This window comes from Mytilus edulis, chromosome 6, assembly GCF_963676685.1.
Source record: "Mytilus edulis chromosome 6, xbMytEdul2.2, whole genome shotgun sequence".
Classification (NCBI taxonomy): Eukaryota; Metazoa; Mollusca; class Bivalvia; order Mytilida; family Mytilidae; genus Mytilus; species Mytilus edulis.
Window position 1 is genome coordinate 25,160,291 of NC_092349.1, and position 144,179 is coordinate 25,304,469.

General features: G+C 33.3%; 3 protein-coding genes and 2 long non-coding RNA genes across 7 annotated transcripts; 4 read left to right on the top strand and 1 right to left on the bottom strand.

The window, feature by feature from the left end:
* Nucleotides 1-1,937: 1,937 nt before the first annotated feature.
* Nucleotides 1,938-7,698, top strand: LOC139527398 (uncharacterized transmembrane protein DDB_G0289901-like). Its single transcript, XM_071322812.1, has 6 exons — nucleotides 1,938-1,975; nucleotides 3,135-3,208; nucleotides 3,842-4,051; nucleotides 4,539-5,972; nucleotides 6,411-6,629; nucleotides 7,474-7,698. Exons 2-6 carry the CDS (start codon nucleotides 3,148-3,150, stop codon nucleotides 7,482-7,484), a joined length of 1,935 nt encoding a protein of 644 aa, XP_071178913.1. The 5' UTR covers nucleotides 1,938-1,975; nucleotides 3,135-3,147; the 3' UTR covers nucleotides 7,485-7,698.
* Nucleotides 7,699-12,396: 4,698 nt separating this feature from the next.
* Nucleotides 12,397-14,689, top strand: LOC139526041 (uncharacterized). The gene is made up of 4 exons (XM_071321207.1): nucleotides 12,397-12,577; nucleotides 12,921-13,064; nucleotides 13,284-13,589; nucleotides 14,134-14,689. Exons 1-4 carry the CDS (start codon nucleotides 12,514-12,516, stop codon nucleotides 14,376-14,378), a joined length of 759 nt encoding a protein of 252 aa, XP_071177308.1. The 5' UTR covers nucleotides 12,397-12,513; the 3' UTR covers nucleotides 14,379-14,689.
* A 5,966-nt stretch (nucleotides 14,690-20,655) lies between these two features.
* Nucleotides 20,656-25,572, top strand: LOC139526042 (uncharacterized). The gene is made up of 4 exons (XM_071321209.1): nucleotides 20,656-20,769; nucleotides 23,717-23,798; nucleotides 24,271-24,915; nucleotides 25,443-25,572. Exons 2-4 carry the CDS (start codon nucleotides 23,726-23,728, stop codon nucleotides 25,454-25,456), a joined length of 732 nt encoding a protein of 243 aa, XP_071177310.1. The 5' UTR covers nucleotides 20,656-20,769; nucleotides 23,717-23,725; the 3' UTR covers nucleotides 25,457-25,572.
* Nucleotides 25,573-58,818: 33,246 nt separating this feature from the next.
* On the bottom strand, nucleotides 58,819-80,711 carry LOC139527399 (uncharacterized). Of its 2 annotated transcripts, none has more exons than XR_011665352.1 (3): nucleotides 70,077-70,232; nucleotides 63,984-64,107; nucleotides 58,819-60,157 (listed from the first exon to the last, which is right to left on the bottom strand). It is a non-coding gene; the product is annotated as an uncharacterized lncRNA (long non-coding RNA). The 2 variants fall into 2 exon arrangements; XR_011665351.1 differs by lacking the exon at nucleotides 70,077-70,232 and adding an exon at nucleotides 80,622-80,711 and having other exon boundaries at nucleotides 58,820-60,157.
* A 21,627-nt stretch (nucleotides 80,712-102,338) lies between these two features.
* On the top strand, nucleotides 102,339-115,000 carry LOC139527401 (uncharacterized). 2 transcript variants are annotated; one of them, XR_011665354.1, is made up of 4 exons: nucleotides 102,339-102,366; nucleotides 112,921-112,996; nucleotides 114,021-114,083; nucleotides 114,971-115,000. It is a non-coding gene; the product is annotated as an uncharacterized lncRNA (long non-coding RNA). The 2 variants fall into 2 exon arrangements; XR_011665353.1 differs by lacking the exon at nucleotides 102,339-102,366 and having other exon boundaries at nucleotides 112,568-112,996.
* Nucleotides 115,001-144,179: the final 29,179 nt, after the last annotated feature.

Genomic DNA, 144,179 nt, shown 5'->3' on the forward strand with positions numbered 1-144,179 from the left:
CTAGAGGAGCAAGAAGTGTATAGTCTCCATAAAATAATTCGAGTTCTACACTCTCCAAGTCCTCGTCTCCTTTATTGTCTACCTCTAGATCTGTCTCACAAGCATTAACCTCAATTGTATCTGACAGAAACTCATTTTCATTTGCATTTGCAACAAACACTTTCACTGGCGATGTTTTATTTTCATCAGCCACTTCAGTATATGTGCGTCTGCTGAGAGCATCTGCCACCTCATTGTTTTTACCTGGTTTGTGAACGATATCAAAGTCGAAGTCTTGTAATTTAAGAGCCCAACGACCTAACTTACCAACTGCAACCTTTTGATCCATCAAATATTTAAGAGCCTTGTGATCTGTGAAAATTCTGAATCGACGAGTCAAATAAGCACGAAAATGTTTGACACCCTCTAGAACAGCTAAACATTCTTGTTCTGTGGTGCACCAGATTCGTTCTGCCCTAGACAAACTTCTACCTCCATAAGCTATGACATGCTCTCGACCTTGACTATCTAATTGACCTAGAACAAACCCAATTGCCGTACTACTAGCATCACACGTTAGCATAAAAGGTTTGTTCATATCAGGATATGCCAAGATCGGTGCTGATAATAAAGCCTTTTGGAGCTTGTCAAAAGCTTCTTGACATATCGAAGTCCAATGAAATTTCTTTTCAAAATCCTTTCTCAATAAAGCATTCAAAGGAGAAGCAATGTTAGCAAAAGAATCAACGAACTTCCGATAGTAACTACACATACCCAGAAAAGATTTAACCTGTTTTTGATTTTTAGGAACCGGAAATGAACTAACCGCATCCGTTTTAGATGGATCCACCTGAACTCCGTGTTTTGATAGGATGTGACCTAAGTATTTGACTTCTTTGACTGCAAACTCACATTTGGTTGGTTTTAATGTAAGATTTGCGTCTCGGAGTCTGTTAAATACTTGTTCTAGATGCCTAAGATGCTCCTCAAAAGTTTTACTAAAGATAAGAATGTCATCGACATAGACCAAAACAAATTTCCAATTTAACCCTCTGAGCACTTGAGTCGCAAAATAAGAAATATAACACATACACATTCAATGAATCCATTTCCGAATCGATTTTAAGTATCCTTGGTTACGTTCTCTATTATAGTGTTCAATCACTGGTCAGGTTATACCTCAGACAGGAATTGCCGCCTTTTCGCTAATAAAGGAAATGAAAAAGTAAAAAAAAAAAATACAAGTAAACATTGAATAAAGGTCTCACAGCATAAGTTTCCTATTTTGACAAGCTAAAAAAACAAAAGACTCCAAATGAAAAAAAATAATGAATTCGATTCCGAAACATGATATTTTTGATATTTTAATGTTCTTTCTCAATTACTAGTAAAACACTCTACAAACCAATCTCCGTTTCTTAAAATACTGTTTTAAGCTCTTTGATCGAATAGTTTTTTCTTTGACACACTCCGTTTCCATTCTTAATCTTATGTTTTCAAGACGTTCGTGTAATTGACGATCGCGTGCCTGGCGGTCATTAAAATGTACACTAATGCACATTTGCATGGCTTTTAACCTTTGGCCGTTCAGTCAAAAGCTTTTTAACATATTATTACAAAGTTGTTAAATTATGCATCTTCCTAATTGTTTTGCTACATGTAATCAGTCGTTTTTATTGCAGTGTATTGAAGTCTTGTAGCGCATGCCATAGATACCATAGAAAGCATACAATCATGTTTACATGAAAAGAACCATATAAAATCATTTGTAAACAAAGACTTACAACACCTCTAGTCATCTTTACATCTAAAACTTGTAGCAAACTATTTACAAGCTATGTTACCTTGTCAGGATCTGCATTATTAATTATTTATGTCCAGGGTAGAACCCTTGTAATTAGTCTTAAGTAGTATGCTTTTTAGGGGTTATATATAGAAAACAAATGTTATCATAAAGTACATTTTCGTTTCCGAACATTACCGTTCGGTTGGATAGGTAAGGCTCATTTTTTTCTATACATATTATTTATTAAGAAGTATTTATTTACATATTTAATCATATCAATAATTAATTTCTCTACTTTTTTCTCTTTTTTTTTCAAATAAATTATAGTCATATTAACTCTTTACTATAAGTTTGTGACAAATTAATATATCAATGCAAATATTATTATAAGAAATCGCTTGAATTTGTGTATTTTGTATGGTTAAACATGAAATTGGTTCTTTAAGGTCAGTTATCGAAAGTTTAATTTTAATTTGAATGTACTGAAATATAAACCAAACAAAAGTAATGAGACCAAATAATTATAAAATTGTCCTTTCAACGCAATTAATTAACCTGGATTTGTTGATAAATAGAAAAAAAGTAAGTTTACTGATATTTAATTCATGACAACGGATCTTTCAGGAACATAAATAAAATATCATCGATAACAATTAAAGCGAAATTTCAAATAAAAAGATGACATTCGTTTTTCTCTTAGCATATGATAACTGTTGATACATCGTGTTTGGTTTACAAAATATAAAAACCAAAATATTTTCATCGATATTTTTCACTTCCATATTTATTAATGTAAAATATTAAGATGAAATAGAGTGATAATATTTAAAAAAAAAATTAAAAAATTTATATATTAAGGAAGCAACTATTCTACTTAAAAGGGAAGGTTGGTTATGGTTTGTTTTTTTCGGAGTCATTAGTTTTTCGACGCTTTTAATCGAGTTGTTTTTTTTCCTTCAAATTCATTAATATAAGGTATGCGGAAAATCTAGATTCAGAATATTTTAGTTTTGCATCAAATTGAGGATCAGAATATTTTTTTAAAGAAAAAACCTACCACTTTTGAAGTTAAATGGTCGTTCCCTTTAAGAAAAATATAAACTACAACATACATCAATACCTTAATCTCAGAACTTTTCGTTGAATGTACTACAATAAATGCATGTTTTTATGTCAACTATTTCTTTTTTTAAAATGTTTTATAAGATAATATCAAATTTTAAATAACGAAAACTAAAAATAAAATAGATTTAACTCTTACCATTAGGACGAATCACGAAGTGTGCAGTTTTTTGTTGATCTTCTTTTAGTGTCAATGGTATATGTAATTGTATTTTTTACTTCGTTTACATATTTATTTTTCTTATAGACAGAAATCCAGTATGTATCTCTCCCTGCCATTGATACTCAGTGTTCTAGGATTGTCTCTAGCAGACGACGTTTGTAAGTATGAACTATAAACAAGCATTTTGCTCCTTGTTGAAGGCCTCACTGTGACTTTAAGATAAAGAGCAGCAATAAAAGCGCTGTTATTTTCTTTTTTGTGTGTAAAAAAAGAAGATGTGGTATAATTGCTAATGTGACAACTCTCCAAAGGAGACAAAAATGACACAGCAATTAACAACTAAAGATCACCGTACGGCCTTCAACAATGAGCAAATGTTTGTGTATTTTTTATGTTGTGCATTAACTGATTTTGTGTCATTGATTGATAATCCACACCCTTTGTTTTTCAATGTTTAAGCCAAATACATTTTTTATGTGCATGTCTAAAGAAAGGTGCGTCTAGTTCCGAGTGGCTGTTTCTCGGAGAGATATAAGATCGAAATAGTGACATTTTTTATCATTGCAAAATAGAACCAAAGGACGGATAATACCAAGAAATGACCAAATAAATTATCATAAAAAACAACAGAAAAAGCATGTTTATTAAAATAAAAGTATTATTATTTCCCACTCATTCAATGTGTATAACAAAACATTGTTCTATTTGAGATCAATATAGTAGCTACCATTGCAAAATATGCTTTAAAAATACATCTCCGAAAAGTAATTTGTTTTATTATATTTTTATAGGGAATTTTGGTGACTGGGATGATGATTACTCATACACCGGGTACCAGCCGACTGGTTTACTGCAGGGAGGTAGCCAAAGTATCATGAGATATCCAACTTACCGTAGATACAGGGGAAGTCTAGGGGGATCATCGGGAGTTCGAGGAAGTCTAGGGAGCTCATCGGGAGTTCGAGGAAGTCTTGGAGGATCGTCAGGCTTTCGAGGAAATCGTAAGTGTCTGAAGATTAACCATTCACAATCTGATTTAAATACAGACACTGAGTCCATTCTTTGTTTACAAGAAACTGCAAACACACCCCGTTATACGTTCTGTTTTACGCCCTTTCGAGATCCTCTGGTTTTATCATTATGATTCATGCCGAAAGATTTTTGAAGGCTGAAACGTCATTGGCTGATTGAATAGTTACCTTAACCGAAAGTAGTCAGATTATTGTGAAGCGTGGTCACATCCATATTTTAATCAGATTGTAGTTGTCTTTGTTGCCAATGTTGACCTATACCACATTGCAACTCTTTCTGCACTAACTTTTGAAACACTATTTATAAAAAAAAGGTGTAATTTCTAACTCTTATTTATAGTAACACATTATGTTTAGGCGTAATTTCTGCTGATGTTTTTACAACAGCACACTCAATATGTTAGTGATTTATATTTCATTGACGTATACTATTTTATTCATAAATATTTTTTTTCAGTTGGATCCACCGGAATCTCATACAATACTGGGTATAGTAGAAATAAAGGGTACGGTTCCTATGGTACCAGCTATAGCGGAAGTCGAGGTTATGGCTCCAAAGGCAACAACTATGGCAGTGGAATGATAACGACTGGATCCTTAGGTACATCGATAAGACCATTAGGGAGGTCGAGGTATCATTCGAAAAGTTCCTCCATTATTCAACCAAGAGGCAATATTGGAAACAATTTTGGAATTAGGTCACTCAATGACGACGACGATTTTGATGATATCAACATTGGAATTCTTGGTCCTTCTGTTGCTAGGGGAAGAACCGGAAGTCGATCTGTCCGACCGACAATTGTTCGACCAACAGTTGTTAGACCAACGATTAAGAATTATCCAAGAAAATCTGCTATCAGACCTATAATAAACAATATAGCGTCACCTATCAATATTAGAAGGTCATTTGATAACGATGAAGATGACATAAACAGAGGAGTTCTTGGGCCTGCTGTCGTAAGAAACGGAGGTAGTAGAGCTTCCGTACGGCCAATCGCCAAACAAACTTATCACCGGAAACTAGCCTCTGTCCGAAACACTGGTAGTGTGGGAGTGGCTACATCCCCATTAAGAACATCTTTTAACGACGATAACGATGACTTCGATGACGTAAATGGTATTCTAGGCTTCAGTTCTGCAGGTCGACCTTCTGGTATAGCAAGAAAAATATCTCCAAGACGGGGACCCATTGGTGGATCAGCTATTGGAATACAACCAAGGTTTGGTAATGATGGAGATGACTTTGATAGAGATATACAAGACGATTTCAATGGGGATTTCAATGATGACTTCAATGGGGATTTCAATGATGACTTTAATAGGGGAATACTTGGGGCGTCTGTAAATCGAAATAGTGGAATACTTGGGGCGTCTGGAAATAGAAATGGCGGAATACTTGGGGCGTCTGGAAATAGAAATGGCGGGATACTTGGGGCATCTGTAAAGAGAGCGAGACCGACTTCAACTGGATCAATTAGAGGTAGTCTGGGACCTGCTATAAACAAGGGTGGACATTCATCGCATTCTAAATCTTCTAACTACCATAGAAATCCACGTCAGAATATACATGTAACACATGTACATAGGTATCAACCCGACTACGATGAGGATAACTTTGGCAGTGCACCAGTATTTAACAGTAGACCAGTGATCGGTGGTGGATATGCTGGATATGCTACACAGTACCCCCAATATGGGTCATATGGTTATAGTACCGGTAACAGCTATTCCAATGGAGGTGGATTTGGAACTGGAAACTTTGGTGGTGGATCAGGTTTTAGAGGTCGCTTCCGAGGATCTGGCGGAGGAAGTGGCGGACGTGGCGGTTCTGGCGGTTCAGGTTCCGGTGGTGGAGACAGTGATGATTTTGATTTCGATGATGACGAAAATGGTAGGTATAGTATACGTTGAATAAGAAACGAGTTGTTTTGTCTTCGCAACACTATTGAAAATACAACTAATTTTATTTGGAAAGATAAATTGAGGAAAAACAAAGATTAAGGTGTTATTATGTCTTATATCTCAGGAATTTAAGTCGTTATATGCCTTTTCACAGTTGTTACATCTATTTTGAATAGGGTACATATTTTCATAATGTAAGTGATCATCATTTTCAAAACACGAGAAAACATCATTGAAATAAAACAATTTCTTGGAAACATATAGGTTTTCCTGTATATTTTCTTACTTGTTCTCCCACAATCAAAAAGTAAAAACTGTCCCTATTAAATATGACTGTAATTTCCATAAAGTGGCCTATAGCTTCTTAAATAAAAATAATCTGATTCGATAAGAATATAAGATTAATTAATCATCATTATTTCACCAGGATCTAGCGGTGGTTCTGGTAGCGGAGGTGGATTTGGCAGTGGATTTAATAGTATCGGTGGCATAGGTGGTGTAGCAGGACGATTTGTCGGTGGCGGCTTTGGATCAGTTGGTGGCATTGGTAGTATGGGTGGCTCCCAAGGCCGCTACTACAGCTATGGAGTATATCCTAACAGTAGAAATATTAACCACAATACTAACTATAAGAATAGTTATGGAAGTAAGTACTGCAGTAAATGGCCCATTCTATTCAATATCTGAAAAGGGGGTGGACCTTGTCAAAGTCCCTGAAATTATTTCAGGCAAATTTTAATACTCTAGATTCTTGTGTTTAAACCCCTCATATGCCAAATCGTGGTATCGTTCTTCACATTTTCACATGCACGTATTTAGACAAAAAAGACTCAGCAGATACAAAAGTTAACTGGGTACCCTTGAAATATATTATGAGACAATTGTTACCCCGAAGAAACGGCGTGGGATACATACTGAGGGAAAAATACACATACAAAACTAGACATATTGTTAATTCTTTTTGGCTTTATTATGTTACTGTTCTGTGTTGTTTTTATTACCGTCTATGTTTTGTTTTTTTTAACCATCAAACAATTTGAATTATTCCCCATATCTCTGTGGTACCAGTATTTGTAATTATTTATTAATTCTGAAACAATATAACAGTATTCCACTCTGTAAAACACATGTTTAACGTCACACTACATTACTTAGAACGAAAACTAAGAAAATGCCACTAAAATAATTAAATAAATTCATCAATTTAATATTGAAATATTACAGATCAATACAATGTTTGATAAAAAAAAAAGTCCGTTGTATTAGAATATTTTCAAGGGGCAAAGGTCAGCCTGACACCGTTTGATAGATACAATTCGATAATGGTAATATTTGTGAGTTAGCCTGTAACAATAACAGTATAACATGCATTATAACCTTGTTAACAAAATCATTTTGTATGTTACCTGCATTACAGTAACATGTCCAAACAATTCGTTTAATGTATTGGTATATATAATTAGTCTAACAACCTACTTACTTTATTTCAGAGTCATACTAATGGATTAAATGACCCGTGGACATATTGACTGGACATAGAGGTCATATTGGTCATTATGAAGTTTGACATGTCATATTTACGATGGTCAAAGTGTGACTACATGCAATAAACTGATTGATTTGTTAGAATCATAGGGAGGTTACTGTCTTCAATCCGGTTTACAACTTGTTAGATCTCATCACTAATTAGTCTTTAATAAATTTATTTAACTGGTTTTACTTATTCATTTGACTATTTTATGACAAACGATTCAATTTTGGTTATTTTATATTTTTATGTGCCGTACCATTGATAACAGTAAGCAACGAAAGTGAATAACAATTTGTTTTCAAATCTTCCAGTAAACCGATATAAATTAACACCCCCAAACAATTGAAGTATTCATATACATGACAAGAAAATGACGATTTATACAAAGAAAAGTAAACAAGAATTTGATATGGTATAATACTATAATATTGAGATTGTAAATGGGGAATATGTCATAGAGCAGACAACAACAGAAAGCCACAAATGGGTCTTTAACGCAGCGAGAAAAATCCCGCACCCGGAGGTGGTCCTCAGCTAGACCTTTAGAATAAAGTTTGTACTAGTTTAGTGAAAAACGTCGTCATACTCAACTCCAAAACATATAGATGAGTTAAAATTAACAAAAAAATCCCCAAACATACAAGACAAACAAAGGCCAGAGGCCTTAAATTATAGTATTGTAATATTTAATGTCGCTGTCTCATAAATCAACTATATTCTCATTCGTCACAACTCGGCCGATTCCGTACATCGCCGATTGACATCCGAGGGACAGAAGGGGAGTAGCGGAGTCGCCCGAGGATTGCCGATTGCTATATTCTTCTATAAACATTGGATATTTAAGTGGAACAATTTTATGAACTGAACAGATTTACCCATTCCATAAAGGAATAGAATGCCTTTAGTAATAAGTATTATTTTGAAGGTTAGATAGATAGTTTATTCTCATAAAACCATGCAAGTACAAAAGTTACAGAGAAGTTAAAATATAATATACATAAAAATAAAAAATGCATTAAAAATGCATAAAATTCAAAGGAATATGAGGTTATTTTGGTCAATATATCCGATGATAAGTTAATATATCAAATACACCCTCGCAAATCAATCTCGTGTCAAAGATTTTAAGTCGAGATAAAATTGAGATTGGATATGGGGAATGTGTCAAAGAGACAAAACCTGACCAAAGAGCAGAACACAGGCGAAGGTTACCAATGGAATGTTTCCCTATAAAATGTTGAAATCGATTTAAACTAGCGATGGCATAAGTTTTTACATCTCACACATTTACTATTTACAGTTTAAATTACCTTGGAGAAAAGTAACACAATAGGATAAGATGAGCAGCACATGGCTTCACACCATTTTTATTGTTCGTATATCGTAGATTTCCATTCTTGTCTTCATTTTCCTTGACAAAAGGTATGAAAATCTAATATAAAAATTCTCCAAACTTCACCAGTTTATGTTTCATTTAAATAATATGTACGCACTATATTTTGGTAAATTGTGCAATATTCTATACCTGCGACTGAGCAATATCAATGTTCCTGCATGGAAACCAACTGATACAAAATGATATATTATATTCTCTAATACCCGCGACTGAGCAATCGCAATGTTCCCTGTTACCTTCTGATACAAAACGATCTATTCTATTCTCTAATACCCGCGGCTTGGCAATCTCAATGTTCCTACTTACCGATTGATATAACATTATATCGTTTATTCTCTAATACCCGCGACTGAGTAATCGCAATGTTCCTAGTTACTTGCTGTTAAAGTCTTACAGTCTATTCTCTAAAACCCACAACTGATCAAACTCAATAATTGAGTTATCTCCTGATATAAAATCATACAGTCAATTTTCCAAAACCCACGACTGAGCAATCGCAATGTTCTAGTAAGCCGCCGATACACAAGCATACAGTCTATTCTCTAATACCCGCGACTGAGCAATTACAATGTTATAGTTAGCTGCTGATACACAAGCATACAGTCTATTCTCTAATACCCACGACTGAACAATCTCAATGTTCTAGTTAGCTGCTGATAAACAATCATACAGTCTATTCTCTAATACCCGCGACTGAGCAATCTCAATGTTCTAGTTAGCTGCTGATACACAAGCATACAGTCTATTTTCTAATACCAACGATTGAGCAATCTCAATGTTTTAGTTAGCTGCTGATAGACGAGCATACAGTCTATTATCTAATACCCACGACTGATCAATCTCAATGTTCTAGTTAGCTGCTGATACACAAGCAAGCAGTCTATTCTCTAATACCCACGACTGAGCAATCTCAATGTTCTAGTTAGCTGCTGATACACAAGCAAGCAGTCTATTCTCTAATACCCACGACTGAGCAATCTCAGTGTTCTAGTTAGCTGCTGATACACAAGAAAACTGTCTTTTCTCAAATACCCTCGATTGAGCAATATCAATGTTCTAGTTAGCTGCTGATACACAAGCATACTGTCTATTCTCAAATACCCGCGACTGAGCAATCTCAATGTTCTAGTTAGCTGCTGATACACAAGCATACTGTCTATTCTCAAATACCCGCGACTGAGCAATCTCAATGTTCTAGTTAGCTGCTGATACACAAGCATACTGTTTATTCTCAAATACCCGCGACTGAGCAATCTCAATGTTCTAGTTAGCTGCTGATACACAATCATACTGTTTATTCTCAAATACCCGCGACTGAGCAATCTAAATGTTCTTAGGAACCTGCTGATACAAAATCATAATACCTTTTCTCTAATACCCGCGACTGAGGAATTTTAATTTTCTTAGTAACCTGTTGATACAAAATCATATCGTCTATACTCTAATACCTGCGACTGAGCACTCCACCTGTCCCTAGTAACCTGTTGATACAAAGTCATATCGTCTATACTCTAATACCCGCGACTGAGTAATTTCAATGTTTCTAGTAACCTGTTGATACAAAGTCATATCGTTTATACTCTAATACCCGCGCGTGTGCAATCTCAATGTTTTAAGTAACCTGTTGATACAAAATCCTATCGTTTATACTCTTTAATTAGTGACCGTGCAATTTTAAAGTTCCAAATAACCTGCTGATACAAAATCACGAAGTCTATACTCTTATACCATTGACTGAGCAAGCGAATTATTCCAAGTATTATGTTTCTACAAATTTATATCGTCCATACTCTTATACCCATGACTAAGCAAGCGCAATGTTCCAAGTAACCAGCTGATAAATCATATCGGCTATTCTGTAATACCTGCGACTGAGCAATTTTAATGTTCCAAGTAATCTGCTTATACAAAATCATATCGTCTATACTCTAATACCTGCGACTGAACAAGTGCAATGTTCTAAGTAATCTGCTGATACAAAATCATATCGTCTATATTCTAATACCTGCGACTGAACAAGTGCAATGTTCTAAGTAATCTGCTGATACAAAATCATATCGTCTATACTCTAATACCTTCGACTGAACAAGTGCAACGTTCTAAGTAATCTGCTGATACAAAACCAAATTGTCTATACTCTAATATCCGCGACTGAACAAGTGCAACGTTCTAAGTAAGCTGTTGATACAAAACTAAATTGTCTATACTCTAATATCCGCGACTGTACTACAACATTAGATTCAAAGTAATAAACCATTCAAACAATTTAAATGCAGATTTTAAGTTTTATCTTGATATAAACTATATAATTGAAACATCACTGAAATATACGACTCAGTGATAGAATAAAAATAGACAAAATTCTAAATCAGTCTATTTAGCCAAACATAAATTATACATCTAAATGTCAAACGATGCTATCATTTTCAAAACTATGAAATCCATGTACAAAGTTGTTTATGAAAAACTACTTGTTATTTAATTGCAATAGCAATATATATCTTAGAATTTCGAAAAAAATCAACATATTATGTGTATAAACAGTGCATATTAGATTTGGAAATAGCCAAGGAGTTTAGTATGACGTCCATTATCACTGAACTAGTATAAATATTTCTTTAGGAGCCAGCTGAAGGACGCCTCTGAGCCGGGAGTTTCTCGCTACATTGAAGGCCCATTGGTGGCCTTCGGCTGTAGTCTGCTCCAGGGTCGGGTTGTTGTCGCTTTGACACATTCCCCATTTCCTTCCCCAATTTTATTTGCATGCTTAAAATAAATGCAAGGAACTTTTAATAGCCCTATCACATAATTGCAAAGTGTCCTATTTTAATACTGGTAAAACGTAATAACTTCAAAATCCCAAGTTGTATTGTTTATCAAGTATGCTAAACAAACTACGGAAGCGTATTAGGGACATAGTAAAAATAAAATTGACAGTGAACTTTTTTTAAGTCGAAATTTCGAGATTTTAGAAAGACAAAATTTCAAGTTTAAGTCAAAATTTCGAGATTTGAAAAGTCAAAATTTCAGGTTAAAGTCAAAATTTCAAGATTTGAAATGTCAAAATATCGACTTTGAAAAAAAAGTTCACTGCCAATTTTATTTTTACTATGTCCCTAATACGCTTCCGTACTAAACATATTTGACAACCCTGGATCAAAAACTTGACTTTGTACTATTTATTTGAACACCCTACAAAAAAGTCTCTGATAAAAATGTATATGTGTTTGTGCCTTTATTTTTTACATCCATAATAGTGACCACTACAAGGTCTTTCTAGTAAAACTAAAGCTTCTATACATTGACCATGTAGAGTAAGTACAAAAATGGTCAAAATAATTAATAGTATTAATCACTCTAATGGGGAAGTTGTGTCTTTTTTGCATTTCAAGTATAAAACTGAAGCGAGACAATAAAGGCGATCATTTTTTATATAGCCTCTAAGAACAAAGGTCTTGGACATAAATATATATAAATGGTTGTAGATCTACTGTCATTTTTTTTGCAACTAGTGAGACCTTTTTTCATAATACGCATCTTTCGGTAGTTAATATCAGATTTCTTTAAAGAAATATAGTTAATACTTTTTTTTAGTATTGGAGGATGGAAAAATTAATTGTTTTCTCGACGCTTTTATTTATTGGAGTTACTGCAACGAATAACTACTGTGAGTATGAAAACTTATAAATACAAATATTCCGTTCAATTCATAAATACTGAGATGTAAAGATGTAGAGGTAGTTTGACATGTATATTAAAAAAAAAAAGTTAAATGAAATAAATACATTTTAAGCATCCACTTACACCAAAATAATTATTAACTCCTCGCTGTTCTTCATCAAAAATACCTTTCAGCTTGTTATTTGTATTTGTTTTTGCATACATTTAATCTTTTTAATAAGGTTTTGATCAAAATGATATATGTTTATACAGTTAAGTTCTTTTTTAATAGACTTACATTTAAGGAAAGTCAGTTTTAAGTCTACTATTTTAATATTTCATATTTACAGGGATGTATGAGCAGAATGAACCCCTTACTAGTACCGGAAGTTTAGGTAACACAGGTGGATGTCAATGCTCGTGTGAACCTGCCATTGAGCCACGTAGAGGGAGCGGTGTTTTACCAACAAGCAGGAGACGTAGACGTAAAAATAGTAAGTTGATATAATTGAGAATTTATTACAGACCTATTTGTAAAAGTCTAAAGACTTCATAGTCGAGAGTTATATATTTTTATTACATGCAAATTTACCGCACTATAGTTTAATGACGCGATGAAATTCTTTCTGATCATTTTTTTTTTCAAATGAAGAAAATAATGAACGCACTTTAAATATCAACAAGTATATTCCTTTTTATTTTTAATAACCTAGGCAGACGACATCGTCAACAATCAATAAATGAAGTTATTCCAGAAAGTCCTTTCATTGAAAGAGGATCTCGTGGTATAAAAGTGACTGACCCTATACCAGAAACAAGGGGACTAGGGGTTGGAGTCAGAGCTCCGATATTAAAGAACAAACGTAGAATAGGTGTCGGAAATGCAGTTATACGTGGTGTTGCTGGTATTGAAGGAGGTGCACCGTCTAGAGGAGTTTTACAGCCAGACTATAGATTTGATAATGGACACGACAACGGTTTTGTAGATAATGGTTTTGATAATGGCATTAATAGCAACGGTAAGTACATGTACGCTTTTAGATTGAACATTATTAAAATTTTATTTAGAAACTTTTCAAAATTTAATTAAAAAATCATTCGAAAAATTATTTAGCGGTTAACCAATTTATACTTCTAAAGATATCTCTAAAGGAAGAGACCGATTTCAATTGAGCCGCATCTCCTCTGAAACCATACAAACTTCGAAATATTTGTGATATGATGTATAAATGTAGTGTTTTGTACGTCTTACGATTGTCTACGAAACAACCTTTTCTCTGTTTTGAATATCGATTCACATCAATAATTCCAGAAAAGCATCAACAAAAAATTCCCAAATCAAACAATGAATAAAAAAGGCGGATCCAGAACTTTTCGTAAGGGGGGCCCGCTGACTGACCCAAGGGGTCCCGCTCAAGTCACGCTTCAGTGATTCCCTATATAATCATCCATTTTTTTCCCGAGGAAAAGGGGGGGGGGCTTGTTTACCGTCTAACAAAATCAGTATTCAATTTCTTGCAGTTAATTTGATAGTTAATTAATTTTTCTTAACAATTTTTACAGGAATTGGTATCGACTCCAATGTGAATGGAGGCTCGGCAGGCTTTCCAACAAATGTGAACGGTGGTTTTGGTACAGATTCTAATGTCGGATTCATTGGTGATCCTAATGTTGGACTGGTTACTGAAACAAACGGTGGGATACAGGGCAGATTTAGCGGAGATGGATTTTCGAATACCGGAGATATCAGACAAGAGTCTTGGGGTTCGAGAAGTCGGAATCGACGTAGGAAAAAATACAAATATTAATCTAAAAAATAATATGTGAAATTGTATAGAGTATGTGACGATTTTGATTTATTCAAAAGCAGGGAAAATGAATGAAAATATGTTTAATTGATAACAGAAGCAATTAAAAATTGTGTGCAGTTTCGATACCAAGCACGCCTTTTAGATTAGTTTTGAGACGATCATGAACTTGTCTATTCTGAGGACTCCTCGCCTTGCAATAACTTGCTCAGTTATTTTGTATTATCTCGTAGCATAGTGTATACTCGTATATTGTCGTGAATTATCTTGTATCATCGTATACTATCGTATAAATATATATTTAATGACAATGCTTTTTTTCTCGAGTGCATGTTATAAATTGTTTTTTGCGAGTTTTGTCTCAAGGAAATGAGGATTTTAAACGTCTGTTATCGATACCGACTTTGAACTTTGTGTCCCTTAATTTTTAATTTTTAGTATTTATGTTGTTGTTTGTATATTGGGAGTATTAGCTTTATGCATGTTTTAAGCTGTAAGTAACCCTTAGTGATATGGGATTGTCTTGCTGCGTTAAATAACTGGTGATGTTTAATGAACTTGACTGGCTGGTAAGTCCTCGCATGGTCGGTTGTTGTGGTCTTGTACTGTTTTCTGTAATTAGGTCGGATTGTTGTCTTTTTGACACATTCATGTTTGCATTCACAAAAGCGTTGAGTTTTTAGAATACCTTGTTAAGTCCTGTTACATGTTTTGTATAACTTTTGACCACTGGTATACCACTGTTGTCTTTATTTGTACATAACCTATTGTCCTAGTTCAGGACTCGTACAACATTTTACTTACATTATCTGTTTCCTGTAGATCACGAACCGTTTAACATGTTCCGTGCATTACATGTCGTCCTTCGGGAATCGTACAAGTGGAGATAATCCATAAATTTAAGTATCGTATAACGTGCTGTAAAGATCCAAATATTTGATGCTGAATTCCAACGATACAAGGAGAATAAAAAACGCATTTACATTTGAAAAGAAATACTATGGGGTATCCATCCATGACAAACTCAAAATATGAATAGCCAACAAAAAATAATAAGCAAAGGAACAACATCAATATAAAAAAAAGATGGGTATGAATGCCAATGAGACAACCCTCCACAAGAGACCAAATGATGCAGAAATTAGCAACCATAGGTTACTGTACGGCCTTCAACAATGAGTTAAGTATCGACCCAATAGTTTAATTGTCTATAACATGACGTACAATATGACAAGTGGGCGTTACGGACAATCGTTCATCTAATCCGACTAAGTCAATTGATAACCTTAGCGCGCCAAGATATGGTCTTGTCCACGCTGTTATGAAAATGATTCTGTTTAAACTTCTCTGTGACCTTTGTTCTTGCATGTTTGGGAAGAATACACTATCTACATGTACCTATCTAAAGCAATTGATACGGTTTTCTAAAGCTTGTATTTCATATCATGATTTCATTGGAAGAAGGTTGATCTTATAGGAAGTTTTTAATACTAGAGTTCTAAGTGTTGAAGTTGAAATCATCCCTTCGACATTTTATGGACGCTATCACGAGTTGGTTAAATGTTAGTACCATCCTTATTTCACCGAATGAGACCTACCGATAAAAATTTCCCCGGAATTTTTACTACATGAGCAACATGAACAGTAGACTGACGAAGAGCAGGGTTGCGTGCAATGTCGTAGCGGCTACATAGGGCTACGAAGATTTGTTGACTACTGAACGGTAGCTAGCCTAGCTGCTAAATAGATCTAGATAGCAGCTAGGCTAGCTACACGTTCAGGAGTCAAAAATCTACGTAGCCCTATGTCTATCCATGTACAAAAAATGTAGCTGCTACGATATTGAACACAACCCCTCTAGTCAATAGTTGTCCGACTCCTATTGACAATCATAGTTCCATATCTCAAATTTATATGTATACATATATATATATAGGTTTATCGCGCTATTGTCATGAATTTAGAATGAGTTAAGTGACTTTTTTATTATTTATTTTGTTAAGTACAAATATATGTGGTTAATTATGTCATTGGGGCACGATAAATGTAGGTCTGTAACGAGTTTATTGTAAATACATTGGATTGTTAATATCCTTAATATATATCGGACAAGCTAACACATCTGACATGTGTATACAAATAAATTACCGATTTAATGGTTGGTCAGTCGAAATCAAGGAACACAGTAAGGGCTAAAATAAATGGACATAATATATTTATGTTTTATTTTATTTGATTGGCAATTGTACAATAGTCTATTTTGTGTGTGGGGGGGGGGGGGGGGGGGAAGGGGGACGTTAAATTTATTTTAAGCTTGCACTAAGTAAGTGCATTTATTGATTATTTTTTTCCACTTTGCTACGTCTGATGTTTTTCTTAATGGGGATATGTATCAAAAAGTACATTAAAAATACATATAATTATATTTATATAAACAAAAAACCAAAACCACCCCAAAAAAACCATACAAACAAACAAATGAATAAATATATAAAGTTAATCGAGAAAAGATTTATTTTGGTTTTGATATTAAACTTAAAAGTAAGACATTTTATGGAAGTTTTTCGTGTAACGTTGCGCACGATGTTCCTACAACACGACGTTACACCACCACGACGTCAAAGAGAGTTTTCTGAAACTTTTGACGTACATTTATTCATTTTTTTAAGTTTCATTTGCCTTTTTTATATGTAGTTGGCTGAATCTAAATCTGTCTAAATTTTGTGATGTCCATTTACAATGAATTAATTTACCTCAAGTTGTGGAAATCGATTAAATCACCTTAAAATGTAGTATTGTCGTAAGAAATGAACTTGAAGGAAGGAAAAATAAGACAGAAGTACACGGTTTTTTAATAAATGAATTATAACAAAACTTTAATCGGCGGCTGCTAAAATTGCATGGTGCTTATCTTCTGTTATTGTAAATTTTTCATATCTTGATTCAACCCTAATACAAATATATCCGACACTCTGCAAGTAAATAAAAACATCTTAACTAATTTGAATTGAATTGTATTAAAAATTAGCTTGACACATACATGTAACTTGTCGAAATACAACCATTAAATAAAATTAAAAACCAATTGTTCAGAGAACCATTGATGGTCTTTCCACCAGTTAAGACCTTTTTTTATATAAAAATATTAAAATTTGGTTTTAAATGTCAATTTTAGCGTCAAATGAGAGCTTATTGAACGCTTATTCCAAAAATATATGGTTTCTATACAAAAAGATATAAATAAGGGAGATAATTGTCTACTTCCGGTTCAAAATATGTTACTTCCGGAACTGTCTTATAGTTTACTTGACGCTGATTCCAAAAATATATGGTTTTACATACTTTGACAATAATTTATTACAAAAATTAGCTACTTCCGGTTTACAAAATGTCACTTCCGGTTAACTTTTTCAACGTCATAGTGCTTGCAACCTAATGCAAAAAGTCTAATAGCTTTAACATGAATACATATGAGGTAAAAGCAAAGGTCAAAATCTAGAACGTTAAATTAACATATGACCTTGAGCTCAATTTCAAGGTCATAAACCAAGGACCTTAAATCAAAAGACTTTAGGTCTTTACTTTATATTGTTAATGAGTTATATTACCATACGACTGATATTAGATATAAAAGGGGGGAAAACTCGCATCAAATGTTTACGTACCCTTTCGACTCAAATTTATGTGTAACTACATGTCGCGACTAACAATTGTGTGAAAGTATTTTGTCGATATCTTATATGATTTCTGAAAAGAAGCAATAACAAGCCAAAATCAAAAATTTGAACATGACCTTGACCTTTGACCGTGACCTTATTTTCATACTTTTTGACCAAATGCCTCAAATCAAAAGATCCTAGGCCTCTATCACTTATGGTTTTCCAGTTACAAATTTATTTCACTTATTTCAATACAAAAAGGGAAATTACTCTCATATGGGGTCTTCGTAAAGCTTCGGTCAAAATAAAAGGTAACATCCTGAGGATATAACGAGCAATTTGGAAAAATAAATTTGTCGCTTTCTTTTACGGTTGCGGAGGAGATCTGATAACAAGAAAAACAGTGTTTGGGGAGATAACTCTTACAAAGAAAAGTGTTCTGTTAAACAGGGTCAGTTTCAAAAGCGTATAGACTGTATGATATCATATACAAAAAAACTAAGCGACATCTTTTGAAACTTTTTTACACTGCAAGAAAAAAATTAGGCGGAAGAAAAAAAAAATAATCAGAACAAATTCAATAGGTCTTTCCACACGGAAAGGTGGAAAGACCTAATTACTATAACCCGATCTTGAAAATTATTTTCCCAGTCATTTGAAGTTGCTTGTTTTTAAAATGTACTAATCTTCTCCTGATTCGTCCGTATAATACGGGGTTGCATTAATTCAATGAAACTGTTTTTGTCGCTGTTTCCGATAAGTCTTTCAGTTACCTCCGTTTCGCTCGTATTTTTATAAGTATGCACCTAGGTTTTTTTTCGACAACCAGCAATTTTTTTTTAAATTTCACCACGCGATTCGTTTTAAGTATCAGGAATATACAATAGAACAAATTTTGCACATGTAACGTCGAAAAAAAGCGTTTGTTTGGATATTTCGACGTTTTTCGACGTTTGGACAAAATGGCTACCGTTTTGTAATGTTTCGTAGCATTTTATTCCTGTAAGACCCAAACATGCAGTTAATAAAAAAAGAATCTAGACTTTATGTTCTTTCGTGTGTCTAACTTTTGTTTTGGTAAATTATAAATTACTTATTGAAATATCAGGTAAACAAAACCCGCATTTATTGCTTGGACAAATGAAATATCAACTTGGACAAAATGGCTACCGCTTGAAAAACGACTGTGTAGAGATGGTTTTATAGAATCTACTATTTTTGAACTCACGAACAATGAGGCAAATGTTTGTTCTTTCGGTAGATGTTATAATTATCTCACATTTTTAGACATTTTTAGCTATGTCTACTTATAAAACTACCTTTCAGCCGTTAAGTCAACAAAAAACGTCATTGGACATTTTTCTTATTCCAGCTTAATATGCAGCCACCGAGTCAAACGAAATTCGACAAAAGAACGGCTTTAATTTAACCGAGAACTGACACATTGCGTTGCTTCTGTCAAGTTTCGGGACGATCAGAGAATAAGAAATAGGATCACTATACATAAGAGATAAAACAGTTGTTAAAAAATGTAACGTTGGACATCCGGTTTTTTTTTTACATACTAGCTTTGTTGTTTTAATCCTCAAATATACTAGATATTACTCAGCATATCACCAAGAGGCATACGAACATAAAGAAAAACATATACTGAACTAGTTTTTATAGTGGTTAGTGTTTGTTAACATTTTATTTTGTTTTGCGGAGGAAATTTCGATGATTCCGTTTTTAAAAAATCATGAGGGTTGTAGGAACAGCGTGCGTGACGTTTGTGTTCATCAATACGCTTTCTTTCCTTCTTACGTCCTTGACCTGTCTGTCGACATATATATATATATCAACGGTAAGCTCGAATACAGCTAAATCGTTAAGTATATATAACTACCTCAGAATTTCACACCACTGAGAGAATGAATATCATTGTAATTTGTGCTTTTTTGTACTTCAAAGGGAGAAACCATTTAACTTCAAGGAGGATATGGTTTGTTTTCTGAGTCAGAAATTTGAAAAGTTTGTTAAATTTTTCAATCAAATTATTTTTTCTTCTTCAAAATATAACACTATAAGGTATGGGGATAATCTGGATATAGAATTGTTTTTTTGTCATCTGCTTGACCATCAATTTGTTTTCATAAAATTAGGGATCAGAATATATTTAAGGAAAATACCATAACCCCCTTGAAGTAACCCTCCACCTATACCTTAAGCTTATGTAGAATAAACAAACAAACAGCAATACGCACAGTAAGACTCAGTTTAAAAGAAGTCCGAATCCGATGTTAGAATTAACAAAAGAAACTAAGCAAATTGACAACCATGCCTATAATGTTGTACGCTAGACGTGCGTGAAAGTCTAAATCTAAAAAAAATGTAAGCGTGACACGTGAAAGTCTTTTAATTTTTATCTTTTAAATTTTTTCTTTTAAATATTTTTTTTTTAAATTAAGAATGTCACAACAAAATCCAATATCCTTTGTTTAGTATGATAGGTTTTAAGTGATTTTTATTGAATGTATAAAGTGTCTTGTTTATCATTATTGTTTTAAGTACTACATACCAGTAGTCAATTATGTCAATAAGTCACGAGAAAAATATATCACTGATGATGAGTTTATCGTAAATCAGTTGGTTTAATTGTGATCTTTTAATGTATTTCGGACATACCAGTACATCTGCAGTGTCCAATATATACTATAGGTATACAGCTGGTTAACCGACAAAAAGAACCTAAGGTAGGATGCAATTAATATCTGCACTTTTTCTTTAAATTTACTCTTGATACATAATGTATAATTATTTTTTTTTTGTTTTTGTTCGATAAATATACAAAAAGTGCTTTTTTGATGCTGAAACAAAATAATTAAAGATACTGTGCTTTTTTGCCTTATAATTGGCCAACATTTGTCTTTTTTGGAATAATATTATAAAAGTATCAAAAAAATGTTAATTGATTTACCATCAGAAGGAGATGGAAATGGAACCTTAGATTTTTGAAGAATTGAATGCTTCTTTTTGAAAAGAAAATTGGGGTAGAAAAAACACGCCTTTTCAACCCTATACAGGGATTCTGATCCCGGGTCCCGCTAACTGTTTTGTCAGATTCCCGTATACCGCTTATAATATGTACGTACGCAATTCTCATATTTTTGTAATTTCCCGTGTCCCGCTAGACTTCATTTCTAGTTTTCACGACACAAAAATTTGACTTTAACGTGTCCCGCTTACAAAAAAATCGGCAATCCCGCGTCCCGCTTATACCCTAATGAGACATACTGTGCAATTACTAAAAGAAGCATTCAGTACTAATCATTAGTACATTTTATGCTAGGATCATGAAAACACGATTTGTATCATTTTTTATTATATACCTGCATGTGCACCACTTATTGCGGACCTGTTTTTGTATTGCTAAGAGTTACAATTTATGACAAAAATAAGCAAAGACCCATCGAAACAACATCTGATAAACAAATTTAATAATACTTTTAGATGTTTGGATGATATTTTGGCTCTCAATAATGACTTCAGTATGTATATTAAAGAAATGTTTCCTGTTGAACTTACTTTAAATAAAGCTAATAATAACAATGACCACTGCCCTTTCCTCGATCTTGATATCTATATCACTAACGGAAAGCTGAATACTAAAATTTATGATAAAAGAGATGATTTTTCATTTCCTATCGTTAATTATCCATTTTTAGATGGTGACGTTCCCTTGTCAACATCTTACGGTGTTTTTATATCTCAACTTGTACGATTCGCTCGTGTATGTAACAATGTTTTAGATTTTAACGAGAGAAATTTATGTATTACTGAAAAATTATTACACCAGGGTTTTCGATATCACAAACTAGTCAAAACATTTACTAAATTTTATCATCGGTATAAGAACATCATTCGTAAATATAGCTCCACATGCAGACTTCTTATACGTTCAGGTATTTCACATCCAATTTTTTTATGGAAATATTCTTTATAAAGCACAAAGGTGTCAGTATTCACCTCAAAAACTAACAAAACCTTTGAATAGACTTATTAAGAAGGGATATAGTTACGATACTGTTGTCAGGTCATTAAAGATTGCATATTTTGGCGTTAATATTGATTCACTTAAAGGGTCTTTGCATCGGAACTAAACACATTTATTCAAAAACCAGTTGTTGGCATGACACGGTTTATGTTCTTCTCATATATGTTATGATGGTATGATACTAAACCCCTAACGGGAAGGATTGTGCCTGATGTTCATATGATGAAATCATAATCTTTCAGTCAGTTTAATTGAAGTCTGGAGCTGGCATGTCAGTTAACTGCTAGTAGTCTGTTGTTATTTATGTATTATTGTCATTTTGTTTATTTTCTTTGGTTACATCTTCTGACATCAGACTCGGACTTCTCATGAACTGAATTTCAAATGTGCGTATTGTTATGCGTTTACTTTTCTACATTGGCTAGAGGTATAGGGGGAGGGTTGAGATCTCACAAACATGTTTAACCCCGCCGCATTTTTGCGCCTGTCCCAAGTCAGGAGCCTCTGGTCTTTGTTAGTCTTGTATTATTTTAATTTTAGTTTCTTATGTACAATTTGGAAATTAGTATGGCGTTCATTATCACTGAACTAGTATATATTTGTTTAGGGGCCAGCTGAAGGACGCCTCCGGGTGCGGGAATTTTTCGCTACATTGAAGACCTGTTGGTGACCTTCTGCTGGTTTTTTTTCTATGGTCGGGTTGTTGTCTCTTTGGCACATTCCCCATTTCCATTCTCAATTTTATGTACTCTTTATATTGTGGAAGCTCGTGTCGTCATGATTTTGAAACTAAGGTTAATTTCAGAATGACGCAATATTGGCGTTTGGCGACCAAAACAACGTATTTAATAATGAAACATACATGTACTGTAATTATTTAAGAATATAATGCTTGGTTTTGTAATTTCATAGGGTTGAAAAAGTGTTGATTGAAGCACATTTTGTATGAAATGCTGCGTATAAAAATTGTGCGCATGATCAACACTTTAACAACCCTATGAAATTATAAAAAGAAGCATTTAGGTCTTAAAATAACAGTTGTATGCTACAACCATGACATTAAGACAACCATGAAATTAAGGTATACATCAAGTTTTCAATGCTTTATTCTAAATATTCGAAGAAGAACGTGCAGTCATAACTGTTCTTAGGAGAGCTGTCGTATAGCGGTTAGCGCATCGGACTACTAACACAAAGGTTCCTGGTTCGATCCCCATTGAGGAGAGAAAATTTCAGGGACTGAATTGTCGGCTCTCCCTTGACACCATTTGCGGGAATGGTCTTGAAAAACGATTATTGTCCGTCGGAAGGAGACGATAAATGGCTGACCCGTGTTAAGAGAGACCCATATCTCTTGCATATAAAAGAGACTCTTGTAGATTTCTTTACTTTTATTTTGTTCAATGTCATTCGTGTCCCTTCTGTTCTTATATCTTACTCTTACATATATATAAGAAGATGTTGTATGAGTTCCAATGAGATAACTTGACATCCAAGTCACAATTTATAAATGAAAACCATTAAAGGTCAAAGTACTGTCTTCAATCCGAAATGTTTGTTTTATTGGTGCAGAAAGTTTATTTTTGTCAATAAAGGTTTATTTCATCTATATATTATAAGGGGTTATAATATTGTTTTCATTTTAGGAAATCACCATGGCGTTATCTTTTCGACTGGTGTTGCCCACAGTGGTTTTGTATTGCCTGACTTACAACGAAGCATTTAAAGGTAAATAATGTATATTAGTATATTATTTAAAAACTGTTTGTCTGTATCTATTTTAAAAATACTTATTGACTGGGTAATAATTAAAATAATATTTTTTTTTACAATAGATTATAAATTTATGATTAGCTGAACATAAGTTGATAAGAAAATTCATCTAATCAAAAACGAGTCGAACAAAAATGAATTGTTTTCTGCTCTTTGGTCGGGATGTTGTCTTTGACACATTCCCCATTTCCTTTCTCAATTTCACCTTTTTTTATAGTACATCTTTCTGGTCCTTTTTATGTTCTATTATAAATAAAAAAATTAGCACCATAGTTTGGTCGTTTATTAAGTTTATTAAAAGGTAAGTCACACTTTTGTAACAAAATAATAAATGTTATAATTAAATATTTCTTGCATTTTGGACCTTAGGTTCCAAGTATTAGTACTTCGGGTTAAGCAAGCTGACTTTAATCTTTTATCATTTTAGCTTCTTATCAACGGAGGGCAGTATTGAAGTCATATGCACCATCCAAGATAAGAGTCCAAGCTTACTATCCAAAAGGAAGTATTGGGTACCAATCATCTCCTAAACGTGCACCCGGTTACATTCAGAAAACAAAGAGTTATGGGAAAATACTGGATACTTCCTATGCACCAAGGGTTGTGATGAAGTATGGCAGTCGAACGCGTAAGGGATACGGACTTCAAAGGAATACATACTTGTCAAAGAAAGTTCCAAGTTATGCTGAGTTTAATACCGGTTTTCAGGGAAAGACATATGCTTATATTCCTAAAGGTAACTTTGCATATGCTGGGCTAAAGAGACAATATCTACCTTTGAAAGGATCGAAGAAGTTTGGTTATGGAAAGAAGTCTAAGTCATTTGAAGGACCTTTACAGGGCAAAATAGGCGGGGTAGGAGTCCATAAGATTGGCATTGGTGCTGGCTCATATGGAATTGGTCGCAGAGGAGGTCGTCCATTAGCAGGAGCTTCAAATTCACTGCATGGACCAGTCAGAAATATTGGACGTTTTGTACCAGAAGAATCAGCTGTGGCCTTTGGAGGAGGTTTTGGAAATAGATTTAGTGGAGGCGGAGGCGGAAATTTCTTCATAACAGATAACATGGAAGGTAGGTTGTTGAGGCTAGCGTTTCATTTACATGTATTTCTACCGTAAAAAATTGAAAAAAACCCACGTTTAATGATTTCATGCGTTCGAATATCTGGATTTACCTTGATCAGGAACGCTCAAAGCCAAACATTTGAAATCCGAGGATGTATAAGTACTGAAACCGTTGAAGAGGTACATATACATGTATATGTCAAAAATACATAATAGCAACAGTAGTATACCGCTGTTTGAAACTCATACGATTGAGAAATCAAAATTCGGGTTACAAACTAAAACTGAGGGAAACACATCAAATATTAGAGCAACGACACAACAGAAACAAACCATCAACATGTAACACAGAAACGAACTATTATATAACAATGTCCATTTTCCTGATTACAACACATGAAAAGGAAAATACGATGGTTTCAGTGTTTAATTATCAAACAAACTATTGTAAACCTTATGCGAATTTTCATTCAGATTTAATTCTAAATCTGTATTTGTATATATATTTACCTATTTATATTTTATACTTTTCAGAAGTAACCAAGTGATCTATACGTACCATTATTAATCTGGGGTATACATATTTCATAAACATGTCATACATATATATATACCAAATACTGTTATGCTATTAATCCTTATGTATAAAAGAAAACAATTTGAACTTCTTGTTTATTATATGAAAAATTCACTCAAAAAATATGACAGAAACAACACGTAAAACAAAAAAGTCTTTTCAATATACATGTGTGTTATATCTAAATGTAATCGCAAAGCGTGTTTCTGGTGAGTTTATACAGTACACGATAGCGGTAACAAATTCGTTGCATCAGGGAGTGTCAATTTCATAGTTATTAAAATTCGACGAGTAGATCAATTGAGTGCTATTAAATACCCATTGGTGGCTCTCGGCTGTTGTCTGCTCTATGGTCGGGCTGTTGTCGCTTTGACACATTCCCCATGTCTATTCTCAATTTTATAAACTGTAATACCACCAAATCATGGTACGTCACATCCGGTTGTATACGCAAATAGGTCGGGAAAAAAAATTCCCTTGAAATTGACAGTTGTAGGTAATTAATCCTACATTTTATTGCAATAAAACATTTCTGTGTCATAAACATATGCCTTGGGTACTTCAAAGCACCATTATTTTTTTATTTGGGTTTCTATAGAATAGTTTGTAAACTTGAGGTTACATGGTTATTAAATCTTGTACACATGTTAAATAAGGAGAGAAATTTGATTGGTTAGCTTCCAGTGATGGTTGTTTTCTTATATGCAATGCAATGTTATGTGACATTTTTTCTGTAGTACTAGACAGGATAAAATTTACTAATGCCAAGTATTTCTTTTAAAACTTTGCCACTAGCTGATTGTGCAACAAGTCATCAACCCATAAAACATAGGACAATTTATATATAAAGTCTTAATTTTAAAGTACTTGATTAACTAGTTGGAGTTCCTGTGTATGTTTCTTACGCAAATATGGGAGTGTCAACGTATATTTTCCGTTTCCCTTTCACGAAATTGTAAACACCACACAGAACCATTTGAACACCTTCACACTGAAGCGAGTCCAAGTGCTGCCATTGGTTAAGAATGATGTAGTCCAAATGGGCATGACATGTATTTACCGGTAGGTGGCACAGCATTGTTTATACACATATGTCCTAATTTGCGAAGGATGCAGAGAATTGGACCGGATTGTAATCCTTGGCAAGCAACTATGCTCATTGAGTGTTTTACCAATGACAACAAGTATGTCCCAACTGACGAAGCCACCATTCCGTCCACTTTTCCTCGAATGAACTTACGTGAGCAACACACGTACGACACGTGCCACATATGAACCAGGGTGTGCTTACTCTTTTGTTAAAACCTGAGATCACTTCGGTATTTTGTTTGGTTCATCTTGTTCAATCTTTAGGTTTCCATGTTGCGTTTTGCAGAAAATGTTGTTGTATGATTGCCAACAATACTTTAAACCAACTTATTTTCGCGAGCGATTTATTTTCGCGACTTTCGCGAGTAGAAAAATAACGCGAATATAAATCGTCGCGAATATGTAAAACTTAGATCTTTCCCGATTAAACTATATCCAGAAATTAGAAAATCGCGAAATTAAATATACGGGAAATAGACTTGAAAGGGTAAAACGCGAAATAAAGTATCCGCGAAAATAAGTTGGTTTGCAGTAACCAAAAAAAAAAAAAAAAAAAAAAAACGAAATGGGAAACAACTGTAGGAAACTGTTCGTCTCTGAAAAATTTCAATTACAAATTAAATGAGATGCTGTACGACCATACATTTTTTTTTTAACAATTATTGATAGTTTCAAACTTTTTACATCTGCCATTAAAGCGCTAGGTTTGGCATGCCACAAAACCAGGTTCAACCGACCATTTTTTCATAAAATGCCCTGTATCAAGTCAGGAAAATGGCCATTGTTACATTATAGTTCGTTTCTGTGTGTGTTACATTTCGCTGTTGTGTCTCTGTTGTGTCGTAGTTCTCTTATATTTGATACGTTTCCCTCAGTTTTAGTTTGTTACCCGGATTTGTTTTTTCTCTATCGATTTATGAATTTTGAACAGCGGTATACTACTGTTGCCTTAATTTAACATGAGAGATAAGCTTATATAATACGCGTTTGCACTTTAGCTACCTTCAAAGACATGAACTAAAGTAGCTACATGTTAATTGACAGCCGAGATGAATTTAACCTCGTTTTCATGTTCTATTTGATTATTTGCAGTGCTAAATAAATCATATTAAATGAAGCATTTGTCAAAATTTTATTAACATGGATTATTTTTGAACGCACAATGTGCAAGACTTCCTTTGATTTTTTTTAGTTTCTTTGATTATTTAATTGATATCATAATTTTCTTTCAACTTAAGAGTTTATCAAAAGAATAATTAAGCACTGGAAACTATATATTGATTACTGTTAAATATTATGTAATATTTGTGCTGTTTTTCTTCTTATTCTACATTTTAAGGTGCATTCCATATTTTGAAAGACAATTGCTATAATTATGAATAAAAGCAAATGTGGTATATACGACAACAATAGAACTAACCCCACCCCCATAAAAAGATATTAAAAGGTTAACTAATTCGATCAACATTCTCATATTTAATTTAAAACGTATCAAAAAACTTTTTCAAAGTGACAAAAAGTAAGAATTAACAAAGTATGGACTTCTTATAATATATCACGAATGTGACCTTCCGTATTAGACTATTTACCGGGTTTGTAATAACATGCGCAACACGAAGGGTGCCACATGTGGAGCAGGATCTGCTTACCCTTCCGGAGCATCTGAAATCACTCCCAGCTTTTGGTGGGGTTCGTGTTTCTTAGTCTTTAGTTTTCTATGATGGGTCTTGTGTACTATTATTTGTCTATATGTCTTTTTCTTTTATTAGCCATGACATTGTCAGCTCTATTTTCGATATGTTAGTTGAATATTCCATTTCAATTTTTCTCCCCATGAATTAGTTTTCTTTAAAAAATAGTTTTTTTTAGGAATAATCATTGAGCAATTTATAACGACTTGTAACTTTTAAAAATTGTACGGTGATTAACACTTTCATTATATAATTGAAAAAGGATGGTGAAATATACAATGTAGCAAAGTATAAGAAAAAGTCCCTTAAGGTGGTACCTAACACTACAGGGAGATAACTCTGTAAAATCAGCCAAACGTTTTAATTACGTTGCGTTGTTAAGAGAATATTAAGCTTCTCAATGGTCAAAATTAGTGTTTGTCAAACTGCTATATAACCAGTGTAATTTTTCTGATAAAACGGTTGGTTCAAATTTTTTGAATTTTTAATATATTTGTCAAAGGGTCAAAGTAAATACTTTGTAAAAATTTTATGAAAATTAAACGAGCCAAATTGATTTTAGTGAAAGTGTTAGGTACCACCTTAATTAACCAAGAGATGATTTATCTAATTTCCTCCGACAGATGAGCGACAGGTACGTGTATTTCTTTTAACAGTTTTATCGTTGTATTTTCGAATATATCCACTATTTCAACATTATCTTCGAGCTTTACCAAACATTAATGGATTTTAGTGTAAAAATATGTGTAAAGCAACTCATCTAACGTTTATCTGAACTCATAAAAATGAAACAAATATTTAAAATAGTGACGAATTAATTACATAACTAACACTTAAGCATCTTTTACAATTAAGATCTCGAAGAGAAGAAGATTACATAACTTTGAATTATTGCATAATTAAAAGACAAACAAAATTCCAACTTCGTTAAACATATTACAACAATTCGTAGTTTTAGGATGAACGCGTTATGCTGTTAACTCGATTTACCACATATATCATAGAGTACACCCAATTTACCACGTATAACCCAAATTGATACACCAATAAATACACTTGTCAAAACAAAAGTACAAAAGCGAAAGATTATGTTATATAAAGAGTCACTCGGTCAACATTGTTATGTTTAAATTGTGAAGTATTATTTTTTTTATAGAAAACTTCGCTCAAGTTAAATCCACCATTTTCTAGATCCACTAAAGATAAACTGTTATCACAGAGATATGTCTCGCTTTTTTGTAATTTTGATAATGCAAATGTTGAAATTAAAATAGCAACACTTAAACATGCAAAGTTTTTCAAATATTCAAAGTCAATGAATCATGACTGAAGATACATGGCTAAAAAATCTCTGTGTAAATGAGATGTGCCAATGCTTATACAACTGCATACTATAAATACCATTGGCCTATCATAAGTAGTTTTCTTTTAACTAGCCTAACCATAAACTAATACATGAAAAATAATCAAAATTTAAAATCAATAGACCATAACTGAGAGGGCGGGGCCAAATAATCTCCGTGGAAATGATATGTGCCAATGCTAATACAACTGCATACCAAATATCATTGACCTACCACTGGTGGTTGTCAATAAATTGACCTAATCACAAACTTATAATGAAAACAAAGCAAAAAATTCAAGTCAATAGACCATGACAAATATTCTCCATGGAAATGAGATGTGTCAATGCTTATGCAACTGCATACCAATTATCATTGACCTACAACTAGTGGTTCCTTATAAAATGACCTAATCACAAACTAGTACATGAACAATAATTAAAATATCAAAGTCAATAGACCATAACTGAGGGGGCGGGGCCAAATAATCCTAATCTCCATGGTTATGAGATGTGCCAATACTAATACAACTGCATACCAAATATCTTTGTACAAATCCACTAGTGGTACACCATAAACTAGACCTAATCACAAACTAATACATTGCTGACGTCGCCGCAGCCGACGCCGGAAATTATGTCTCGCTAAAGCGAGACAAAAATACATGTCCCAAGTCAGGAGTCTCCGTTTTTGATTTTTATTTTTTCGGAGTTCAGTATTTTACTAATTTTACTCTGATGTTTACTATTTCACCTTTTCCCTTTCCTTGTATGTTTGTCGAATAATATGGCCTAGTAATGCATATTCATTACAAGGTGTGAATGAGTTTATATGATTTGAGATATTATGAAAGAAATGTATGAAAATTAGATGAAGTTGTGAATGAAGTATTGTGATAATGATCCTCAAATTAAAAATAAAATGAATCGGGGATAAGCTGAATAAATGATAAATATAACAAAGGTTTCGTTCAGCTAGCATTTCATAGTTGCTGATATAACCAAATGTAATATTTGAAAAAAGCAAATGTACATTAACTCGAAACATAGCTGTACAACAAGTAGAATATGGATCAAATATAAAACTCTTCAGACAGGGCAACATATTTGGTTCCTGCAAACAATGCTAGACTAGTGATACTCCGAAAAGTTAAGCATAACCTTGTTCCGAAGCAAATTCATATTCAATATTTTATCATAGTCTCACCAAATACAGTTACATATATTTACCTAATAAAATATTCTTCCAGGTACATAAAAAATACATGCATAACAACAAACTTACAGTTAACATTGTACATGTATGTGCCAAACTTAAAAGATTTATGAGAGACTGTACAAGCAATATTACAACAACAAAAAAACAATTCGACATTGTACATATTATATATAATATATATTTTCTTAAGAATATCATTAAAGTACAGCATAAGCAATTACTAGTATATAATAAGACATTTTTGCTGAATAAAATGTTATAGCAGGTTTTGGCGACACTTTTAAAAATTCTATCATTATTCAATAAAAAAAACAACACCTTTTCATTATCTGATTAAACGTTAAAATCCACATGCAGCTTTATGAAACAATATATGTTTCAGATCTTAATATGGTGGACATTTTAAAAATACATGTAACTCATCTTCAATACTGTACAATAATTTCTTTTCTATCATATCAGTTTCTATACGGATGCAGATCAATCATATTGTTCAATTTTCAAATCGATATGGTGTTTGAGTCAGTCAACAATAATTAAAATGAAACATGTCGATCAGAATAATAAAAAAGTGAAGGATAAACAAAACCAAGACACAAATAAAGACGACCGACGTCCATGCACAAAACAGAAAATGGACAACCACAGCGCTAACTAAACCAACATGACATCACACAGTAACACTAAAGTGTCACAAAAGGATAAACTGTAATCATTTAATTTTACATTTTTGTAACTTGTATTACACAAAACGACGTCTTAAATAGTATACGTATAGGCTATGTAAAAAAATAATAATTCATATACTTAATTTCAAGATCCCACTGCAAACCAGCAATCGTTTTGCATTCTATTTCACTTAAAATTTGCGCAAAATTAGTTGAATATTTGTACAATTAACAATCCCAACATATTTACATCTCGTGACTATTTATGTCTGGAATAATTAAGATTATTGCTCAATAAAATGAGAAACATCACAACTATGTAATAGCAACAATTTCAATAGAAAGCATGGGACCAACCAAAAAGTTACATGTGAATCATCATAATCACGAAATGCCTCGGTAACGGATGATGCCAAATGTGCTAAATTAAATACTTTCAAAATACTTGTCAAATTTAAATTTAAACCTGCACGTACATTAACAGTAAATATTTTCAGAATGAAAACGAAAGGGTGATTAAAAAGACATTTGCTATAGTTAAAACTTTTTAACGCGGAGAATAATCAAGTTAGTTGTTGTAATAAGATAATGCAGATGAAGCAGAATTGTTCTTTGTTTGAGAATACATTTAAATTGACATAGAATTATTATTTCTATTTGAAAAAAAATTATACAGCGATACAGTTTGTAAAAGTAAATCAAATTGGGAACATACTCAACACAACTGAACAAATATACAATTCATTGTCTGAGTGAAACACACAATTATGGATATCAACCTTAATGTTCATCAGAAGGAGTTGACAAATATGGATATCTACCTTGATGTTCATCAGAAGGAGTTGAGAAATATGGATTGAGATCTCAGAAACATGTTTAGCCCCGTCGCATGTTTGCGCCTGTCCCAAGTCAGGAGCCGCTGGCCTTTGTTAGTCTTTTGTTATTTTAATTTTAGTTTCTTGTGTACAATTTGGAAATTAGTATGGCGTTCATTATCACTGAACTAGTATATATTTGTTTAGGGGCCAGCTGAAGGACGCCTCCGGGTTCGGGAATTTCACGCTAAATTGAAGACCTGTGGGTGACCTTCTGCTGTTGTTTTTTTCTATGGTCGGGTTGTTGTCTCTTTGGCACATTCCCTATTTCCATTCTCAATTTTATATCCACTTGATGTTCATCAGAAGAAGTCGAGAAATATGGCCGTGTTTACTCCACACAATTTACTCTGAGTACCTCCAGTGCACCTTGTAAAGTTTAAAGACATGGCAGGAACTAGGCAAATACAATTTGAATGCATGTGATGTTTCATATAATTAAATACTTACCTGGAATTAGAGATTCCCTTTCTTAAGCCTGCAGAATGTAATAAGATAAACAAACGGCTATATTAGTCAAAAGGTTATGACGAACCTTGATTAAAAACCTATAAACATTTTCTATTCCAACATACATTGATCTCTTCACTCATAAAATCAGTAATATGTGATTGCCTTCAATATTTGAAATTATTGCAATCATGAGTCCCGATTCATTACTTTGGACAATTTGCACACGTCGGTTAGTGTAAATATGAATAGTAACAGTAACAGAATGTGCTAGAGACCAAATACGATATAGATGAAATTTGTTGACACCATATATATCGTATTAGAACCCTAGCAAACTGTGTAACGAATTTATCTCATCGACTATCTTTATATGTGACAATAAGACTACTAGTATATTGGCCTTTCGATCAAAGTGATCAAGTCTTCAATATAAAGAACCTACCTCCATTGGTCTATAGATTGGTTCAAAAGATACCATGTCTACTATATGCTGATGATCTTGTATTATTATCTGACTCAAATAAGGGCTTCAGAAGAGACTTGCCACTCTGTGCACATTCTGCAAAGATTTGTGTATGGAAATAAATGTGAGGAAAACAAAGATTATTATATTCAATAGGAGTGGTAGACTACTTAATGAAGATTTCAATGTAGGAAATAATTCTATCGAATGTGTTAAACAATACAAATATCTTGGCAAAGTCATCCAAATACTGGAAACTTTAATGAAGCCAGGAAACAATTATTCCAAAAAGTTCAAAGGGTCAGTTTTAAACTTTATAAAGATTTGAAATCATCAAATCCTCCTATTAAACTCTTTTGCAGTTTATTTTATCATTGTATACAGCCAATTGTAACGCATGGTTGTAAAAATTGGGGTGTTATTAACATTACTCTTAAAAGGAAAAAAATATCCATGTATGACATAATAAAAAATTGGGAGTTTGAGAAGCTAAATTAAAAATTTTGTAAGTATATTATTGGTGTAACAAAGATGTGCAGAAATGTAGCAGTCCTGTCTGAACTTGGTGGATATCCTCTTTATAAAAATTTGCTAACACACATGTTCATGTATTGGCATAGACTAGAGAGTTTCCCATCTGATTTATTTAAAAGAGGGACGAAAGATATCAAAGGGACAGTCAAACTCATAAATCTAAAACAAACTGACAACGCCATGGCTAAAAATGAAAAAGACAAACAGAAAAACAATAGTACACATGACACAACATAGAAAACTAAAGAATAAACAACACGAACCCCACCAAAAACTAGGGGTGATCTCAGGTGCTCCGGAAGGGTAAGCAGATCCTGCTCCACATGTGGCACCCGTCGTGTTGCTTATGTGATTACAAATCCGGTAAATAGTCTAATTCGGTAGGTCACATTCATGAAAGGGAAGTGGATTGTAGTTACGACGTAAGGAACGTATCCGATATCATTTGTGAAATGGTTATTCCATAACGGTCAACCAACTCGTGATGGCGTCCGTAAAATTTACGAAGGGATGATTTCAACTTCACCATTTGGAACTCTTGGTTTAATAGCTTCCTTGTGAGCAGTAACCCTCTATCAAGAAAATCATGATAGGAAATGCAAGCACGGGAATATCGTATCAATTGGGAGATATATAAGTGCTTATGCTGAGTTAAAAATGATTGCGAGTAAAGCTCAAACTAGCTCCAATAATTCATGGCTCTCTAATATAATGTTCTAGAGCGAAAAATTTGGTATTGATCTAAATGTTTGTAAAAATTTAGGCAAAAATAGATTTAAAGATTTGCTGAAAAAACAGCTCAAATTAAATTTCAAAATGATTGGAAGAAATGCGAGATTTTTATTTACAGAATCAAGGCAAATTGGACACTTATTTTTCATTCAAAAGGCCATTTGACTATGAAAATTAATTAGATTTAAAGCACCCCAAAAAACATTTGTTAACAAAATACAGAATCGGCAATCACTGTTTAAGAATAGAAACTGGCAGACATGAACGATTTACCAATATATGTGGTAAACATGAAATATTACCTCGACATGAGAGGATATGTTTATATTGTAATTCAAATTCTATTGAAAATGAAATGCACTTTCTTCTGGAATGCCCTCTTTACAATAACATCAGAAGTATATAAAAAATACCCCAGCTTAGTTAATTTAAACAGAAATGATCTTTTTATATGGATCATGACTAATGAAGATAGCAGTTTTTCATCTATTTTATGTGCATAACTTGATAAAAGCCTAGAATTTAGAAAATCAGAAAATTAGTTAAATACTCTAATAGATAGCAGAATTATCTCCCCTTGACCACTGACCCTTTCCGAATGCATTTGAACTATTATTTTATGTTTCTTTAATCACTCTGTAATGTTTAGTCATGTTGTTATTAATGTTATGCTCTTAATGGGCCCTTTAATTTGGAAAAATAAAATATTGTATTGTATTGTATTGTATACAAAAACAAATGCCAACAATAACAACTGGTTAGCTTTCAATGTGTTTTCTGCATTTATTTCAATTGTTCATCACCAATTTCTTCGTCTGTTGAAACCTTTCAGATTTTTCCTCAACACCGTGTTGTTTTTACAAAGTGACGTAACACAACTACTAATCGCGCATTGAAATAAACCAAGCCTACATACCCAAGTGAACTAAACACGGTCTCCAGGAGTAGATTACCTTAGCCATATTTAGCACAACCTTCAGGAATTTTTTATCCTCAATGCTCTTCAACTTTGTATTTATTTGGCTTTTTAACTATTTTGATCTGAGCGTCACTGATGAGTCTTATGTAGACGAAACGCGCGTCTGGCGTATAAAAGTATAATCCTGGTACTTTTGATAACTATTTACACCACTGGGTCTATGCCACTGCTGGTGGACGTTTCGTCCCCGAGGGTATCACCAACCCAGTAGTCAGCACTTCGGTGTTGACATGAATATCAATTATATGGTCATTTTTTATAAATTTTCTGTTTACAAAACTTTGAATTTTTCGAAAAACTAAGGATTTTCTTACCCCAGGAGTAGATTACCTTAGCCATATTTGGCACAACTTTTAGTATTGTTTTCCTAAATGCTCTTCAACTTTGTATTTATTTGGTTTTTTTAACAATTTTGATCTGAGCATCACTGATGAGTCTTATGTAGACGAAACGCGCGTCTGGCGTATAAAATTATAATCCTGGTACTTTTGATAACTATTTACACCACTGCGTCGATGCCACTGCTGGTGGACGTTTCGTCCCCGAGGGTATCACCAGCCCAGTAGTCAGCACTTCGGTGTTGACATGAATATCAATTATATGGTCATTTTTATAAATTTTCTGTTTACAAAACTTTGAATTTTTCGAAAAACTAAGGATTTTCTTACCCCAGGAGTAGATTACCTTAGCCATATTTGGCACAACGTTTAGAAATTTTTTATCCTCAATGCTCTTCAACTTTGTATTTATTTGGTTTTTTAACTATTTTGATCTGAGCGTCACTGATGAGTCTTATGTAGACGAAACGCGCGTCTGGCGTATAAAATTATAATCCTGGTACTTTTGATAACTATCTCCACGCGTCTACTTATTGACTGACGTTATTTTGTTATTAGCCCATAAACATAATTTATTCATGTGACCGTAACGTCATCAACATTTTTTCATGGTTTTCAACGGTTTAAAATGGAATTTATAATTAAATTATAAGAAATGACCGTAATATTTTATCTGTCTATTCAAAATAACATAAAAATGTGGTGCTCACTGTTAAATAACCTGCTACGCGCGTTATTCAGTGTGCACCACATTTTTTATGTTATTTCTTCATAGAAAGAAAAACATATTACAGTCATTCCTTAAATATTAACGAAAAGAAATACCGATTACGCAATTACAGCAATTAAAAATTCAGAGGAAACAGTATTGTTATGCTCCAACTCAACCCTAAAGCTGATTATAACCATCATGACTATAATTGTCTCATACATTAGAAATTCTTCAATTAGCAAAATTCACTGTACTTTGGTAGACTTTGAAAGCAAAAAATTCACATGAATATAAATTCACATGAATAAAGTTTCCAGAAATAAAACGAAGCATGGTTATCTACATTGTTGGAATTTGTGAGAAAAGAGTATAATTCTAAAAGTACGAAATAAGTATGAATGTGAAGTTATTATTCGATATTCAATATCAAACCGGCTGCTAACAGTAGGTTCGATATTCAAATTTCGCAATTGAAAACTATAAAAATTAAGATATTCAATAACATTAAAAACATGATAGTTAGAGATAAAACATGTAAAAGGAGTAAAAAGATATTGAGAAAATCGTTTAATGACCACTTCAAGCAGTCGTAAATTTCTCTTTGTCCTCAAATCTAAACCCTAATGTAAATAGCACACTTGTCTTTATGAAGTACATATTTTTATCAATAAAATGCACTTTTATACATGATATTTCTAGAAAAAAAACCCAAACAATCACTCTAGTAACATTTAAAAATATAAATAGAAATAATCATGGAAAGCCATAAAAAACTGACACTTTAGCCTTCTGTAAAACATAGAAGACAAGAAGTTTACCCTAATTCCTTTTGGTGTCATTTGTATTTTTATATCCACTAATTATCTGCATAATATTATGAAGATTGAGAGAACATGCTGTTTTTTATTTGCATCGATGTTTAGTTTTATTCTATAGTTCCATTCTTGTTTTAGTGTTTATGAATTTGTGAAATTAAATAACAGTTGAAACTTTCTAAAACATCTTTTTACAATAAAATGTTTGATAATAAAGAATTTAAAGCTTTGAAGTATTGCATATTATTTAAGGGGCATTGGCTGTCAAATTCCTGTTCACTGATTTGACTCAAATACTCATTTTTGATTTATAACATACAAAAACGTATATCCAAACTGTATATAATAAGTCTAAAATAATACTATAATAATATACAACGCATGGGCTCGATAAAATGTATCATCATTTCGTGTGTATTTTAGTTTAGATGACATTTAATTAACTGGTTGACCTCCGAAGAATGTCGACGGTCATATAAGCGATATAAACATAAATAAAGATATAAATAGGAAGCGAAGTCGTGCAATTTGATTTTTCTATGTCCGTTTAATTTCATAGTATAGGTTAAAAATATATGTTATCCAGTATTAGAATGAGTTTTTCTGGATCGAATCGGTCAATCAAATAATTTACCTTTGTTTCGCTTTCAATGTTGACATTCTTTTCCTTTTAATAACTGAACACGCAAAATTCATGCGTAATCAATCTCTAGCTAAGGAGTTAAATTGACGGTCACATGAATACAGATTCAATGAGGACAAATTATTCACTCGCAGGTGAATAATTCATCATCGAGGTTTCTAAGCTTATTCTGACAAAAATGAACCATACTGGCTGCAAAAAGCGAATTTTATTTTACTTTTTCACTTTCATTAATGATTGAACAAAAACAATCATATTTTAAAATTTTTATATATCTCTAAGCTAGTGCCCCTTTAACGAAAAGAAATACTGATTACGAAGTTACAACAATTAAAAAAACTCCTTATTATAAATGAATATATTTTGCTTGGAATGATACAGTATAACACATTAATACTTCTGTAGCTTATTATGCAATGAACAAATAAAATTAAACTTAAAATAATTTTCAGGTAGTACTTCATCATATATATATGTAACTTCATTTTGAAAATTGACCTGAATTTCAGGTGAAAAAAAAACTACATGAGATTCACATGAATATAAATTCCCATCAATAAAGTTTCCAAGTGTATACCCAAAAAATGCTTAAGCTAAATTTGCAAAGATTGCAGAGTAATTCTAAATCAATCATCGCCATTACCACGCTTAATCCTTTAATGAAGCAATAACTTAATGTTAGTATACGGTTCCTTTGTAAGGCATGCACAATGACAAATTCAATTGTTCAGTTCACGAACACAGTCAGTTAGAAATTTTGAAGGGCAAATATGTCATTTTTTTTTAAACATTTTTTTTACACATTTCTGAAATCAAAAAGCACTAACGCTTAACTTCTTTTTGAGAAACAATTTCATTTATTTCCTTCATTAGACGCTATGGAGTTTTGTATAACATAAGCATTGTCAGTTAAAAAAATCGTACACAGTCATGCTTAAAAGCACCAATATGTAGTTTATCAAGATTTTATATGTATTGATATTATTTATTATACTGCTTCATTATCTTTATCTTTAAAGTGTGTCTAACCTTTACACTATCGAAAGTTACAAAATATAACAATTGATCATAATTAAATTTTAATTAAACGGAAAACTAAATCGAATTATTTTAGCATACTTGTTTTTTAATTACATTTTAATTGTATTGTATTGCAGCTGGTGTTTGAAGGTTTTGATCTATTACAACATTTGTGAAAATGAAACATTATTTGTGTATAACATCTCCCATCTCTAATTGTTTTTCTTCTAGATTGGCACGTGCCATCATTAGACAATATGCTGGCATAACTTTAGACTAATTAGATATATATCTAAGTATAATTCTATAGCCTACTGACATTAACTTCCGGTTTGCCTATCATGGTCATATTTTTTTCCTTCTTATGTTTTATAGATCTTATGTTAGTTAAAAAGAAACACGTACCATGATAATTTATCTGAGAACATTAGATTATAAAATGCATTAACTAATTCCTAAACAACTATCGAAGAACTTATCATTTTCTTTTGTAATAAGATATATCAAAACAGTGGCATTAGCTATTTTTGGAGTGTACAAAATTCTTTGGATGTTAGACGGTCATTTTGATTTTGTTGACAGTTTTGACTTTTCAACTCTTTACAGTTTACAGTACACTGCCACACAATCTTATCAAACAAAAGTTTTCCTATTTAATTAAATGGTAGTTTGGAAAATTTAAATGCAAGTATATGTTCTGCAACTCATTTATAGTCTTCTTTTCTAATGAGGAAGGTAAATATGCTAGATATATTTACTAAAGGTGGGATGAGATAATTGAAGCTGTTAATTTTCTTCTTGGTAATATTAATGTACGTTATGGCAACAAAGTTTATCAACCGGTAGTAGGTATTGCTATGGGCACCAATTATGCCTCTTTAATAGCAGACTTGTTCTTGTACCGTTATGAATCACAGTTTATGAACAAACTCAGTAAAGACCCATATAAATTGATTGCATTTAATTGATAAAGTAAACAACACTTACCGTTATCTTGACTGTCCTTTCCTAGATTTAGATATTTCAGTTTTACTATGGAAACTCTACACTTAAAATCGATGAGTGTGTCAACGAATTAAATAAACTTTTGATTACAATTTGTGAACAGTATACTAAAGTTGAATTAAAAAAGTAAGCAAATGCGGCTTTTGTGTTGACAATAATATAACTAGTACAAAAAAGCCAGTATTTAAAATTGACAAACCATGCTGATCTCAAAAACCTTACCATCACTATCATAGACCACAACGAGGGTTGGTCAAGGGCCGACAGATTTGCTTTTGGATAAGAAAGTTAAGAACAGTTTCCCCAGAGGACATTAATGAAAAAAACATGGAATGAATCCCTACCATCACTTGTTTCCTGTAACTCAGTCTTCAGTACAGGACTCTCACAGTTTTAAGGGATGTATTCCTCCTCCCAAATATCAATATTGATGAAATTTACAAGCGTATAGATTCGTGATTATTTGTATAACGATCAAGATTATTATTTCAGTTTGACTACCACATGTTAAGATAAGAATCATTTGACATCTTACTGATGAAAGATATTAGTTATCCGAAATATTTAATCTTTGTTCATGATTTTACTTTTTTTTTTAGCTCAACTGGCCCAAATGGCCACATTAACTCATCATAGATACCATACAAAAGACTCATCAAGTGAGCCACGGCTAAAAATAGAACATAGGGGTTGACTATAGAAGTCTATGGGAAAATTGTAAAAAAGCAATTTCAAATGGTCACATCTTGAAAACTAATTTAAATAATAATAAGGGGTTTTCAGTAACTATTGTAAGATTACAATGGGATGACTTGCTTTTAATTTAACTACTGGATCAAACTTGGTCATAATCATAATTGGGGGGTTTTAACCTTATTTTACATGATTTCCAAAACCACAGTAGATACAGGTGAGCCTCTACTTTGTTTTGTGATGTTGTACATTTTTAGACTTGCTCTTAGTATAATAAATATATGTATACAAGAAGCTTTCATTTGAAAGTTTTATCGGTGAACGGAAATTGTTGTTCTGTGTCCGCATGTCGCCTTCCACATTCATCTATCTCATTCCATATTCTTCTCCGTAAACTCGTTGATGTTTAGTTCAATCAAAATAAAACCATGTTAGATTTTGCTTGTGACATTATAGAAATACAAGTGCTGTAACATTGATGTCGATCGTCGAGTCGTCTTTTTATCAGGTAGGAGTAGGAGAGTGACATTAGCGTATATCATTGGATTCTGATACTGTTGCTATCAAAGATATTTATCCGTTTTGTGTACCGCATGCGGCGTGGAAAATAGCACTACCATTGATGCGCCGGCAAGCTAGTTTTGTAACGTCCGAGTGCTGTCTTGTGCGAGAAAACTTGAAAACTTACAAAACAACAGAATATTATGCGATAAATGTGTTGGTGATCTTTGTACTCATGCAATACTATCATGTAACAATACAACTAATATTCAACTTTGGTGCAGTGTTATAGACATAAAACCGATTGCATTTAAAGTGTTCACCTAGGAAGTATGACTGAAAACAAGTTTCTTAGTCGTTTTCTTGCCTGTCAACGCTTATCAATGGGCCGTTTCAGAATCTAAAGCATCATGGGTAATTTCATTGTTCGTACCCCAAAGTGAAAATAACGTTACGTCATTGGTTGAATTTCCATTGTTTATAACGTTTTAAACCAATCAAAACGCTTTGGGGTACACTTTTGAAAATATTACCCATGATGCATTAGATTATGAAACGGCCAATTGCATGTCTTTATCGTGATCTCATTGACAATTTCACTCTCTTTAGTAACTTTCTTTGTGTAAATCATAACTCAGCGTTGTTTGTGTTTATAAATTAAAAAGTATGTCTCATTGATTCCATGCAAGTTCTACTAATGAATGGACTCAAATTATATATAAAAAACACTAAAACATTTTTTTTATCTTCTTTTATTTTAAAACAAATAATAATAACAATGCATTTTTATTTTTATATTAAATTATTTCAGAGCAGTTTCTGTTGAGTCAACAAATATGCTTTTATATAGATCACACTTCATGTCAGTATGAACATGCTTTGAATAAGAGTGATTTAAAAAATGCTAGTCTGAAAGAGATTTTTTAAAGTTCAAATTTAGGACAAGACTTTTTCATTTACTTTTACAGGATTCCTTCATCACAAATATTATAAACAATGGATGAGTTTTGTTTCGTAATTTTTTAAAAGCAGTTAATGTTGTGCAAAGATAGTTTTTATGATTCCCTTACCTTGTTTTAGTTAAGTCAAAAATTTCACTGACTTAAAGAGAATAATTAATCCAGTCAAATATTCACAGCTGAACTCGTCATTTTTTTAAACAAACACACTAAATGTGTGTACATTGTGTTCAGGATGCAAGTTAACATCGATGTGTAAGACCAAAGACTACAATGTAAAAAATGTCTTTCTTTAAATTAAATTTGGAATTTAGTTCGAACGAGGTTTCCTACGGGGTGATTGAACGGGGTGATTGAACGTAGACTGATATTTATTTGTTACTTTGAGATACGTACTATTAGTTTTTTATATAGTATATATAATCTTTGTTTATCTGTGAATAAAAAAAGAAAAAATAATAGACAAGTTCCCATAATTTATAAACGACGAACGGCGTTTAATAATGTAATTTTTGAAAGACGGCAAATTTAACATATTTAAGTATTATTTACTTTTCAGTAAGCAGAGGCGGATTTAGGGGGGGGGGGGGGGGTGGGGGGGATCGGGGCAGGGGGCCTGCCCCCCCTTTTTGGGAAAAAATTGGTTGCTTATATAGGGAATCACTGGAGCATGACCGGAACGAGTCCCCTCTTAAGCAGTCAGTGGGACCCTCTTATAGAAACTGGATCCGCCACTGGTAAGAACCACAGTGATTAAAAATCAAAAGAAATCGATCTTTGACCCTAATGGCAAGTAAGAAACAGAAAAAAATTGGCGCCAAATCATTTTTTCCGCGAAATTAACGCATTTTCAGAATGACGGGTTTTAATATCAGTCCCATTGTTGTCTTAATTAAGAAAGTAGCAACAACGGTCGTTTCTAAGGGATTGCTTTCCGACTGTGTAAATCAATCAAAACGAGAAAAATAACGGCCTGATTTATGTACAAAATAAAGAACGAAAACAATTTATGATATACACCAACAAACGACAACCACTGAATTGCAGGCTCCTGACTTGGGAAAGGCACATACATATATATATATAATGTGGCGGGGTTAAACTAGTTTGTTGGCGCCAAACCCAAACTCCGGACAGTGATCGTTTCCGTTCCGGAACTATTTTCCTTTACTCAATGCTTTCCTATTGTTTGATTTCAGGGAAAACGGTAGTATTTAATTTTCCCAGCATTAGGTTGGCCTTTTGTGTACCCAAGGCAGGTGAAGGAAGTCAAATTAGGAGCGCTGTGATTGGATGTAAGGGTACAATATATTTTTTATTTATCTATGAATAACTGCAGTGTGTATATTTACAACATAAATTTTGAAACCTATTGAAATATTTTCTAGAGAATTATTTGAAAAGACTTGCAAAATTTCATAAATTTGGTGCAAAATGACGGTGGGCATGGATAACATAAACAAGCTCCGTTGGAAGTTGGTCATGATACTATTTGGCTTTAATTTTTAAAACACAAGAATAAAGTACTAACGCAGCATATAACTGTTTTATCCAGGTTTTTATCTTAAAAAGTTGTAAATTTAGAAAATGTTAATATTTTCGCCTATGGCAGAATAAATAGTACCGTTTTCCCTATAGTTCTTTGTATTTCAAAATTTGTGTAGGTATTTTCTTGACATATGCACAAATCATGCATTTTGCAAGTTTATCAATACAATACAATACAATATTTTTATTGTTAATCAAGGACGCCCTAAGAGGGCAGTATAATTACAAACAATTTATTACAATGATTATTATTAATTCTTAATGATATATAAATAAATGACAAAATATAGAATATAGAAATAAACAGAAAAGCAAAATTAAAACCACTGATCTATTTATCTATGTTTCAATTATTTTTCTATCAATATTAACTTTCTTGTCGTTGAAATTGTTTTCTTTTGCATATTCTTTGAATATTTATTTGGAATAAGTAATTCTAATAAAAAGGAAATGTTTTCTTGTCACTAAATAGTTTCTTGTCGCTTCTTGTCACTTCTTGTCGCTTATATACTAGTCAACAAAAGAAACGATACACAACTTTTTTTTCGAATTTAAGTTTTCCGATTATACGACCAATAATGATGATGGTAATATTAATGACCACTGAAATGTAAATCCGTTTCCAAAAAAATAAATTTTGCTTTCATAACGCCATTTTGGCGAAATTTGAATTTTTTGACAAAATTTTCATAAAACGACATTTTGAAAACAGAAGTTCCAACTAATGATGCCAACCTCTCATTAAACGGTAAAGAAAATGTTTGCCATCAATTCGTTTTTAAAAATCATACAGTTTCTTCGTTGATTTGTAAAGCAAAGTTCGGCACCAAAAGAAATCGTTAAAATGTATACATTATCAATTGATTTACCATGGACCAAAAAATTTAAAAACACAATATTTCAACCCATAATTAACATGAACACAACTTGATTAGCATATTGAATATTTTTAAATAAATTTGAAAATTCATTTAGTACTTTGAAAATTGTGGGTCGTTTTTTTATCCAACTTTCCGCAAAAAAATAATTTGCACCCTATGAACGTTTGCACAGAATTTAGTTACTTTCTGACAGGTATCATATGTGCATACATCGCAAATGAAAGCTTTTTGAAACAGTGTATCTCATTTTTACGGAAGCCGATAAGGGCCATTCAAAAAAAAATAATTATGTCGTAATTACGACATAGCATGTCGTAATTTCGACATAACATGTCGTTATTACGACATCGCTATGTCGTAATTTCGACATAACATGTCGTTATAACGACATCGCTATGTCGTTTTAACGACATCACTATGTCGTTTTAACGACATAGCTATGTCGTAATAACGACATCACTATATATATTAAAGAATATGTATTATGATTGCCAAGAGACTAAATGACACAGAAATTAACAACTATATGTTATCATAATGTCCCCAATAATTAGAAAAGCCCCCGCATAGTCAGCTATAAAAGAGGGACGAAAGATACCAGAGGGAGAGGCCCCGAAATGCTGTGTGGTAGACAGTGTTAACATTAATTAATTATTAGCTCCCTTGGTAAAACTCCAAATTTCATATTTAAAGTATTTCATTGTTGATTAATTTACATGATGCTTAATAAGTATATATTTGTTAATTGCATAGCTTTTGCTATTTGAATTCATTGGTTAAAGATATTTATTCATATTGTAAAGTTTAATATTTGTATCGTTGCAAAATCTTTGGTCACCTTCTTTGGTTACCTTCTGTGAGAAACTTATATAATTTATAGATCCTAGTTAAGTAGATACCGACCGTGGAAGGGATGCAGAGTCAGTCAAGGTCTTATAAACCTTCTACTTGTTCGAACAAATATGTGTGGAATTATATGAGGACTGACATACAGTCCTACCTATAAACAAGCGCTAACTACATGCCTTCGTGTAATAAGGGTGAATTGAAATATTCATTGCTCTCTTTCTACATTCAAACGTTGGACACGATGTTCCTACAACCTGTAGGATTTAAAACAGAATCTTCGAAATTTCATCCGCAAAACAAAATAAAAATGTTAGAAAACACGAACCAATATTAAAACAAATTCAATATATGTTTCAAATTATGGTTTTACAGCTCTTGGTCATATACTAAGTAATATCTAGTATATTTGATGATTAGATTAGCAAAGCTATGTGAAAAAAACCGGATGTCCAACGTTACATTTATGAAAAACTGTTTTAACATGTTTACATCTTATGTATAGTGATCCTATTTCTTATTCTCTGATCTTCTTGATACTTGGCAGGAACAACGACAGGTGTCGGTTCTTTGTGGCGTTAAAGCCGTTATTTTTGCCAAATTTTATTTGACTCGGTGGCTTTATATTAAGCGGGAATAAGAAAAATGTCCAACGACGTTTTTCGTTATCTCAACGACTGAAAGTGAATTTTGTAAGTAGCAGAAAATGAATAAAAAGAGTAAGACAATAATAATATCTAACAAAAGTACAAATATTTGCCTCATTATTCGTGAGTTCAAATATTGCTGATTCAATAAAATCTTCTCTACACAGTCGTTTTTCAAACGGTAGCCACTTTGTTAAAGTTGATATTTCATTTTTCAAAGCAGTTAACGCGTATTTTTTATAATTAATCAAAACAAAAGTTAGATACACGAAGAGTAAAAAATGCCAAGATTCTTTTCTTATTAACTACATGTTTGGGTCTTAAAGGGATAAAATGCTTCCACACATTACAAAACAGTAGCCAATTTGTCCAAACGTCGAAAGTTCGAAAGACGCTAATTTCCGTCGTTACATGTGCTAAAGTTTCAATTAAATGTTGATGATAATTAAAACAAATCGTGTTATGAAATTTGGAAAAACAGGTTGATGATTGCTGCCGAAAAAAAAGAATAGCGCATGTTGCTATAGACTCCACCCGGGGACATAAGTTCGACACAGGTTTAATTTTGCAATTTTTATTAATCGTTTATAGCTTTTAACGATTTATTTAAAAGAATGATGAAATGGGGAAAAACATCTCATTACATGAACTTCGTCCAACTTTTGCAAAGACAAATTTAGACACCAAGACAGTCCTCTAAATGTAAAATTCGAATTGAAATTTATATTGTGGAAGTACTCCATAGATCATTTAAAGTCGTCACTTCAGTAAGGTGCAATCACCAATATTAAAAGACTTATACCAGTTCACGGAGTGTTTTACTTCGCGATTTGTCCTGCTATTCATGTTATAACTGTCGTGATGAAATTAATTCCTGTACTAGCGAAGCCGGAACTTTTCGTCAATATAAACTTGTGCATGAAATGGAGGTACTAGTAATTGAAAGACAAATCCCAAACAGCGACGAAAACCGTTTCATCGAATTTTAAAAACCCGGCCCGGGATTATTTAAGCCGTTTTCGCGTACGATCCAGGAGTAGATCACTATATTTTAAAATGTATATATCAGAAATTAAACACTATAGATGACTTGCGGAAATAATTCTCAAGCCAAGGTTCAAGTAATTGAAGGGGTGTATTTCGACAACTTATGTACCAGGGAAAATACAATTCTATTCAAATTTAACTAAGGGTAAAAATGTTCGATTTACTTGCAGAGTGTCAGATATATTTGTATTGGGGTTGAGTTAAGATATAGAAATTTTACAATGACAGATGATATGCAGCTTGAAAGTTAAACATCATATGATAAAAGTTTCGTACAACTAAAAAAAAATATCTTTTTTATGGAAAACTGTACCACATCTTTCTATATCTACTTCCGTCCCATCTTTCTTTCCCACATTACTTGCGACAGTAATGCATTTTTAGTTTGAAATAACTTAAAGGGTAAACATTATTAAATAGATTTCCACAACTTGAGGTAATTTATGATAAAATGACATCACAAAACGAACAGAACCAGAATCAGAAATTTAAAAAATTTTGTAATATAATAAATAAATCAACCAACATATAAAAAAAAACGAATACAACTTGCATAAATTAATCAAAAACCCTCTTCGACGCCGCTTTTTATGTGTAACGTCGTGTTTAAGGAACATCGTGCGCATCGTTTGACAGTAAATACAGAGCAATCGATACGTCCATTCACCCTCATTACAACAAACCATGGAGTTGCGCGCTTTTTTTATAGAGAGGTGGAAAGCTTTACTTGCCTTGATAGGACTTCCTGAAGTCCCCGGTCGGTTTCTTATTACATTCAATCAGGATCTATAAAATATACAAGTTTCTCACAGAAGGTAACCAAAGAAGGTGACCAAAGATTTTGCGACAATGCAAATATTAAACTTTACAATATAAATAAATATCTTTAATCAATGAATTCAAATAGCAAAAGCTATGAAATTAACAGATATATACTTATTCAGCTTCATGTAAATTATTTAACAATGAAATACATTAAATATGAAATTTGGAGTTTTACCAAGGGAGCTAATAATTAATTAATAACACTGTCTGCCACACAGCATTTCGGGGGCTCTCCCTCTGGTATCTTTCGTCCCTCTTTTATAGCTGATTATGCGGGGGCTTTTCTAGTTTCTAGTTGGGGGCATTATGATATGACCTATAGTTGTTAATTTCTGTGTCATTTAGTGTCTTGGCAATCATAATACATATTCTTTAATATATATAGTGATGTCGTTATTACGACATAGCTATGTCGTTATTACGACATGTTATGTCGAAATTACGACATAGCGATGTCGTTATAACGACATGTTATGTCGAAATTACGACATAGCGATGTCGTTATAACGACATGTTATGTCGAAATTACAACATAGCGATGTCGTTATAACGACATGCTATGTCGTAATTACGACATAAATTTTTTTTTTGAATGGCCCTTATCGGCTTCCGTACATTTTGTTTTATATTTAATACTTTTTGATAAATTTGATTTCAAATTTAGTCGAGTATCGTTTCTTTTGTTGACTAGTATATTATTCTTATTATCGCTTCTTGATGCTTCTTGTCGGTAAAATTCTTCTTGTCGCTAATTAGTGAGGCCGGCGTTATATTGAGTGTTCTTTCAACTTCACAGACGAGAAGATCATATTTTATGTTTCTTCATTGACGAAGATTTTTTTATATGGCAATATCACAGGAATCGTAAGTTATATCAATAAAATTCTGTAAAGAATAAAGTCGAATATCAATAGAGCTTCTCGTGATAGTCGACTTTATTTTTTACAAAATTTTATTGATAGAACTTCCGATTCCTGTGGCAATATGCAACAAAGTCGATTGAGTTTTCATGCCAGAATTGAATTCTTCGACCTAACGATACAGAAATTTACAAATATTTCATTTTGTAAAATTATTTGGATTGAGTGCATTTTACCTAGTACGGTTAGTGTTTTTATTCATATATACTGGTAAAGTTGATAACAAATATCCTCATTCATCAATGTTCAGCCATATTTGCTTCAGCAGCAACAAAAGGTCAATCTGGGTGAAACCGCTTGAAGAGCGCGTAACGAAAAAAGCCGAAGGCAGTGATTAGTGTAGAGTAGTATGCGGACCCGTATGCGGATCGGAGCTGGAACTGCCGGGGAGTTTGCGCCAAACCCTCACCCTAACAAGTGACAGTGATGAAACCGCACAACATAAGAACAAACTATGCAAAACAATAAACGAAAAACAAATATGAGAACCAGCAAAAAACAACAACCATCCGTGTAATGTAATTGATCATTTGAATAAACTTATTCTTTAATGTCACCAATTCAACAAAGTAGGAAAATATTTAAGTATTATTCTCATTGTTATTAACATTGACTTTGTTTTTGAAACATTTAACATAACTTAATATATATCGCTATACATGTACAGTTATGAGAAATTGTGATCCTACATCCTGAACTCTATATTCGATACTGTTTACATATATTTTGGCATTGCACAAGGTCATTGCACAAGGTCATGCTTTTCTTCAGTTGACCTTTAAGGAATGATAAACAAATCTGCGTACCAGTGTTAACACGTCTTATCAAATTTAGAATTTTATTTCGATTTAAATATTAATATGATTGATACGGCGCTTTTTGTCCACAATTCGCTTTTTGTCCGCTTTTGCTTTTTGTCCGATAATTTTGCTTTTTGTCCGAAACTTTTGCTTTTTGTCCGTTGCTTTTTGTCCGTTTTGCCTTTTGTCCGATTATTTTGCTTTTTGTCCGAAACTTTTGCTTTTTGTCCGTTGCTTTTTGTCCGTTTTGCTTTTTGTCCGATAATTTTGCTTTATGTCCGATATAAAATGTGTATATTTTTGGCAGGTTTCATTTTGAACTTCAAAATACCATGTCCTTTTAGGAGTTAAATACAGACCATACTCACATTATAAATGATTTGTACATGAAATTTCATGTCTTTTACAATATATCGCATTACCTCTAAAATGGCTCGAAGCACTAATATCCTAGACCCGTAGGTGTTGGTCAACAGAGGGCAAGGGGAATACTCTTGTATATCCCTAAGTCTAAAAAACAACTATTGAAAGCTGGCTAAACTAAGACATACTCCAGGTAGGCCATTATACCAGAAGAAAGGGTAGTCAAACCCTTATAAATGGCTTATAGCACTTATGTCCTGGATCTACACGAGTTTATCAGCAACGAATTAAAAGGGGCATGAGTTTCGCCGGTATATCACGAAGTAAAAATAAACCTCATTATTGCCAGCTCTTCAAACTAAGAGATTATCCACGTTGGCCATTATACCAGAGGTATAGGTAGGCAGTGCCTCTTAAATGGTCAATGGGCCATGGCACTTATGTCCTCGACCCGTACAAGTTGGTCAGAAGAGGGTAAGGGGAATACTCTAGTATATCACACAGTCCACCAAAAATAGTGACGGCTGCCCAAACTAAGACATTTTTAGGTGCGCCCTTATACTAGATGTTGGAGTAGTCATTCTCTTAAAAATGGCTCATAGCACTTATGCTATAGACCCGAACGAGTTTGTCAACAATGAGTTAAAAGGGGGATGAATTAGCCCGGTATATAACGAAGTTGAAATAAACTGTTGCCCGCTGGCTAAACTAAGAAATTATCCACGCGGGCCATAATATGAGAGGTAGAGGAAGGGATTGCCTCTATAAAATGACCATGAGCACGTATGACCTAGACCCGTACGAGTTAGGCAGCAAAGTGTAAGGTTGGTACCCTAGTATATAATAAAGTCGAACTAAACTATTGCTGGATGGCTAAGAGATTCTCCGCGTGGGCCATGATACCAGAGGTAGAGGTTGTCATTGCCTCTAAAATGGCCTAAATCACTTATTCCCTAGAGAAGTACGCGGTATCATCAAAGGGTTTAAAAGGGAGTTGGGACCTCTGTTTACAAAGAAGTCGAAATAAATTATTGCCGGCTTGCTTAAGTACGAGATTCTCCAAGTTGGCCATTAATCCTAGGTTAAATGTGTGCATTGCATTTTAAATGGCTGATAAAACTAACGCCCTATACCTGTACGAGTTTGTCAGCAAAAGGTTAAAGGGGGGATGCGATGCCTCTTTTTACAACGAAAATATAAATTAAGCCGACTGGCCTAACTAAGAGATTCTATACGCGGGGTATTATATCAGAGGATGAGGTAGGTATTACCTCTAACATAGCCATAACACGTATGTCCCAGACCCGTGTAAGTTAATCAGCAAAGGGTAAGGGGGGTACCTAAGTATATAACAAAGTCGAAATAAACTATTGCTGGCTGGCTAAACGAAGAGATTCTCCACATGGGCCATGATACCAGAGGTAGAAGTGGCCATAGCCTCAAAAATGGCCACTTATGCCGTAGACCCGTACCAGTGCTTCAGCAAAGTGTTAAAAGGGGGAGGTGGTATCTATGTTTACAACGAAGTCGAAATGAATTATTGCCGGCTGGCCAAACAAAGAAATTCTCAACATAGGCCATTATAACAAAGGTAGGGGTGGACATTGCATCTAAAATGGCCCATACTTCTTATTCCATTGATCTGTACGAGTTTGTCAGCAAAGGGTAAGGAGGGTACCCTGGTATATAACAAAGTCGAAATAAACTATTGCCGGATGGCCAAAAATAAAAGATGATCCACGTTTATCATGATACCAGAGGTAGAGGTGGGCCTTGCCTTTAAAATGGTTTATAGCACTTATGCCAGCAAAAGGAAAGGAGGGTATTCTAGTATATCGCAAAGTCGTTATGAAATATTGCCGGCTGTTCAAACTACGAGATTCACCACATGGGCCATGCTACCAGAGGTATAGGTGGTCATTGCCTTTAAAATAGTCTATAGCACTTATATGGCATATACCCGTACGAGTTTGTCAGTAAAGAGCTAAAATGAGGAGGTGGTACCTCTGTTCACATTAAAGTCAAAATAACTGTAGCCGGTAGGCCAAACTCCGGGTTTCTCTACGTGGATCATTATACCAGAGGTAGAGGTTTATTTCGACTTCGTTGTAAACAAAGGTAACACCTTTTATTGTTAACCCCTTGCAGGCAAAATCGTACAGTTCTTTGGAATTAGTGTTATATGCCATTTTATCTATCTCTGGTAAAATGGCCTACGTGGAGAACCTCTTAGTTTGGCCAGCCGGCAATACTTTATTTCGACTTTGTTGTAAACAGAGGTACTATCTCCCCCTTTTGATTCATTATTGTCAAACTCGTACGAGTCTAGGGCATAAGTGATATAAGAAATTTGTATGGCAATGCCCTCCTCTATCTCTGGTAAAATGGCCTACGTGGAGAATCTTTTAGTTTGGCCAGCCGGCAATTATTAAAGTGTATTTCGACTTCGTTGCAAACAGAGGTACCACCTTACCCTTTTAATTCATTGTTGTCAAACTCGTACGGGTCTTGGGCCTAAGTGATCTGTGCCTTTTTGAAGGCAATGCCTACTTCTACCTCTGGCATCATACCCCACGTGGCGAATCTCTTGGCCAGCCGGCAATTGTTTATTTCGACTTTTTTATATACCAAGTTACTTCCCTAACCCTTTGCTGACTTACTCGCTGGCTTATCCCTTATTGTAAGTAAGTAAGTTCAATAAATATAAGACTATATGCCAGGTCTTTCTGACAACCAATTACAAACAAATTGGGGTTTATCTAATGAGGCTTTTCCCAGGATGCAATTGCTCGTAGACTGTATACAGTTGACCAAATAATCCACAAATTCCGCAAAAGGATCTTTTAATTATAGGCCATGTCCATTTAGACATTAAGCAACAAAAGCCCAGCATGACCGATGCATTTGTTTTGTTAAAACATCTCCGATATTGATTCCGTGTGGCCTTCCAATTGACATGAGTGTCCATTGGTGTTCATTGTTAAACCTTTGGAGCTATATCAGTTTGTGTTGAAATTAAGAGCACGATGACCTTCCCTTGGTGATAACAACATGACCAACAACCATATTGTGTGTTACCAAAAGCCGTCAGCGATAGTCACACCGACAATTTGCTACCTTCGTGGACAAAAGCCTGGCTTTTCGCTGGATCCTAATTAACATCTAGTGTTGTCACTACCATTTGCTGTAGAGATTTAGTTGCACAACATAACAGAAACATTCTTTGTAAATACTCTATGTTGATATTTTGACATTTGGATGGTTCATATACCAATTGTAGCCGAAAAATGATAATGAAACATTTCTGTTTAATATCGATCTATTGTTGGAATTGTAAATTTTCATATTCAATTTTTGTTTGTTTAAAGATGACCATTTTAAATAAAGATTTTAATTTTTTAAAAAGCAAGTGTTAGACTTGTGCTTTTATTGCCACTCAGTTCATATAACCTGTCATTTTAGTCGAGCCTTTACTTTTTGATGCAGAAAGCTCGACATATGAATAGTGATCCGGCGGCGGCGGCGGCGTAAGTTAACTTCTGAAAAGCTTAATATTTTAGAAGGTGGAAGAATTGGATGCTTCATACTCTGTATATAGATGCCTCATGTTACGAAGTTTCTGTCAGTCACATGTCCAATGTCCTTGACCTCATTTTCATGGTTCAGTGATCACTTGAAAAAAAAGTTCAGAATTTTTGTAATGTTGAATTCTCTCTTATTATAAGTAATAGGATAACTATATTTGGTATGTGCGTACCTTGCAAGGTACTCATGCCCGTCAGACAGTTTTCACTTGACCTCGACTTCATTTCGTGGATCAGTGAACAAAGGTTAGAATAAGTTTTGGTGGTCAAGTCCACATCTCAGATACTATAAGCAACAGGGCTAGTATATTCGGTGTATGGAAGGACTGTAAGGTGTACATGTCCAACTGGCAGGTGTCATCTGACCTTGACCTCATTTTCACGGTTCAGTGGTTATAGTTAAATTTTTCTGTCTTGGTCTGTTTTTCTCATACTTTATGCAATGAGTCTACAATATTTGTTGTATGGAATGATTGTAAGGTGTACATGTATAGCGGGAAGGTATCATCTGACCTTGACCTCATTTTCATGGTTCAGTGGTCAAAGTTCAGTTTTTGAGTTTTGGTCTTTTTATCTAATATTATATGCCAAAGGTCACTATATTTGGTGCATGAAAATATCTTATGATCTATATATAAGTCTCCCAGGTTTTATTTGACCATGACCTCAATTTCACGGTTCATTGCACAGTGTTAAGTTTTTGTGTTTTGGTCTGTTTTTCTTAAACTATAAGTAATAGGTCAAGTATATTTGTTGTATCGAAGAATTGTTAGCTGTTCATGTCTGCCTGGTATGGTTCGTCTGACCTTTACCTCATTTTCATAATTCATTTGGTCTTTGTTTAGCTATCTTGGTTAATGTTAAGTTTATGTGGCAGTTGTAATAAATCTTTATACTTAGGGCTATCAACATAATATTAATGATGAGTAAAGTAGGTGAGACATTTCAGTGTGTGCACTCTTGTTTAAATGTGCTTATTTATCCGAGTCCTGGACTGCATTCCAGTGGCTTTCATTCGTTTACTTTTGTGTAAATTTTATACAGATCAGTATTTTTTCAAATTTTTTAGCTGCATGTAACATCTTGAACACTCAGAACAGCAAAACAAAATTTAGATTTCAGAAATAAATAGCCTTTAGTCATCGACGAATAGCCGATGACTTCAAGAGTTGTTTCCGTTAAAGGATGATTCCTTTTTTTTTGTGCAATACTTGCTCTTTCGGAGGCTCGAGGGTAATTTCAGCAAAAATTTTATCATTTTTGTTTTCATTACAAATTTTATTTATTACACTATTAGTTATAACTTTATGAATTGGCTCAAAAATCAACCCAAAAAATCGAATGATTTTGGCCTCAGATTTATTTTTCAAATGTTTATATCACTGTAAAAGCTCCAAATTGTCTCCCTTTAGTGCAATAATGACTTTTTGTTTTGGCATTAGAATTAAAACGTCTTTTTCAACTCATCGGTGACCTATAGATAATTTTCAAATATGCTTTACGTAAACTAAACAGTTGTAAAATTAAATCGATTTCTGTAATTTAGTTCTTTTTTTATTTCGATATATATCTCTCTATTTCTCCTATTAGTTCAACTTAAAAAAAAGTACCTTAACAAAAATGGTTGCTTCTTTCGAGGGCAGATTGTGAGCTTAAGTGAACGATAACCCCATGTTTTTATTTGATTTTTCTATTTAGTATATGATAAAAGTTCATCTATAGAAAAACAAGCAAAATCCTACATGTATATTTAAAAAATAATGGATTAATACCCTCCAGTCCCCTTAACGACAAAAAAATAAATAGAACATTACGTTTAAGTATCACCTACAGTATTCTACAACCTCCATTGGTGATACATTACATGTATTTCTGCTGTTGTTTTATATAAGTTATTGTCCTGAATAAACATCTTTATGCGTTTTTGCGTTTTTGCGTTTCAGTTTTTATTGTGAAATTTCTTCAATCAGCCAAGACAAACTTTAAATTTCGCCTTAACGATGTTTTCGCGAGAAATCCATGTATTATTATCGAATTACTACATTTAATCATTGCCTAGTGCCCTAAAATGAGATTTTCCGAGACGCTGGATTTGAAATGGGATACCCTATTTAATTTAAACAATATTTGCAATCTTTTCAAAAAGATGCAGATGGGAATTTTCGTTCCTTATGAAAGTGTTCGCAAGGAGTTAAATTATAAACTCCTTATAGGATTATCAAAAGCAACTATTAAGGACCCCCTTGGAATAAAGATCTTCCAAGACAACGTGTTCGAGAGTTTGAGTCTAATACATGACTTTTTAAAACTTAATGGACGGAGCAGGATTATCTTACTCTTCCAGTTAACCATACATCATCACAGTTGCATTGGTTCTTGTTGCTCAGATTTTAAATTTCAATGATTTCGTCCGAGACCACAATTGTCGTACCTTGATTTTCGATATTAGTCCCTAGTGATAACAGTGGGTTACTTGCCAATAATTTTTATACCCCTTCCAAATTTATTTCTCCTTGTTTAATGCCTCACATTAGTAAGGGGGGGGGGGGGGGGGGGGTGAAATTACACTGTAAACAAATTTGGGTCCAGAATTTTACAGGAAAGTAGTGATTTGGTCCAGCTGAAAAAGGTTAAAAATAAGCACTTCGGAAGCTGTCAAAAGATTTCAAGACACCCTAAACACAAAATTGTCCATATTTTGATTTAGACGCGATGAAGTTTTCTATAATTTTGATATAATTTGTCCCAAAATTAGTACAACACACTGTAAAAGTTTCATTGAGAAAGCGCAGGTGAGATTTTTTAAATTTTCATTTATGTTCTAAAAGAAATGCACTACGAATTAATTGTGTTCTCGGACCATTTGTTTTGTGGACTGTTGTGTATCTTGCTTTGTTGGTTTGTTTCAACCCTTTTGAGTGTGATTATCCTTTGGTACACTTTGCCTCTCTCTTATATATGATATCGCAATAATTATATATATGTAAGCGTTCATATACATTTATATGGATACAATATTGAATTAAAATAGATATAATAATTAGATGAGTGAAAAAAAGAAAATGAAGTAATAATTGTACGTGTGAGGAGTTTGCATTCTTATAAAAAAGAAGATGTGGTACTATTGCAAATGAGACAACTATCCACAAAAGATCAAAATGACACAGACATTAACAGCATTAGGTCACCGTACGGCCTTCAACAATGAGGAAAACCCATACAGCATAGTCAGCTATAAAAGGCCCCGAAAAGACAATGTAAAACAATTCAAACGAGAAAACTAACGGCCTTATTTATGTCAAAAAAATAAATGAAAAAACAAATATGTAACACATAAACAAACGACAACCACTGAATATACAGGCTCCTGACTTGGTACAGGCACATACATAAATAATGTGGCGAGGTTAAAGTCTTTTACACTAGAAATATTTTAGATCTTGTTATATAGACTAATTCTTATTCATTCTGGTCGTAAGTTAGTCTGTCATCCTTAAACGTGTGAGCAATGGCGTACGTACACCAATTTGTAGAATACATGGGATATTCAAAGACTTAAACGAACGTTAAGTCTCAGAGGCATGACTTTTTATTAGTTGTTAGTCTCTTTGAAATAGCTGTCAGATAACTGCGAGTACTCTCAGATCTGTTCATTGTGACTGTTTGTGTCGGGATGTATAAGTACCCGGCCACGTCCACTTGTATTTGTGTCTATCTGATGAGTTAAGCCTTTTTCAACTGATTTTTATAGTTCGTTCTTATGTTGTACTGTTATACCACTGTCCCAGGTTAGGGGGAGGGTTAGGATCCCGCTAATATGTTTAACTCCGGCACATTATTTAAATCTGTGCCTGTCCCAAGTCAGGAGCCTGTAATTCAGTGGTTGTCGTTTGTTTATGTGTTACATATTTGTTTTTCGTTCATTTTTTTACTTAAATAAGGCCGTTAGTTTTCTCGTTTGAATTGTTTTACATTGTCTTATCGGGGCCTTTATAGCTGACTATGCGGTATGGGCTTTGCTCATTGTTGAAGGTCGTACGGTGACCTATAGTTGTTAATGTTTGTGTCATTTTGGTCTTTTGTGGATAGTTGTCTCATTGGCAATCATACCACATCTTCTTTTTTATATGCTCGAAACTTTAGAATAGTTTAGAAATTTATCAAATCAAATAATCCTTGAGTGATGGTTTCGTTATTGAAATTCTAAATTGATGTTTAACCGCGCTAAATATTATATATGATAATCATACGAATAAGTCAGGAACGGAGTTTCAATCTGTAATTCAATAGTTGTTGTTTGTTTCTGTATTTGTTTGTCGTATAGTGTTTTGTAAATCAATGGTTTTCTCGTTTGAATAGTTTTATCATTATGTTAAATGGTGTCGGCGTTTGCTACATGTGGAAGTGCACACATTTACGACATGTTATTGCTTAAACGCACAGTTTCTTTTTCCCGCTAATAATATATAGTCACCATTTGCACTTATATGCGAATGGCCGATTGACAGTTGCTCCAAAATATTTTGCAACATTTCAGTTAAAAAAAAACTTTTTTAAGTCTGGTAATATTTTTAGTCATATTTCCAACAACTTTATTTTTCTTAAACATTACAAATATTACAAATATAACAAACAAACAAACTTCATTTTTGGAACACTATCACAAAGTTTACGTAATACATGTGTAGCTATTTATTTAGATAAACTGTATTAATCCATACATTTCGGAATTATTTAGCAACTATATCCAAATGACGAGGAAGTTCGAGTTTATTCAAGTAATAAGATTAAGGAAACTTTGGTTAACACAACAGCATTTTCAACAAAGTAGTTTATTTTTGTTTGACAAACTCGAAAAGAGGGGGAAAAGTAATAAAATGGTTACTTAAGCATTTACTTAATTTCTATCACGAAATAAATGCGTTTAATATTTTAGATACAGATACAATATAGTGCATTCGTAAATGTAAAACACTTTTTAATAGAAAATGTAAAAGAGATACAAACAGACTCTATTTTAAAAGAGTAAAATCCATTTTATTCCTTTTTATAATCATTTTCAATGTTTACTATAAATGAAAGCAGATTTCATAAAGAAATACACAACTTTTACAATTTTCCATGTTTTTATTCTTATAATTGATAAAACTTACATTAAATGTTCGGGAAATTTCCCAAAATATATAAAAGTTTTAAAATATTTGTGGTAAAAATGTATATATGACAACTATTTATTCGGGAAATGTCCCGAAATCATTTTCAACATTAAATTTTATGACATATATATTGGCAAATTGTTTGAACAAACAGATCTGAAACACATTTCGGGAAATATCCCGACAAAAATAAACTAATTACAAAATGTATAATACAGATGTCTTTAAATATTTTCGGGATTTATCCCGAAAAATCAAATGTATATGCTAGGTCTCATGACTAATAATTTCTTTCAACATTTCGGGAAAAATCCCGAAATCATTTTCAACATTAAGTTTTATGACATATATATTGGCAAAGCGTTTGAACAAACAGATCTGAAACACATTTCGGGAAATATCCTGACAAAAATAAACTAATTACAAAATGCATAACACAGATGTTTTCAAATATTTTCGGGATTTATCCCGAAAAATCAAATGTATATGGCTAGGTCTCATGACTAATAATTTCTTTTCACATTTCGGGAAAAATCCCGAAATATAAATCTAATGTCAGGCACACACTTGGTGCATAGATTTTTTTTACCCATTTCGGGAAAAATCCCGAAATAAAATCTACAAGCAAAAATTACGCATTTTGATTTATTAAACATATTAAGAAAAATCCCGAATTTTTTTTTTTTGAGATTTTACAACACAGAATTTTGATACATAAGAAATTTTTTATGTAAACTTGTTTCTAACATTTATTGAAATATTCATAAAACATATGTCTCACTTAAAAAAATTTTTTTTGGATATTATGTATAACCATACTTTTCATTACAGTTCAGAAAAAGCATTTTCTAAGAAATATAAAGGTTGCTCTATATTGCATCACATTTGCAACATGCTAAATTTGACAAAGTGCATATAACAGGTTAAACATAAAAAATAAAATTCCATTAGTCTGATTAGAATAACTTGTTTTAAAAATTATTTCTGAATTAAAAAGACTAAGATTGCATATATATGCAATTACTATGCTCTAGTTAACTAATAAGCTCACATATAGAACAACAATCATGACAATGTTTACTAAATAGTGGTTGCATTTAAGGAGCTAAAAGGCACCAACAAGATTTACAGGATGTATACCTATACAAATAAAATTATATTGCAATATTACATTTATACCATGTATACCAAAAGAACAGTTTGAAAGATATCAGGAAGTCTGCAGTCCTTTAAACTATGTTTGTCATTCTTTTTCTTTCATTTATCTTCAAATCTGTGTCTTTTAAGACTCGCACCAATTTGTCCTCCAAGATTTCTTTGTATCCTACAAAGAAAAGTCAATTCAAGTTCAAAGTCCTTCAGGCATAATAATATTCATGATTTCCCCCCCCCCCCCGACATATTTTGTTCTGTCTTATAATCATGATAATAGATGAATTTGTTATCACAGGTCCTTTCATAGCTTACTGTATGTCATTTGTTTTCCTCAATAATTGAAGCCTTAATACTCTGATGATGTTTAAATTTTGTTCTTATAATTATTATGGCAGTTGTTTCCTTAGCAATCATACTGCATCTTTTTTTTCTAACCTGGTGTTTCCATTTTTTGATATATATATGTGTGTATGTTACTTTACCAATTCTTACCTACAAACAAATGGGGCATTAATCAGCTCTGACAACCAAAAAATTAAAAAATTGATGTTTAACAAAAAATGAAATGGGGAATGTATCAATGGATCACAGATGATACCCACGCTTGCATATCATATAAAGTTATAAAAGGACATAACTGAAGAACAGTAAAAGTGACTCTACCGAAAACACTTGATCTGACTTAATGGTAATAGGTATTGTGTATAAGTTTCATAAAATTTAGTTTATGCAAACTTAATTTAGAGAAAGGAAACACAAATCCAGCAATTTTTCCATTTTCAAAGGGACATAACTCTAAAAAATTTAATGACAACCTTGATCTGTATTTTGTGGTAATAAATATTGTGTACAATTATTCATACATGTCATAGCATTTGGTTGAGGCAAGCTAATTAAAGTAAGTGAATGGAAATGAAAATTTCAGCAATCATTCAATTTGTGAAGGGGCATAATTCTAGAACGATTAAAGTGACCCCCTTAAAATGCAAACTTGATCTGTATTTTGTGGTAACAAGCATTGTGTATAAGTTTAATTGCATTTAGTTGAGGCAAATCAAAGTTAGAGAACGGAAACTATAAATATAAGCATATTTTTCATTTGTAAAGGGGCATAACTACAGAACAGTTAAGTGACACCCCCCCCCCCCCCCTTAATACATACTTGATCTGTATTTTGTGGTAATAAGCATTGCTGTGTGTTGATTTCATAGCATTTGGTTCAGAGGCAAACTTATAAAAGTTGGAAAATGGAAACAAAATTCAGCACTTTTGTTTGTTTGTAAAGGGGCATTACTCTAGAACAGTTAAAGTACATGGTGCCAAAAAATCATCCCATTATTGCACAAATGTAGTTATTTGTGAACATGGATGCTAATAAACAATTGGCCAGCTAATGAGTGATTGCAATATGTATATATATATATATATCAGTCTAAAGATTTGCACAACGGTACTGATATAAGGTGTTATTAAACGAAAATGTTGTTATAAAATCGTGTTGACAAATATTTCGGCTCAACAAATGGCCTTCTTCTTGTGTCACAAGTTTTAACAATACTGATACATAATGTATAAGGTGTGAAAATAGATCAGGTGATAATACAGGTAAGTTTTGGTCGATTGATTTTAATCCTGAATATCATAATTTAAACAAAACACTATAAATCAATATACGTGACTGTGTATATTAACAATAAAAATAAGTGAAAACAAAACTGTTAGTATTTCTTATTGATGCCGTTTGGGTGATGTACATTAAGTTCCTTTATCCAAAAGCTTTCCCGAACCTGTCGCTGTGCATCACTCCAGTGAATGTTCTGTTCAATCACTAGAATTTTCATGCGATTAAAGTCATCAAGTTTGTGATCTGACTGTCTGAAGTGCTGAGAGACTGGAAGAAGTGGCTTCTTAGATATATCACTCCTATGGCCATTGAGGCGTTTGTGGAAAGGCTGCTTTGATTCACCAACATATTGGAGGCCACAAACCGAACATTCTAGTATGTAAATAACATTCATACTTTTGCAGGTAACATTGCAAAATATCTTATAGTTATTTTCGGTTGCCTTACTGTGAAATGTTGACGAATGCTGCATCTGTAAACAGCATTTGCAGCGTTTTTCTCCACACGAACGACATTCTCCAGAAGTACTTCTATTATCAGACACTTCAGCCCGCACTAGTAGGTTCCGTAGACTACTAGGTTGCCTAAAAGCTATCATTGGAGGCTCAGGGAAAATCTTGGACAGTTTGGAATTCTTTTCAACTGATTTCCAATGCTCACGAATGACACCAAAGCTGTTTTTGAGAGATGGGTGATAAGTTAGAACACATGGAGTCCTTTTGCTTTTCTTTTTAACTTTGTATTCCAATAGTTCACTCCTCGGAATTGACTCCGCTTTCTGAAAGCTTTTTTTGATATTTCTGTGTTTGTAGCCCCTTTTCTTCAAGCGAGTTTCAAGTTTACGCAGTTGTCTTTTAGTTGTTTCTGTGTTGGAGCATATTCGCTTGACTCTAAGTGCCTGACTGTATGGAATGCTCTTGGTAAGATGAGCAGGATGGCAACTTTTAGGGGACAAATAAGTTAAAAAGAAAAGCAAAAGGACTCCATGTGTTCTAACTTATCACCCATCTCTCAAAAACAGCTTTGGTGTCATTCGTGAGCATTGGAAATCAGTTGAAAAGAATTCCAAACTGTCCAAGATTTTCCCTGAGCCTCCAATGATAGCTTTTAGGCAACCTAGTAGTCTACGGAACCTACTAGTGCGGGCTGAAGTGTCTGATAATAGAAGTACTTCTGGAGAATGTCGTTCGTGTGGAGAAAAACGCTGCAAATGCTGTTTACAGATGCAGCATTCGTCAACATTTCACAGTAAGGCAACCGAAAATAACTATAAGATATTTTGCAATGTTACCTGCAAAAGTATGAATGTTATTTACATACTAGAATGTTCGGTTTGTGGCCTCCAATATGTTGGTGAATCAAAGCAGCCTTTCCACAAACGCCTCAATGGCCATAGGAGTGATATATCTAAGAAGCCACTTCTTCCAGTCTCTCAGCACTTCAGACAGTCAGATCACAAACTTGATGACTTTAATCGCATGAAAATTCTAGTGATTGAACAGAACATTCACTGGAGTGATGCACAGCGACAGGTTCGGGAAAGCTTTTGGATAAAGGAACTTAATGTACATCACCCAAACGGCATCAATAAGAAATACTAACAGTTTTGTTTTCACTTATTTTTATTGTTAATATACACAGTCACGTATATTGATTTATAGTGTTTTGTTTAAATTATGATATTCAGGATTAAAATCAATCGACCAAAACTTACCTGTATTATCACCTGATCTATTTTCACACCTTATACATTATGTATCAGTATTGTTAAAACTTGTGACACAAGAAGAAGGCCATTTGTTGAGCCGAAATATTTGTCAACACGATTTTATAACAACATTTTCGTTTAATAACACCTTATATCAGTACCGTTGTGCAAATCTTTAGACTGATATAATTTTTTCCTTATCTGCATAGTATCGCCTATTCTAGACGATCCGGTACATAGTAAATTTGCTGGTTGGTCTTTTTTATAGACTTTTATATATATATATATATATATATATAAATGAAACATTCAAATGTCATATAAAAAAGATGTGGTATAATTCATTATTGCCAATGAGACATTTACTCTCCACAAGAGCCCAAATGACACATAAATTAACAACTAAGCCTGCTTTACTTATGATTGAAAATTTATCGCTTTTTTTTTAATAATATCACATAAACTTGATCCATGAAAATGAAGGCATGGTCAGTTTAACCAGTCAAGCAAATACAGCTTACAATCATTTCATATACCAATATAGTGGCCTTATTGCTACATAAGTGTCTAAGCATTGCTAAGAGACAGAGGATTTTATTTGTGAAACAGCACATTTTGTTAAAAATAACATATTTTTGCACAATTTCAAACTTTCAAACTTACCGTTCACATCTTCCCATTATAATTTAGACTAAAAAAGACCTTGAACTTCACAGAGAACTCAGAATCAAAGACCTTTCTCTTCCTATTTGTCTAGGCTAACTGCATGTCCTACAGATATGTCAATCTGAAATAAAAACAGAATGGCATAAACCTTCATGCTGAAAATGTTTAATGTGGATTCATTATTATTCATGGGATATCAATTTTCGTGGTTTTCATTGAAACAGCTGAGTCACGAATTTAAATGTTAAACGAATTATAAATTTGCCATCGGGTTGTATACAGACTATGAAATAAACAGCTGCGCCATGAGCGCATGATACGCCCGACGTATTGTGTGGAAGTTTTATGCAATAATCATAAATAGTTTCTGAGAAAGTTTTAAGCAATTACCATTTATTGCTTTTGAGACACAGCGGGACATGTGAAACCACCCCACCCTGTTTTTTTTTTTACAAATATCACTAAAATAAAATTTTGAAACAAACCAAAAAGTATACAGATCTTTAGATTAATATAACAAAGAAGTGTGTACAGTTTCAAGCAATAATCATAAATTGTTTTTAAGATACGGCGCAACATGTAAAAAAAAACCTCCCCTTTTTTACAAAATACTCAATAACTCTAAAATAAAATTTTGAGTCATCACCAAAAAGTATACAGATCTTTAGATTAATATAAAAAAGAAGTGTGTAAAGTTTTAAGCAATAATCATAAATCGTTTTTGAGATACGGCACGACATGTAAAAACCCCCTCCCCCTTTTTTACAAAATACTCAATAACTCAAAAATGAAATTTTGAATCATCACCAAAAAGTATACAGATCTTAAGATTAATATAACAAAGAAGTGTGTAAAGTTTTAAGCCATAATAATAAATCGTTTGTGAGATACGGCGCGACATGTAAAAAAACCTCCCCTTTTTTTTTTACAAAATACTCAATAACTCAAAAATGAAATTTTGAATCATCACCAAAAAGTATACAGATATTAAGATTAATATAACTAAGAAGTGTGTAAAGTTTTAAGCAATAATCAAGAATCGTTTTTGAGATACGGTGCGACATGTGAAAAAAAAACACACCCCTGTTTTAGTTACAAAGTGCCGTAACTCAAAAAGTTTAAATCTTATTTTCACTTATTTTCACCAAAAAGTATACAGATACATATACAGATCATTTGACCATCATAAAGAACAACTATATTAAGTTTCATGAAATTTAGATAAGTCGTTCTCAAGTTACGGTGCGACATGTTTACGCCGGACAGACAGACAGACAGACGGACAGACAGACAGACAGACGGACGGACGGACAGACGGACACCGGACATTTGTATACCATAGTACGTCCCGTCAAAATTTTGACGGGCATATAAAAACCAAACAAAACAACTACAAAATTTCTTTAATCCACAAAAATTGATACATGTGACCACAAAATTTAAATGAATCCACAGCATTATCCTTAGCATTTTTTTTTTAAAACATGAACTACTTGAAGGCACATTTATTTAATTCAAAATTGTGATATGCACTAATGGATAGATAGATATTAGATTAATTTCTATGAAATTCTGTCTATGAAATCAGGACAGAGTTAGGATTTTCACCTAAATAGGTGAATATTGAATCAATTTCTATGAATTTATGTCTAGAAAAAGAACAAAGTTGAAAATAGATAAAATATATCATTCATTACGAATAATCAATCGAATTCTTAAGCAGAAAACTTCAAACAATATTCAGGAAATACTGGAATCTTATCAAAATAGATTCTACAATAGGTGACAAATTCAATAAAAAACTATCAATAGGATTCAAAAGAAATAGAAACATTGGTGAATTAGTTTAAAACAGCTATAAAATAATTTATGTGAACTAAAGAGTTCCTTCTAACATTTAACTGTGCAGAACTAATTAATGACATTAATGTCAACAACACATGTAAACTGTAATTCTGATGAAGACACTTCTTTACAGTAACTATGCAAAACTTAAATTAGCAGGGGCCCAATCGCCAATGGCCCCTATAATTGGTGTAAGCTACTTAAATTTCTGCTTTTCTATATTGGACCATTGGAAGAAAAATGAAATATAATACTTCCATAATACTTCCATAACAAAAAAATCAAAAATCAAAAAACCGAAGAAAAAAATATTTGGTAATATATTCTTTCAAGGGCAATATTAACAGCTTTGAAGGATCAATTGGCAATTTAAATAATACAAGTCCTATTCCCAGATCTTACTTTGCTGAACATATTTATCACTTAAAAAAAAATTAAAATTCCTTCTTTCTATTATTATCTGCAAAAAAACATAACTTTTGGTAAAATAATTTCTTAAGGACAAAAAATCCTATAAAGGATCAATTAACTATTTTGGTCATGATGTAAGCTTATTCACAGATCTTAAACTTAGCTGAACATAAATAAATGTCTCTACATCTATCATACTTCCTGCATGAAACTTGAAATTCTGCTAAAATTTTGTCTTTCAAGGGCAATAACTCATATAAGGATCCACACTACTATTTTGCTGTTTTAAATTTATTTTTATGATATCTATAATTGTTTTCAATATGACAATCATTGTTAACAAGAACATATATATATAACATGTATAAATTGTGGGAACTTGCTATTTCAGGAGCAATAACTTCAAATAGCCAAGGGTTTTCAAGATTGGTCTTAATTTTAAAGGCAGATTACTCTTGAAATGCTACGTTAAATATTAAAGTTATTGTTTTTTTTACCAAACTATGCAGTGTTTCTTAATTAAAGGACAAGATTACAAGAGGCTCTCAAGAGCCTGAATCGCTCATCTGTATTTCAGAGAAGATTTTTAAATGTTATATATAATTAGCAAACTTGATCAACAAATTGTGTAAAATTGACTTTAAAGGGCAATAACTCCTTAAGGGGCCAATTAACAAACCTGCATTTGACCAGTATGTTCTATTTTTAGCCATGGCGTCCATGTTTGTCAATGGATCAAAACTTCGGATACAATTTATAAACTAGATACCCTTAGGAACATTTAGTTAAAGTTTGAAGGTACATGTATTTGGCCCAGTAGTTTCAGAGGAGAAGATTTTTTAAATAGTTTACGACGACAGACGACATAGGACGCCAAGTGATGGCATAAGCTCACATCCTCACTGAGCTAAAAATTACAAAATATATACTAGATACCCTATTAGGATCATTTAGCCAAAGTTTGGTTAAAATTAATTAATTACAGTAGTTTCAGAAGAGAAGATCTATGAAAAAGTGTACACCAGACATTAATGGATGATTCAACAATTAATGCCAAGGGATGGCAAAAGCTCACATGGCCTCTTAGGTCAGGTGAGCTAAATAGAAAATAAAACTTTTGACAAACAAACAAAAAATCATAAGTCAGGGGCATTATTTAAACAAGTAACATTTAAAACTGCCTATATAAGTTATGTTAAAAACCAGGCTATTTTCAATACTACTTATATATTAGGTAACTTTTCTAAATATTATTTTTATAGGTGTCCAAAAATGCAGATTTTACTAGCTAAATTAACAAATTTCCACAGTCATCTGGTTATTTTCCCCATGAAATATAAATTTCTTTTGAAACACTAATTAACTTCTTGATGCACTTAATTATCACTTATCTTTCATATGGATACTAATCTGGGTAAATTTAGATTGGTCTCTTCAGGGACTATTAAATTATCATTTTCCTCCAAAATCTTGAAGGTAGACTGGTATAAATAGAAAGTTAACATACTTGTGAATTAATTAAGATTTAAAGTTATTTATAAAGTTCTGCTAACCCAAATCAACTACATGTGTTTCTTAAATAAGTGTTATTACTAAAAAACTAGAGGCTCTCAAGAGCCTGTGTCGCTCACCTGTTACTGTATTTCCTGATGTCGGCCATCTTGGTTGGTAGGTGGGGTCATTAGACACTTTTTTTTAAATAGATACCCTAGTAATGATTGTGGCCAAGTTTGGTTAAATTTGGCCCATAGTTTTAGAAAAGAAGATTTTTGTACAAGTTACAAAAATGACGAAAAGTTGTTCAATATTGACTATAAAGGGCAATAACTCATTAAGGGGTCCTCTAACAATTTTGATCATGCATTGACTTATTTGTGGATCTTACTTTGCTGAACATTGTTGCTGTTTACAGTTTATCTCTATCTATAATAGTATTCAAGATAATAACCAAAAACTGCAAAATTTCCTTAAAATTACCAATTTTAGGGCAGCAACCCAACAACGGGTTGTCGGATTCATCTGAAAATTTGTGAGGAGATAGATCTGATTCTGATAGACATTTAAATCTTGAAAGATTTGCCCTAAATGTCTTAGTTTCAAACATATAAAGCAAAAACTGCATTTTACCACTATGTTCTAATTTTAGCCATGTCGGCCATTTTGTTCGGTAGGCGGGGTCATGGGACACATTTTTAAAACTATATACCACAATGATAATTGTGGCAAAATTAGGTTAAATTTGGCTAAGTAGTTTCAGAGAAGAAGATTTTTGTACAAGTTACAAAAAATGACGAAAAGTTGTTAAAAATTGACTATAAAGGGCAATTACTCCTTAAGGGGTTGACTGACAATTTTGGTGATGTTGACTTATTTGTAGGTCTTACGTTGCTGAACATTATTGCTGTTTACAGTTTATTTCTATCTATAATAGTATCCAAGATAATAACCAAAAACTGCAAAATTTCCTTAAAATAACCAATTCAGGGGCAGCAACCCAGCAACAGGTTGTCCGATTCGTCTGAAAATTTCAGGGCAGATAGATCTTGACTTAATCAACAATTTTACCCCATGTCAGATTTGCTCTAAATGCTTTGGTTTCAAAGATATAAGCCAAAATATACATTTTACCCCTGTGTTCTATTTTTAGCCATGGCGGCCATCTTGGTTGAATGGCCAGGTCATCGGACACATTTTTTAAACTAGATACCCCAAGGATGATTGTGGCCAAGTTTGGTTAGATTTAGCCCAGTCGTTTCAGAGGAGAAGATTTTTGTAAAAGTTTACAGACGACGGACGATGGACGACGGACGCCAAGTGATGAGAAAAACTCACTTGACCTTTCAGGTCAGGTGAGCTAAAAAAAAAATGTATAAAATAACTTATTCAAGTAATGTTTTTGTCATTATAAACCTTTATCTCCATACTCTCCAATCTAATAAATTCTTTATTTTATCATATAAAATTATATAAAAACTCATTCAAACTACATTTAATCTAGTATGCTTCTATTCAAATTTAAAATAACTCTATTAACATGATTAAGTAATCTTATTATTTTCAAAAACAAAAATTACTTATATAAGTAACGTGAAAAAACTACTTGTTTAAGTAACGCCCCTGACTGTTTATAATTTTTCAATTTCAGGTTCTAAGTTTTGTATTTTATGTATGAATCATAGATATATATATGCATGTCTTTCTCAGTTTTTCTCTTGATTATCAAAGTTTTTAATTTTGTAAATTATTTGGCCTTTCATTTTTTTTTTGGAGATCGAGTTACTTATGAATCTTTTGCAGACAAACTCCTGTCTGACCTTATCACAATTATCAGAGTATTTGTCATTTATGTTTATATGGCTTGATTTATTAAGGTCTTACTAGATAGGGGTTCTGTATACATGTATCTTTATTCTTTAAGACATGTATGTTAAATTGTTTTTCTTTGATCTCTATTTTTATATTTTTATATATCATTTCAGCACCCTGTTAAATTTTCTAATATTTATTTAGTTTTAGTTTTCTTTCTTTTCCCTATTTTTTTTTTACCTTAATTCTGTACATTTTGCCTGATAATTCTCTAATTTGTAAACCTCATCTAAACTCTCATCCATGTCAAATATACTTTCAAGTGGTACATACTTGTACAAAATTCTTGAATTTTAAATTGTCGGGAATTATAAAATTTTATCAAAAAGGGAATGCCCGGGCCCATTTGCCCCATCCCCCTTAATCCTCCTCAAAATAAAACTTTAAGGAGACCATACACAAAACCAAAAAAATATACAATTATCATAATTATAATTCGCATTATTATAGTATGAAATTATTACTTACAATAAAATTTTCAAAATTCTATTCCTGTATGTCATCATGGTCATTGTGAAATACAATACTAACATCCTTCTAATTATTTCACTTTTATTTACACTAATAGACCTATTCCCATTATACTTAATTAAGTCCATTGAATCAATAATATTGAATGCGGTGAGAGTATATATACATGATATATATGTATAACATTTACTGGTGTTTTTATATTTAAGTACAATACACAGAAATTGTCTAAAATGCAGGTTGCGGGTTGCAGGTTGCGGGTTGCGGGTTGCAGGTTGTGGGTTGCAGGTTGCGGGTTGCGGGTTGCCACAAGGGGATAAACATGGAATGGTGTAATCTACATACTTTTACTTGTTTCACTTGTTTTAACAATTTTATGATCAATGTTAAAGGCATGGTATTTAATTACAATACACATCATTCTTGTGTAAATAAACTTACACCTAAAAATAGAAATCTATCAATTTACATTAATTACAATATCTTGATGGGTTTATGTAATATTATACACACCTTTTCGTATGAAAAAAGAAAGCTTAACAAACATTTGGGTAAAACCTTCAACAAACACGTAGATTCTCACAACTAACTAATACATAGTAAGCATCAAGTCTTGACACGGTTTTAGTTTTAAGTGGTAAATTAAAGACTTTTTGCCTTCAAACTAGATATATATGTACATCATTGTATATATTTTTGATTAACAGTGTTTCTGGATTCTTTAGCTAAGTTCTATTGCATTCTTAGCAAGGGTCCTTCTCAAAAGTCTACCTATTTAAAAGTCTTGTTTTCGCTTGATGCTCTTTTAATTTTTTATAAATACGCTATGAAGGGCATTTTTTAGTAACGTGTTGCAGGGGAAATAGAAATACCGAGCATCTGTTAGTCCTTTCTTCGCCGGTCTATCCGGCTTTTGTTATCGCTCCCACGTGTACAACTTTTGCAATTTTTTTTTTATAAAACTATTCTATAAATAGGTTAAAATAGGTTAATATCAGCAACATCTATGACAAGTTCAAAAAAGGTTGACGTATTTAAAAGAGTTATGCCCCTAAGAAGTATTATTTTTTTTAGAAAATGTCCTGTGAGCTGAACATATACATGTATCTTTGGTTTTTTTTTTGTTGCTGTCCTGGAGTAAAGTTCCAAAGAAACAAAGTTTCAGTTTGACTTGAGAGTTGAGAAACTATGATAATTGCAAAAGACAAGCAAAAATTCTGAATCACTGAATATAGACCATCAAACAGAGCTGCCCCTCCTGCCAAAACAAATCTCAATTTTTCGGAAAACATTTGAAATACTGTAGAGCCTCTGGGATTACTTGGACATGTCTTCCCATTTGAAAATTTCTGTAGTCGGTGTCTTTCATGTATTGTCAAAATATTAATTTACATGTATATATATAATAATTGCACTTCCAATTTTCATCAGGACGCAAAAATGTGCCAACTTGAAGGTTCTGTGTTGAAGGCCGTATTGTAAAATAAATGTTGTTTTTGTATCAGGATTATATGTTCTACTAACCTCTAGTTTTCAGTAAGTGTTTATTTCTGCCAATTTAAAGCACAAGAGTGCACACGCTAAAATGTCTCACCTTCTTTACTAGTCATTGACAGTATGTTGATAGTCCTGAATATATAGCTTTATTACAACTGTCACATAAATTTAACATTTACCAAGAAAACTAAACATTGACCAATGAACCATGCCAGACAGACAGACATGTACAGCTAACAATTCTTCCGTACAACTAATATAGTTGACCTATTACTTATAAATTAAGAAAAACAAACCAAAACACAAAAACTTAACACTGAGCAATGAACCGTGAAAATGAGGTCATGGTCAAATAATTAGGCCAAAATCAGCCTTTACCATACATACATGTACACCTTTATATACTCAAAGGATTCTCTTTTTGAAAATAATAAATACTATTTTTACTTTTCAATCATTAGTCAAATTGTAAATGGACAATTGTAGTGGAACTGGCTCAAGTACCCCCCCCCCCCCTTCCCAAAAAAAAAAGAAAGAAAAGAAAGTAAAAATAGCAGAAATAAGAATACTTACCCTTTTCATTTATTTTGGCTGGGTCTGCAAACTAATGTTGACTCTCAAGCTCTCTGTAATGTCTAAATTTTTATTTTGCGTCTTTACATAATAAAACTGACTGCCAAAGGAACAAGTTATTTTTTTTTGCACTAAATCATGTTCATGCAAGAAAGGGCATATATACAATTATTTAAACCTAATAATTTCTGAATATTAGCCTCAAAGATGTTCAATGTCCACTGAAAGGAATTTAATTGTTTTTGTAACTATATTAAGACAGATTAATGTGTTCTATGATAGAACCTGTTCAGCCTATGTAAATAAGTTTTCATTGCTTTTACTTTAATTAGAATCAATGTTTAGAACTATTAATAGCAATTGAGCAGAATGATAAGCATCAAAAGATACATGTATGTGTATTAAACTTATGATTATTGAATTTGAATTATAATGAAATGACAAAATCAAAAACTGACAACTGAAAACTGACCAAAAACTTCTACTCTACTTTAATCTTTATTACTACAGGATGTGAATGATTGTAAATTTATTAGTCATGGGGTAGATTTTATACATGTATTTTCATACATATAATATTGATGGGTGACCTGCAACCTGCAAACTTCAACCCGCAACCTGCAACCCGCAACCCGCAACCCGCAACCTGCAACCCGCAACCTGCAAAATAGCACTTCCCCAATACACACAACATGTACAAGTAAATGTGGCCTGTTTTTATCCAAAGATCTAGGAAGACATAAAATGAATTTCTCTTTTATTTCATTGGTTACTATATGGATTCATATTGATGTCATGACCTCATTACTTGGACATCATAAAATGTGTAGAGCAAAATAAAATGTAGTTTGAAATTCATCAAGAATACACATCTTATAAATATCTTCAATTTATTACAATATTGTTTTTGTGGTGATTTTGTGAAGAACCATGCAGTGAAAGAAAACAGTTCAAAGAAGAAAATGGCAAGTTATTTTAAAAATTACACTTTGAAGTTTAGATACAGTAATATAATATAAAAAGATAATGTCAACAATTCTCTTAATCAAATATTTCTTTAAAAGTTCAACAACAGTGGGTTTGAAGTTTAACAGTAACACACCATTCCCTAATTGGAAGATTAGTTTATTGTAACTAACTGAGTTTACCCTCTTTAAATAAAGAATTTATTAATTAATGCATATTATGACTATATACAAATGTAAATTAATGTCTTGAAATAACTGGCTCAGGATAGTTTGAAGTGAATATTTTGACATATATATGTACATGTACAAATCTTAATCATGTTAATTAAAAACTATGTTCAAACCTATGATTGCATTGGATTAAAACAGCAATTTATACGTGTGCATGTAAAACAAATTTCGTTGAAGAAGGGTCTAAATACAGCACAATAAACAACGTTTTCCAAAAGACCAAAAAAGTGAAAAAGTATATTTTAACAAAATGCATTTGACTTAAATAGGTCGTATATATATATATACATTCCATGTTCATGCCTTATATATCATGAACTGTATTACAACGTTAAATAAAAACTCAGGAGGAAAGGTAACACGGAGACCCGGCCACCGAAAGCTTCATTTTTGTGAAGCCCAGATGGTCAAGTGATGTAGCCCGTCCGATAAAGTGCAGGCGATTTGGTGTTACAATATCTGAGTAGCATGAGTTTGAATTTCTCTGAGAGCTAAAAAAAACAATTTGCGAAAGCAAATTAACAGATCTAACATTGTTGGGTTGATGTTTAGAAAAGTTTATATATATATACATGTGCTTGATTTATATATATATATATACATATGTGCATGATTTAAATTATATTGTGTATGTTTTTTTAATACATCGTGTTCTTTACTAAAAAAAAAATTGTATTGTACGTAACTATATTGCTGATCAATGAAGTCTGTTTAGTTTCTCTCTATCTTTATGATCTTATTTAGCTCTTGATTCAAGTTCACACACAAAAGAGTATTTTTCTGGTCATTTTTGCATTTCAAAGTTTCTCTCTATCTATTATTATAGTTTTCAAGATAATAAGCAAAATTGGACGAAAAAAAATGACCTTTATTGCCCCTACTCCTTTGAATCTATTTCATATATATTCCATGTACATGTATTTGGACCAGTAGTTTCAGATTACAAAAATTTACGAAAAATTCTTTAAATAAAATATAACTCCTTCAGGGGTCAATTGACCATTTTGGTCATGTTGCCCTACTTGTAGATCTTACTTTGCTGAACCTTATTGCTGTTTATAATTTATCTCAATCCATAATAATATTCAAGGTAATCAATGTTATTTTAGTATATCAGCTGATTATGTGCTTACCAGCTGCACATGGTTAATCAATTAAAAGCAATAAATTTCTTCAGTTTAAGTGACCACAAATAATTGCTCCCAATCAAGCATTAAATTTCTCTGACCCTAAAATGTTGTGGAACAGTATCATTATATTAATCACAGCTTTATTCTGTTAAGCTCCTGTACATTTAGCATGTCAGTTAATACATCAGATTGAATTATGCTGGCTGAAATTGAAGTTATCAGAATAAACATAATGTTGGAAGAAAATATTTTAGAATATTTAGGAACTTTTCTACAAAATCTCCACAGATCGATACATGACAAAAACTATAAAAAAAATCCCTTGAAAACACATAGCGAAAATATAATAAAAATGTGTCAAAAACTAGTGCAAAGAATAAATAAGGTAGCTTTGTTACTCTAATAATAGTTGTTTCCAGATTATTAGGGTTGGTGATATGATGATATATTTCACTCCATTCATTTAATTTTCATAATATTAATTTTTTGTTTGTATATATGTCAATAACAGATTTTGATACATGTTTGTCAAAAATTAACCCCTAGGGTCGAAATACATATAGGGGCCAGTTAGTCCTAACTAGACTGTATTGAGTATACTCATATATATATATATTGGTCGGACCGTACGAATATAGGTGTACGGTTCAAATACTCACATGGTCTGGAATATATACAAGAGAGTTTGGATGGGGTTAAATGATTAAAGAATAATGCCCTTAAAAAATTAAGATTAGAGAATAAAGGGCAAAAAAAATGAAAATTAGAGAAAAAAGGGGTTAATTTTTTGAAGATTAGAGAAAAAAGGGGTGAAAATTAAATGTTTACAGAATAACAGACCCCCCCATCCAGACCCTCATACAATATGAAGTTTTTGATATAGACTGAGGTTTTAGTAATAATAACATTATGCAACTACATGCAGACTATAATATGAAAAAATCAGGATGAAATTTGAAAAAGGCCAGGACAGGAGTTTGGAGAATTAAAAAAATGATTAAAATAGGGGATGAGACACTTTGCCAAAAGAAAGGCAGGATGACTATTAAGATCTATTTATATGTATGTAAAAAAGGGCAGGATAAACTAATGAACTAGATAGTTCACTAGTACACTCTTCTGGTAGGGTTGCTGTCTTTTTTACACATTCCCCATTTCCATTCTCAATTTTAATAAAAAAAACTAGAGGCTCACAAGAGCCTGTATCGCTCACCTGATTCTACTTGGGTTTTTGAAATCATATGAAAAAATATAAAATTTGGCTAAAAGTGACAACACAACCTCATTGATAAGGAAAGGAACATGTTTAATTTCATTCAAAAGTCCCCCACTGGCGGCCATCTTGGATGGCGGATCGGCTACAAAGTAACAACACTTGGTCAGCACCTCATAAGGAACATTCATGCCATGTTTGGTTTTATTACATTCAGTGGTTCTCTAAAAGAAGTCATTTGTATGCATTTCCCATAGGGTCCTATGTTAAACTAAGTCCCCTGCTGGCGGCCATCTTGGATGATGGATCTGCTACAAAGTAACAACACTTGGTCAGCACCTCATAAGGAACATTCATGCAATGTTTAGTTTTATTCCATTCAGTGGTTCTATAAAAGAAGTCATTTGTATGCATTTCCAATAGGGTCCTATGTTAAACTAAGTCCCTGCTGGCGGCCATCTTGGATAATGGATCGGCTACAAAGTAACAACACTTGGTCAGCACCACATTAGGAACATTCATGCCATGTTTGATTTCATTCCATTCAGTGGTTCTCTAAAAGAAGTCATTTGTATGCATTTCCCATAGGGTCCTATGTTAAACTAAGTCCCATGCTGGTGGCCATCTACGATGATGGATGGGCTACAAAGAAACAACACATGGTCAGCACGGCATAAGGAACATTCATGCAATGTTTGGTTTCATTCCATTCAGTTGTTCTCTAAAAGAAGTCATTTGTATGCATTTCCCATAGGGTCCTATGTTAAACTAAGTCCCCCGCTGGCGTCCATCTTGGATAATGGATCGGCTACAAAGTAACAACACTTGGTCAGCACCACATTAGGAACATTCATGCCATGTTTGATTTCATTCCATTCAGTGGTTCTCTAAAAGAAGTCATTTGTATGCATTTCCCATAGGGTCCTATGTTAAACTAAGTCCCCCGCTGGCGGCCATCTTGGATGATGGATTGGCTACAAAGTAACAACACTTGGTCAGCACTCCATAAGGAACATTCATGCTATGTTTGGTTTCATTCCATTTAGTGGTTCTCTAGAAGAAGTCATTTGTATGCATTTCCCATAGGGTCCTATGTTAAACTAAGTCCCCCGCTGGCGGCCATCTTGGATGATGGATCGGCTACAAAGTAACAACACTTGGTCAGCACTCCATAAGGAACATTCATGCTATGTTTGGTTTCATTCCATTTAGTGGTTCTCTAGAAGAAGTCATTTGTATGCATTTCCCATAGGGTCCTATGTTAAACTAAGTCACCCGCTGGCAGCCATCTTGGATGATGGATCGGCTACAAAGTAACAACACTTGGTCAGCACCCCATAAGGAACATTCATGCTATGTTTGGTTTTATTCCATTCAGTGGTTCTCTTAAAGAAGTCATTTGTATGCATTTCCCATAGGGTCCTATGTTAAACTAAGTTCCCGGCTGGCGGCCATCTTGGATGATGGATCGGCAACAAAGTAACAACACTTGGTCAGCACCTCATAAGGAACATTCATGCCATGTTTGGTTTCATTCCATTCAGTGGTTCTCTAGAGGAAGTCATTTGTATGCATTTCCCATAGGGTCCTATGTTAAACTAAGTCCCCCGCTGGCGGCCATCTTGGATGATGGATCGGCAACAAAGTAACAACACTTGGTCAGCACCTCATAAGGAACATTCATGCCATGTTTGGTTTCATTCAATTCAGTGGTTCTCTAAAAGAAGTCATTTGTATGCATTTCCCATAGGGTCCTATGTTAAACTACATTTTTAAGTCCCCGGTTAGCAGCCATCTTGGATGATGGATCGGCTACAAAGTAACAACACTTGGTCAGCACCCCATAAGGAACATTCATGCTATGTTTGGTTTTATTCCATTCAGTGGTTCTCTAAAAGAAGTCATTTGTATGCATTTCCCATAGGGTCCTATGTTAAACTAAGTCCCCGGTTAGCAGCCATCTTGGATGATGGATCGGCAACAAAGTAACAACACTTGGTCAGTACCTCATAAGGAACATTCATACCATGTTTGGTTTCATTCCATTCAGTGGTTCTCTAAAAGAAGTCATTTGTATGCATTTCCCATAGGGTCCTATGTTCAAACTAAGTCCCCCGCTGGAGGCCATCTTGGATGATGGATCGGCTACAAAGTAACAACACTTGGTCAGCACCTCATAAGGAACATTCATGCCATGTTTAGTTCCATTCCATTCAGTGGTTCTCTAGAAGAAGTTCAAAATGTAAATTGTTAACGACGACGACGACGACGACGGACGACGACGGACGACGACGACGGACGACGGACGCCAAGTGGTGAGAAAAGCTCACTTGGCCCTTCGGGCCAGGTGAGCTAAAAAGGCAGAGTGAAAAATACATAACAACTTATAGAATGCAGAACAAAATTTTTCATCCTACCCCACTTTCCCCCCCTTAAAAACCAAATGGTAGGTCCGTTATCTATACCTTTCACCTTGCAACATGTGTTTTTATTTTACTTTCAACATGTTTTAACTTTTTAATTTGACGTTCAGCGGTGGCGAATCTAGAAATTTTCGTAAGAGGGGGCCCACTGTCTGCCTAAACGGGGGGGGGGAGGGGGATTTCGTCACATTTCAGTGATTCCATATAGCTATATAACCAACCAAATATTTTCTGAAAAAGGGGGGGCCTGGGGACCCTGCCCCCCCCCCCCCCCCCCCCTAAATCCGCCTCTGTTCAGTCTTACAAGACTCAGGTGCCTCGTGCAATGTATTCTGCTAATTTAAATTGATGTGCATCGTGATTTTCAAATGCTTATTTTGCGTGCTAAGTATTTTTCAAATAAAATTCAAACACTTAAATTGGCAGGGATCGTCAAGAAATACTTTTTTAAAAGCTGTAAACCAATTATATCATAAATGTGTATACTAAATCGGAAATATCAAGTACACAATGTAAATCATAAAGTTAATATATACAAGAAGCAGGGGCGGATCCAGCCATTTTGAAAAGGGGGGGGGGGGGGGGGGTCCCAACCCAGGACATAGGTGGGAGGATGTTCCAACTATATGTCCCCATTCAAATGCATTGATCGGCAAAAAAAATGGGGGTTCCAACCCCTGGAATAGGATCCGCCAATGAGAAGACTGTGACTCAGTCAGAAAAAGATTCACAACAAAGTATTTATTTTTTGTGCAACGTTCATGAAATAATGTCTTATTTCACATTTTTTACGTGCAAGCACCCCCCTTACCACCCACTGCACACTTAGTGACCAACCCTCCCTTACCAAAAAGTGCTAACATGTTGCACATAAGTTGCACATAAGATGCTCGCACACGAGTTTTTTAACATGCAAATTAGGTGAGCATTTTGTGAGCAAAAAAATTGCACATATGAAACTATCCTAATTTGCATGTTAAAAACCTCACGTGCAACTGCTCATATGAGCTTTTGTTTCACATGTGCATTTTATTAGATTGCTCATATGAGCAGTTGCTCACATGTTGCACACGTGAATATTATAGTTGACCAAAACAAAATGGCTGCTTTAAAAAAGGAGTATTTTTCAAATTTAAATGAAAATCTTAAATAATTCAGTTGAAAATAAAATAACTGATACATCATGTTAAAAGAGTTATTCTTTAATTATTGTCAGTTAATTTTGATTTTCATATCATTTTTTTTTTTTTTTATTTAAACAATAAACATGATCATGACTAAAAACATAACATTACATTATAAAACTAATAGAGGGACTTGCAAGTTTAGTACACAATGAATGTCTTTGATTAATAAGTACTGTATTTCAAAAAGTTTAAAAAGGAAAAATCTTTATACATGTAGTACTTATTTTGAAGCAAGTTACCTGTATATATATTCCCATTATAAAGGACTTAAAATTGTAATATATTTCAAAATCTGACACAAAAATGAAAATAATGAAATAGAAATGATAACTTACAAATATTAACCACAGCCACACTGGTTTTATCAGATTTCAACAATGCCTTTCTTCAAATAGCACAATATAGGACTTAACATTTTCCATATATCCATCTACCTCCATTTATTGCATGATTTTCATGAATTTGAATTTACAGGATGTACATGACTGAGGGGGTATAGGACCTTTATCGGGACTCCGGGATCGGGTGTTTTTAAGCTCGGGATTTCGGGATTAACCCTTTCGGGATCCGGGAACTCTTTTTTTCGATTTTCGGGATGTCAGGCTTTAAATTTATTTAAATTCGGGACCTTGGGATTTAGTGTTTTTAAGCCTGGGATTTCGGGATCAGGACCACTCCTACCCTACCCCCCCCCCATGACTGGGCATGTCATTTTGAAAAAGCTCATATGAGCAATGATGTAGGTTAGTTTTGAATGGTTAGAAGAATGGAAAAACTTTTCAAGGTACAAAACTAACATAAAACTAACATGGATGATAAAAGCTCACCTGAGGTTTGAATTGCACATGTGAGCATTATGTTAGATTTTTGTGGGCACATGCATATGAACTACCAAACTGCACATATGAGCAACCTGATTTGCATACAATTTTTACTTGCATCTCATGTGCTTCACATGTGAAACTTATGTGCTTTTGTTAGCAATTTCTGTACGGGCAAATCCTAGTCCAAATAATTATGACGTCTTGAAAGGCTAAATAATTTGTTTTCTTCGACGCCTTACTAACATGACTAAGGCGTCAAAGAAAAACATTATGATAGCCTTTCAGTAAGACGTCAAAGAAAAAAAGTATAATAGCCTTTCACGACGTCATAATTATTTGGACTACCCTTATCTTATCTTATCCCATCCCATCCCATCCCATCCCATCCCCCCCCCCCCCCCCCCCCCCCAAAAGAAAAGAAAAGGACAAAACGAAACACCCAGTCCTTCTTTAAACGTAAATAATGCTCTCACACTTGTTTTAACTAAGTGTTTACCATATAGGACCATATATATTGAAATCACTTCAACAACAGGCTGCTGTCGTACCGACAATCAAAGCTCTGCATCTTCAAGTTCAAGGTCTTACCTGAACTGGTTCCCAGATTGCATAGCTACATTGGATAACAGACGTTCTTCTGTCTGGACTGTTGTTAGCTATGTCAGGAAAAAAATTAAAGTTTACTTTCCATGTATTTTTTCTAAATATTCAATAATGTATGACCTTCACCTGTCTCAAAACACCAAGCAATTTGATTGGTTGTCTCTTGAAACTATTAAATTCCCCTTTTCAAAAATTTGATATCAAAGGGACTTTCCATTCAAAGTGTTTTAGCCAAGAGAGGTAACTCTAATTTGTTTTTGTTCAAATCATTGAATGATTGACACTTTGCTTTTATAGTCTGTTTCTTCAAATTAGTTCTGCAAAGTTAAGGTAACATTTTATTGATAACAATATATATATTGATTGTTTTAATTAATATATATTGAACAAATATTAAAATATGATTTTTACAATCTTAATTGCGTTTTTTTTATATTTGAAAAGTATGTATCTACATTTTATCACATGATTGAAACCCAACTGTCTTTTTTTAAATACTGGTAGAATATATCCATTTCAATACCCTTTATCATGTTTATAACTAATTGTTCGGTGTGAGCCAAGACTGTGATGAAGAACTTACCTTGACCTATAATGGTTTACTTTTATAAATTGTGACTTTGACAGAGAGTTGTCTCATTTGCACTTATACCACATCTTCTTTGATCTATTATGTTATAATGCACCTTGTATTATAAAAAAAGAATGTAAATAAGGAAGCGCCGTTTCTTTTTGTATATCACTTCTGCTTTTTATTTATTATTTTGTACATAAATCAGGTTTATTCTTTTCTTCATTCTTATAAATCATTTTATAAGTATCAATTAAAGGCATTTCAATTACTATGGAGTATGAATTTTCCCCATTGTTGAAGGTGCTATGATAAATTGCATGCTCAATAAATATTGAAACCATGAATTAAAAAATGCAATCACATACATTTTTTCTTTCATTATAGAGGTCTGTTCCTTAATACTGTTTAGTTGAAACGGTTTTGTTATTTAATATAAGCCAGATCTCCAATTATATACTTATAAACGAGTGAGAGCTGTGTGGAATTTATGGATTAATGAATAAGTAAAAATAATATTGTATTTTTTTTTTACAACATTGACTACACATGAGAGTGTTGCAAATACGATAATACATAATAAATATCAACAATAGTGACAGATTAGCCATGCTTGACTTCAATCGGAATATATAAAATACAAGATGTGGTATTATTGCCACGGTGATATATCCACCAGACCCCACAATGTCACAGCTATATTCATTCACAACTGTAGGTTACTATTTTTTTTTTCATTAACTGTAGGTTACTACAGAGCCTTTAGTTTTCGCAGTAGTGTAGTGTTAAAAAAATCTTAACTCTATATAAAAACATCAAATGTTCCAAAAATTGGTGCGTCAAAAATTTATATATTTCAAAAAAGACAAAAAATAACCAAATGTTGATGAATATTTTCTTGAAACTAATTGTAAATACTACTATTTATTAATTGTTGTGTAATTTATCATAATTAAATATTAGGTTAAATAATTATTAGTATAATTGAAATAACAAGCTTATTCAAGGGAGATAACAATTGCAGTTCTGGTCAATTCTTGTGTAGATTTCGCTCACAATAAATCACAATAAATCTATTCATTCATTAATATTTACATCATGTACTATTATTATTGTTATTGTAACAATTTATTTTTTACACAAACATGTACACCCCCCTCTTTTAACGAGGATCAATCGACAGCTGTTACTTTTGATTAAATAAACACTGTCGTTATTTAAAAAAAAACAGATTTATATTGACATGATGTGTATTGAAGTTCACTGAATACATGTGTGGTTGAATCAGTATTTGACCCCATACTACACATTACAACCGATGGAGTCACCTAATATATCAGAATTAGCCAACAATATGCTTTCATGCACTAGAAGTCTCACATTCTCAATATTGTCATCCTTCCCACACAGAAGAATTAATACATCTTTAACGGATTCACCTGGAATTAAATAAGGCACTAATCAATCAAACGGAACATATACAATTTCATGTATAATGTGTAAAAATCACGAACCGTGAAAAGCGAAAATCTCGGAGGTAACTTGCCAAGTTACCGTCAATAATATCATAACTTCTGATGACACTAAATAACAAGAATTAACATAAAAACCAAAGGCTAAATTTATCGCACCAGATGCAGATCTACATTTCTAACAAAAATGTTTGTTCAAAAGAGCATTATCGGTCAAAAGAAGCTAATTAAATTATCAAAAACAAAAATTAAAGCCATATTTACTTTGAATACAAGGTTCTTTAAAAGTTTTAAGAAAACGTTATAATAAATTATAAATTACCTGTCTGCAGCTTCTCAAACTGAGCAATTAATTCGACTTTTGTTAAACTCTCTAAAGGTTCATCTTTTTTCAGTCTTGACAGCTCTAAAACCGCTTCTGCATCTGCGTTTTTTACCCTCAAAATGATCGGGATTAAACTTTTACCCGCCAGGGACCAATTTGGCTTCAATACCTGAGCCATAGCTGAAATTAAAAAAGAATAAATTAAGTAACCCCATTACAAATCCGCCATTAAAATCGTTCAATGCGGACTGTCTTCGTCATAAATTGAAGATACAAATATCTTTTTCTAAATTAACGTATGAACATTCAAAAAAAATAAATGTGCTCTTAAACTCCTAGCATGAACTAAACCAAAAACATTCTCCTTCAAAGTTATTATTTCCAATACCTCGACAATAACGCAAAATTCGGAGCTTTCTTCCCCCTAGATATATTTAACAAAAATCTCTGACAAATGACTTCATTTAACACCAGGCAGAAGCTAGCGAACAATAGCTAGCGAACAATAAGCCAGCGAACAATAAGGCAATATATCGAGAAACCAAAAAACAGAATAAGACAACAACGGCCGTTAAATAAAAAAATATTTAAAAAGGCAGAAAATCAGTTAAAATATAGCAATTTAAACTCAATTTTGAAATGGTTTTTATCCAATCTATTGATTTAACAAGTCGCATAACTTTTTAGGCTAATATTCAGTACCACAATAACTATGCATCTATCAACGGATTATTTGTAGGTGTAGGGCCACCTATGCACCCTCTTCAATTTAGAACGTATGTAAAAGTAGTCCTACCCTGTAAAATATAGCACCTTTTATGTCATTGTTTAATCTAGAGCTCAAAATTTGACAAAAATGTCAAAAAATTAGGAGGGTCGGCCTATTCCAGGAGTTCTAGAGAAAAATAATGAGGGGTGTCACGGGGTATGACTATATAGGTCTTGTAGAAGAGAAACAGGCGTTTCTTTTGCGCTAGGTATCGAAGGGCGCTATGTTCAAAAATCTGAAACTAGAGCTCAAAATTTGAAAAAAATGTCAAAAAATTAGGGGGGTCGGCCTATTTTAGGGCTTCTAGAGAAAAATAATGAGGGGTATCACGGGGTATGACTATATAGGTCTTGTAGAAAAGAAACAGGCGCTTCTTTTGCACTAGATATCGAAGGGCGCTATGTTCAAAAATCTGAAACTAGAGCTCAAAATTCGAAAAAATGTCCAAAAAGTGGGGTTAGGGTCGGCCTATTCCAGGAGTTCTAGAGAAAAATAATGAGGGGTGTCACGGGGTATGACTATATAGGTCTTGTAGAAGAGAAACAGGCGTTTCTTTTGCGCTAGGTATCGAAGGGCGCTATGTTCAAAAATCTGAAACTAGAGCTCAAAATTCGAAAAAAATGTCAATAAATTAGGGGGGTCGGCCTATTCCAGGAGTTCTAGAGAAAAATAATGAGGGGTGTCACGGAGAATGACTATATAGGTCTTGTAGAAATGAAACAGGCGCTTCTTTTGCGCTAGGTATCGAAGGGCGCTATGTTAAAAAATCTGAAACTAGAGCTCAAAATTTGAAAAAAATGTCAAAAAATTAGGGGGGTCGGCCTATTCTAGGACTTCTAGAGAAACATAATGAGGGGTGTCACGGGGAATAACTATATAGGTCTTGTAGAGGAGAAACAGGCGCTTCTTTTGCGCTAGGTATCGAAGGGCGCTATGTTCAAAAATCTGAAACTAGAGCTCAAAATTTGAAAAAAATGTCAAAAAATTAGGGGGGTCGGCCTATTCTAGGACTTCTAGAGAAAAATAATGAGGGGTGTCACGGGGTATGACTATATAGGTCTTGTAGAAGAGAAACAGGCGCTTCTTTTGCACTAGGTATCGAAGGGCGCTATGTTCAAAAATCTGAAACTAGAGCTCAAAATTTGAAAAAAATGTCAAAAAAATAGGGGGGTCGGCCTATTCTAGGACTTCTAGAGAAAAATAATGAGGGGTGTCACGGGGTATGACTATATAGGTCTTGTAGAGGAGAAACAGGCGCCTTTTTTTGCACTAGGTATCGAAGGGCGCTATGTTCAAAAATCTGAAACTAGAGCTCAAAATTCCAAAAAAATGTAAAAAAAATGGAGGTAGGGTCGGCCTATTCCAGGGCTTCTAGAGAGAAATAATGAGGAGTGTCACGGGGTATGACTATATACGTCTTGTAGAGGAGAAACAGGCGCTACCTTTGCGCTAGGTATCGAAGGGCGCTATGTTAAAAAATCTGAAACTAGAGCTCAAAATTCGAAAAAAAATGTCCAAAAAATGGGGGTAGGGTCGGCCTATTCCAGGAGTTCTAGAGAAAAATAATGAGGGGTGTCACGGGTATGACTATATATGTCTTGTAGAGGAGAAACAGGCGCTTCTTTTGCGCTAGGTATCGAAGGGCGCTATGTTCAAAAATCTGAAACTAGAGCTCAAAATTTGAAAAAAATGTCAAAAAATTAGGGGGGTCGGCCTATTCTAGGACTTCTAGAGAAAAATAATGAGGGGTGTCACGGGGTATGACTATATAGGTCTTGTAGAGGAGGTACAGGCGCTTCTTTTGCACTAGGTATCGAACGGTGCTATGTTCAAAAATCTGAAACTAGAGCTCAAAATTCGAAAAAAAATGTCAAAAAATGGGGGTAGTGTCGGCCTATTCCAGGGCTTCTAGAGATAAATAATGAGGGGTGTCACGGGGTATGACTATATAGGTCTTGTAGAGGAGAAACAGGCGCTACCTTTGCGCTAGGTATCGAAGGGCGCTATGTTCAAAAATCTGAAACTAGAGCTCAAAATTTGAAAAAAATGTCAAAAAATTAGGGGGGTCGGCCTATTCCAGGGCTTCTAGAGAAAAATAATGAGGGGTGTCACGGGGAATGACTATAAAGGTCTTGTAGAGGAGAAACAGGCGCTTCTTTTCCGCTAGGTATCGAAGGGCGCTATGTTCAAAAATCTGAAACTAGAGCTCAAAATTTGAAAAAAATGTCAAAAAATTAGGGGGATCGGTCTATTCCACGGCTTCTAGAGAAAAATAATGAGGGGTGTCACGGGGAATGACTATATAGGTCTTGTAGAGGAGAAACAGGCGCTTCTTTTGCGCTAGGTATCGAAGGGCGCTATATTCAAAAATTTGAAAATAGAGCTCAAAATTTGAAAAAAATGTCCAAAAAATTAGGGGGATCGGCCTATTCTAGGACTTCTAGAGAAAAATAATGAGGGGTGTCACGGGGTATGACTATATAGGTCTTGTAGAAGAGAAACAGGCGCTTGTTTTGCACTAGGTATCGAAGGGCGCTATGTTCAAAAATCTGAAACTAGAGCTCAAAATTTGAAAAAAATGTCAAAAAAATAGGGGGGTCGGCCTATTCTAGGACTTCTAGAGAAAAATAATGAGGGGTGTCACGGGGTATGACTATATAGGTCTTGTAGAGGAGAAACAGGCGCTTTTTTTGCACTAGGTATCGAAGGGCGCTATGTTCAAAAATCTGAAACTAGAGCTCAAAATTCGAAAAAAATGTCAAAAAAATGGAGGTAGGGTCGGCCTATTCCAGGGCTTCTAGCGAGAAATAATGAGGAGTGTCACGGGGTATGACTATATAGGTCTTGTAGAGGAGAAACAGGCGCTACCTTTGCGCTAGGTATCGAAGGGCGCTATGTTCAAAAATCTGAAACTAGAGCTCAAAATTCGAAAAAAAATGTCCAAAAAATGGGGGTAGGGTCGGCCTATTCCAGGAGTTCTAGAGAAAAATAATGAGGGGTGTCACGGGGTATGACTATATATGTCTTGTAGAGGAGAAACAGGCGCTTCTTTTGCGGTAGGTATCGAAGGGCGCTATGTTCAAAAATCTGAAACTAGAGCTCAAAATTTGAAAAAAATGTCAAAAAATTAGGGGGGTCGGCCTATTCCAGGGCTTCTAGAGAAAAATAATGAGGGGTGTCACGGGGAATGACTATATAGGTCTTGTAGAGGAGAAACAGGCGCTTCTTTTGCGCTAGGTATCGAAGGGCGCTATGTTCAAAAATCTGAAACTAGAGCTCAAAATTTGAAAAAAATGTCAAAAAATTAGGGGGGTCGGCCTATTCCAGGGCTTCTAGAGAAAAATAATGAGGGGTGTCACGGGGAATGACTATAAAGGTCTTGTAGAGGAGAAACAGGCGCTTCTTTTCCGCTAGGTATCGAAGGGCGCTATGTTCAAAAATCTGAAACTAGAGCTCAAAATTTGAAAAAAATGTCAAAAAATTAGGGGGATCGGCCTATTCCACGGCTTCTAGAGAAAAATAATGAGGGGTGTCACGGGGAATGACTATATAGGTCTTGTAGAGGAGAAACAGGCGCTACCTTTGCGCTAGGTATCGAAGGGCGCTATGTTCAAAAATCTGAAACTAGAGCTCAAAATTTGAAAAAAATGTCAAAAAATTAGGGGGGTCGGCCTATTCCAGGGCTTCTAGAGAAAAATAATGAGGGGTGTCACGGGGAATGACTATAAAGGACTTGTAGAGGAGAAACAGGCGCTTCTTTTCCGCTAGGTATCGAAGGGCGCTATGTTCAAAAATCTGAAACTAGAGCTCAAAATTCGAAAAAAAATGTCAAAAAATGGGGGTAGTGTCGGCCTATTCCAGGGCTTCTAGAGAAAAATAATGAGGGGTGTCACGGGAAATGACTATATAGGTCTTGTAGAGGAGAAACAGGCGCTTCTTTTGCACTAGGTATCGAACGGTGCTATGTTAAAAACTCTGAAACTAGTGCTCAAAATTCGAAAAAAAATGTCAAAAAATGGGGGTAGTGTCGGCCTATTCCAGGGCTTCTAGAGATAAATAATGAGGGATGTCACGGGATATGACTATATAGGTCTTGTAGAGGAGAAACAGGCGCTACCTTTGCGCTAGGTATCGAAGGGCGCTATGTTCAAAAATCTGAAACTAGAGCTCAAAATTTGAAAAAAATGTCAAAAAATTAGGGGGGTCGGCCTATTCCAGGGCTTCTAGAGAAAAATAATGAGGGGTGTCACGGGGAATGACTATAAAGGTCTTGTAGAGGAGAAACAGGCGCTTCTTTTCCGCTAGGTATCGAAGGGCGCTATGTTCAAAAATTTGAAAATAGAGCTCAAAATTTGAAAAAAATGTCCAAAAAATTAGGGGGGTCGGCCTATTCTAGGACTTCTAGAGAAAAATAATGAGGGGTGTCACGGGGTATGACTATATAGGTCTTGTAGAAGAGAAACAGGCGCTTCTTTTGCACTAGGTATCAAAGGGCGCTATGTTCAAAAATCTGACACTAGAGCTCAAAATTTGAAAAAAAATGTCAAAAAATTAGGGGGGTCGGCCTATTCCAGGGCTTCTAGAGAAAAATAATGAGGGGTGTCACGGGAAATGACTATAAAGGTCTTGTAGAGGAGAAACAGACGCTTCTTTTGCGCTAGGTATCGAAGGGCGCTATGTTCAAAAATCTGAAACTAGAGCTCAAAATTTGAAAAAAATGTCAAAAAAATAGGGGGTCGGCCTATTCCAGGAGTTCTAGAGAAAAATAATGAGGGGTGTCACGGGGTATGACTATATATGTCTTGTAGAGGAGAAACAGGCGCTTCTTTTGCGCTAGGTATCGAAGGGCGCTATGTTCAAAAATCTGAAACTAGAGCTCAAAATTTGAAAAAAATGTCAAAAAATTAGGAGGGTCGGCCTATTCCAGGGCTTCTAGAGAAAAATAATGAGGGGTGTCACGGGGAATGACTATATATGTCTTGTAGAGGAGAAACAGGCGCTTCTTTTGCGCTAGGTATCGAAGGGCGCTATGTTCAAAAATCTGAAACTAGAGCTCAAAATTTGAAAAAAATGTCAAAAAATTAGGGGGGTCGGCCTATTCCAGGGCTTCTAGAGAAAAATAATGAGGGGTGTCACGGGGAATGACTATATAGGTCTTGTAGAGGAGAAACAGGCGCTTCTTTTGCACTAGGTATCGAAGGGCGCTATGTTCAAAAATCTGAAACTAGAGCTCAAAATTTGAAAAAAAAGTCAAAAAATTAGGGGGGTCGGCCTATTCCAGGGCTTCTAGAGAAAAATAATGAGGGGTGTCACGGGAAATGACTATATAGGTCTTGTAGAGGAGAAACAGGCGTTTCTTTTGCGCTAGGTATCGAAGGGCGCTATGTTCAAAAATCTGAAACTAGAGCTCAAAATTTGAAAAAAATGTCAAAAAATTAGGGGGATCGGCCTATTCCATGGCTTCTAGAGAAAAATAATGAGGGGTGTCACGGGGAATGACTATATAGGTCTTGTAGAGGAGAAACAGGCGCTTCTTTTGCGCTAGGTATCGAAGGGTGCTATGTTCAAAAATTTGAAAATAGAGCTCAAAATTTGAAAAAAATGTCCACAAAATTAGGGGGGTCGGCCTATTCTAGGACTTCTAGAGAAAAATAATGAGGGGTGTCACGGGGTATGACTATATAGGTCTTGTAGAAGAGAAACAGGCGCTTCTTTTGCACTAGGTATCGAAGGGCGCTATGTTCAAAAATCTGAAACTAGAGCTCAAAATTTGAAAAAAAAGTCAAAAAATTAGGGGGGTCGGCCTATTCCAGGGCTTCTAGAGAAAAATAATGAGGGGTGTCACGGGAAATGACTATATAGGTCTTGTAGAGGAGAAACAGGCGCTTCTTTTGCGCTAGGTATCGAAGGGCGTTATGTTAAAAAATCTGAAACTAGAGCTCAAAATTTGAAAAAAATGTCAAAAAAATAGGGGGTCGGCCTATTCCAGGAGTTCTAGAGAAAAATAATGAGGGGTGTCACGGGGTATGACTATAAAAGTCTTGTAGAGGAGTAACAGGCGCTTCTTTTGCGCTAGGTATCGAAGGGCGCTATGTTCAAAAATCTGAAACTAGAGCTCAAAATTTGAAGAAAATGTCAAAAAATTAGGGGGGTCGGCCTATTCCAGGGCTTCTAGAGAAAAATAATGAGGAGTGCCACGGGGTATGACTATAAAGGTCTTGTCGAGGAGAAACATGCGCTTCTTTTCCGCTAGGTATCGAAGGGCACTATGTCATAAATCTGAAACTAGACCTCAAAATTTGAACAAAATGTCAAAAAATTTGGGGGGGTCACCCAGCAGCGGCATAACAAAAAAAAAACTCATCATCAATACCAGACGCGCGTTTCGTCTACAAAAGACTCATTAGTGACGCTCGAATCAAAATAATGGTTGAAAGGCCAAAATAAAGGACGAAGCTGAAGATCATTGAGAACCAAACATTCCTAGCAGTTTTGCCAAATACAGGTAAGACAGTTTATTCCTGGTGTAGAAAAACCTTAGTTTTTTTCAAAAATTCAAAGCGGTGTTAATTTATAAGATTATATTAATGATAAGCCAAGTCAACACACAAGTGCCAACTACTGGGATGGTGATACCCTCGGGGAAATAAATCTTTACCAGCAGTGGCATCGACTCAGAGGTTGCATTTTAAGTTTTAACTCATCAAAGATACCAGTATTTTAATTTTATATTTACGCCAGACGCGCGTTTCGTCTACAATATATCAATGAATGTCCTGTGAAGGGAAAACAGGCGTATCGTTTGCGTAAGACTTCAAAAGGTGCTATGTTCAATTTTGTCGAAAGGAACTAAAAAAAAATAAAAACTCAACTGTCAGACAAGAACGCGAAAACCAAAAAAAAAAAAACCAACATATCAGAGTCAGTAAAAACTAATTTTCAAAATCTTGTTATATAAAGTCATAATTTCCCCATCCGAATAACATGATAAAAGAGTTTGTAAAATGTGTTATGTAAATACTGATAAAAAGAATGCTGATTACTGGCTGATTTTCTTTTTCAAGGGTATTTCGAAAAGAAAACGACGAAGATGAAAGAACTTTAGTGCGAATACCAGCTGGTATATAATCTAAAGTTCTATATACACTTACATACTTAATAGACAGTCTACTTTTTATTCTTTCAAAAGTTTTTTTCATATCGGAGGTTTTGTACCAGAGAACCAAAATCAGCAAATAATACTGCATTGTTAAAAAAGTATGATAGTAAAACTACATACAGACCAGTTAACTTTATCAATGACAATACAAGCGCCACAACCTTAAAGACGGTATAAGTACCCTCGTCCACGTGCGGGTGTTGTCTGATAAAAATAGATGTACATGTATACACATGGAAAAAAGTATTTTGTAAAATGTGTTATGTAAATACTGATAAAAAAATGCTGATTACTGGCTGATTTTCTTTTTCAAGGGTATGTCGAAAAGAAAACGACGAAGATAAAAAAAAACTTTAGTGCGATTGCCAACTGGTATATAACCAAATTGGAATTGAAATTAAAAAAACACTCTTTATTTTTTTATGATATAATTTGTTAAAATAGAACTATTTAAACACTATTTAAATATCACCTGAGTTTGATCAATAATTATCGACTCGATAAGTTCTTATCTGCACATGCAGCTACTGTACCCGTACACAGCAAAACATGTGTTTCATCCTCATTGTTTTCAACACTTTAAATAACCAAGTTTATAAAGTTATGTGATTGACACCTTGAAATAGGTCCTCCACAACTCTTAACCGCAGCAAGATGGTAGATTATCAGCATGAGAGAGGCAGGAATGTCGCTGTGACAACTGTACGTATTGTCGGTCATCACTTTTCCACTATTAGTCGCTTAGAGAATAAAAATCAGGCAATACACGATATAAAAGACTATCCGAGACCAAAAAGACCCCCTATGCCACCTGCTAGGGAAAATCAAGCATGATAAAGCTAAGTCAGAAAGAAACCCATTGCATACAATACAATCCTGAAAAGAGAGGGGTGGGCATACAGGAGCCTTTTAACAATAATTGTTCGAGATTGAATCATTCCTTCTGGTTATTGTGCGATAAGACCATTTCAGGGACGTTTGCTTACGAACAGACACACAGTTATGCGTATCCAATGTAGTGCAGAGCTCGCCAAAATTGGAAATAAGCATCGTGGAGGAAGATCCATTGTTCAAATGGAATTCTGTTTATTTTCCTTGGTCCAATCATAGCCCGGATTTGAACCATATCAAGGATGTATGGGACACTATTGGGCGTAATTTGCACAAAAGGACACCCCAGTCCAAACACGTGATGAAATAAACAATGCCCTTCATCAGAAATGGTTGCTGCTACCTAAGCAACAAATTAGTCGATTTATGGCAGAAATCATAAGACGTTAAGTGGCGGTTGACCGTTTAAATGGAGACTGCGCACAAAGTGCTATTTCTTTGGCGTATAACGATTAACCATGATGTGAACAATCATCTTAAGATTAATTTTGAAATGTCTGACATTGTAAAGTTCGACTACAGTAAAAGTTGTAAAATGCAGTTTTTTGTACAAAAAAACACCTCATTTTGTTTTTAGAATTGTGGTTAGATAAATATTTTTTTTTCAAACATTTTTTGTTCGTTAAAATGCCAATGTTTTCATAAACTATGTTTCAATATTATTTTACAAATATTTTATCATATTCCATCCAAAATAAAGGCTGATTATTCAAGTTTTAAAAAATCAATATTTTGCAATACTTTGTGTATATATAAAAAAAGAAACATTACTTTGCTTTTTAAGTAAAATATATTTAATATATTAGTTTGTAATATTTTCACGATTAAAACTAATGACCTGAATAATCTATTCATGATCATTTAGTATTTTCTTTTAAATTCGAAGATAACTTTACGCCATTTTCCGATTTCAAACAAATACGCATTTTTTCAACCATTTACCTTTATAGAGATGGAACTGAGTTGTCCTTTTGATCATTAAATGTATCGAGCACTATTTAATGTCTCTAGAATGACTTTGAAAGGCGCTAAAGACTCGTCTTAGAGATACTGGTACAACATTTTAACGTCCCCGAGGTTTCAACTCACATGAAACGAAGTTATGTGAAGATTGGCAAATCCGCATTATTTATCTCCGTAATCGATTTGGAGAAACTCATGGAAGAAACAAAAATAGGCTATATTCGCAAACAGTTTGTAACCGACTTCATCTGGGCAGCCTAAGAGCTCGTCGTTCGTTAAAGTGATCTATCCTTACGCAGAATCGAAGGATGTCGCGAGTTGAATGGAGAGGGTACGGATTCGATGACATAGACTAACATGGAGACTAATCCTTTTTACCGCTGAATCGAAATTCAACTTGACATTTATCGATGGCAGAGACATGGTCTGCCGCAGGTACAAGGCATGCTTTTTGATGCGTGCGTACAGGAAACAATTTGGTTTTAAGGTGGCGAATCAATGGTATGGGATGGATAACCTACCAGGAACGCCCCGATCTGACAATTAGTGAAGGAAACCTAAATGCAAAAGGGTATAGGAACGAAATTCTGGCTCCACTAGTTCTCCCGTTTCTCCGAAGGCATCGTTAAACTACATTTTAAACAGAAAACGCCCGTTGTAAACACATTTTAATGAATTTTGGAGAATAATCGCATTCGAGTGTTGCCGTGGCCAGTATTGTCTTCAGATTATCGCCAATGGGACATCTTTGGGACGAACTTGGACGACTCACCAAAAAGAGCCAAAATCCATCGGAAACGGTCATCCAACTTGAATAATACTTTTCAGGGAAAGTAACAACAGAAAGGGTCATTGATAAAAAGGACGATCAAGAATAGTTTCTTCAGATACTGGAACATGAATTACCACAATATCACCATCCTGAAACCTCTGAGGGCCATTTCGGATTCTGTAATGAAATGTTGGTTCATTCAAAAGCACGTATGAAACGGATATAAAATGGATGCAAATAAAATATGATGCAGCAATAAAAGAACGTGAAAATAAAATAATGAACAAGCTGGACAAGTATGACCACAAATTCAAACATGCAGAACCATTGATTTGTTAACTTCACGAAAATAAAACGGCAGCTGAGATCCAGGTGATGAATGTTTGGTAAGCAAAACAAGAAGAACAAGAAAGAGAAATTGAATAGATTCACGGAGTGAGATGTGTTGAGACAAACTAGAGTAGATATTGAAACCTTAAAAATTGAGGGTAATACGTTGCATCATACTCATACCTCTCGTAAATACCACACACATGGCGTTTACTATGTGCCGCACTCAATGTAATGTCACGTCACTTTGACATCTTTCTATTATTAATACATCTCTCACATAGTTAAGAAGTCCTTTATTTCTATTTTAAGAAAGGAAAAGTAATACAAAGCTAAAAGCCATTTGTTCCGGAAATGAACGAGCACTTACAAGACTTTAGAAGAATTTTGGATACATAACTGGATAGTTTCGATATAAAAATTGAGAAATTTTAGATTCATACTCACAAAAAATGACATTTATATAGGTCATCATGATAAAATTGCAGAAGATTCCTCTTATAAAAAGGTGGTGGAAGAGATTTAGCAAACAAATCCGTAAATGTTCGTTAAGATTAAGAAATCCGTCAAATTATATTTTTTTTATTCAATCCTCACAATCATCTAGTTATAACTTACCCGTCAAAACTATCGTTTTTTTTTAGAAAACATATCATAATTTCACCTACAGACAATGTGTACCCGCAAGTCACTCCTCTCAATAGCACCGGCATGCACGCAAATTAAATTGATGCACGTCGACATCTCTTGTTTAATAGAATGTAGTTACTCTGATTTATCATGACTGTTCGCATCATGGTTGGTCGTTATACGCCAAAGAATTAGTACTTTGTGCGCAGCCTCCAATCAAACGAATTACCGCATCTCAACGTCTTTTGATTCCTGCCATGAATCGGCTAATAAAGTAATGTAAAGGTAGCAGCAACCATTTCTGATGAAGGGCATTGTTTATTTCATGATGTGTTTGAACTGGTGTGTCCTTTTGTGCACTTTCCGCCCAATATGATACGGATAACTGTGTGTCTGTTCGTAAGCAAACGTCCCTGAAATGGTCTTATCGCACAATAACCAGTAGAGATGATTCAATCTCGAACAATTATTGTTAAAAGGCTCCTGTATGCCCACCTCTCTCTTTTCAGGATTGTATTGTATGCAATGGGTTTCTTTCTGATTAAGCTTCATCATGCTTGATTTTCCCTAGCAGGTGGCATAGGGGGTCTTTTTGGTCTCGGATAGTCTTTTATATCGTGTATTGCCTAATTTTTATTCTCTAAACGACTTATAGTGGAAAAGTGATGAACGACAATACGTGCAATTGTCACAGCGACATTCCTGCCTCTCTCATGCTGATAATCTGCCATCTTGCTGCTGTTATGAGTTGTGGAGGACCTATTTCAAGGTGTCAATCACATAACTTTATAAACTTGGTTATTTAAAGTGTTGAAAACAATGAGGATGAAACACATGTTTTGCTGTGTACGGGTACAGGAGCTGCATGTGCAGATAAGAACTTATCGAGTCGATAATTATTGATCAAACTCAGGTGATATTTAAATAGTGTTTAACTAGTTCTATTTTAACAAATTATATCATAAAAAAATAAAGAGTGTTTTTTAATTTCAATTCCAATTTGGTTATATACCAGCTGCCATTCGCACTAAAGTTCTTTTTATCTTCGTCGTTTTCTTTTCGACATACCCTTGAAAAAGAAAATCAGCCAGTAATCAGCATTTTTTTATCAGTATTTACATAACACATTTTACAAACTCTTTTATCATGTTATTCGGATTGGGAAATTATGACTTTATATGACAAGAAATTGCAAATTAGTCTTTGCTGACTATGATATGTTTTTTTTTGGTTTTCGCGTTCTTGTCTGACAGTTGAGTTTTTCATTAAAAGTTTTTAGTTCCTTTCGACAAAATTGAACATAGCATTATTCTTACTACATTTGTATAAACTTCAAGATTATAATTATTTTTTTTTAAACCGGTTTTTTTCTAAAGTGAATATTGATCAATATTTTCGAAGGGTTAAATATTTCTCAATGATGTCCTGCCATGGCTTTGTTTAAATTTGTTTGTTAGCTTTTTGTTCATGAATTTTTGTATCTAATATTTAATTAACTATGCATTTGTATTCAGATGTTGCAGATCAAATATATTCGTTCATTGTGTAATCATACGTTTTTTGATTGAGTTAAGTCTACCAATTGATATTTTATCGTGTGTTTTTCTATGTTGTGATGTTATGCTATTGTTTCAGAAAAAGGGAGAAGGTTTGGATCCATTAAAACGTGTAATCCCGCTGCAAATGTTTGCACCTGTCCTAAGTCAGGAATCTGATGTACAGTAGTTGTCGTTTGTTTATGTAATATATACGTGTTTCTCGTTTCTCGTTTTGCTTATATAGATTAGACCGTTGGTTTTCCCGTTTGAATGGTTTTACACTAGTAATGTTGGGGCTCTTTATAGCTTGTTGTTCGGTGTGAGCCAAGGCTCCGTGTTGAAGGCCGTATAATTTAACCTATAATGGTTTACTTTTTAAATTGTTATTTGGATGGAGAGTTGTCTCATTGGCACTCACACCACATCTTCCTTTTTCTATAGCACCTTTTGAAGTCTTACGCAAACGATGCGCCTGTTTTCCCTTCACAGGACATTCACTGATATATTGTAGACGAAATGCGCGTCTGGCGTAAATATAAAATTTAAATACTGGTATCTATGATGAGTTTAAACTTAAAATGCAAGCACTGAGTCGACGCCATTGCTGACAGAGATTTATTTCCCCGAGGGTATCACCAGCCAAGTAGTCAGCACTTGTGTTGACTTGGCTTATCATTGATATAATCTTATAAATTAACACCGTTTTGAATTTTTGAAAAAAATAAGGTTTTTCTACACCAGGAATAGACTGCCTTATCTGTATTTTGCAAAACTACTAGGAATGTTATGTTCTCAATGTTCTTCAACTTCGTCCTTTATTTTGGCCTTTCAATCATTATTTTGATTCGAGCGTCACTAATGAGTCTTTGTAGATGAAACGCGCGTCTGGTATTTATGATAAGTTTTTTTGTGTTATGCCGCTACTGGATGACCCCCCTAATTGTTTGCCTTTTTTTTTTAATTTTGAGCTCTAGTTTCAGATTTTTGAACATAGCGCCCTTCGATACCTAGCGCAAAAGAAGCGCCTGTTTCTCCTCTACAAGACCTATATAGTCATTCCCCGTGACACCCCTCATTATTTTTCTCTAGAAGCCCTGGAATAGGCCGACCCCCCTAATTTTTTGACATTTTTTTCGAATTTTGAGCTCTAGTTTCAGATTTTTGAACATAGCACCCTTCGATACCTAGTGCAAAAGAAGCGCCTGTTTCTCTTCTACAAGACCTATATAGTCATACCCCGTGACACCTCTCATTATTTTTCTCTAGAAGTCCTAGAATAGGCCGACCTCCCTAATTTTTTGACATTTTTTTCAAATTTTGAGCTCTAGTTTCAGATTTTTGAACATAGCGCCCTTCGATACCTAGCGCAAAAGAAGCGCCTGTGTCTCTTCTGCAAGACCTATATAGTCATTCTCCGTGACACCCCTCATTATTTTTCTCTAGAACTCCTGGAATAGGCCGACCCCCCTAATTTTTTGACATTTTTTTCAAATTTTGAGCTCTAGTTTCAGATTTTTGAACATAGCGCCCTTCGATACCTAGTGCAAAAGAAGCGCCTGTTTCTCTTCTACAAGACCTATATAGTCATAACCCGTGACACCCCTCATTATTTTTCTCTAGAACTCCTGGAATAGGCCGACCCTACCCCCATTTTTTGGACATTTTTTTTCGAATTTTGAGCTCTAGTTTCAGATTTTTGAACATAGCGACCTTCGATACCTAGCGCAAAAGAAGCGCCTGTTTCTCTTCTACAAGACCTATATAGTCATAACCCGTGACACCCCTCATTATTTTTCTCTAGAAATCCTGGAATAGGCCGACCCTACCACCATTTTTTGGACATTTTTTTCGAATTTTGAGCTCTAGTTTCAGATTTTTGAACATAGCGCCCTTCGATACCTAGTGCAAAAGAAGCGCCTGTTTCTCTTCTACAAGACCTATATAGTCATAACCCGTGACACCCCTCATTATTTTTCTCTAGAACTCCTGGAATAGGCCGACCCTACCCCCATTTTTTGGACATTTTTTTTCGAATTTTGAGCTCTAGTTTCAGATTTTTGAACATAGCGACCTTCGATACCTAGCGCAAAAGAAGCGCCTGTTTCTCTTCTACAAGACCTATATAGTCATAACCCGTGACACCCCTCATTATTTTTCTCTAGAAATCCTGGAATAGGCCGACCCTACCACCATTTTTTGGACATTTTTTTCGAATTTTGAGCTCTAGTTTCAGATTTTTGAACATAGCGCCCTTCGATACCTAGTGCAAAAGAAGCGCCTGTTTCTTTTCTACGAGACCTATATAGTCATACCCCGTGACACCCCTCATTATTTTACTCTAGAAGCCCTAGAATAGGCCGACCCCCCTAATTTTTTGACATTTTTTTCAAATTTTCAGCTCTAGTTTCAGATTTTTGAACATAGCGCCCTTCGATACCTAGCGCAAAAGAACGCCTGTTTCTCTTCTACAAGACCTATATAGTCATTCTCCCTGACAACCCTCATTATTTTTCTCTAGAAGCCCTGGAATAGGCCGACCCTACCCCCATTTTTTGGACATTTTTTTCGAATTTTGAGCTCTAGTTTCAGATTTTTGAACAGAGCGCCCTTCGATACCTAGTGCAAAAGAATTGCCTGTTTCTCTTCTTCAAGACCTATATAGTCATACCCCGTGACACTCCTCATTATTTTTCTCTAGAAGTCCTAGAATAGGCCGACCCCCCTATTTTTTTGACATTTTTTTCAAATTTTGAGCTCTAGTTTCAGATTGTTGAACATAGCGCCCTTCTATACGTAGCGCAAAAGAAGAGCCTGTTTCTCCTCTACAAGACCTATATAGTCATACCCCGTGACACCCCTCATTATTTTTCTCTAGAAGTCCTAGAATAGGCCGACCCCCCTAATTTTTTGACATTTTTTTCAAATTTTGAGCTCTAGTTTCAGATTTTTGAACATAGCGCCCTTCGATACCTAGCGCAAAAGAAGCGCCTGTGTCTCTTCTGCAAGACCTATATAGTCATTCACCGTGACACCCCTCATTATTTTTCTCTAGAACTCCTGGAATAGGCCGACCCCCCTAATTTTTTGACATTTTTTTCGAATTTTGAGCTCTAGTTTCAGATTTTTGAACATAGCGCCCTTCGATACCTAGCGCAAAAGAAGCGCCTGTTTCTCTTCTACAAGACCTATATAGTCATACCCCGTGACACCCCTCATTATTTTTCTCTAAAACTCCTTGAATAGGCCGACCCTACCCCCATTTTTTGGACATTTTTTTCTAATTTTGAGCTCTAGTTTCAGATTTTTGAACATAGCGCCCTTCGATACCTAGCGCAAAAGAAGCGCCTGTTTCTCTTCTACAAGACCAATATAGTCATACCCCGTGACACCCCTCATTATTTTTCTCTAGAACTCCTGGAATAGGCTGACCCTACCCCCATTTTTTTGACATTTTTTTCGAATTTTGAGCTCTAGTTTCAGATTTTTGAACATAGCGCCCTTCGATACATAGTGCAAAAGAAGCGCCTGTTTCTCTTCTACAAGACCTATATAGTCATTCTCCGTGACACCCCTCATTATTTTTCTCTAGAAGCCCTGGAATAGGCCGACCCCCTTAATTTTTTGACATTTTTTTCAAATTTTGAGCTCTAGTTTCAGATTTTTGAACATAGCGCCCTTCGATACCTAGCGCAAAAGAAGCGCCTGTTTCTCTTCTTCAAGACCTATATAGTCATACCCCGTGACACTCCTCATTATTTTTCTCTAGAAGTCCTAGAATAGGCCGACCCCCCTATTTTTTTGACATTTTTTTCAAATTTTGAGCTCTAGTTTCAGATTGTTGAACATAGCGCCCTTCTATACGTAGCGCAAAAGAAGAGCCTGTTTCTCCTCTACAAGACCTATATAGTCATACCCCGTGACACCCCTCATTATTTTTCTCTAGAAGTCCTAGAATAGGCCGACCCCCTTAATTTTTTGACATTTTTTTCAAATTTTGAGCTCTAGTTTCAGATTTTTGAACATAGCGCCCTTCGATACCTAGCGCAAAAGAAGCGCCTGTGTCTCTTCTGCAAGACCTATATAGTCATTCACCGTGACACCCCTCATTATTTTTCTCTAGAACTCCTGGAATAGGCCGACCCCCCTAATTTTTTGACATTTTTTTCGAATTTTGAGCTCTAGTTTCAGATTTTTGAACATAGCACCCTTCGATACCTAGCGCAAAAGAAGCGCCTGTTTCTCTTCTACAAGACCTATATAGTCATACCCCGTGACACCCCTCATTATTTTTCTCTAAAACTCCTGGAATAGGCCGACCCTACCCCCATTTTTTGGACATTTTTTTCTAATTTTGAGCTCTAGTTTCAGATTTTTGAACATAGCGCCCTTCGATACCTAGCGCAAAAGAAGCGCCTGTTTCTCTTCTACAAGACCTATATAGTCATACCCCGTGACACCCCTCATTATTTTTCTCTAGAACTCCTGGAATAGGCTGACCCTACCCCCATTTTTTTGACATTTTTTTCGAATTTTGAGCTCTAGTTTCAGATTTTTGAACATAGCGCCCTTCGATACATAGTGCAAAAGAAGCGCCTGTTTCTCTTCTACAAGACCTATATAGTCATTCTCCGTGACACCCCTCATTATTTTTCTCTAGAAGCCCTGGAATAGGCCGACCCCCTTAATTTTTTGACATTTTTTTCAAATTTTGAGCTCTAGTTTCAGATTTTTGAACATAGCGCCCTTCGATACCTAGCGCAAAAGAAACGCCTGTTTCTCTTCTACAAGACCTATATAGTCATACCCCGTGACACCCCTCATTATTTTTCTCTAGAACTCCTGGAATAGGCCGACCCTACCCCCATTTTTTGGACATTTTTTTCGAACTTTGAGCTCTAGTTTCAGATTTTTGAACATAGTGCCCTTCGATACTTAGTGCAAAAGAAGCGCCTGTTTCTCCTCTACAAGACCTATATAGTCATACCCCGTGACACCCCTCATTATTTTTCTCTAGAAGTCCTAGAATAGGCCGACCCCCCTAATTTTTTGACATTTTTTTCAAATTTTGAGCTCTAGTTTCAGATTTTTGAACATAGCGCCCTTCGATACCTAGCGCAAAAGAAGCGCCTGTTTCTCCTCTACAAGACCTATTTAGTCATTCCCCGTGACACCCCTCATTATTTTTCTCTAGAAGCCCTGGAATAGGCCGACCCTCCTAATTTTTTGACATTTTTTTCAAATTTTGAGCTCTAGATTAAACAATGACATAAAAGGTGCTATATTTTACAGGGTAGGACTACTTTTACATACGTTCTAAATTGAAGAGGGTGCATAGGTGGCCCTACACCTACAAATAATCCGTTTATAGATGCATAGTTATTGTGGTACTGAATATTAGCCTAAAAAGTTATGCGACTTGTTAAATCAATAGATTGGATAAAAACCATTTCAAAATTGAGTTTAAATTGCTATATTTTAACTGATTTTCTGCCTTTTTAAATATTTTTTTATTTAACGGCCGTTGTTGTCTTATTCTGTTTTTTGGTTTCTCGATATATCGCCTTATTGTTCGCTGGCTTATTGTTCGCTAGCTATTGTTCGCTAGCTTCTGCCTGGTTCATTTAACGCTGCAACCTATGCAAACGCCACTTAAAGCTTTAAATTATACAACACTTCCCGACATACAGGACAGTTCTCAATACGCGTTGCAACCAATGCAATTTTAGTACATTAATTATAAAAACAGCATTAAACCACAACTACTAGCTGTTATCAACAAAATACATTGAAAGCATTAACTACATTTAACTAGATTTAAAAAACTTAGTTCCACAGTAAGAAACTTCTTTACTTTAGACACTACAATCACGCTCTACTCAAGAGCTGTTAAAGTCCGTGCTGTCACGCTTGATAGCAGCGGACAAACTGCATGTATTGGTCAAATCTCGCGGGACTCACTTACGATAGAAAGACAACGTAGAGTATTCTAATTTTGAAAAAAAAATATGTTTTGGTATTCAGGTCGTCCATACATTGAACCAAGGAATTTCTGTTAAAAATAGTTAGGAAAACCTAAAAGTTTATCCTCCGAAACTAGGAAATATATATATATATTTAAAATGCCCCATAACAGCATAACAGCTAAAACCCTTGCCCCTCTAATTGACGTATTTCCCATATCAACAGTGTTGTAGAAGTTGAGCTTTACCAGTTTGAAGGTGAGGATGTTTGTTCTATCCACAGACCTGTTACCCGTCATTTATTCTGTAAATTCCACCTTTTTCAGACGAACCACTTCGGTTTTGGGAATCCTCAGGTTACCTGACAGTGACAGGTATGGGGAAAATCTGAATTCATCATTCAGAATATTTTTTTGTCATTTGTTTGACCACAATAATGTCAACTGGTCAATGCTTATTAGATAGAGCAATTATTTATCTTACACACTTTTAAAAAAAATTTAAAATTCAGAAATAAAGTTATTCATTTATAAATCAATCTACCAAATACATGAAATATATAGACCCATTCAAGTGCACCTTTGGGTCCAGGGTGTTCTTGACTTTTGATTGTATTCAAATTAAAGTTGTGCAGGACTCTTTGTAAACAACAAATGATTATGCTGGCATCAGCATATCATACTTGTATTAGTGACTTAATCACAATGAAAATCTGTAATAGATCAAACTAAGTAAAAGTCTCTATTTTTTTTTACATAAATCTAAGCTTTACTTGCATACAGAATCCCTATTTTCTATTCGTCCAGATCAGGCCATTCAAAAATGATTGTTGGTTTCCCCTATCCCTGCCTGGAATGAAGATGTTACAAAAAGGAAGAATTGTTATAGGACTAAATTTAAAGAAGACATTATCTGATTATTGTTTAATAAACTGAATGTGACTTTTTTCCTTTGTAATACTGGTTATTTCAAGCATTTCTGTTAAGTTTTGTCATAACCAGAGTTCAATAGTTTGAGAAAAATCTAGCATAATGAAAGACGACATCTACAGCGATTCGAGCAAAATTTCTTCGACAAATCCAAACCAAGCCACATCAAGATAAAATATAGTGTGGACCAATAAATGATCAAATATTTATCTTATCTGCCTACAAACAGTTGAATATGATACTTAAGATGATTTTAGGAAGATAAATACCACTTATGGACCTCATTGTCTCCTTTATAAGGTCTCTTTTGGTCAATTTATACCTCTAATTTCCTTAAAATTTTAACTTTTCATGTCAATAAGTAAAAATAATGGGGTAACTTTCACTCATTTATGATAGAAATGTTATCAGAAATGAGTAACTGAAGTATTTAAGCAGAATGAACAATCCATATAAGTTAACTGTCTCCAAGGAGGTTTCAATAAGTCCTTACGTCAAAATTAAATTTACGCAGCATTCCAGAGAGGGACATAAAAGGCTTCTCTTTTAAAGAATAATTTGTCGTTACAGCATTAAAAATAATTTCATTAACTTATAAACATATATTTATTTAAGTATTTCCTAGGAGAATGTTCTATCATAGCAGAATATAAGAAATAAGGAGAAACAGCATCCCCCCTCCAGCCCCCCCCCCAAAAAAAAGCAAAAAACAAACAAAAAACAAAATCAATTTCAAGTAAAATAAATCTCATAAAATGTGTTTTGGAGACTCAATCCACTCAGATGTTTCATTTTTTGTTATGCTGATATCTATAATACTTATTATAAAAATAACGAGGTCCAATTTGTCAGCCGGCATGGGATAAAAACGACAAATCAAAGAATTCAACTTTATATATAGCTAATATAGGACAATGGTGTTGATTAAAAGTTACACCACTCCAGACCCTTTTGTTTTCCACATAATTAATATTGTAAATAATTAACAAGTTCCAATACCAATACCAATAGTATATTCACCTTTTACCTATACCTTATCTGTACGTTCTGCATCTGACAGGCACACCACCAAACGGTGTATTTAGGATTTGCTATATATACAAGGGTCATAATCACAAGGTTGACAATACTAATTTCTATCACATTGTTTCCTATTGTAGTATTTTAATCAGTATGACTTTAAAAGATGATAATATGAATACTAAAAATCTAGACTTTAAATAAGGCGTATAGGTTCAGTTTACAATTTGTTAGCCGGCATGACGCAAAACAGCAAAACCAAGAATTCGACTTTATTTGTAATTAATATTGGACAATGCTGTTGATAAAAATTACTCCATTCCAGGCTCTTTTGTTTTTCAAATAGTTAATATTACCAATAATTGATAAGTTCCAGGTCGACGGTTTCTAACAGAAAGATTTTGAAAGTAGAGAAAACTGTGCATCTTATAATCAGCATGACTTTATCAGATAACTAAATATCCAGGCTAAAATAAGGCTTACACATAGTTATATACTTTATTTTAGTCAGGGACCAGCGATTTCACGGGTGTGTTCTAGTCTTATGTAAAATTTAACACAAATGGACACAAAAGATACTACACTATATTTGACCTTCGTTCTAATAAAAATAATCAAATATAAATTTTGATCTCGACTTTCTGCATTTTCGCCGATCTGCATATCATTTTTTTTATTATTTCACATGCGTATTTGTCTTGTATTTGTGCCAATCGGCATTTCTTTTTTTATCTTTCACTTGCGTAGATTTTGTCTTTCATTTTCTCCAATTGTGTACATGTTAATTAGATAGGTGAAAGTTCTTTTTCAGCACCATTTATGAACATTATGTTTTCTGGTCTGTGCGTCCGTTCCTCCGTCTGTCCCGCTTTAGGTTGAAGTTTTTGGTCAAGGCAGTTTTTTATGAAATTGAAGTCCTATCAACTTAAAACTTAATACACAATGTTCCTTATGATATGATCCTTCTAATTTTATGTCACAATTTTCAAAAATTGAGTATTCAGATAAACAATTATTCCTAGATGTTTTGACATACTGGCAACGCATGCATGGAACTAATGTTTGAATGATTCTCGTAAAATAATGTCCGATCTTGCAATGAAGTTAAAATTTATTTATACTGCTTATTTCACAAAATCTTATAGTAAAAATAAAATTATGACAAAGGGTCATTGTCGTTTGTCATTTGTTTCATTTCAAATTGTCTAAAGGAGAAATGACAAACATTTCCCCTGATCTCACTGAAGCTAATTACCTAATTTATGTATATCAACACTTTGGTTAGCTTGCTTTCTTTGTTTGTATATTTTGTCTAATTATTTTTTGATAATGTCCAATTGAATTTAAATATCATATATATACAGGTTTACTATAGGATTAAATACATTTTTTCTAGAGGTTATTGATGTGTAAACCGGGGCGATTAACTCGCAAACTGAATAAAAGACCGAAGGACTTTTATGTAAAGTTTGTGAGTAAGAGACCCGGTTTACACATCAATAACCTCTAGAAAAAATGTGTTTAATCCTTATAATTCTTCAGCCAAGCATACGCCATTATTAATTTACATTATTTGGTTGACGGCTACTATATTTACCATCAAAAGCACAATGACATGTCGTAACTAAGGAGTACATCGCCATCTTGACTTTCTAAAAACCATAAATGTCCGATAAATGCAACAGAATCTAAAATGAAATAGCACCTACCCCAAAAACTTCATTTTAATTAGATATTATCCGAATTTGAAGCGTACACGTTACGAAATAATCTTTCCCTTGAAAACTTTCATTCGTGTGACGTCGTGTTTTTCCTTGATGTAAATTCGCCAAATCCTTCATGAAATTTCGCGGAATTTTAGTAAAATTTTATTTTTATACATTTTCGAAGCTTTAGGGCATTTATTGTATTTCTTCTTTTTTTTTGCTGTTAATTATGCATTAGAATAGAAACAACTGGTATGCAACTGTTTTATAATCTCAATTTGCTGAAAATCCCAGTATCCTAGCAAGAATGTGTATCGCGCATGAATAGATTACGAATTCAAAGTAGTTTCGGAAACATGGTTTATCGAAGTGTAAACCAAGATAAATATTGTAATTGACCAATCCAGTTCAAGTATTTATAGATATGCAAATGATAAAAGAATTATATACCTATATATGAAGATGTCAATCTTAGTTACAAAGCTTGAATAAACATTTAAACAAACAAAGCAAGGAGGCCAACCAAAGTTTTACCCTACATGCATTAGGAAATATGCTGTAAGGCAAAACATAATAATGAAATTAATACTCAGCGAATGTGAAATAAAATAAAAATTGTCTGTCGGTGGTAAAAACTAAATAGTTATAAATTTAACTTAAGACAAAAAGAATTGCTCCAAGAATAATATCCAACATTAAATCTCTCCCTTTCATTATTTAGCTTCAACTATGACCAGAAAGATTGAAAACAAATTTTGATTTTTAATACCTGCAACAACCTTTGTTTAAATTTCCAAAATGAGCAATTTAGATTTATAATATTTTATCCTGTTGGAGAAATCTTACTTTGTAGTTTTCAACGGAAAATTATTTCTAAAATAATTTTTGAATTAAAAACTTTTTTGTATTTTATATTTACTGTCTCGTTTATTCAAAACACTTGAGATAGTAATAACAGGGATTGTATTTTATGATAGATTTATAACATTTTAGAATAAAAAACTTTAATTCATATATTATACTATAATTTGAATTTCCTTATATCTTAAACAGTCAGGGGACTAAATACTGAAATAAGTGATTTTTAAATCACTTATTTGAGTAGCAAATTTGAAGTTTTGTCACAAATTGTGATTTTGAAGTTTTACCAAAATTTTAAACTGTGACATAGGTTTAAATAATATCATTTCATTAATAAACTTGGAAAAAATGAACTTTTTGCTTCTTTTATGTAGCAAGGTTATGCCTTTGATGCTATCATTTATCTGCAAATTCTATTTTAGTTGAAAAAATGCTATAATAATGGCTTTACATAATGAACTGATACTTTCTTAACAGATTTTTCCCAGCAATGGGAGTAATTTTCCTGTGAAGTTAGGGGACAGTTGAAATTAGTGGGGGTTATTAAAATAATGATACTTAAATAAGTGATTTTTGGGAAGGAAATTGAGGTATGATACTTAAACAAGTGATCTTAATGTCATTATCCTAGATTCAGTACAAGGTCATCACCTGAAATGACCTGGTCATCCTAGACAAAACAGATGTTGGTTCTGATAATTTTAGAAACATGATTAGTCCCTGGATCATTAGTATTCTATATTTAAAGCTATAATAAAATTAAATCACTTCTTTTAGTGATTAATTTGTACTACTTAAATAGGTGATTATTAAAGAAAGACAACTCTTACTTCCAATCTTTATGGAAATAATATTACTTTAATCAGTGATTTAGAAAATCACTCATTTAAGTAAGTCCCCTGACTGTTAAATATTCAGAAATAATGAATCACAAACTTGATGCAATAATTAAGTTTGTCTGAGTCAGGAAAAATAATGGTGTAAAGACGTTCGTTCATGATTTTATGTGTCCGTCTGTCAACAGTAGCGAATCAGTTCATTATGGCAGACTTCTAAAATTGACACGAAAAAAAAACACACTTCTAGTCTGATATAGTCAAATACTCTGTAAGTTAGCCAGTGCCATCTTTCATTTTTTGTATTTTCAATAATTATGCTAATGAGGGACAGAGGACAAAAACAGATTTTCATAACAAAAGTGGCGTGAAAGGTTATTTCAAACAATTTTTCATTCCAACAGATGGTGTTTCTGAAGGTAAATATTATGCGGCAACAGCATCATAAGATCTGATACTGATACATGCATTTAATCTCTTGTATTACCGGATGATAAAGTAGGTGAATATATTTGCTATTCTTGGAAATTTAAATGTGAGTTTCAAAAGTCCAATTTGCGATTTTTTTCAAATAGTGGGCCAGCAAGAAAAGTTTGTACTATGACGTCAGATGCAATGTTCTAAAGAAAGACAACTCTTTTCTTCAAAACAAACGAGAAAAAAAACATGAAAATTACTCATAACTTTTTTGAAAGGTCGGTGACACACACTTTTTTTTGCTTTATTTTGAAGATTACATACACATGGCACTTTCCTTCTTGAAATTTTGTATGGATAAATCACTGGCAGAAATTTTTTAATACTGGAAACATTTTTCATTTTTCATTTTTATTTTTGGCGGGGATGAAATAAATCATATTTTTAAAGATCAAAACAATACGAGTTTTAAATTTTTGAACCTGTTTTGATAGATACAAATCTACTGTTTAAGGTGAAACAAGAACTATGCTTGTAGGTTTGATATAAAGGATTTTTTTGAGAGTTTAGATAACAAGCAAATATTATGTTAATATTCAGGAAACGCTAAACTAAGGTTGCTATAGTGACAAAAATAAGTCTGTGACCCGGCCCCAATTTGTTTCATCACATTTTGTTCCTCAAATCATGAAATACCTTCACACAAAATTTTAAGGAAAAATCACTGGTAGAAATGAATAGGTTGTTTGGTCTTTAAGTAACAATACCTAATTTGTTTACTATCAACCACATTGACACTTTTTTACAGAAAATGTAAATATTTTAATTTGTCAGATGCTGTGAAAAAGTGTCCTTAAATTGGACATTCTTTTATGAAAAAGTACTATTAAATTCTGTCCTACAAGGTTGACATTCAATAAGAGGACTTTTTCACAGTGAAAGCTAAGTGTCCTTTAAAGGGAGATAATAAAAAAGTCACTTATCTTTAATTCTGCTAATTTTTTTTTACCTATTCTGCATCAAGCAAATGAAAGATCTAGTCGATGAATCATGACTTATTGGGAGCTGTCAACAAGCACCAAATCTAAAGAAACTTCTGACACGAGCAAAATTCAGTACACAGAACAAAGGTGGCAGAAATACAAAAATGGGGGGATCCCAGATGTGGAACATGCTAAATGCTAGAAGTAAAACTCTGAAATCAGGCACAGCAATTAAACCGAAAAATATTATTTATTGTGCAACCTGTCCCACTTGTAATCAAAACTACATAGGTCAAATCATTTGATAGACGAAGAGTTCACAAACAGCTGTCTGGACAAAGGTCCCTTCAATTAGAAACTCTCCATGTTCTGAACACTTTGACCAATGTGGAAAGGGAAAATTTAAACTATATCCCTTTCAGGTCAGGTGAGCTTTTCTTATCACTTGGCGTCCGTTGTCCATTGTCGTGCTGCCCCTGAATTGGAAATTTTAGCGAAATTTTGCCGTTTTTGGTTATTATCTTCAATATTATTATGGAAATAGATAAACTGTAAACAGCAATAATGTTCAGCAAAGTATAGGATCTACAAAAAAGTCAACATGACCAAAATGGTCAGTTGACCCCTTAATGAGTTATTGCCCTTTATAGTAAATTTTTGTCAATTTTTTTTTTACAAAAATCTTCTCTGAAACTACTAAGACAAATTTAACCAAACTTGTCCTCAATTATCATTAGGGTATCTAGTTTAAAAAATGTGTTAAATGATGCTATCCGGCGAACCAAGATGGCCAACATGGCAAAAAAATTGTAACTAGGGTAAAATGCAGTTTTTTGCTAAAATCTCAGAAACCAAAGCATTTTAAGCAAATCTGACGCAGTTAAATTTGTTTTGTTAGGTCTAGGTCTATCTGCCCCGAAATTTCCGTAACAAACATGCAAAATGTTGTTGGGTTGCTGCCCCTGAATTGGTAATTTTAAGGAAATGTTGCAGCTTTTGGTTATTATCTTGAATATTATTATAAATAGAGATAAACTGTAAACAGCAATAATGTAGAGCTAAGTTAGACCTACAAATAAGTCAACATGATGAAAATGGTCAATCAACCCCCTTAAGGAGTTATTGCCCTTTATAGTCAATTTTTAACAATTTTCATAAATTTTGTAAATTTTACAAAATAGTTTAACTACTGGGATAGATTCATAGGTTCATTAGATAGAGATACTTGTAAGCACTAAGAATGTTCAGTAAAGTAAGATCTACAAACACATCACCAGCATCAAAACACAATTTTGTCATGAATCCATCACTCTGCTGTGTCCTTTGTTTATGATATGCACATAGACCAAGGTGAGCAACACAGGCTCTTTAGAGCCTCTAGTTTCAGATGTGGACCTAAGATAAAATTCCACTTGAAGCCAAGGAACGCTATTTTATTTAACTGTATAAGCCGACTTTTAATACTAGGAAGTGAAATCCGGTCTGTGAATAAGATTCCGTAATATATACAAACTACCAAATGGTAACATCACAAGTTGTTACTAGTAACGATAACAATTCTGTCTGATGAACTGCAAGGGATGCAGTGAAAGCGCTAACAGAAACAGTGTTCGATTTATAATGTGATTTTTTTTGTGTTTTTTATTTTTATGTTCTATGAAAATTTCTTCATACATTGTTGGTCATAAAAAATGTGTGTCATTAATATTTACATGTACTTGGGACCTATTGAATGTTCAAAACTGTTCTATTTTCTTAAAAGTAATCTGAAGCAATTTCTAGGCAAGCTTCGATCATCAGGGTAAAAAGCCTTGTGACCTAAATATTGATTAATCAGTTAAGCTAATTTTTTTTTTTTTCATTAATAAAAAAATTCTACAGATGATTAAGTATATATGTTACAGTGAATTTGTATAATCAGGGATTATGTAGAATCCCTGATTTTTCAGGGAATATGTAGAATCACTAAAATCATTAGTAATTATATATAATCCCTGAAAATTACCAGTGATTTTACATAATCACTGAACATTTTAATAATTATTCTACAAATTCCCTAATATACTTTCAGGGATTATGAATAATTTAAGGATCCTTTGTTTGATAAAAAAAAATGAAAATATATAAACAAATTCTCATTTTTTACTTTTATATTCCTTGCCAGATGAAATAATTTTGCTTTTGAACACAGAGGATGGTTTTAAAGATATAACCAGCACAGGTTTCGAGATAAAGTTTAAGTCTTTAAAATTAACAATATCAAGATTCCCTTTATAGCGATAACTTTACATGTAGTGTTTGTTTATTAAAAGCAAGCTTCAAATGGATATCCATGTTCTATTCTTAAATCCACAGAGCATGTTATTTGTGGTACATGTAAAACAAATGGCGAAGAAGATTATGGAAGATATTTTTTTCGTTTTTGTTCAAACAGAGACATGTTTCTGGTTCAAATGAACAAGAAATCCAAACAGAGAAATCTTACACATGTAATGTATAGAAAAGCTAAGGATTGACAATTAGAACAAAGTTTTAGAGCATTTGGTGTTATATTCTCATAGCAAAAAAGGAAAGGGAATTAAAAAAAACCAACATAATGGTAATTGTTCAACAAAAGTCTGATAAAGGATATTGCCTGGTAAAAAAACCATATCTTAATCGAACCAGTTCAAGGTTGCTAATTTCTCTTTTTTCACAGATGTTTTTACTGAACACTTTATTCTCAGGCGGGTCATAAAATCTGATATGTGCAGAAAAATGTTTTCTAAAATTTGGATATTAATTGTCAATGTGGTAAAAACAGATGTGAAGCGTATTATTTTAATATATTATGTTTAACATTTTAATATACAGTGCTTAACATTTTGAAAAAGAACAAATTATCATTTTGATATTTTGTTCTTAGCAGTCTACAATTTAAGTTTATATAGTGTATTGCTGTTTCAATATGATTTCATAGCATAAATAATTTGACTTTTATTCATTTTCTTTATAAATAAAACTATTTCTTCATTTCAGTTATTATGTATAATCCCTGTCGTTATTTCTAGTGATTCTACATAATCCCTGAAAATTTTAGTGATTATATATAATCCCTAAACTGGCCAGTGATTCTACATAATCCCTGAAAACTTCAGGGATTCTACATAATCACTGATTATACAAATTCACTGTAACATATATAACTTATATTTATTTCAAGCATTAACTATAAGAATGTTTATAAAATTTAAAAAAATCACAGAATCGTAATAAAAAAAAAATTTGCATTATTTGTTAAACATGTTAAAGGGACAGTATGGACTCAGTTCATCATTATGATTGGAGCACATGTCATGTGCATGCTGTGTATATTGTATAATAGATTTATTATGTCTTGTCTATCTTAAGTTTGGTTAAACTGCCTACTGGGAAAACATTATCACATGTTTACATTCCCAATTACTACTATAAGTCAAATATATGTGTGAAAAATTTCAATTTCATGTATTTTAATCTCTGTTTTAATCCCCCAGGATGTGAAACATTAGAATTTGTGTATATAAATGAAGAGATATGAAAATTTTATCCTCAGTACTGTACGTCCCAGTTACTAAGTCTTAATTAAAGACAATAGAAATATTAAATAAGGGTAATAAATACCCCCCCCCCCCCCCCCCCCCCCAAAAAAAAAATGAACATTGAGAAGTTCTCACTCATACATATTTCAATGATCAATTTAATCATCTTTTATAAATTAGATGTGGACATGCATGGATAGTTTTAAAACTCTTTCTTAACTTGGAAAAAGCACACAACATTTCAGGGGGAGGATGCAGAGCCTTTATATATTTACTCTTCTCCTGGATACTGATTTGTGAACATGTAAAAATAAGGCAGCTAATGCACTCATGTAACCTAAACAGCGAAAATGACAAATGTATAATTTTATTTACTTTTTTCAATTTCTCATTGATGTGTTGTAAATTTTCTGTTAGAAACTCACAAGACTCTCTATCTAAACTAGTGTGACAGTAACACAAGACTGTTTTATCTTAATTTTGCATATTTTTTTTTCTAGGTGTACAACTGTGCAAGTATTGAACATCAGCTTGAAATGCAATGTGACCTAAAAGACAGTATAATAATGGACAGATGTAAGTAATGATAAAATAGTCAATGATATGGGAAATGTATGAAATTGTAAGAAAAAGTTGACAGGCATATTGTTTTACACCTGTCCCTCCGTCGGTCAGTTAACTATATATATAGGTCAAAGTACAGCCTTCAGCAATGATCATACTGCATAGTCATATATAAAAAAGGCCCTGAAATTACAATTGTAAAATAATTCCAAACTAATGACCTCACTATTAATATACAAATAAAATAACTAAAAACAAATATGCAACTAAGCAACAAACAACAACCACTGATTGTCCAGGTTCCTGACTTGGGACAGGCACAGAAGATAGCAGGATTAAACATGTTAGTGGGATTCAAGCCCTAATAAAATCATATTTTAGTTATACTCCTCAAGAAAATCTAATATAATGTAATTAACATCAACCATTGTCAACACTTTTAAATGTTGTACTTAACTTTATATATATATATAAAGAAGATGTGGTATGATTGTCAATGAGACAACTTTCCACAAGAGACCAAATGACACAGAAATTAAAAACTAAAGGTCACTGTACCCTCTTCAACAATGAGCAAAGCCCATACTGCATAGTCAGCTATAAAAGGCCCCAAAATGACATGTAAAACAAGAAAACTAACGGCCTAATTTATGTACAAAAAAAAGAAGAAAAAAAATATGTAACACTTCAACAAATGACAACCACTGCATTACAGGCTCCTGACTTGGAACAGGCACATACATTACATTGTAGCTTAATATTTTAATTCGCATATTGGTATACAATCTATTGAATGTTGTACTTAACTTTATATATATATATAAAGAAGATGTGGTATGATTGGGTTCAATTGAGTTCAGTATTTTTGTGTTTTTACTTTTTTTTGTATGTTTTTTTCTTTTTTTCTTTAAAAAGTTATATGCAAGTGGGGACATAATCTGTGTCCCATGGACCCAATCATGACATTTATTTATTCAGAGAATTTTGAAAGGAATAAATAATGAATAATTTTTCATAATTTTTTTTCATCTTTTAGAAAAGTTGTCTCCTGAAACAACTGAGACAAATCTACCTAAATTTGGCCACACTCATCATTAGGGTATGTATATATAGTTTTAAATGTGTTTGATGACCCTGCCAACCTACATGGCAGACATGGCTAAAAATAGAAAATAGGAGGAAAATGCAGTTTACTTATATCTCTGAAACTAAAGCAAAAGTATAACAGTTGCATTATTTCATGCATCAATTGTAAATGAGAATATCAGGTGAGCGATAAAGGCCCATTGGAGCCTCAACTTTCTATAGCCATTATTGTTATAGCTGGTCAGTGGTCATAAACCTATGAAAATAAGTCAATTATTTAACCTCAGAGCACTACCAACAGATTCTTATCCAGTGTATTTGATCATGTTGATGAATAAATTTTATTACAACTCTTTAACAGGGCAAGATATGGAAATTTATTTTTCTTTTGGTTTTATAATATTAAGAAAAAACAAAGGAAAATGATATTTTGATAAACATTAAACATGTTGTTGTCGTGGTTTTGTGCTCTCTTGAACCATCAGGTTATTACTGTACTGCAATAAAAAAAAAACATTAAAGAATATCAGGGATTTACGGGAACTTGAAGTAATTGAAAACTTGTTCAAATCCCAAACTGCACTTTAACTTTACTTTGCATCAACCATTAAGTGTTGTGAAATGTTTACTGTAATGCTTCTTAACACCAAACACTGATCAAGTCACTTTCGTCATTCTCATATCATCATGAATATGTTACTTTTTTAATAGGAAAAAGGATATATATTAGAGATATATTTACAAGCAGGGACATCTGTGTCCCATGGACACATTCTTGTTTTATTTATTACATATTTTAGTGTATTAGCTTCCACCTTTCAATATTCTAACAAAGCTCTATCTCATTAATGGATAAATAAATGATACTAGTCAAGACCTCAACAGATAATTTTTTTTCAGGTTCTCTGGTCGTAAGAACCTGTTGGCCACGGCCGCCACACACATAAAGATTTTCATTGATCCTGCTTTCAGCTAAATATCAGAAAAATTAAGAACAAAGGAAAATATGCTGAAACTGTACAGTCACCGGTCAAGATTATTTCAGAAGTGAAATTATAATACAATTTATTTTACTGGTTAATTCCTTTGATTTGTAATTTTAAACAACACACAGAGGCTTTGCATTATTGTTTTACAAGAGAGACACCAAAAGATGCGGTCAACATTTATCATTTTTATCAAAATACGCCCAGGACAAACCATGGATACACTTAACTTGAAATATGGTGCTTTCATACCAATTGCCTGGAAGTAAAAGAAATAAAGAACCATTCATGTCAGCAATCAGGGGATAAGATGAAAGAATGCAGAATAAGGTACTGTAATATTCAGTCTTAATAAGAGTCCTGCTTCTCTATATACATATGCTTTTTGTTATGCCTCGTCGTAGCGGAGGGGGCATTAAGTTTTATCCTTGTATGTTTGTTCATAATATTAGATAAAAGAAGATGTGGTATGACTTCCAATGAGACAACTCTCCATCCAAGTCACAATTTGTAAACGAAAAACAGTTATAGGTCAAAGTACAGTCTTCAACACAGAGCCTTGGATCACACCAAACAGTAAGCTATTATTAATTTAAGGACCCAAAAAATTACTATTGTGAAACCAGCTGTCAAACATGAAAACCAACGTTCTAATCTATATAAAAAAAAGAGAAAAGACAAACACTTATAGTGCATGATTTTCTCACTGTGTTGAAGACCTATTGGTGGACCTCGTTTGTTGTCTGCACTTTGGTCAGGTTGTTGACATATTTCCCCCAATTCCATTCTCAATTTTATGAAGAAGTTATTGAACTTTATTCTTGAAAAAAAGACAGAGGTATCATGTTCACATGGCGCATCTGTTTATTTGTTTTAGTTAACTATAAACTTAAGTTTGCTTAACCAAATGTACTGAAACTTAAACACAATGCTTATTACCACAAAAATCAGATCAAGTACTCATTTGGGTACTGTGTGTCACTTTTACCATTCTTGATTTATGACCCTTTAAAATGTTATATGCAAGCAGGGGCATAATCTGTGTCCCATGGACCCATTCATCATTTATTTATTCAGAAAACTCTAAAAGGAATAAATAATCCATAATGTTCATACAGATAAAACATATTGTTTTAAGGATTTTAATCTGTTTATTAAGTCACATGCAAACTCAATATTGCTCCCCTTTTAAATCTCGATCAGTGTTTGTAAAAAGAAAAAAGTAACATAAAAGAATGCAGGTTGCCAGGAACATTCAAATTGGAGAAAGGGAAAAGAACACAACTCTACGCTAAATAATTTTGAAAACTTATTGGATATACTATCTTTATAAAATTTATAAAAATGTCAAAAACATTGTGTACATTATGATCATGTTGATTGTGTGAAACACAAGGCAATCAAAATAGTCGGTTGGGGGGGGGGGGGGGAGAAGTTTTATTATAAATATCAAATGGTTATAGTCTCAACCTATCAACATAATCAAAATTGTTGATTTCACAGTTAATATTTACTTTTAGCATGTTCAGCAGAATAGAACGTTTTTGTTATATTTTATTAAATGTTAATTTACTTTGGTCTTATAGGCAGGAGTGAAAGGAAGAGAAAGCTAGGCATCAGTAAAGAAACAGATCAATTTATAATATGTAATAATTCCATCTGAATATAACAAACATTGCACATGCTATGAAGATTTATTCACATGTATACTATGATTTGTAGTTATATTTTATTGTATGTATTTGAAATATTAAAAGTACATGTATTTTACTTTAAAACAGTATTTTATTTTTTTATTTTGCTGTGGAGAATATCAAAGAAATTTAGAAAAACATAATTAAAGATAGTTTCTTCCATATTTTCTGTGACCAAAAAAAATGTGCAAATTACGAAAATTAAATGAGGCTACATTAGTGAATATTTTTGAGTTTGAGTTTTTTTTCATTCCTATTTTAAAATTTCATTGGCATTTGAAATAATGAGTTGAAACTAGTTTTTATCAATTATTTTGTTTTCAAGATGTACAACAGTAGAGAAGGTTAAGGTTTTGTGTACAATAGTTTACTATGATGTAATGGTCAATAAACTTGAAACTTTGTACTTTCAAGTGTTCATTTAAGTCAGTGTTTTTTAAACAATTACAAATAAGTTACTGAACATGGAAATCTGATTGTGGAAGCAGATTATAATGTGTTATGGACACATATATATATATATCTCAATCCCATAGAGCATCGCCCTCCTCACCAGCCTCTCAGTAATGGCATATTGACTTTGAAAATTTCCTTTGTTTACACTGAAATATTTGTGATAAGTCCACATTTAAGGAGAACCACTAAAAGTAGGTCAGGGATAATTTATATGCAGTTGAATATGCTTTTGGACAATGCATATGTGCTTAGGGATTTTAATAATTCTGAACCCTAAATCATGGTTTTATAACGTACAACTTTTGCAGTTTTCTGTTTATATGTTAAAGTTTATGCTTAGGCCAGTTTAATATCGACCACTTATAAATAGGATTTAGAGGATGTATAGGCCCCCCTTTTTGTGGGACAAATTTGGTTGATATTATATTTAGGGAATTACTGAAGCATGACAAAAGGGATGCAGTATAGAGTAACCTTATTATTTCTAAGAAATTACTTTTTTTTTTTAAAGAAATGAAAAGTATGGTTATAAACATATTTTTTATGAATTAAAATTTGAACAAATGTTGGAAACAAATTATGTAAAAACTTTTTTTAATGTATCAAAATTATTTTTTCTTGTAGATTTTATTTCGGGATTTTTCCCGAAATGGGTAAAAAAAATCTATGTAACAAGTGTGTGTCTGATATTAGATTTATATTTTCGGGATTTTTCCCGAAATGTGAAAAGAAATTATTAGTCATGAGGTCTAGCATAAACATTTGAATTTTCGGGATAAATCCCGAAATATTTGAAGACATCTGTGTTATACATGTTGTACTTAGTTTATTTTTGTCGGGATATTTCCCGAAATGCGTTTCAGATCTGTTTGCAATTGTTAAAATGCTCTGCCAACATATATGTAATAAATAATAATGTTGAGAATGATTTCGGGACATTTCCCGAATAAATAGTTGTCATAGATACATTTTTACCACCAATATTTTGAAACTTTCATATATTTTGGGAAATTTCCCGAACAATAAATGTAAATTTTATCAATTATAAGAATAAAAACATGGAATGTTGTAAAAATTGTGTGTTTCTTTATGAAATCGGCATTCATTTATAGTAAACATTGAAAAAGATTATAAAAAGGAATAAAATGGATTTTACTCTTTTAAAATAGAGTCTGTTTACATCAACAGTGTTTATTTTAGAATTGCTCAAGTCTGTAGGGCTTATTCCCGATTGTCCCACTTTTTTTTAAATTAAGAGCTCATATTGTCCCACATGAAAAGTTCTGACTGGTCCACATTATTTTATGAGGCGAAATGTTCTTATCCCTTGTTAGATTGTCTCTATGGTTTTGTTTCAGATATATAAGCCAAAATCTACATTTTATGCGATGCTCTTCTTTTAGACATTGCGGCCATCTTAATTATTGGGCGGGGTCATCGGATACTTTTTTGAAACTAAATACCCTAAGGATGATTTTGGCCATGTTTGCTTTAATTTTGCCAGTAGTTTCAGAAGAGAAGATTTTTGTAAAAATTAATGACGACGACGAATAATGAGAAAATGAGAAAAGCTCACTTAGTCCTATGGTCCAGGTGAGCTAAAAAGCAAAACGGACAAAAAGCAACGGACAAAAAGCAAAAGTGTCGGACAAAAAGCAAAATTATCGGACAAAAAGCAAAACGGACAAAAAGCAACGGACAAAAAGCAAAAGTATCGGACAAAAAGCAAAATTATCGGACAAAAAGCAAAACGGACAAAAAGCAACGGACAAAAAGCAAAAGTATCGGACAAAAAGCAAAATAATCGGACAAAAAGCAAATCGCGGACAAAAAGCACCGTATCATATGATAATAAAAGGAAGATATGGGAAATACGTCAATAAGATAGCATCTAACCACAAAGGAAACCAAAAGAAAACCAGGGGAAACCCATGGTGTTCAACTAGGAGAGTTGTCAGAAACGACATACGAAGCTATAAATCGCACAAGTCTTATAAAGTTGTAAATATAGAAAATGCTTATACATGTATATGAAATCTTGCCGTTCTCTACGATTAAACACCTGGCTCTTCTATGTCTATGCTTGAAGTAGTTCAACTACCTCATCAACGCAAAAGTTCAGAGCTAATGTATATATGTTAGCGGCAATAAGTGAAATTAGGCATTAAGCTTAAATCCTAGGCAATAAGCTAACGTCTAGGCATTAAGTTATTGCCTGAAATTTTCAGGCATTAAGCTTATTTCCTGAAATTTGATGATGATTACATCACCTATTGCCGAACATAATTTTAGGCAATAAGTAAACTCTGGAATGTATGCATATTTAGTCATTCATTCTTCATATAAAGTCGTTTTTTAATAATATTTCTAATATTACATGTATCAATATACATTCATTTGACAGATCTTCAAAAGTATGTTTGATTACTTATTTTAACAGTTTAACAAAATATTAAAAGATTTAAAATGAAAACAAAAAACCCGATTGTATTCAATTTAAAAAAAAAGGGGGGGGGGTGGGGTGATTCTATAGAATAATTATAATATTTATTTGAAAATTTTTCATGTTTGTACACTTCACTAGTCGAGCTGGTTAGAACTGCACAAAAGTAGGAAACATTAAGATATGATTGTTTGCTCACACCAATTTTTTTATTGGATAAGTAAGTTTTCTTTGTTCACAGTTCCAGAACTTTGGATATCAAAATGAATTCGACACAAATTTCTATTAAGTTTTCATATTTTTAGATTATTATTTGAAGCGTTTAAATACGAATAACATATTTTATTAGTGTTTCTATTTGCGTATTTCCCTGTAGTTTGGCATCAGTACAATATTATTTTTTTCTCTTTTGCAGTAATAAAATAAAATATTTGAAGTACTCAGTATCTATATCATGAAAGATGTACGATTATATTAACTATTCACAATTTAATTCTAATATAAAATGTAGTTATATATTTTTTTTAAATTATTTTTGTTTGTTTCAAAGAGTTTAAATGTACAATTATAATATCAAAATAAATCGCTTTTTAGATTTAAGTTCTTGGTTAAATTTGATACAATATTTTAATTCTTTCATTTGCTATTTTCTTTTACGCCAAAACAAAGGACAGCGGTGAGAACATCCTAGCTAAGATAATAATCAAAGGTAAAGCTCAGATCGCTTCGATGTGCATGCTGAGACATGTCGTAAGTCAGTCCTTATTTTATCATAATTTCTGTCCTAAGAATATAATTTTACAGGACCAATCACAGGACAGTTTTATTTCGATAAACCTAGGTCTCATAATGTTATTATGTAACAAATATATTTTTATTTAAATGAATAAATGTCTTTTATTTACTCGCATTTATACTTTAGGCATTACGCTTAATGCCTGCACATATTTTTCAGGATTTAAGCATAAATCCAAGGATTTAAGACTAATGCCTAACATCATTTAGGCAATATACTTACTGCCTAGGCGTTAGCTTATTGCCTAAGATTTAAGCTTAATGCCTAATTTTACTTATTGCCGCTAACATATATATCATAACGAGTCAAAGACACACAGGACATGCATGACTTTTTTTTAAATAACGTGCCTCATCAAATAGAAATAAGCCATTTCACGGTTAGTTTAAATACCACATTTTTTTGTCTAACTATACAATAATCAAGCATTTTGTTTTAGAATATAAACACAGGAAAAGTGATAGTTCGGGCTGTCAAGTTTTAAATCTGGCGAATCTTGTAATGCTCCATGTTACCCGAGCTCCGCTTGATACCAACAGGTGCATACATTTGACTTTAATATTGAGATTGATGAAATGCACAGAATTGTCTTTCCCAATACATTTTACTAGTCTTTAACATTTGCACACGATTGCCTTTCGGTACTCTCTTAAACGCAGGACGTATAAAAAAGGTTCTGCAAGTGGATTAACCAAAGCTAAAATGTTAGAAAACTGTGTAAGTTTCGTTAGATCGATATTAGCATTACTAGCCGATACAATGTTAAGGATTACAGATGGTAATACACTGACTGTAACTACTATAATTATTATTCCTAGAGTATTTATCGATCTCCTGAATTGATCCGTGTGATCTGTTAAATCTGGGTGTCTGTTTAGCGTTGTTGCTTTTCGTTGTTTCCAAGACTTTTTACTTTGCTCACAAGGACAGCTTGATTTTCCTTCACTGTCATCATGACCGTATGAAGAACCTGGTAGATGCTGATCTGAATGTGATCCAGATTGAGCCGTTTTAGATGAAGTATCTTCATGATAAACCACAGTCATTCTCTTTTTCAATCGGAAGAAAACCATGCCATAAAAAACAACAATTAATACATATAGACAGAGTCTACATGTTGACAAGGAGAGTTGATGTATCCAGAAGTTATCGTTAAAAAGGATATCAAGTTGGCATGTTGTTGAACTCGGATTTCCATATAAACCACCAATTAAACCGCTGTATGCAGTAATTAATGAAAACGAGGCTATATAAGAGATGGTGTGTCTCTTTGACCATGTTTTAGTTTGTCGTGTGGAACGGGTGGCCAGGAATCGTTCAATACAGATAAACAAGACTTGCACTAGGGAAAATAAATGTGCTGCGGACAAAAACGGTATAACGACAAGACAAATATAGGGAATATGAATATTCCTTAATTGCAGTAATGTAATAATTCCAGTAAAAATGCCAGTTGCACTAGCTATGATGTTACCAAGACTGAGGCACAATGTGAGACACGTGAATTTTTGCTGTCGTAGTGTTTTGTGTTTAATTAAGATGATTATTGCTAGAAGATTTAAGGCTAGTGTTACTGTAGAGACTGACATGAACAAAACTGTAGCAGTCACTGTAGTTGCGCTTAGTTCTGTCTTATTCATGATTCATTGATTAATGAAGAGCACGATGGTCACATTCCAGATCTACAAAACAAGAATTAAATAAGAAACAAGTTATTATATATTACAAAATGTTATAGAAGTGAAAATTTTAAGGATTTTATCATGTAATGTTTTAATTTTCAGTAAATATCATCCTGTTGTCAATCCAGACCTTACCTATTGAATTTATTGTTAATTTGTTATCGTCCTGAGAATGCATGAAACATTTGCCACTGGATGTTAAGCAACCAGCAATTAATCTGTCTTATACCAGATCTTCATAGTGAGTTAGAAAAATTACAAAATGTCGAAGTCCCAAAGTATTTCAATATAACATAAGAGAGAGGCGTAAAAAATGAAAACAACATTTTATATAAAATTCACGCGTCCGAAGCGCTTTTCTGAATTTACCTTCATTAGGAACGCTCAAAGCCGAAAATTTAAAGGTCAAAGATGTTTAAGAACCGAAACAGTTATCGAGTTATATAATAAAAAAGAGGCCTCAAATTAATAGCCAAATAGATTTCTAAATTTATAAACGAACAATTTTTGAAAGGTTTGTTATAAATTATGTTAGTACCGAAGTCCTGACATCCGTTGTATTGCTCATGTAAGTCCAAACCCGGGTACATGTCTATTTCGGTAGGTCAAATTCAAGGAAAAGAGTTCAGACTGCTATTACAACAACTGAAAAATATTCTTCGTTATTTGTGAAACAGATATTCCACAAAACATCATGCACCGCGAAGATAGAATACAACGCTTACTGCATCTTCCGCGCAGGAGATTTACACATCGTTGATTGTTAACTAATCTTCAAATAAGATTTGTACAAAGGTGTTTAAACAAATATTCTGAAAAATTGTAGTGGAATTCATTTAAGATTGCAGGAACATTGACAGAACATGTAACAATGATACATTCAAATCAGTACAAACCAGAATTTTAATGCCAAGTACAAACAAGAGTCGTAATGCCAAATAGTAACATTAGATATATGTTTCAATATAATACGTTATTCTGATTGGCTACACTGCAATCTCGCGTTATTCCTTAATAAGATTGATTACACAATCAAATTTATCATCTATGATGACATGAGGTCACACAATAAAGTGCACAGGTAAATTAAATACAAACTTGATAAAAATCGTGTTTTCATGATCCTAACTAAAAATGTAATTAGAATGAAATTCAAAACAGTGTGGCTGTGGCCATTGATTGACACATTAAATTCATCCATTGACTGGGACAATTTAGGTGAACGTTTGTATGTAACGACCACTACTCACTATGTATTTTTTAAAGACACTTAAACTATGGGGCCACCAAAGGTTCTCAACACCTTAATAAAGTAATTCGAAAAATTAATCAGAAATAACACGATGTTTTGATTTATATCAATTATATAAATAAAAACATAAAGGTTATTCCTGATTATTTTTTCGAATTATTTTATAATTAAAGGCGTTAAGAAACCTTTGGTAACCCCACAGTTTAAATGTCTATCGTAGGTATGTCGTGAACAGTGGTCGTTACAGACAAACGTTCACGTAAATTTTCAATGGATGAATTTAATTTGTCAATCAATGGCCACAGCCACACTGTTTTGAATTTCATTCTATAAGTATTGAATGCTTCTTTTTGTAAGTTCAAAGGGTTGTAAAGGCGTTGATCGTCCGCACATTTGTAGAATGAAGAACGCTTTTAAACCCAAATGAAGTTACAAAAAGAAGCATTCAATTCTTAAATAAAAACAATAATCGTAATGCCTAGTACAAACCAGCATCGTAATGCCAAGTACAAACCAGCATCGTAATGCCAAGTACAAACCAGCATCGTAATGAAAAGTACAAACACGAATTGTAATTCCAAGTACAAACCAGCATCGTAATGCCAAGTACAAGCCAGCATCGTAATGCCAAGTACAAACCAGAATCTTAATGCCGAGTACAAACCAGAATATTAATGCCGAGTACAAACTTGAATCTTAATGTCAAGTACAAACCGGAATCTTAATGCCAAATACAAACCAGAATCTTAATGTCAAGTACATACCAGAATCTTAAAGCCAAATACAAACCAGCATCTTAAAGCCAAATACAAAACAGAATGTTAATGTCAAGTACGAAACAGAATGTTAATGTCAAGTTCAAACCAGAATCTTAAATTCAAGTTCAAACCAGAATTTTTATGCCGAGTACAAACCAGAATCTAAAGGCCTAATACAAACCATAATCGTTATGCCAAATATAAACCAGAATCTTTATGTCAAATACAATCCAGAATCTTAATGCCAAATGCAAACCAGAATCTTAAAGCCAAATACAAAACAGAATCTTAATGTCAAGTACAAACCAGAATATTAATGCCAAGTATAAACCAGAAACTTAATTTCAAGTACAGACCAGAATCTTAGTGCCAAGTACAAACCAGAAGCCTTTTGCCAAATACAAAACAGAATCCTAATGTCAAGTACAAACCAGAATCATAATGTCAAATACAAACCAGAATCCTAATGCCAAATACAAAACAGAATCCTAATGTCAAGTACAAACAAGAATCTAAATGTCAAGTACAAACCAGAATCTTAATGCCAAGTACAAACCAGAATCTTAGTGCCAAAAACAAACCAGAATATTAATGCCAAGTACAAAACAGAATCTTAATGCCAAGTACAAACCTGAATCTTAGTGCCAAAAACAAACCAGAATGTTAATGCCAAGTACAAACCAGAATCTTAATGCCAAAAACAAACCAGAATCTTAATGCCAAATACAAACAAGAATCTTCATGCCAAAAACAAACCAGAATCTTAATGCCATATACAAAACAGAATCTTAATGCCAAGTACAAACCTGAATCTTAATGCCAAAAACAAACCAGAATGTTAATGCCAAGTACAAACCAGAATCTTAATGCCAAAAACAAACCAGAATCTTAATGCCAAATACAAACAAGAATCTTAATGCCAAAAACAAACCAGAATCTTAATGCCATATACAAAACAGAATCTTAATGCCAAGTAAAAACCAGAATCTTCATGCCAAATACAAAACAGAATCTTCATGCCAAGTAAAAACCAGAATTTTTATGCCGAGTACAAACCAGAATCTTAGTGCCAAATACAAAACAGAATCTTAATGCCAAGTAAAAACCAGAATCTTCATGCCAAATACAAAACAGAATCTTCATGCCAAGTAAAAACCAGAATTTTTATGCCAAGTACAAACCAGAATCTTTATGCCAAATACAAACAAGAATCTAAATGCCAAAAACAAACCAGAATCTTAATGCCATATACAAAACAGAATCTTAATGCCAAGTAAAAACCAGAATCTTCATGCCAAATACAAAACAGAATTTTCATGCCAAGTAAAAACCAGAATTTTTATGCCGAGTACAAACCAGAATCTTAGTGCCAAATACAAAACAGAATCTTAATGCCAAGTAAAAACCAGAATCTTCATGCCAAATACAAAACAGAATCTTCATGCCAAGTAAAAACCAGAATTTTTATGCCGAGTACAAACCAGAATCTTTATGCCAAATACAAACAAGAATCTTAATGCCAAAAACAAACCAGAATCTGAATTCCAAGTACATTATTTGACCAAACAGCAACCATATAAAAAATATATCTTTCGTTATTCGAGTATTGCATTTCCTCATCGGCTTTTCCTAGGGTTGTAGCACAGTACATGATAAATAGTGACAAGTAGATGATGTACATTTCAAATTAGTTGTGTGTTGCCTGCCGTAAACGACGATAATACGATAATGTTACTCACCATGCGTTGCACGGAAACGACATAAAGTGCCATTCAAAATCGTCTATATCAAACTCGACCTACATTTTTATTAGTAACAACATATTATAATTTGAAAACCATTGGCCGAGGGTTCGTAAATTATTGAACGGAAACGACACAAAGTGTCATTTTTCAGTACCGGTATGTCAAGGACCAAACCCCCAGAACGGTAAACATGAAAATCGTCTATATCGGACTTCCATGATCTCGAACTTGGCATTAGTGTCAACATATTAAAATTTGAAAAGCGTTGGTTGAACAGTTCACAAGTTACTGCACGCAAACAGTAACAGCTGGCCGTCCGCCTGCCCAGCTCGACCGACGGACCGCTGTCGAAAAAACGATTTAATATAGAAAGACAAATAATTGTACATATAACACTAATGTTGTTTAAAAACTAATTTGATTGATTTAAACAACAATAAACTTACCCGTGTTTAACAACCTACTACATGAGTCTTCTGCATGTATACCATTAGTAAATGTGAAAACTAACCACATCACGTAAACCTTTGTCTCTTTTAACGGACATGTCCAGTCGTTTGCAATTATAAAATACATCCATTAAGCATCTCTCATGCTTTTATTGAGTATATATAATCACATTATCTCACTTCTTTGAAATATTAACACTACGCCTGTTAACAAAATATTTTATTATACTTCACCTTAAAATTCAATATTTTGATTGGCTACTACAAGGGTGTTAATTTAATCTATCACATGGCTGAGCAGGTGACAATTTGTTTGAATGTCACCATCTCGTCAAGACCAATAAAAAATCAATAATTTAAAGGGGTATTTATATAGTGATATATATATATATCTTTATTCTGTCAAACCTTTGCAATTATAATGGTATACAGACAGTACATGACATCAATACTACAGACATAAATACATGAATACACAGAGTAAAATATGTTCACTATTTACAATTATACTGATCGTATTTAGCCAGGAGAGCACACATGGGAATTTATAAATCTAATGAAAGTACACAGCTTTCTCAATTTAGATTTTATATTTAAATTCACTTTTTTTTTAAACAATTATATTTGGACGATTTACAAATTTTTTATCAATACATTCGTTTCTTTTTACTGACATCTCTGTGCACATCATAATATAATGATACTCATCTCCAAGATCTTTACAGTTACATGATTTACAAATTCGTCTATCTCTCTGAATATTTGTCAATCTCCTTATCTCAATGGGTAATTTATGGTTGATGGGTCTAAATTTGCATAAAGTATAAATATCACGAAATTATAAAATATCAAAATAGTTCTCAAACCAAAAAGTATCCTTAAAAATTCGATAATTTAATGTCTTCGAACATGAGGAAATTTGATTTATTAAATTAAAGTTTATACACAATACATGTATCTTCTATCTAAGAGTTAAGAAACCTCTGTCAATCTCTCGTTATTAACTACACGTGTATCATATATATGTTAATCAGCTATATATTCACTGTTTTCAAACCATTATATTCGAAGTCTAATTAATATCCTAATGTTAACAATTTATTGAAATAGTGATTCGATATTGTTCATTTGATTGAGTATTGATTATCTCATTTTCAAGTGTGTGCCATTGATAACGCCGAAAACAGAAAGGCATGCATACACTTTATAAATTATTATAATGCATTAACTATAACAATTATGGTTTTGGAAATAAATGGATGTTATGTATTAAGAAAATATTTGATGAATGTATGACATTGCCAAGATTATTTAAAAAAAAATTAGATAAAATTAAGTATTGAGCAAAAGCTTTAAGACCAATTTCGACAAGAGTGGTGTGCAGATATACATCAATCATCAAAAAGTTTATGTTATAGCATTTACAAGACTGAATTTAAATTTGAAAAGTATTTATCGATTTTGCCTTTAATTTTTTTTATATACTTTGTGTAAATTTAGATGCGGAAATTATCGTTTGCCAGTGGAGACGGTGTCACGGAGCTGTTATAAGGCACTGGCTTTATATACTCATGTTCAGATATACATATTTATTATAAACAGGTTCAAAAATATACACTTCAATTAATTTACTTTGTTTGATATATAGACACATCCATTCACTTTCATTAACTATCATCACTTCTCCCGCATCTCAACATTAACCAACTTTTATTATCGTGAAGGCCTTCACTACTTTCGTCACTTTCTCACACATAAAATCGTTATTCATCCCCAGATCACACAACTATAGGGACAGAATATTAACAATCAGAGACATAAATTATATGGCTTCTAATTATAAATGATTACAGTTAAAACACAGCTGCATCAGACATTAAATTTAATGGTCAATCAGACAGTTTGCTAAAGTTCACTAAAGCAATAAATTTACAAATACTAAACACTACAATTAAATACCGATCTTAGATAAGTTATAAATGTGCAAAGTTTCACCCTATGACATACCTCCCCTATTAACTGTGGCGTCCTGACACACAAACACACTCTTACTCAAACATCATGAATATATATACATACATAATATTTTTTTTCTTTTTAATTATTATATCTTTAAACACATTTAAACAAATTCAAAGTCTATATATACCTTGTTTTCATTTGAAATATGAAAGTCATTTATAATGGCAAAATCTTTAATTGCATTCTCTTTTACCCACTGGGTCTGTCAAAATGTTCTTATCTCTTAGACTCATTTCGCGATCGCATTGTATTTAAAATTTCCCCCATTTTATTGTCGAATCAATGTTCGGACCAATATCTCCTTCATTTGTAATGGGCCTATCGTCTAGATCAACAATGTGTTTGATGCGATTAACATGTACAGTTTGTAGTAGGCGGACACATCAATGCTTCCACTGGTATTACCGGATCACGGCCATGCATTAACAAACACGTAGTCTCTTGTATACTTTCGTACATCGAAGTAAGCGATCAATCCAAAAGGAATAAATGTGTTCCAATCACGCTAGTACATTGATAACATTGCAGTTATTGTTCTGTTAAACGTTCCAATAAACCATCTGTTTTCAGGATTGTATGCTGTTCTATACTATTACATTTTTTTTCATCAAGCTTGATCGAACGTTTTTAACTGTCTTGGATCCCAATGACGCCAAACAACTTCAATACGGTAAACATTATCATTAACACAATAAAATTTTCTAAATCTACGTTGCATGAAAAATCACACAGAATATCTAATTCAGACCTATAATACACGGATACAATTAATTTCTAGCTACATAAACATTATACACACAATCACACTTATTTACCAAAACACTGACTGTTGATTCCATATCAACTAACATTAGACACTTTTCACATTTACTCGTCATCCTCTGATTTTGATGACACAAAAACTTCGGAGTTGAATAACATTGTAATACCATTTTACATTAGAACATCTGAAATATTTTTTGCGAGACAAGAATTTTCAGTACTAATTTTCACATCATTTAGAACAGACGTCGCTACAGACGAATTTCCAACATTTCTATTTCCACATTTTCTTTTTCATCATCTGAAATAACCTACATTCAGAACAGACGTCGCGATAGACGAATTTCTGATTTTTTATTTCCACATAATTTAGAAGGATTCATTTCCTTTCCCTTTAAAAATCTGACATAAGTTTCATTCGGAAAAGACGTCGCAACAGACGAATTTCCGAAATTTCTACATTCAAAAACTTAAGGATTCATTTCCTTCTGCTGCCTTCCCTCCTAATAATTGATTGCGCCTGAAACTGTTATTTTGTCCCGATGTTACATTCCTCTCTTCCTATCTTTTTCTTTTTGGTCATCCTTTAGGTAGCATATTGAAGGGTTAACAGTTAAAGTCCAAAATGTTTAATTAAAATCCAAAATAAATCCCGTCGCTGGCCACCATAATGTCACGGAGCTGTTATAAGGCACTGGCTTTATAGACTCATGTTCAGATATACATATTTCTTATACACAGATTCAAAAATATACACTTCAATTAATTTACATTGTTTGATATATATACACATCCATTCACTCTCATTAACTATCCTCACTTCTTCCGTATCTCAATATTTACCAACTTTTATTATCGTGAAGGCCTTCACTACTTTCGTCACTTTCTCACACATAAAATCGTTATTCATCCCCAGATCACACAACCATAGGGACAGAATATAAACAAACGGAGACATAAATTAGATGGCTTCTAATTATAAATGATTACAGTTAAAACACAACTGCATCAGACATTAAATTTAATGGTCAATCAATCTGCTAAAGTTCACTAAAGCAATAAATTTACAAATACTTAACACTCTTTACTATAGAAAATTAATGTGGGCAATTAAATACCGATCTTAGATAAGATATAAATGTGCAAAATTTCACCCTATGACAATGGGAAGGTGGCATGCAAACTATTCCGAGATCGGAAAGGTCTTGTCATCTCTGCAGTTTAAGAGATATTGGCGATGAACTTCAATACATTTTGTCATGCAATTTTTTTAACATTGAAAGAGAAAAATATTTACCACATTATTGTAAACAAACTGCTAACATTAGTAAACAAACTGCTAACATTATCAAATTTAAAAATTTATTCTCATCTGTATATATTGTAGAACTAGAAATATTGTGTAGATTTGTACGATATATATCATTGAAAGTCTGTCCTCCTGGTTAGAGGAACTGTAATAATATTATAATTGTAATTTCATTCGTTTAAACGGGCAGTGCATTAGAGTGAAATTAATTTCTCCTGGGTGTTTTCATCAATGTAACATAGGGGGCGTTTAGGTTTCCCGCTTCAAAATTATTTTCGCGGTATTTTATTGTCCATGTAATCATTCAGCACGACACCGTCAATCTGAACAGTTCGCTTTTTTCTTGGTAAATTTTCATCTTGAACTTAGCCATGGATCCAGAGAATCCAACACCACTTGAAGAATCTCCTGATGTTTCATTACAGGACATTTTCAGAGCTGTTAAACAACAAGCAAAATTCCAACAGCAGCCCTTTCGGGAACCTCAGTCCGGTTGGTATTCCGGATTCCCGTTATATTCAAACATGCCCAGCACGAGCGGAAGTCAGCCTAGAGTTCAACAAGGAGCCTGCTATGGTTGTGGATCTAACCAACACTGGAGGAATAGATGCCCATTCAATCCTAAAGCAGTCGGCAAGCCAAAAACGGAATGATTTCATAAAAGATGAGTATTTAAATATTTCTAGTGATAGTCAATCGAGTGCACACTATCTTACACATGATTATTTTGAATATGAACAAGGTCAGGCTAAAATTATCGTCAAAGGTAGATTAAAGAGACATATTGATTTTTGGTAAAGCATTGGTTGTTATGATTTCATTATTGATACTATTTTACACGGGTATACAATACCTTTTTATACTACACCGCCTTCCGTTTGATTACAAAACAATCGTTCTGCTATATCACACAGTGATTTTGTTTTAGAAGCTATTGATGATCTTTTGATAAGAGGACTTATTATTGAATGTACTAATGATAAACCATTAGTCGTAAATCCATTAACTGTTTCTGTTCAAAACAATGGCAAAAAACGTTTAATTTTAGATCTACGTCATGTAAATTTACATCTGTGGAAGACATCTGTGAAATTTGAAGATATCCGTGTAGCTATGCAATTTATCAAACAAGATTTTTATTGTTTTAAGTTTGATATACATTCAGCTTATCACCATTTAGACATATACGAGCCGCATACTGATTACTTTGGGTTTTCTTGGACATATGGTGAAAGTACAAAATATTTTAAATTTCTCGTCCTACCTTTTGGATTGAGTTCTGCCTGTTATATATTTACTAAAGTAACCAGGCCGCTAATTAAAAAATGGAGAAGAGAGGGTAAACAAATTCTTATGTATTTAGATGATGGATTAGGCACCCATTCTGATATTAACTCGTGTACAGATATTGCCGCACAAGTTAAACAAGATCTTATTGATAGTGGGTTTGTACCCAAGGTTGAAAAATCCAATTTGAAGGAACCACATATTTATTTAAAATTATGTTATTAAATATGTTTTTCCAGGTATTCAGAAACGATATTACAGAGTTACCAAATGATCTTGACAGTTATTTAGCAATTATTCCCGATTTGTTAGCGCAAAGTAAATCGGACAACACAGTAAAGAAATACTACTATGGTTTTTTGAGATGGAAAAAGTGGGCGGAAATCAACCACATTTCTGATGTTGATATTTTACCGACAAAATCGTTATATTTGGCTTTATATTTAGCTTCTTTAGTGCAATTTTCTGCCACGTCTAGCCCCGTATGTGATGCATTTTATAGTATAAAGTGGGCGCATTCGATTATTGGTGCAGATTCTCCTACAGATTCTCAATTAGTTAAATGTGTTTTTGAAGGCGCTAAAAGGAAATTAGGCTCACAAATTAAGAAGAAAGAGCCGATAACTCCTGAGTTATTGCAGGCTATGTATGATAAGTTATTTTTGGTAGAAAATCTTTTTTCACAACGTACCATTTGTGCATGTATATTGGGATATGCAGGATTTATGCGTGTATCAGAATTGCTAAATTTGCGTTATTTTGATATTAATTTCAAATCATCACACATTTCAATTTTCATTGAAAAAAGCAAGACGGATATTTACAGAGATGGAAACTGGCTGATTATTGCGAAGACCGGGACAACGTTGTGTCCAGTTCGTAATTTGGAATTATATATGCAATGGAGTGGCATTCAATTCGATTCAAATCTGTATTTATTCAGAAATTTGTCGCAAGTGAAAGGAAAATTTGTTTTTCGTTCAACGAATAAGCCTTTAAGCTATACAAGGATGAGGGAAATTTTCATTGATGCTTTATTACCATTTGTTCCCGATATAAAATCATACGGATTACATAGTTTACGATCTGGGGGTGCTACAGCCGCAGCGAGATTTGGAGTTTCAGACAGACTTTTTAAACGTCATGGACGTTGGAAGTCGGACACTTCAAAGGATGGCTATGTTAAAGACGATTTATCAGAACGTATGATCGTTTCCCAGAATTTGGGAATTTAATAAATTTCTTTTTGTTTTGATTAATTGCATTTTGGACTATAAACAATTTTAATACTATACTAGTTATATATAAAGCTTCCCGTTCTTTGGGTTCAGCATCTGCGTTGTCGTGCGACTATCCACTTTACAAAGTCTTTGGTATTTATTATAGCCTTTTTATGGCGTGTATATTCAGAGTGTTTATATATATTTGGATATTTGGTACAAATATTGATTATATTTGGATATTTGGTACATACAAGTATTAATTATAATACTTGGATATTTGGTACAGTATTGGTGTTATGTCTACATTAATGGGTTGTTTATACCAGGAGAATGTTATTTATTTTCACACATGCGAAACAAAATATGTATTATATATGAACTGTTATTTTCTCTGTAGCTATGTACTAGTTTATGAAAATAAAATCATTCGTTCATTCAGATCATAAAACAGCTCCCTTACGAAAAGAGAAACATTGCTGCAACCTTACGGTAAGGTTGCAGCAACCTTGCGGCAATCTTTTTAGTTCGCCAGAAGACCTGAAAGTTGTTCACCAGTGATCGCCGCTAGCAGCGACCTTTCGGCAAACATATGTTAAAGTTTGCCGCAAGGTTGCCGCAAACTCTTAGCTTTCTTAAATTTGAAGGAAATTTGTAAACAAACATTAAAGGAGTCCTAAAGTTTGCTGGAACTTCGCCGCAAACTTTATAGCATACTGAGCATGCCCCCTGTACTAAAATCAGACTTCCTGCTTCTTTGAATTTGAAATAGGAGGGAGTTTTTAATGTTGGTGTATTCATGTTAAAAGTAAATGGATGTTATATATGATAGATGTCTGAGTTATATATGATTCAATTAGTTCCTGGAACAGGCCATGCATCATTGATCATCCCTTTGTAAGTTAATTCAGACAGTTTTTGCATGTAAATTTGCTATTATTGGTACAAAAGTTATGTCAAAGAACCCCCATTTTGAAATAACGATTGTGTTACACTCTTATTGCCCTTAGAGAAATATCATTGCAGTTGTAATCTTAAACTTTGTGGATAATGATGATTTGCAGGAAAGGTCTTCAAAACAATTTGTAATTCTATATTGTTTAATCACATTTGTCAGATTTATATTTTAGATATGATTTTATGCTTAATGTTGTAATGCCTTAATCATGTTAATCCCAGTTTCTTTATAATTGGCCTTCAAAATAATAAAGACAGATCTAGATCTGTTCTTGATTTTTTCATACATATATGAATCTGTTTTAAAGAAATTAATCAGCTCATTCTGAATTATGCACTGAGTAAATAAATAAATATACATGTACCTACATTGTTTATATTGTGTTCACAACTTTTATTTCTCTCTTTCACATTTCTTTAAAAATGTAATTTGATCAGAATGTGAGCAGGTAAATATCAGTTATTTGTCATAATAATTAATTTTGATCCACATGTGCATCATTTTGAATAAGAAGTACAGTTTTGAAAAAAAAATTAACATATAAAGGTAGTCATAGGGCATCATTATCACTTGATTTGCCAGAAGTTCACCGCAAACTATATAAGGCTTTGAAAGTTTGCCGGAAGTTCACCGCAAAAAATTGCCAGAAGTTCGCCACAAACTATATAAGGCTATCAGAGTTCGCCAGAGGTTCACCACAAATATTCGCCAGAAGTTCACCACAAACTATATAAGGCTATCAAACTTTGCAGCAAGTCTGCCGCAACCTTCATTTACATGGTAAAAAGTCGCGGTGAAGTTGCCGCAAACTATTTGCAGCAACCTTACCGCAGTGTTTGCGGCAGATGTGCCGCAACAGTTCGCCAGAAGGCTGATTCTTCAGTAAGGGAGTCATTTTCCAATTAACGCCAGGAGGATGGCTTATTGACTTTAGTTTGATATTTTTGAAACCTTAAAGTGCCGAGGACATAAGCGGCGGCCATGACAGCTTTTTAGAAGTTACATCACAAGAAACGGGTGCACGATCCCACAATGCACCACACAATGTAAACAAAAATAAGTACGGAGATAGAAGGCAATTTAGTAGACTAGCAGTGTAATGTTTTAACCTACAGCTTTGAATAATGAGCAACTATTTTGACAAACAATGTTAAAAATGAAATGGCAATCATTACGGAAGTTCACCCTATTCTCAAGCCCGCCAGTTTTAACGGTATCGGGTCAGTTCGCCCTGTTAACTTGTTCGTCCTGGGTCCGTTCGCCCGGAAGAAAGATGAGAAAAGGAAAGAAAGAAGATTGAACCATGCAGCTCAACAGTTTAGCACAAGCTCTGGAAGTCAGTGATCGTATTACAAGAGGATACATACGATATTGTTTTGAAGAACACTGCCGTTGGTGGAAACTTTTCGCCTCAACTTAGACAAATTATAACAGCAGCAACCCCAATGACTATATTTTACACCTAGAGGTCATACAGTAATCAACAGTAGACACACAGCTGTCAATTCAGCAGTTCGGAATCTTGTCTTTGAAACTATATAGAATTACACAAGTCCTTCCAAGCACGATCAACACTAATCCAACAACACCTTTGGAAATCTTACATCGTACAGAACACAATTGGGGTAATCTAAACTACTGCTACAGGAAGCGAAGAACACCATGGAGATTCGAGGACACGTATAGGATATAGGATCATATAGGATATACATATATACGTCAGCACTTCTTAAGGATATGCAACCGAATCGCTTGTATTGGTAGAAACTTTGGCTTTGTCAAGTATATCAAGTAATATATTTTTTTTTTAACTTTTTGGAGTCTGAGCCAAGGTCGTTTGTTCTCTTAGTACAGTATAGTAAATAATCTTTATTTGAAGAAGAATTGCTTATATACATAATAACAAGGAATGTGAAAAGCTCTTTAAAACACTGATATTAATAAACAAAACAGCTTCTTATATCTATGTATTATAAAACAGCAGATACATGTATACAACATAATCATACAGACAGATAAATAGCACATGAATATATTAATACATAAAAATTAAAAACACAGTCATGCAAATAAAACTAAGAAAGATGTATATTTAAACAGATGTCAAAATAACATCACGAAGTAGCACATAGTAATTATAAATCTATGATAGTTTGCTGACACCTGCAGACATCACCCATGTATATAATGTTTTGTTCTTTTGTTGTTTTGTTTTGTATGATGTATTGTAAAATTATTATGTTGATTTATGTATGCCTTCAACCCATATGGGTAAAAATGTGCATTTATTCAATAAGTTATAAATATGTATTGATATGTATAATATTTCAGCACAAAGAAGTTCAGCTCATAGTAGCACACATTATGTATATATCTGTTCAAGATTGATACACAACACCAGGGATCTCTCCAGGTGAACAGTTCATACAGTATAAATAATAAATATGTATTTATATGTATTATATTTCAGCACATAGACTAGCACACAATATTCATATCTTTATTCTAGATTGCCAGGATCACCCCAGGTCGTTCTTTCTCTTTATAAATATTGCATTGCACATGCCAGGATCACCTCAGGTCACATAGAAGCACACAGTATTTTTATTCTATATTGCTTCAAACCTGCGGGATCTCTCCAGGTCGTTCATTCTCTTTAAATGTATTGCACTACGCCTGCCGGAATCACCCCAGGTGAATGTGTACTCCGCTGGGTTAACCTATGAGTATTATATTTCAGCACATAGAAGCACACAGTATTCATATCTTTATTTTAGATTGTTGCACGCCTGCCGGGATCACCCCAGGTCGATCATTCTTTTAAAATATTGCACTACACTTGCCGGGTTCAACCCAGGTGAAAGTTTTTCTTTTACACCGGCAGGTTTACCCCGATGTATTATTATATTTCAGCATATAGAAGCACACATTATTTATATATTTATTCTAGATTGTTGCACGCCTGCCGGGATCATCACAGGTTATTCATTCTTTAAATGAATTGCACTACGTCTGCCGGGTTCACCCCAGGTGAAAGTTTTTTGTCTACTCCACCGGGTTCACCCTGGAGTATTATTTCAGCACACAGAGCACACAGTATTTATATCTTTATTCTAGATTGTTGCACGCCTGCCGGGACCACACAAGGTCATTCTTTCTCTTAAAATATATTTCACTACATCTGCCGGGTTCACCAAGTTTTTTTTATTTACTCCGCTGGGTTCACCCTGGAGTATTATATTTCAGCACATAGCAGCAGACACTATTTAAATCTTTATTCTAGATTGCTGCACACCTGCCGAGATCTTCCCAAGTCGTTCATTCTCTTTAAATATATTGCAAAACGCCTGCCGGGTTCACCCCAGGTGCACGTTTTTTATTTACTCCGACAGGTTCACCCCGGAGTATTATATTTATTTTTCCATGGATTTATGAGTTTTGAACAGCGGAATACTACTGTTGCCTTTATTTATTCAGTACATAGCACTAGACAGTATAAATATCTATATTCTAGATTGCTGCAACCTGCTGTGATCTCTCCAGGTGAACGTTTTATACAGTATAAGTGATTAATATGTATTATATTGTTTGCACACAGTATTTATATCTCTATTCTAGATTGCCGGGATCACCCAAGGTCGTTCATTCTCTTTATACATATTGCACTACACATGCAGTGTTCACACCAGATGAAAGTATTTTCTCCGCCGGTACCAACCGGGAGTATGGTAGGTCTACCGGGTTTACCCCAGGTGGTCCATTATTCTTAATAGTTATGTATTAATGTATTATATTTAACTCAACTGAGATCTCACTGGATTATTGTAGGCCTGCTGGGATTTCCCAGGTCGTATTTCTTTTCTCCTATTTACAGAAAAAATACAAGTACAGATACAAATTTGAATACTTGTCGTATTTGGATGCAGATTCCAGAACTTTAAAGCTTGGGAGTATAAAGGAAGCTGCGTAAATTGATTCCTACCATCACAGTACTTTGTTAGAAGGACAGTCACGCTACTTATGAACTTTTGTTAAGCATGAAACGCAACAAACTTTTAATCAAATGTTCCAAGTTTGTATCATTCTGAATAAGGGGAATCTAGAATTTTATGAACTAATTCTACTATCACAGAGAACCATTTGATATACTTTATAACACACTGAACAAACCGGACAGAGTTGCAATTATAAAAATAACTAGGATTTGATATCATTATTGGTTGTCATAACTACACTACAACAGCATGAACAGGGACCGAGCGATTACCTTTTATTGCATGGATCAAGATATAGAACTTTCATGCACATTCTATGAACATACCAACATTTGCATTAGCCTTATTACAGTAACAGGAGTGAATGTAACAATTATCATGATTATAGAACAGGAGTGAATGTAACAATTTTATAGAACAGGAGTAAATGTAACAATTTTATAGAACAGGAGTAAATGTAACAATTTTATAGAACAGGAGTGAATGTAACAATTTTATAGAACAGGAGTGAATGTAACAATTTTATAGAAACAGGAGTAAATGTAACAATTTTATAGAACAGAAGTGAATGTAACAATTTTATAGAACAGGAGTAAATGTAACAATTTTATAGAACAGGAGTGAATGTAACAATTTTATTGAACAGGAGTAAATGTAACAATTTTATAGAACAGGAGTAAATGTTACAATTTTATAGAACAGGAGTGAATGTAACAATTTTATAGAACAGGAGTGAATGTAACAATTTTATAGAACAGGAGTAAATGTAACAATTTTATAGAACAGGAGTGAATGTAACAATTTTATAGAACAGGAGTAAATGTAACAATTTTATAGAACAGGAGTAAATATAACAATTTTATAGAACAGGAGTAAATGTAACAATTATCATGATTATAGAACAGGAGTGAATGTAACAATTTTATAGAACAGGAGTGAATGTAACAATTTTATGGAACAGGAGTGAATGTAACAATTTTATGGAACAGGAGTGAATATAACAATTTTATAGAACAGGAGTGAATGTAACAATTTTATAGAAACAGGAGTAAATGTAACAATTTTATAGAACAGGAGTGAATGTAACAATTTTATAGAACAGGAGTAAATGTAACAATTTTATAGAACAGGAGTGAATGTAACAATTTTATAGAACAGGAGTAAATGTAACAATTTTATAGAACAGGAGTAAATGTCACAATTTTATAGAACAGGAGTGAATGTAACAATTTTATAGAACAGGAGTAAATGTAACAATTTTATAGAACAGGAGTGAATGTAACAATTTTATAGAACAGGAGTAAATGTAACAATTATCATGATTATAGAACAGGAGTGAATGTAACAATTTTATAGAACAGGAGTGAATGTAACAATTTTATAGAACAGGAGTGAATGTAACAATTTTATAGAACAGGAGTGAATGTAACAATTTTATAGAACAGGAGTGAATGTAACAATTTTATGGAACAGGATCGGAGTGAATGTTACACTTTTAATGGAACAGGGTGAATGTAACAATTTTATGGAACAGGAGTGAATGTAACAATTTTATAGAACAGGAGTGAATGTAACAATTTTATGGAACAGGAGTGAATGTAACAATTTTATGGAACAGGAGTGAATGTAACAATTTTATGGAACAGGAGTGAATGTAACAATTTTATGGAACAGGAGTGAATGTAACAATTTTATGAAACAGGAGTGAATGTAACAATTTAATGGAACAGGAGTGAATGTAACAATTTTATGGAACAGGAGTGAATGTAACAAATTTGTAGAACAGGAGTGAATGTAACAATTTTATAGAATAGGAGTGAATGTAACAATTTTATAGAACAGGAGTGAATGTAACAATTTTATTGAACAGGAGTGAATGTAACAATTTTATAGAACAGGAGTAAATGTAACAATGTGAATGTAACAATTTTATAGAACAGGAGTGAATGTAACAATGTGAATGTAAAATTTTATAGAACAGGAGTGAATGTAACAATTTTATAGAACAGGAGTGAATGTAACAATTTTATAGAACAGGAGTAAATGTAACAATTTTATAGAACAGGAGTAAATGTCACAATTTTATAGAACAGGAGTAAATGTTACAATTTTATAGAACAGGAGTGAATGTAACTTTAAAGAACAATTTTGAACCAGTGCTGACTATGAATACTTTAAAATGGGAGCCATATAACTTCTCTTTCATTCTTGAAAGTGGTTTGATTCAAGGCGTTTATTAATTATATGACATCATAATTAGGCCTTATAATTAGTTATAACATAAGCAGTTTTAAAAGCATTCTTAAGACATAGTTCAAAAGTGCTTTTGTTTAAGACACATCAGGACTGATGAAAAGTTTTTTTGTAAGATCATGATAAAAGTATCTTTAAGTCTTTGTCATAGTTTCTTATACCTAATTTATATTTTTATATGGCATTATTTCTTGGCGGCTTTTACTCATTTATCATTATGAATTCATTCATTTGGCCTTTATAATTCAAGGGGAATTATACTCCCCCATTTCAATAAAACATCAGATAGGTTGATTCCTGCCAGGTCGGTAAATTCTCTATTCAAGTAGCTCACACCTGCCGGGATCGCCCCAGGTGACATTTCTTACAGTTAAGTTTCTGCAGGGATCTCCCCATCATAGTTATGTACATGCATGTATTTAAAAAATAAAGGTTAAATTTTTCAATGAATGAGCAGTTCCAAGAAAGCCAATAATGTAACATTTTAATTTATAGAAATGTTTCTTGTTATGCATTGTATTTAATTTATATAATGATGTCTAGAATATGTATGTTATATAAAAAAAAACAGATTTCTTTAAAATGTGTTGTGAATAAACTTGCACATTTGAAAACAATGTTTAATTTGTTGAAACTGATCTCGGAGTGATGTTCTGTTTGTATTCTTTAACCAAATGTCACTAATGCATGTTTCAGATAACCACACAAACGATAATCCCGTGTCATTAAAAATGGATTCAACATGGTTTAACCAACTAAACTTACATCATTTTCATTTGACAGCTTAAACAGTAGTTTAGAAATGGTCGCAGATAATTTAGTCTGTTTACCACATACTAATTTCAACCAAAATGATACAATACGGAATTAATCATCTAAATTGGCGGGATATCGTCCAAGTTCACCATATATTACACAATTTGGGGTAGACGACTTTAGGTGCAGAAGAAGCTTACAGATTTTTAATTGAATTCACTCCAGAATGTCGTTATTCCCAAAACCCCAAATTTCACAACCGTACAATAAGACCGGTTTCACTAATTTGTCAAATAAATCTAATTGACAACTAATAGATAACCCATGTTTTCTCCCCTTTTTGATCACCTCATACATTGCCTTTGTAGCTTTTTTCTGCTAAGTGTTGTCTACAGTGTTTAAACAGTCAGGGGCATTACTTAAACAATTAGTTTTTTTTAGTTACTTATATAGGTAATTTTTGTTTTAAATAGTTATAAAATAACTCAATAGAGTTATTTTAAATTTCAAAAGAAGCATGGACTAAATGTAGTTTTCATGAATTTTTACAGCATTTTATATCATAAAATGAAGAACTTATTAGATTTAAGAGGAGTATAGAGATTAAGGGTTACTTTAAAAGTCATGACAAAAATATTACTTCAGTAAGTTATTTTATACATCTTTGAAAGAATTAGTAATAACACTTATTTAAGAACATATGCAATTGTTTTAAGTTACAAATTATAAATAACTTCAAGTCTTAATTAATTCACAAGTTTCTATATATTTATATATGTCCACCTTCAGGATTTTTGAGGAAAATGATATTTTAATAGTCCCAAGAGACCAATCTTTGACCCAAAAGCGTCGATATGAAAGATAAGTGCGTCAAAAAGGCAATTAGGGTTTCAGAAAGATTAGATGCCATATTTCATGGGAAAAATAACCAGATGACTGCGAAAATTTGTTAAAGCTAGTAAAATCTGTATAGTTGGACACCTATACAAATAATATTTAGAAAAGTTACTTATATAAGTAATATTTAAAATAGCCTCGTTTTCAACATTACTTGTATAGGTAATTTTTAATGTTACTTGTTTAAGTAATGCCCCTGACTGTTAAATGACCGCATTAAAGTACTTCCATTATTCATAGTTCATTATTCAAAATTCAATAATGAATAATGAAATAGTTCGTTATTCACTTTTCAATGTTTAAAAAATGAATAATGAATAATGAAATAGTTTATGTTTCATTATTCAACTTGAAGCGGTGAATATTGAAATAAAAATAAAAAAAAAATGACTGTAACACTATAGCTATATCCCGTAATTCTAAATTCGTCTTTTTGGTGTTATCTAACAAATATTCAAATTAATATCAGAAAAAAATAAAAACTCTAAAAAAAACTTATTTGATATATATATATATATATATATATATATATATATATTTCCTAGTTTCGGAGGATAAACTTTTAGGTTTTCCTAACTATTTTTAACAGAAATTCCTTGGTTCAATGTATGGACGACCTGAATACCAAAACATATTTTTTTTCAAAATTAAAATACTCTACGTTGTCTTTCTATCATAAGTGAGTCCCGCGAGATTTGACCAATACATTCAGTTTGTCCGCTGCTATCAAGCGTGACAGCACGGACTTAAACAGCTCTTGAGTAGAGCGTGGTTGTAGTGTCTAAAGTAAAGAAGTTTCTTACTGTGGAAGTAAGTTTTTAAAATCTAGTTAAATGTAGTTAATGCTTTCAATGTATTTTGTTGATAACAGCTAGTAGTTGTGGTTTAATGCTGTTTTTATAATTAATGTACTAAAATGGAGTTTGCGTCTGCATTGGTTGCAACGCGTATTGAGAACTGTCCTGTATGTCGGGAAGTGTTGTATGATTTAAAGCTTTAAGTGGCGTTTGCATAGGTTGCAACGTTAAATGAAGATATTGTCAGAGATTTTTGTTAAATATATCTAGGGGGAAGAAAGCTCCGAATTTTGCGTTATTGTCGAGGTATTGGAAATAATAATTTTGAAGGAGAATGATTTTGGTTTAGTTCATGCTAGGAGTTTAAGAGCACATTTATTTTTTATGAATGTTCATACGTTAATTTAAAAAAAGATATTTGTATCTTCAATTTATGACGAAGACAGTCCGCATTGCACGATTTTAATGGCGGATTTGTAATGGGGTTACTTAATTTATTCTTTTTAATTTCAGCTATGGCTCAGGTATTGAAGCCAAATTGGTCCCTGGCGGGTAAAAGTTTAATCCCGATCATTTTGAGGGTAAAAAACGCAGATGCAGCAGCGGTTTTAGAGCTGTCAAGACTGAAAAAAAGATGCACCTTTAGAGAGTTTAACAAAAGTCGAATTAATTGCTCAGTTTGAGAAGCTGCAGACAGGTAATTTATAATTTATTATAACGTTTTCTTAAAACTTTCAAAAAACCTTGTATTCAAAGTAAATATGGCTTTAATTTTTGTTTTTGATAATTTAATTAGCTTCTTTTGACCGATAATGCTCTTTTGAACAAACATTTTTGTTAGAAATGTAGATCTGCATCTGGTGCGATAAATTTAGCCTTTGGTTTTTATGTTAATTCTTGTTATTTAGTGTCATCAGAAGTTATGACTTTATTGACGGTAACTTGGCAAGTTACCTCCGAGATTTTCGCTTTTCACGGTTCGTGATTTTTACACATTATACATGAAATTGTATCTGTTCCGTTTGATTGATTAGTGCCTTATTTAATTCCAGGTGAATCCGTTAAAGATGTATTTTAAATTCTTCTGTGTGGGAAGGATGACAATATTGAGAATGTGAGACTTCTAGTGCATGAAAGCATATTGTTGTCTAATTCTGTTGGTGCTAGAGGTTAGAGGTTAAGTACTAGTAATCCGAGTACAGATACACCAGCGGCGAAAGGTATGAATGTTTCTTTTTACCTTTTTTCTTTGGATAAGTTTGCTTGTCCGTCTGTTCTAATTTAGCCCTTTTTAAATGCTTATCGAAGATAATCTCTCCTTATTTGCAACTTGATGTTTATGGACCTTTATGTAGGCTTTTGTTTATTTAAGTGAGATATTATTCACGGCAACATTTATCATTCACGGCAACACATATCGTTCACGGCAACAGATCTAGTCTTGTTTTGTTGCATTTTCAAGAAAACTTAATTTTTTACAGAAAACAAGACTTGATAATTTTATATTGTTTTTCGTTATTTCGTTTAACACTTAATTTTGTTTTAATGTTGGCACTACTTTCATGGTTTCCTACATTTACAGCTTACGAATG

Excerpts from the sequence above, each read along its gene's own strand:
- LOC139527398 (XM_071322812.1), top strand. The coding sequence starts at position 3,148 with ATGTATCTCTCCCTGCCATTGATACTCAGTGTTCTAGGATTGTCTCTA. Across the intron at positions 3,209-3,841 it reads GTCTCTAGCAGACGACGTTT|GGAATTTTGGTGACTGGGAT; the intron begins GTAAGTATGAAC and ends ATATTTTTATAG. Across the intron at positions 5,973-6,410 it reads TTTCGATGATGACGAAAATG|GATCTAGCGGTGGTTCTGGT; the intron begins GTAGGTATAGTA and ends TTATTTCACCAG.
- LOC139526041 (XM_071321207.1), top strand. The coding sequence starts at position 12,514 with ATGGAAAAATTAATTGTTTTCTCGACGCTTTTATTTATTGGAGTTACT. Across the intron at positions 12,578-12,920 it reads TACTGCAACGAATAACTACT|GGATGTATGAGCAGAATGAA; the intron begins GTGAGTATGAAA and ends TCATATTTACAG. Across the intron at positions 13,590-14,133 it reads TAATGGCATTAATAGCAACG|GAATTGGTATCGACTCCAAT; the intron begins GTAAGTACATGT and ends CAATTTTTACAG.
- LOC139526042 (XM_071321209.1), top strand. The coding sequence starts at position 23,726 with ATGGCGTTATCTTTTCGACTGGTGTTGCCCACAGTGGTTTTGTATTGC. Across the intron at positions 23,799-24,270 it reads TTACAACGAAGCATTTAAAG|CTTCTTATCAACGGAGGGCA; the intron begins GTAAATAATGTA and ends TTATCATTTTAG.